At 40.6% G+C, this 121,896-nt stretch overlaps 1 protein-coding gene and 1 long non-coding RNA gene across 2 annotated transcripts; one reads left to right on the top strand and one right to left on the bottom strand.

Annotated features, from left to right (window-relative positions):
* The first annotated feature begins 1,383 nt into the window (after window positions 1-1,383).
* Window positions 1,384-102,164, top strand: PXDN (peroxidasin). Its single transcript, XM_073000947.2, has 23 exons — window positions 1,384-2,365; window positions 34,681-34,752; window positions 35,337-35,408; window positions 44,231-44,302; window positions 53,759-53,830; window positions 55,804-55,875; window positions 61,165-61,334; window positions 65,955-66,072; window positions 66,292-66,461; window positions 67,113-67,385; window positions 68,740-68,856; window positions 70,057-70,215; window positions 73,099-73,211; window positions 74,136-74,292; window positions 76,456-76,564; window positions 76,998-77,155; window positions 82,605-84,108; window positions 85,335-85,469; window positions 86,870-87,078; window positions 90,267-90,384; window positions 98,539-98,671; window positions 99,513-99,626; window positions 100,918-102,164. The coding sequence occupies exons 1-23, from the start codon at window positions 2,082-2,084 to the stop codon at window positions 101,041-101,043; spliced, it is 4,527 nt and encodes a 1,508-aa protein (XP_072857048.2). The 5' UTR covers window positions 1,384-2,081; the 3' UTR covers window positions 101,044-102,164.
* LOC144587796 (uncharacterized) lies at window positions 79,870-108,333 on the bottom strand. Its single transcript, XR_013542945.1, has 2 exons — window positions 108,182-108,333; window positions 79,870-80,136 (listed from the first exon to the last, which is right to left on the bottom strand). It is a non-coding gene; the product is annotated as an uncharacterized LOC144587796 (long non-coding RNA).
* Between the last annotated feature and the right edge of the window lie 13,563 nt (window positions 108,334-121,896).

Here is a 121,896-nt window from a genome sequence, read left to right as displayed (position 1 = left end):
AGTGGACACAGAGAGACACAATACTAGGTGTTCTGCCTGTGTGCTCATGTTGACTCAGATGCTATGTTTTATATAATGAATCATAAACAAAGCCTGCCACTACCTTGTGGCAGCTTTTGTTATTGAAAAAAAGCAAATTTGGGTGACACCTGTAATAATTTCTTGTGGCCATTAATTTCCCTGATGATGACTGCTCGACACTTCCCCCTCTCTTTTATGCATTTCCACTACACCCCATTTTCTATTCACTCTCCCTGCCCCACACTGCAAAAATGTTTGCCTACTGTACACTGCATGCATCTGAAAAAGTGGGTTCCAATCCTCTAAATTACAGTCATTCTCGGTCTCTTTTTCCCCCAACGACCATAAACATAGTATGAAAGAAATATAGGCTCAACCAGGAGTGTATAAGTCACACAACGAACCTTGTAAGATGGTGCGTGCCTCCCCCTCAAATGTGCCAGGTCTCTCAGGGGGCCCTATGGCCATCACTCAGAATGTGTGTTCTAAAACATATGCCAGATAAAACATGTTAACCTGAAAGATGCCACAAGACTCTTTCTTATTTTTGCAGTGATGGGCTAAAATGGCTGCTTTCTTTTTTTAAAAAGCCCACTTGTTTTTGTATAGTAATAAGAAATATTGTTAGAACTAGAAGCAGAGCCACAGAGAAATAAGCAAACGTTGCTATTAGGACTGCAGCCAAAAATATTGAGAAAGCGACCTGCTGAGGCAGATATTTGCCTTGTAGATTTCCTTTCACAAAACTGCTCCTAAGAATGCCCGCTGGTAAGCCTATGGCAGTTTGCAGATTCAGACTGGGGTGCCTCACCCCAAACTTTTGTGGCGACACCCCATGTTCGTCACATGCTGCTGCTGTCTAAGGGCAACTCCATAGGGCAGACCAAGATCCACTTTGCGATCAGTAAGCTGGGTGAAAAGGAGAGGCCTGCTAATTAATTAATAATTAAGGTTATGTGCCGGAGCCTTTGGCCACTTTTCTGTGTGTCACCCCTTATCCCACCAAGAAGTGTAACTAGAATTCATCTTGAATCAGAAACGTTTCAGTTCAGGGAGGGACTGTGCTCATGAAGTCTGTGGTTTCTGAGAGGCAAAAGAACCTCTGAGCATGTTTTTGGTACTACAGGCACGTAAATTATTCCTCATAAATGAAAAGTTCATCAATAGTGAACGATGAGCCCAATGCAATTTTTTTTAAAAAACCCACAACAATGTATTTCTTTGTTTTTGAAGGCCTAAGAGTCAATAAAGAGAGTGTGGTGCATGTGTAGGGGATAGAATAGCAGACGAAGATTGAGCAGCCCTGGGTTCGAATCCCCAGCTCAGCCACTGAAACTCCCGGGGGGGGGGGGGGTAGTGGAACTGGTAAAGCTGTTTCTGAAGTCAGAGACGACTCCAGGGCGCCAAACGATGGGTTCCCCTCAACCTCCCGTTTCTCCCTCGACCTGCAATTCGGAAAATGGGAGGCAGGGAAGGCTGGAACGGGGAGGGAAGGAGGAAGAAGCGACGCCTTCACGTCCCCGACAGTGCCTGGAGCCCCTCGGGGGGGGGGTGTCTTCGGGGGCCCCTGGGTTTTCCCTCAGGTAGACGAGACAACGCAGAGCGGCGGAGACCGTTCCTTCAGGCAGCCCTTCAGCCCCCTCACAGCTGGCGGCGGGAAAAGCGCGCCCGCCATTTCCCCCGCTGGGTCTCCCCCGGGTTGGGGGCACGGACGGCGAAGGCGAAAGCGGAGCCAGACCGGCAGCGACGCCAACGAAAGCTCCGGGCTGAGGGGGCTGGCCGGCTGCCTGGCCGGGCGGGGCGGTCCCTTCGGCCGCCGGCCCCTCTTTTTCTCCTCCCCCTTCGGGCTGTGCGCTGAGGACGGGCTCGCCTCGGCAGCCCCCATCCGTCCCTCCTCGCCGCTGCCGGTTCGAGCCCCCCGAAGCAAACGCCGCCGAGGAGGAGCCGAGAGTCGGGGCCGCTGCGACGGCCAGTCCTCCTCCTCCTCCCCGGTGCCTCGGGCGACCCTGTTCTTGCCCCTTCGCCGCCTTTCCTCCTCCTGTTCGGGGCGCCTGGCGGGCATGGCCGGGCGCAGGGCGAGCACTGCCTTCGGCGGGCTCTTCTGCGGAGCCCCGCTCTGCTGGGGCGACCGCCGCCTCACCTTCTTCCTCCCTCTCCTCCTCCTCCTCCTCCCTCTGCCTCGCGTCTCCCCTCAGCCTCAGCCGCCGCCGCCGCCGCCGCCGTCCTCCCCGCAGCGGGGCAGCGTGTGGTGCCCCAGCCGCTGCCTCTGCTTCCGCACCACCGTGCGCTGCATGCACCTCATGCTGGAGAGCGTCCCCGCCGTGGCCCCGCAGACCACCATCCTGTAAGTGGGGGGCGGCGGCGGGGGTTATGGGTCGGGAGGGGGTTGGCTGGGGGGGGGTGGCGGCGGAAATACCTGGCCATGGGCGGGGAGGGGGCGCTCTTAGCAGGGCGCCGCTATAAGGGCTGCCCCCCCACCAGTCCTTTGTTTGCAGCCTACAGAGGGGGGTGGGGGGTGATGGCTGCGGCTGTGCAGGGCTGGGGGGGGGGGGAGGATGGAGAAGCGGACGCCCTTTTCGCCCCCGCGGTCTGTCTGCCCCGCTGGCTGCCTTTCTTTTGTTCGCTCCCCTACCCCGGCACCTCAGCCCCACCACCACCACTCCCTCGTTGCCTGCCGTGTTCCTTCACGCCAGGGAGGCTCCTTGGTTCTCGCCCTGGGACAGCCAGCCAGAGGGAGGCAGGAGGTGGGGGAGATTAGGGGAGGGTAGATCGCCCTGTGCCCCCTAAAGCCATAGGAGCCCCCTCCTGGCCTTGCCCAAAAAGGTTGCAGTGAGGCACCCTTCCAGCTCCACCTTGCCACCCTTAGGTGCAGTGGGAAGCATCCTGGCAGCAGGACAGATCGAACCAGCAGTCCGGCATCTGTGCTACGAATGAGAGGGAGACCCAGCTTGTCCTTTGCCTCAGGCAGCAGAATGTCTTGGGCCTCAATGGCACTGTCGCCTGGCCTCCTTCAAAAGCAACCACATCAGACAGTAGTTTTGTTTCCCTTATGTTCTCCCATTCCTCCCCCACCCCCTCTTATTCTTCTTGTTCTGGAGAGTTTGATTTTACAGCTTCAGGAACTTTGTGTGGCTTTGTGCGCTTTAGGAATGTAACCACTAACATAAGTTGTGGGGCTTTTCCAAGTCTCTTTGTTGTGGTGGCTTCTTCATTCATCCTGCAGTTGCATTCAGTTGAGAATGGTTGCTCAAAGGTTTTCTGGTATATGCTGAAAATGTATTAATTGGGAACCTTTATCATCTGCATTTTATTCTGAAACTTCTTACAATGAGATTTGTTGACGTTAACGTAGTTGTGGTTTGTATTTTGTATAGGGTGGTTGGGCTTTGTTAACAAAGAGCTTGAATAGGAGTTTATTCATGATTTCTGTAGAACTTTATTCTCACTTTCCCCACTGCAGCTACTAGTGACAGGTTTAAAAACTATTCTTATTAGTGACATCAGCTGTATATCAGTGAAGGAGACCTAGTGATATTTCCTCTTTGTTTTAGCTTGTATAGCCATAAAAATCTACAGGGAGAAACCTGTACCGAATTATACTAGATGAATACAGCCCTCTTGATCTGGCAAAGATTTATGGACATGCTCAGTGTTACCGCATGAGCCACAGTGACATCACTGCAAGTATTTTGTATGAATCGAGGTCTTCCAGCCCACAGAGTGAAGGATGTACAAGTGCCAGACCCAGTGGTAGCCACTCAAAGGGGGAGTGGAAAGTTCTGCTGTTACCATGAATGCTTGATTTTATTGTTCTCAGCTATTACTGTACATCCAATTGTCTGGGATTACTTTATTTTGTTATCTGAAGTTTTACATTAGTGCAAAGGTCCACTCAATAAAAGTAAAGCAAAGATAGAAATCAGGTGTGGTTTTCACCTTAAGTAAAAGGTTCATAAAAACCCAATTGTCTGCTTGTCTCTATGTGATTATGTACTTTTCATGCATGTGAACATATAGCAGATTTCCCCTATGAAATTAAAACCCTGGAAATTCGTATTTGCTTTCTCGAAACACATACCACCTCATTGTAGAAATAAGACTTGAACAATTTGTCTAGAAAATTATTTCAGGTGGCTAGAGTAGACTAGTCTTGCATTGAATTTGTAGCAGACAGTCCAGCATAAACATTTTAAATTTCCAGGCAGCCAGGTGCCTGAGATTTACCAGGGCCTGCGTTTTGGCACTGATATTGTGTATGTGTGATATTGTACGTGTGTGTGGCATGTCTTTCAGAAGTGGTGTTCATCTCTTGTCCATTAAATAACATAAATAACATCAGCTGTACAAACCTTACATACTTTTTAGATTTGTGGTACTGTATTAATGTTCTTTTAAGTGAGTGTTCCAGCAGTTCAGCTAACTTTTTGTTTACTTATAATAGTATTTATATGAGGAAAGAATAACTAGCACCCTAATCAATATAGTAAATCTGGGTTTCTTCAGACTGATTTCTAGGTAACTTCATGTAGGATCACAGTTTATAAAAGCAGTTTTTAGCTGGAAAAAAGGCAGCTATAAAAATTAAACTTTTAAAGTCTTAAAAGAATGTTTTGCTTTAAAGCAGACTCTTTAACTCTACTAAAAATGAAAACTGCATTGCAATTGATAGAAGTGTGTTTACACAGCACTTTTTCTACTGATTAGGGTTCTTGTAATCTGCTGCATGAATGATCTTGAGTGATGTTTCCTGTAGCTAAAAATTATCATTCATGACAATACATGTTTGAGGCTTTAAATACAGATATCAAATGCAAAAGGGAAGTGTTTGCTTTAAAATACTGCAGCTCATGGGCTTCATAGCATACTGTTATCCATGGCACTTAAGTTTTAACATGTCTGTTTGAATCAAGGTTAGGGAGGAATTCTCTTCATACTGGCTGTTAAGCCTGATGTGAACAATGACTTTCCATTTCCCTAGAGTCTGACTGATTTGTTTAAGTCAGTAAGAGCTATCGTAACTTTTGTTATGTATTCTGGACTGTATAGTTCATTGTATAGAACACTCATAGCTGGCTTAGGAGCATACACTTACAATCTCATTCATTTGCCTTATAGTCTGAAACAAGAGTCAGCTTATCTTTCAGATAAGGTCATCTGATAGTCCAAATTTAATTGCCAGTAGTACAAAATAGGTGAATATGACATTATTATTTCTAGTATTATATTCTCTTGGCTGAGTTGTTGTTTTCAAAGGTTGTGCCACACTTGGGCCACAGGCCACATTTTTTCTTTCTGTCTCCTTGTTGTTTCTTTTCTGTGTAGAGACATTTTTTGGTCCGTGTGTTGTGAAGAATGGCATGTACTGGGCTGAGAAGAGATGACGATGTTTACATAAAGTAGAAATGGTGGATGACTCAAGGACTGTGGCATTCAACTGCCTGTACAGAGAAAGGAAATCCATTCCTTCAGGAAGATTCATATACTCTGTACAATATTACACAACATAATACATGCTCCACTACGATATGCCATAAGAACAGGAAGACAATGGGTACAATTGTGTCCATCATCTGATAGAATGGTACCTATCACTAGAGAAAATTCTCCTTTCTCATGCTCACCCTCATCAGTCTGCTTTGGCACAGATTTGGGGTATATGGTAGACTGGATAGGAGATGGGAAGGAGATACAGTGGGGTCTTGACTTAAGAACGGCTCGAGTTAAGAACATTTTGACTTAAGAACCACTCTCATAGGAAAATATTGACTTGACTTACATACTTAGATTTGAGTTAAGAACTGAAAAAAAACCACGTGGGAGGCAGGGAAAGTGCAAAATTTGAACTTTCAGTTAACTGTTGGCCAGTGAAAAGGGTGCCTGTGTGCTTCCTCACTCCTCTCAGCGTTTAGAGAGTGGATTGGGAGACAGTCTTCAGACTGCCTGGTACTGTACTGCCCGGACTGTATTTTCCCTGCCTTCCCTGAACCTTTCTTGACCTAAGAAAAAAAGAAACAAAATATCCCCCTCTAGTGGTCGAAGGCAGAATAGCAGCTTCCCATTAGTTTCTATGGACGGAAGAGAGCAGATATGGATCAAATGGTTTTCAATGCATTCCTATGGGAAATGCAGATTTGACCTGAGAACTTTTTGACTTGAGAACCGCCTTCCAATACGGATTAAGTTCTCAAGTCAAGACCCCACTGTAGGAAATGCCTGTTATACAGAGAGACATGGTCATGTAAGGTAACCCATTCTAGGCACCTGCACATGGGTTTGAGGGGACGTATGATTTTTCTTAATTTTGTGTATCTAGAGTGAGCAACTATGACCCTCCAGGTGTTCTTGGTCTTTAACCTCCATCGACCACTGGCCGCATAGGCAGTGGTGAGGGATCATGGGGGTTACAGTCCAAAAACTTCTGGAGGATCACCATTTCCCACTCTGGTGTAGATGTTTGACAGATTAACATGAGCAAACCTCAAGAGAAAGCCTGTGTGGAGGAATGTGCAATCTAACATTAGTTAAAATGAAGAATAAGCAGGATCATTAAGTAAGAGCAACAGCCAAAAACTAAACTAACCTAAAACTTACCTAAAATCCTTGGCCTGCTATTGCTTCTTGGGATATGATGTCACATAGTTATAAAACTCTGCTTGGTATAATCAGTTGACTGGAGGTAGAAGGGAACATAAGTCTGTGGAGATTAAGAAAATCCATTGTTTTCCTGAAGCCAGTACTCATCTGCAGTAGGCAATTTTTGCTGTGTGGGGCAGTAAAATGAAGTATCATGTGAAACCAGTATTTACTGCTCTTCCAATCTCATTTCAAACTCCCATTGAAAGCACACTCCTACCAATAAGCCTTTAGCAAAAAGGTGAAAGCAAGGATTAGACTGAGGAAGGAAAGATAGCAGCATTACCTAAAGCTTAAAAGGTTGCTGCCTTCCTGCTGCAGCCTTTATTGGTCTGCTTGGAAGAATGAATCTGCATGTCTGGGAGTTTTAGTCCAAGAACATCTGGGAATCCAGAGCTGGAAACCACAGTCTAAAATGTTGCCAGATTTAAAATAGCTCACGTAAATTGAAAAGCCTGATCTTGCTTACCTTGAAAGAGAATGGTTGGTCCACCCACTTAAAAAAAATATTTTTGGAAAGAATCCAGGCTGAAGGTTCTGAAACGTTGATCCTTAAAAATGCCTTTCAAAAGGATAAAATAATGACTTTCTTATAAACTGAACATGTATAGTACAGGCTTACCAGCATTGTTGCAGCTTTCAGCCTGAGAAAGGAGATGTTTCAAGGGCAATGAAAGGTCACAGAGTGAAAGGACAAGTTTTTTTGAAGAGTTTTTTTTTTAAAAAAACACCTTGCTTTAAAGAAAGTGACACAGTGACAGTCCTCCAAAAAGGACATTTTGCCATTACAAAAGCACAGAGCAGTTTTGTTTCTTCAGTCCAATCCTCAGAAAACATTTCTGAGACCAGATTCCTGACACAAATCTTTAAAGGGAAACTCAGCTCCAGGTGTGGGGCAGTCTGAACTTTGACTTTGTCAGTCAGGGCCAAATTAGCTGACTCTCCAGAAGATAAAGTTTTAACTCCTTCCTAGCCAAACTGGCATTGGTGCTGGGTGAGGGATTTCAAGATATTTTAAAAAATAATGGAGAACCAATATTCAGAAGCTCACTCATTTAAGTTGTGAACTTGCTTTTTTTTTTTTTTTTTTTTTTTTGCTTTGTGGTTGGGGATGGTCTTGCTCAATGTAAGCAGAGCGTTGGTGTCTGTATCCTGTCATATTTCAACCACTCCACTCATCTTGTCACTATTCAATTGTCTGATAAGAAAAAGACTCCAGAGATGTTGTGCCATCAAGTCACTTCTGATTTGTGGTGACTATATGAGTTGTGTGTTGTGTTTAGTCGTTTAGTCGTGTCCGACTCCTCGTGACCCCATGGACCAGAGCACGCCAGGCCCTCCTGTCTTCTACTGCCTCCCGGAGTTGTGTCAGGTTCATGTTGGTTGCTTCGCAGACACTGTCCAGCCATCTCATCCTCGGTCGTCCCCTTCTCCTCTTGCCATCACACTTTCCCAACATCAGGGTCTTTTCCAGGGAGTCTTTTCTTCTCATGAGATGGCCAAAGTACTGGAGCCTCAGCTTCAGGATCTGTCCTTCCAGTGAGCACTCAGGGTTGATTTCCTTTAGAACTGATAGGTTTGTTCTCCTTGCAGTCCAGGGGATTCTCAAGAGCCTCCTCCAGCACCACAATTCAAAGGCATCAATTCTTCGGCGGTCTGCTTTCTTTATGGTCCAGCTCTCACTTCCATACATCACGACAGGAAAAACCATAGCTTTGACTATTCGGACTTTTGTTGGCAAGGTGATGTCTCTGCTTTTCAAGATGCTGTCCAGATTTGTCATCGCTTTCCTCCCAAGAAGAAGGCGCCTTTTAATTTCAGGGCTGCTGTCTCCATCTGCAGTGATCATGGAGCCCAGGAAGATAAAATTTGACACTGCCTCCATATCTTCCCCTTCTATTTCCCAGGAGGTGATGGGACCAGTGGCCATGATCTTAGTTTTTTTGATGTTGAGTTTCAGACCGTTTTTTGCACTCTCCTCTTTCACTCTCATTACAAGGTTCTTTAATTCCTCCTCACTTTCTGCCATCAGAGTGGTATCATCTGCATATCGGAGGTTGTTGATATTTCTTCCGGCAATCTTAATTCCGGCTTGGGTTTCTTCCAGTCCAGCCTTCCGCATGATGTATTCTGCATATAAGTTAAATAAGCTGGGGGACAATATACAGCCTTGCCGTACTCCTTTCCCAATTTTGAACCACTCAGTTGTTCCATGACCAGTTCTAACTGTTGCTTCCTGTCCTACATATAGGTTTCTCAGGAGACAGATAAAGTGGTCAGGCACTCCCATTTCTTTAAGAACTTGCCATAGTTTGCTGTGGTCCACACAGTCAAAGGCTTTCGCATAGTCAATGAAGCAGAAGTAGATATTTTTCTGGAACTCTCTGGCTTTCTCCATAATCCAGCGCAAGTTAGCAATTTGGTCTCGAGTTCCTCTGCCTCTTCGGAATCCAGCTTGTACTTCTGGGAGTTCTCGGTCCACATACTGCTGAAGCCTACCTTGTAGGATTTTGAGCATAACCTTGCTAGCGTGCGAAATGAGTGCAATTGTACGGTAGTTGGAGCATTCTTTGGCACTGCCTTTCTTTGGGATTGGGATGTAGACTGATCTTTTCCAATCCTCTGGCCACTGTTGAGTTTTCCAAACTTGCTGGCATATTGAATGTAGCACCTTAACAGCATCATCTTTCAAGATTTTAAATAGTTCAACTGGAATGCCATCACCTCCACTGGCCTTGTTGTTAGCCAGGCTTTCTAAGGCCCACTTGACTTCGCTCTCCAGGATGTCTGGCTCAAGGTCAGCAACTACATTGTCTGGGTTGTCCGGGATATCCACATCTTTCTGATATAATTCCTCTGTGTATTCTTGCCACCTCTTCTTGACGTCTTCTGCTTCTGTTAGGTCCCTCCCATTTTTGTCTTTTATCATGTTCATCTTTGCGCAAAATGTTCCTCTAATATGTCCAATTTTCCTGAACAGATCTCTGGTCTTTCCTTTTCTGTTATCTTCCTCTATTTCTTTGCATTGTTCATTTAAGAAGGCCCTCTTGTCTCTCCTTGCTATTCTTTGGAAGTCTGAATTCAAGTTTCTGTAACTATATGAGTTAACAACATCCAAAATGTCTTATCATTAACAGCTCTGCTCAGATCTTGCAAACCAACAGCATCTCACATTAGGTATTTTTCTCTTCCCACTGCCCTCCTCCCTTTCCCCAGCAATATTGTCTTTTCTGGTCAGTTCTGTATTCTTGTTACAGGATATCATCAGTTCACTCATTTTTGGTATGGTGAGAGTTTGGGCTTGACTTGATTGAGCAGTCACTTTTCTGTCTTTCTTTCTGTCTGTGGTATCAGTAAGGCTCTCCTCCAACACCACATCTTAAATTAGTTGATTTTTGTCCCTGTTTTTCTTCATTGTCTTTCTTTCACATGGTATGGATTATTTTGACCTTTGTTACCAGTGACAATTTGTGCTAACTCCAGCCTCTCTATTTATTTCAAAAGGTGAGAGGATATATTTTGGAAAACGTGTACCTGTATGTAACATGTATGTAGACCTTTACGTCCTATATAGCTTTTCTTCCTGAGGTTATCTGTGTCAGGAACAGTTTAGAAATTGGAACATCGCTTTCAGGTCTGTATTCTGTGGAGCAGGCATGGCAATATTAGTTTACCTGAGAGGTTAAAGGGTATATACAGTGGTGCCTCACTTAACGAGCGCACCGTAGAACGACGAATCCGCATAGCGAGGAGGTTTCAGCGATCGCAAATGCGATCGCATACCGATGGCCCCTATGGCCAAAAATCGCTTTGCGATGATCGGTAAGCGTTTTGCTTATCGATCTTCGCAAAGCGATGCCGTGGATCAGCTGTTCGACGGCTCCAAAATGGCCGCTGGAAGCCCCGAAATGGCCACACGCAGCGTTTTCACGCCCTCCCCTCGCTTACCGAGGGTGCGAAAATGGCTGCCGGCTATGGACAAACTTCGCTGAACGGTGGGTTTTGGAGCCACTAAGTTTAATGCATTCCACTGGCTTTCCCCGTTCTGTACAGCGATGTTTTCACATAGCGAGGGTTAATCCGGAACAGATTAACCTCGCTATGCGAGGCACCACTGTATATTTCTTCACTGTATGTGTTGCACTTACTTTGCTTCACCATTTCATTCCAAAGCAGTCCTTCACAATATTTTGGCACAGAGGGACTACAGCCACATCCCAGCTGTTCTTGTTTCTGTCCTCTCCCAGCAACCCTGCTACAGATCATGTGCTCATCTTCTGGGATGCTTTAGCACTAGATAATTCTCTGTGAGGGAAGCTTCTGTTGGGATGTGTGTATAGTGCATGTACATGTAAACTTCTGTTTTAAAAAGCCAAGAAATACAGTTGCCCCCAAAACTTCCAGTTTATGAATGTGTCATACAGTGGTGCCTCGCTTAGCGATCGCTCCGTTTAGAAATCGCTTAGCGATGCTGTTTTTGTGATCGCTGTGGGGTATTTTCGCTTTGCGATGATCGCAGGGAAGTAATCATCTCAAAGCCCTCATTTTTGGCCAGCTGGTTGGCGGTTTCAAAATGGCTGCTGGGAAAAAACATGGCTGCCCGCTGTGTTTAGGGATGGATTCCTCGCTTTAGAGGCACCGAAATTGGCGGCGCTATTGAGGATCTTCACTCAACAGTGAGTTTTAAGCCCATAGGAACGCATTGAAGGGGTTTCAATGTGTTTCTATGGGCTTTTTAATATCGTATAGCGACATTTTCGTTCTGCAGCGATTTTTGCGGAACGAATTAACATCGCTAAGCGAGGCACCACTGTATTGTGCTTCTGCACCCACAAATCAAAAAGTTAAGGAAATGGTCCAATATTGCTGCACGATATTGTGCCAACATTTCCATCAGGAAGAAGGATGCCAAGCAAAAGGCATTGCGAAGGGCATCCTGAATGTTGGCAGCGTCAGTGTCAGCAGCCAAAATGGTGTACAGCAGTGGTCCCCAATCTCTTCTGAACTGCAGACCAGTTGGGGGGCAGGGTCTGTGCGCAGGGGGCAGGCAACCCCTGCGCTCGCGGGCAGGCGGGACGCGTGCTCACGCATGCACGGATGAATGTGGTGCGTGTGGGCAGATGGGTGTGGTGCGCTCGCAGGTGGGCATGGCGCTGGCTCGCAGATAGGCATGGAGCTCACTCACGGATGGGCGTGGCACTCCCGCGCGTGGGGGTGGGTGGGCGGGCAGGAGGGCCGTGAGTTCGGGTGGGTGTGCATAGAGTGTATGCAGGAGGGCGGTAGATCTGCATCTGCGGCCTGGTCCTGCCCAGGCCACAGACTAGCACCAGGCTGCGAACTCGGGGTTGGGGACCCCTGGTCTACAGGATACCCTCTTCTGTTCACTACCATTCACTCTTGTCAAAAAACAGGCCCTGACAATTGCTTTCTGTTTGGGTGAGAAATGTTTAACTGATGGAAAAAGAGCTTCTGGGATTTCCTTTACGTAGTGTCACTAAGTGAATGATAGTTTCCGAGGTTGTTGTTGTTGTTGTTGTTGTTTTGTGTTTTTGAAGAATTTAATCTTTCTTTGTGTAGACTTGGCTGTGCATTTAAATAAAAATCCAGTGATTATATGCATGTAATGTTATATCTAGATACAGCTGTAATTCACTAGATATACAGATTCAAATTAATCTGTGCTGGCTGGATAGTCTGTAGTGCAGGGGTTCCCAGCCTTGAATCCCCAGATGTTCTTGGACTACAACTCCCAGAAATCCTGGCCAGCACAGCTAGCAGTGAAGGCCTCTGGGAGTTTTAGTCTAAGTACATCTGGGGATCCAAGGCTGGGAACCACTGCTGCAGTGTGTCCTTTTTTGTTCTACTTTTTCACCCCTTTGTTTTAAGACGCTGCTGCTTCTTTTTTTTAGACACTGATTCAATTTGCTTTTTATTTTTCTGGAGCAGTTGGGTCCATATTTTGTCTTGTTGATAGTGAGTGTATCATATCTTTCTTCTTTAGTTGGACTTATTTTATCTGTAAGACTTAGTTTTATTTCATATGCCATGCTGTTCTGTTCATGTACACTTACCTTTATTGCTATTTGTTGCAATCTTCCTTTCCAGCTGCAATGTAACTGCAGAATCTCTTGCATATCTGCTCACTTTTGCTGTTCACAGTAGTCTTTTGCAGCACTTTTCAAACTTCCACACTTTCACTGTAACATTCTTTTCAGAATTGGCGTATATGAGGGTTGCTTATATATGTTTAGGCCCTAGTCTAGTGCATGTTACGATCAGTGTTTGAAAACTGATAGTAGGAGTTGGAGTTAGGGCATAGCCCTTTTTTGTGCACTTTCATTTATATACAATATGACTTCCTTTACAGGTCTTATGAACATTTTTGTCTTCTCTTTGTGTAGAAAATAATTTGCTTTTTACATCTACAGTGTTGTCTCTGTGTGTTCTTTGTCAGGATTAGGCCAGATCAGACAAGCCCACACTAACCACTTAGCCACACATCTGAGACATTTCTGGTGTGGGTCAGTTCCAGGAAGACCAGATGTGCTGATGGCTGGGGAAAATTTTCTTGCCTTGTACCCTCCCCAACATTTCCAATCATTCTGACTGTTCTAAAATCCAAGGCTAACTGTTTTTGGGTCTCACGCCAACTCTGCAACACAGGTATCCAGTAGGTGATCAAGGCAAAACTTGTCCTCAGTACCAATAATTCTCTTATTTCCAAATTAACAAAATAGCTGTCAAATTGTATATTCTGTTAAAGATGGGGGGGGGAGGAGTCAAAAAGAACAAAAGTTTCCAAATATTTTCAAATGTTGCAGAAACATTTAAAAAGCTATAGAGCAAATAAGCATTCAAAAAATGTTTGAGACAAGAACACTTCCAGAGCAGTTCCCACAAAAGACACACACACACACACACACACACACACACACACACACACACACACACACACACACAAGAAAGCTAGCTATCCTAAGCTAATACATTGTGACAGAACTTCAGCATGATTCCAGAGCATACACAGAGTCCAAGTCATGCAGCAGATAAGCATAGCAGTCTCTAGAGATACTAGGATAAAACTAAATAACTTCCTTCTCATTTCTATACATGCCATTCCACTTTCTATACACTTCAAGAGGATGCATCAGTCAGGTATAAAATTGCTGTTAACCTTCTTAAAGAACAAGAGTACAGTAACTTCTCTCCCCTTCCTTCTCTTCAGTTTAAAATATAATTTGCTAATTATCTCAGTACCAAGGAGTGAGCTCTGGCCTTGGAGATTCCTTTCTCACAGAGATAAGGCACAAATGGTATGGCCTACCAATTAATAGGCATTTTCTCTCCCCTCTCCTGGCCTGCTTATCCCAGGCACAGACTATCAGGCTTGTGTTTCAAAAGAGCAAACAAAACTGTCGTCTCCTGTTTTCCTGTTTTGACACTTCTGCTTAATTCTTTTGATAATGGATGCTTATTCTCCAACTTTTTATCACAATACTATTTATTTATTTACTTATTTACTGAATTTTTACCTCCTTTTTCTCCCAGTAGAGGGACTCAGAGCTGTTTACAAATTGTTTGAAAATATAATACAGTTATTAAACAATTATAAATATTACATTATTAATAAACATACGTAATTAAAAAGCACAAAATAAAACCCTCTTTTACATAAGTTGAAAACAGATTTTAAAAAGTTAAAATAACAATTCTTCCCTAAAAATCCCTTTTTCAGTAGCAGTTTACATAATAAAATTGCCTGAAAAGGAAGGACTTTGCCTGCTGGCTGAAAGACAAAGGGAGGGCACTAGCCTGGTTTCTTGTGGAAGGGAGTTCCATAGCTTAGTAGCAACTACTAAAACGACCTCCCATATGTCTGCACCAAACATGCCTGTGAGGATGGCAGGACTAAGAGTAAAACTTTACCTAAAGATCTTAAAGCATGGGGAACAAGGTTCTCCGTAAGGTGCACACCCGCATGCGTGGCTCTGCCCCCCTCTGCGCAGGCCTCCCCCTCCTCCATACACCACCTGCCATCGTTTTCAGCACCTTTGGTTTTAGTCACGATAGAAACCTGCGGGTGATTGGAGTTGTGCGCGAGAGGGGCAAAGGCCCGCCCAGCAGGGCTGAACATTAGAGGAAATGTTGATGAGGAGGCTGTTATGGAGAGATAACAGTTTCTCAAATAGCCTGGACCCCATTCATTTAGGGCAGGGGTCAGGGAACTTTTTTACCTTTTACCCCCCCAAAAAAATTTATATATGTTGACATTAACCCCCCCCCTTGGCTCTTGCTGTCCGCGGCTAACCCCCACCGCACCTCTGCGCTCACCTGGGACCTGTGGCCACTGCCTGGGCAGGCAGTCTGGAGCTGTAAAACCGCTGGGAAAGCGCGTCCTTGGCGAGGGGAGGCGGGTGCTTCAGGGCCGCCAGGTCCACTGGCCATGAGCTCAGGTGAGGCAGGGCAGGAAGGAGGCCTCCTCACCAGTGCACCGGGCGGGTGGGCGCGGGCAGGAAGGAGAGCCCCGGCCAGGGATCTGCCAGGCAAAGTATCCAGCTGGCCTGGTATGCCGCCCTCCCCCCACTTTGGAGGCGAGGAGGGCAGGCGGGTGCCCTGTGCAATACCTTGCCGGGGCTTGCTCCCCCTGCAATGGAACGCCTGCCTACACACAGCATGGTCAGAAATGATATGCCTAGGGGTGAAATGCCTGCTGCGACCGTCCTCATTACCCCCAGAATTTTCATTTTTACCTCATTTGGGGTAATTTACCCCTGTTCCCTGACCACTGATTTAGGGCTTTATAGGTTAAGACCAGTGCTTTGAATTGTGTCTGTCAAGGAACCAGTAGACAGCAAAGATGTTGAAACAGAGATTTTTGATTCTTCCTGCAGTCAGTTCCTATCAAAAATCTAATCAATGCATCCTGGACCTCCTGAATTTTCTGAACACCTTCTAAAGGCAGCCCCATGGAGAGCACATTATAGTATTCCATACAGGATGCAGACGAGGTGTGTGTTGTTATGGCCAGATACTCTGTTTGAAAAGGGTTGGTTTCACATGCATCCTGCATTTGGGACTGGGGTTGAAAGAGATTGAGTTTGTTCCTCTCAAGATAATTTCTAGAAAATGCATTTTCTTCTATCATAAACAGAAAATACGTTCTTTCTGTAGAAAACAGATACTCGTGTTGAGATTCTTCATTACGGGTTGCCACAGATCTAGAGATACACACGATTCATACAGTGTACTTATTTGCACTGGTTTATTATATATGCTGAAGCAGTACATGAATGGGGCAGTTCCCTGCCCCCACTCAAATTTTAGAGATAGGTGCCTATCCTCACCAAGTTCACAAACCAGCCCTAAAGCCTTGCTTTTGTAGAGTTCACTTTGCAAGATATAAAGTTTACAACAGTTCTTTTTAATGATAGTGTGTGCACAAGTACTCAAAATTATTGTGTATCTTTAGGCTAGCAATCTTGATGTTGATATATAAATATTGCTTATTATCTTATTTTGCTGTATATTTGTATGGTATTTTTTATGATGGGTAGACTTTCCTGTGAGCACTTTTGGAAATAAGTGTGATGTGAGTTTTAAGAATAAATCACAAACTAATTGATACGAAGACTATATCAGTTTCCCACCCTGCTTGCCAATTGTATCCCAGCATAATTCTGGGGGATCGAACCCCAAAACTGAGGTTGACAGAGGAAATTTTCCATTAGTCTTATTTATGTGCTTTTCCTTTGAAAAATAAAGGTTACCCAGTGCTCCCTGGGAGGGCAAGGCTGGAGAGTTGCAAGGTTACATGAGTATGGTAGTCCCAGTGCTCATTAGGCTCTGTACCTCCCATTGAACTACCTCACCCATGAATTCTTTTAAATTCCAAGTAGCCTTCAGACTATTATGGAGCACCAGGCCATTTCCCTTGTTTTTCAAAGGAGAAGCATATGGACCAGGGCAATGGAGGAATGGAACTTTCCTGTGTCACCTTCTGCTTTCGGACTCCATCTCCTAGAATTCTGCTTGGGGGTTAGATTGTGGGTGAATTCTTGGAATGAGAGTCCAAAAAATCTGAAAGCCCTATCTCTAGTAGTTACTCCTAGAAGAGATTTGATTGAGGACATTTGAACACAGTACTCACATTGGCCCTTCCATAAATGGCAAGACTCTTTTCAGTAGCAGAAGGAAGCCAGCACCTATATGAGGCTTCTTGCTAGAGGAGAAAGGGATATGGACAGTGGTGATCTCTGGTTCTCTCTTCCCCTTGCAGTCCTTATCACCAGAGGTTTTGCTATTCTGGAAGATTGGTAGACCCTCTGGAACAGAGTGGGAGGTAGTGCTCACCATTCCTGGGCAAGGGAGAAATTGGGGGGTGGGACAGGAATCACCATTCTAATGCCAGTGGAACTGCATACAGTGTAAGTCTAGATTCAATCCAGTATGTTTGGTAAACCTGTTTTATATATATACCAAACATACAGAATGTATTTTATTACTCTACTTATGGCTGAATTGTGAGTCAGTATTTAAAGCTGGCGTTGTGGCATTCCTCAGTCCCACTTCATAAACGTAATTCTGGCGCTCCAGTTTTCATTCTCAGTCAATTCTGTATCAGAAGTAAGCAGAAAAAGTGTGCGAGCTTCTCCAGGCAAGTTTGAAGCCGTCCCTCCCTCCTCCATATACACAAAAAGAGATGTATGGTTGCGTTTGCAAAGCCTTGGCTAAAATGTGGTACCTCATGACCCTTTCTCCCTCTTCAAACAAGCCAACCAGCTACAGCACAACATTTCGCCAAATAAAAAGGCCTCTTCGCCATTGTTTCAATTAGAACTTCAGAGAAGGTGGGGATAAGCGGACCGTTTTACTGCATTTAATTAGGAGCATACATTTCAAAGCAGCCCAGCAAACGCTGGCTCAGCTGAAATGGAATGTCTCAAATGTTTTTTTGGGGGGGAGGGGAATTGCTCGTTCTCATTGGTTGCCAGGTTTGGATTCTTGTTGCTCTGGGGCGACTACTGTTGCTAAGAGCCAGCTGGTTCCTTTTGAAAAGCAAATCGAATGGACATTTAAGACCCAAGGGTGTAATGGTTTGGAAACTGGAGAAACCTGAGGGTCTGCAGGTTCCCTTTCATCGGTCCTTGACAGCTGCAAGGATACAGTTGTTCCCACCACATGCTTTCCCTTTCTCTTCCGTGCCTTATGTAATCTCTAAACACAGTTGTAACACATAACACTGAGAAATTTCATTATTCCTTAGTGGGGGCTGGGATGGGGGTAGGGTGCGGTGGAGAGGATGTGTTTACTCGAAACCTTCAGAAAAGCTTTCAGACATGCAAGATGTCTTGTTACTGGAGTAGTGAAAATGGTGGGATTTTAGCGTTATGGGCACAGGAAGAAAAAGAATATTTCTGGTTTTTTTGGCTGTCTGGAGAGTACTTCAAAATGAATCTTGTGTTCTGGTTTTTGTTACATGACAGGTTGTGGAAGGGCAGGTTTATAAGAACTGAGGTATTCATGGGGTTTGTTCTTGTTTGCTTGAAAAACAACACTAGTTAAAGCAACCTTGATTTTTTAAAAAAAATGTGCAACAGGTAAACCCAAAAGCTATGACTTCTGTGATTGAGTGCCTACCCCACAACTATTGAAAATCCTAGAGTTCTTTCAGTCTTAGCTAAACCTTTCGTTTATTATCTTTTGTGAAAGCTAAATTGGAACGTATATAACCACAACTTGCTTCACATCCAGTTTTCCTCCCATGAGTGGGACCAGACCATCAGAACGACATCATTCCTCATCGTGTGCCTCAGAGGTAGACTTGGTAGCTGGTTGCTTTGCTATGTCTGCATCTCTGTGTTTCAACAATCAAACAATCAAGGCTGTGAAGGAATCATTTTGGTGGAAATTTGAGTTATCCATATAAATGACTCACATTCTCTCTCTCTCACACACACACACACAAACATATATGCACATATATTTGCAGAAGTGTCTCCTTTCAAGTGTGCAGTAGTTCTTCTTTTTGGAAAAGGAAGGTGTTGCTCTCTCTCTGCTTCATCATCACATGTTGCTCTGATGATTCTGTTTGAATTTGTTGTCTACAGAGCATACTATAACCACCATTGAATCAGAGGAGAAACAAAATGACATTTGTCATTCTGTGAGCTTAGTTATTATTAACAGTGTTTTAATTTGACAGAGGTGTTAGCTCTCATCACTTAGTATGTGTTGTGTTCATCTGTTTTCATAATGCCTAGAATGTGTAGGGCCTGCACTGTGAGGAACAAAATGCACTGTTCGTTCTCAAGTGTAAAAGGACCATCTTGAATTGGTCTTAAATTTAAGAATTCCTTGGAAGCTTCAGGGCATTGAGAACCATAGGTAGAACCCTGATTAGGCATATGTCAGTCACTTATACTCACCAGGGAAAAGTATGATGCAAGCCACCTATTGAGTTGAATAAGTTTACCACTTAAGTTGTTAGATGAGAGAAAGTCTTGCAGAAAACTTGCGGAATAATAGAGCTAGGGCTTTGACTATCCTGTAGTCTGTGGAGAGGCTAGAAATGTGGAATCACTGCAGGAAATAAGTCACTGCATTTCTGGCACAAACCATAAGGAGTCTTGTGACATCTCAAACAACTAACATTTGTCTTATTGGTTAGGCTTTTGTGGATTGCAGTCGACTTCAAGAAATGTATTAAATATTTGTTATACCTGTAACTGTAGACCTGTATGTACATATGGGAGCCTTCCTGGGAGGCTTCCAAACTGTGAAGTCAGAGGGAAACAAAATGCAGGGAGCACAAAGAGATATTCCTACATGTGCCTCTTCACAGTAGGCATTCACAAATGCAGTGATTGGTAATAACTCAGACATCCTGTTATTGGTGAGCTAATCAGCACACGGCAGTGAGGAACAAAAGGAACTTTCACATCCAGTGAATATGATTCTGAAGGAAAAATGACAGTGTCAGGATGAAAATATATATGTATCTCCCTTTATTTCAATTTAAAATGCCCAATGTATTTTGGCCTGAATTATATATAAAATTCAGGCCAAAATACGTTGGGCATTTTAAATTGAAATAAAGGGAGATACATATGTATTTGTATCCTGAAACTGTGTGTGTGTTTATATATATACCAGAGTTTCAGGATGTAAAATGTATATATATATATTTCAGAAATATATACATTTTACATCCCGAAACTCTGGTTTCTTCTTCAGAAACAGTGTAGTAATGAGGCAAGTCTGAGGAAATGCAGTTTTTTCACAGGGCTTGCTGTAGACAGTGAATGTGGAAGAATGTTCTGGGTTAAAATTAGAAGGATGTGTGTGTATATATATGCAGTAATCAGAAGTTTTCCAGTATTAAGGTGGTCCTTACTACTATGTCCATTGTATAGCTACACATTAATGTCCAGAAATGGAATCTCCTGAGTGGCCTCATCTAAGATTAGGCTGATGGTGGGATTAAAGTGAATGGTGTTGTGATGAAACTGAACAAATGCCTTCTCTCCATAAAACCATATGATAAATTTGTGACCATTGACACTCACAGGTAGGAGGCACTTGGCATTTGTGTAGACAAGAGGTGGGGAACCTTTGACTCTTTAGATATCTAATTTGGTAATCAGCTGCTGCAAGTCACAGCTTGGGTGGGATGGTTGGTGAACAAAAGAATCTTTACCCGGTTGTAAACTCATCACTGTTTTTGCTCCAGCAGGCTGGACATTTCTGACACATAGTGATTTATGTTATTGTTGCACAGTTTCTGTGTTGCTTTTGTGTCCAGAGCATGAACTTTGTTATGTGGATTCATCAGTGCTTAGGGTGACACAGAAGGTCCATTGATACTCATGTAGGAGTTCTTCTCTTTGTGTCCAAATTGTGAATACTGTACTCCAGTGGTGTATTTCAGTCATAAAAGTGAAATCTGTTGCAGATTGTCAGAAAAACACTTCTGCTCCCCTGCTGATATAGACATGATTGCTACAAATAGCCCTAGTTACATGGGCTCCAGGATTTTATTGCATGAAATATTCTAAGGCGAGGGGAGTAGCAGATAAATCTTTAAAACATTTGCAGCATGGTGTTTGGATGCCCTGTTAAAATTTCTGCCCCTTCCCATTATATAGTTGAAAGGATAAAAGCGTTGGAGCAGGGCAGGCAGTGAAAAGAAAGGGATGGATTTATGATTTCTGGAAAACTGATTTTCTTTCCTGTCTTTTCTATCTGCCAGTCCCAGAGCTTCCTCGGAAACAGTTCCCCTAGCAGGATAGGGAGAGAACCTACTGAGTGGATTCCCAATTTTCTGTGATCTCCCTCCTCCTCCTGTTCACCTCTCTAAGCAGATTCCTCTGCCCCTTGAGGAATCATTTTTTGGACGTTGTGTGACTGGGTGACAAAAGGAGGGGTGGGGAATCAGGCTTCCCTCAACCTCCTTTTGCAGCAGGTTTCTGGATCATAGTCTACATTTGGTTACTAATTGTTTAAAAAACCAAAATCTTTTATGGCCTAAATATTGTCTTGTCATAATAAACTAGCCCTTGCAGATGATAGCCTCTGAACAGATTTCTGTTGCACTAACCAAAATAACAAAAACAAAAGCTTGGTGCTTTAAACAAAATATAAAGACCTCATGTATTTTAGAATGCAAATACTTGGCTCACAGAAGAATTAGCTCTTATGTGTGCCAATATATCAGTTAGGAGGGTTGAAAATGTTGTTTCTTAATGTCAGGTCAATGAATAACAAAACAACTGATTTGATCCTGGATGAGTAGGCTGACCTGGCCTGCACCACAGACATCTGGGTTGGGATGAAGTGGGGGAGTATAATCTCTCTCAACTCTTTCTGCCTGGGTTTTCTGTGAAGTAGAACAGCTAGGCAAGGGTGGTGCAGGCAGAGTTGTCTTAGTCTCCGGTGACTGCTCACAGAGAGAGACCAGGTGTCAGTTTGCTGGTTAGAGTGTATGTATCTAAAGGTGGGTTTCCAGGACAAAATGAAAGATTCTGTTGGTATAGTACCATCCACCCCCACTGTGAGGCCATCTTCCTCCTGAGTTTGTCTCAGATATAACACTGGAATCTCCTTGAGTTGTCATGCTGGGAAATTTCAGTGTCCATACTGAACAGGAGTAGCTTAGGATGCAGTGTCCTCCATGACAACCAGGGGTTTGGCCCAAGTGCAGGACAGACTGTGTACCTTGTTTTTTCTTACTGTTTTCTGCTGTTGGTGATTTAAATATCAAGAGATTCCCTATGTTCCACTGAAAGGGGTAGATTATTATTTGATTGAGTTTAGACTTACTAAAACTCAGAGCCTCTGCAGAGGTAGGCAGAGATAATCCACCCCAGAAGTATAAGTCCAAATAGTTTCCTGGTGGCTCTTTGGAAATTTCCTCTTACCTCAGCAGCCAATCCTGGTAGAAGTCTTGGTTGACTTCTGAAATGATGAGATGGCCAGGACTCTGAAGCCTTCTCTTCCATGGAATAGAGAGCCACATTTGCTCTCTAGTTTACTAGGGAACTGACAGTAATGAAATGCATGAGGTGGAGTTTAGAGTGATGATGGAAGAAGATTCATACCAGGTTTGACAGACTATAGGCCAGAGCCTGTTGGAAGATCTGCTCCATGGTTGTAATGGCAGCAAAGAAGTCCCCCTTTTTTGTCACAGTTAAATCTGAATAGAATCATTCAGTAGAGCTGTTCTGAATGGTTAAAATCTCTCAAGAAAAGAATGTGGATCACTAATTAGCCCACTATGAAGAATTTGCACAACACTTTGCAGATAAAAATTGCTGGAATCCACTCTGACTTGGATAATGTAATAGAGACAGGCTCTCCTTGTCCTGTACTCAGGCATATAAGTTCCAGTTTGTGCAGACTGAGAATGTGGACAGAATTCTTGGAAAGGGGAACTACCACTTTTCTGCTGATTCTTTGCTCTTCCTGCTCATAAAAGCAGCCAAAGGGACAGGCAGAATGGGTAAGAGGAATGGTGAATACTTCTCCAGTACAAGATAGAGCTTCAGCCTGCCTGAAAGAACAAGTACTGTAGTAAGAATTTGTTGGGAAAAAATATCTCTGATGCCACTGTAATGGATTATTACAATCTCGAATGTATTAGTCTGCTAAAATCCCACACAAAGAAACTAGCTTTTGACTCTGCCTGAGTTATCATGCTGGGAGTGGTACAGAAAAAAAAAAAGAACCTTCCAAAATCTATGGCCAAATGTGGACGCCAGTTTCTTTGTTTAAAGCAAGCTCCTAAACCAGGACTGCAAAATCTGTTCCGAGATGGCTGGTTTCCAGTTTCACCTCTGGCACTGTGGACTAGAAAGCCCCAAAGAGGGGGAGAGAGGGGGAAAGAGAACGCAAAGACAAGGGTTGAGTGCTAATTATTCAGTGACTGGCAGGTTTGGGGCTTGTGTGTGTGTGTGTGTGTGTGTACACTGGAGTAGTGCTGTGTCACTAACGGGAGTGGGATAAAAATTGAATTAAAAAATAAGATATATTGCTGGATGAGATAGATGTCTAGATCCATTTCAGTCTGGCTTCACATCTGGCTATGGGATGGAGGCAGTTTTGATCACCATGATGAGGGAATGTCTGTTGGTTCTATGGCACATTTCATAATGTTTGGTGCTATCAACTGTTATATTGTTCTGGGTTGCCTTTTTGGGATGGAAGCACTGTTTTATAATAGCTCTGGTCCTTTCTGTCAGTGTGAGCTCAGAAGGTGGTGCTGAGGAATTCCTGTTTGGTGTTCTGACCATCGCTCTGTGTAGTCTCTCAGCATCCCCCCCCCCCAATGCTGTTTACCATACATGTGAAACCACTGCGAGAAGTTGTCTAGAGTTTGGGGCTTTGGTGCCACCCAGTATGGAAATGCCTCTCAACTCTACTTCTGATTTCTGTCCAGTTTTGGGTAAACCATTTTAGCATTCCATTTGGCTTCTGTTCTTTGTGTAGCCACATTCCAGACACCTATCTTAGTGGTGAGGGAAACAGTTCTGTGAATCCTCAGACTTTTCTAGAGAAAGTGGATAAATATTAAAACACTGCCCTGAGAGCTTGTTCTGAATTTCAAGGTTCTGATTCACATTTAGAGACAGACTTTTGCGCCATTTTAAATGCAGTTCCTTTCCCCTTTGGAGTAGACTATGTCATCATGTCTAATGCATCTTGTTCAGGCAGCATTATTTTCCACATTTGTCAAAATCACACCAGCACTAACTGAGGCAGCTTCTATTCTGCTGCTACACTTCACCCCTTGGGCCTCACTCCAGAAGTTTTTGCAAACTCTATTCTCTTTGATACTCAGCTGTGATAGTTTATTTTTTCACCTTCTTTAAAGAAGAAACAATACAAAAGATAGCGTCTAGTCCATCAGATGTTCTTTCTTTCTAGAAAAGTGGCAAATTTCATTGTTTGTTTTTTAAAACAAACAATTCATTTGTTTTCCTTAAATTCAGAAGATGGAATGATTGTGTGTGGGTGTGTTGTCATTGTATTTGGAAATCCTTAATTGTCTCCAGGATGCTAGTGATATTATCTGAGACCCAACTGGTAATCATAAGAATGCACTGAGGGCTGATGAATTTAATAGCCTTAGGCTGTTAACAAACATATATGAGACTAACAAAACAGTCCTGGAAATGACAGGCACAGCTGTGGAATTTACAGCAGTCAGATTTTCCATCTGGCTCTCTTTCTGGGACTAAACACACTGGATGGATTGGGAAAATAATGATCCTCGTGAGTTGTACTCATTTTGTGTACGCTTGAACTATTCGCTACTCAAAATCGCATCCAATATGTTTATAGTCATTGAAGTTTAGATTTTTTTGATGCTAGTACTGGAGTTCAAGGATCATAATCATAAATAAACCTTCATATTTGCGATTGTACAGAGTCTGATTTGAAAGAAAAACACTGTGAAAATGCATTGTCCAAATTTTAAATCCCAACTGCAGGCCATTTTGTAATCATATTAGTGTCAAAACTATTTGACGCTATTATGTAGTAGACAGATGAGGAAGAGCCTTGGTTTTTGAATATGTATCATTCCAATGTGGCCATACATGTGTGCTCGAACAGAGCACAGAGCTGTGAATGAAATCAGACAGGACAGGATCTGAGTTAATAAAAGGGCATAGAATAGGATAGTGTAAGAGGCTGAAGGGCATTGATAGATACTGATTATTGTTGGGTTTTATTTTGGGGGGAATGTGTTCTGGAATTGTTTACCTTAAAAAACCTTCTAGTAATTTTCATTTCAGTAGGAAACATAAAATAAACACATTCTCTGGTTTTATTCACCATCCTCCACTTATTTTAGTATACCTCTGGACTTAAAGCTAGTCAAGAAGAATAGCTGTTCAGATGGGAAATTAGTAAGTGAGCATTGTTACATTAATTCAATAATTTCGAAACATTTTATCATTTGAAGGCTGCCTTTCTCCTGTGGAGGAAACTCTAGGTGGCTCACAATGTTAAAAAAAAAAATTACACTAAAAGCACAATAAATTACAGTTTTAAAATAATAGCACTTTTAAAAATCCATAAATTAATGTATAAGCATTTAAAACTTTAAAAACACATGGGGGGGGCAGGTGAAACCAGCATAGTTATTAAAAGCCTGCCTGGAAAGGTGGGTGTTCAGCTGTAGGCAGAAGGATAAAAAGGAGGGGGGCCGACCTAACCTCCCAAAAGAGAGCATTTCACAACCTGCGAGCAGCCACAGAGAGCGGCCTCTGTTACATCCTCATCAAAGGTGTCTGTGATGGCAATAGAACAAAGATAAGATCTTAAAGGCTGGAAAGGCCTCATCTCATTTGAGTCATGCATAGTGGAATAAAAAAAACTTTACATGAGGGGATACATGTACTGGTGCTGACTAATAACTCTTGAAGAGTTGCTTGAACATTTCATCTCATTTGCAGAAGCAATCCAGAACTCCATCCTGAAGATTAATGGTTAACCTTATGTACAGCTAGCTGTGTAATGGAACCTCTGTGGATTGATGGTTCCAAGACTGCGAATCTACCTGCATTAGATGGGGCCATATTTTTGCTGAAGGAGGAGATGAATAACTTAGGAGTTGCAGTCTTGGAGTAAAAACTGGATTGTCTTTGTCACTGTATGCTTAAATGACCTTGGCAGTTTGCAGTGATTTTGATGAACTTCATTCACCAAGACCACTGCAGTGTGGCCTAGTTAGGGCTGCTCTTAAGGATCACATGAAATCTGCAGCTACTGGAAAATGTGACATCCAGAAAGTTGTTCATGACATCATAGAAAAGCTGTGGTATACTGGTTTTGAGGGAACTGCACTGGTTGGTGATCCATTTGGTCTCAGTTCAAGGTGTTAGTGATGACTGGGAAAGTTCTATACAGCTTGAGATCTCAGTACTTGTGGCTCTTCTTTTAGATACCTGCCTGATCACCACAATTTGTTGAGTCATCCTTGTTACACAGTTGGGAGCATCTGTGGAAAAACACCTTCTCAGATGCAGCACTCTGGCCATGGCGTCCCTTCACTTTGGAGGCCTGAGTGGTGCCAATGTAGGGCTAATTAAAACTTGCCTGTTCACCTGGAATTTGAGACTGATTGTGGCTTTGTGTTGTTCTACTGTATTACAGGTTTTAGTTTGGTTTTCCTGAATTACTTTTTGTTGTTCAGATAGTCTAAAATTGTTTTGAAGTTATCCAGGTAGAGGGTGGGATGAAAATAATTAGGTAAAAAAATACATAATTATAACCCCTACAGCCTCCCTGTAAGATAAGTTAGTTTTATTCTACAAATTGCAGATGGGGAGATAGTGGTTGAAAGACAGTGGCTTGCCTGAGGCCATTTATTGATTTCACAGCAGACATAAAATTCAAAAGATGGACTGGACTCCCTCATTTGTAGTTCAGGCTCCTTCTCCCACTGTTCTGGAGGGCTCCCAAGAATGTTTTGTTGCAAGTAGCTGTAGCAGAGGCCTTAAAAATACCTTGAGGCAGTATATGTTTAAAGGTAGTGCTTAACCTTGACAGCAGACCTAGCTGCCCCATTGGTCCTATAGGACAGTGGTCCCCAACCTTGGGCCTCCAGATGTTCTTGGACTTCAACTCCCAGAAATCCTGGTCAGCAGAGATGGTGGTGAGGACTTCTGGGAGTTGTAGTCTAAGAACATCTGGAGGCCCAAGGTTGGGGACCAATGCTATAGGAGATCCTCCTTTGTTGTTGATTGGAGCTTTGTGTTTGTGGCAATGCTTCGGTGTCTGTTGAGATTTCTGCCAAAAATGCAAAGAGCAAAACCTCCCAGTGTGAGTTTTAAGAACTGGAGAAGGGGCCAATGATGCATAGTTGTAGGCAGAGGAGGTTCTCAATTGGGTCCAATATCCATTCTCTTGACACATGGACACATAGTTCTAAGATTATTATTGTTGCTACTATATCTGTTGTACGGGTGTTTGGGATATTGGCAGGAGGTGTTCTCCTATACAGCAAATCCATGTTCCAGTTTTTAAAAGCTCGTATTTATTTGTTTGCACCTGTGTCCTGTTTTCATAACAAGAGGAAAATCCATGAAGAATGGATTACAGATTCTTCATTTCCCCTTGGATGTATTACGTACTGTTGCCCAGAATTGTCTTGAAAAGGAAAAAAAAGGCTTCTCTTTCTCCTTTTGTTGGTGGTTGTGTCTGAGCAAGGCAAAAATATCTTATCTCTCATTTTTTGACCAGAGAAAAATCATAAAGCAAAATTATATTCTAAAATAAAATCCAGCAGGATTAACCAGAACAAATTAGTGTGTGGTGAAACTTTATTCTGTTGTTTATATTTGCTATTATTTATATTACAGTCGTATGATTATGTTGCTTTTATGCTGTATATACAGGGCTTTCTTAGTGGCTGCTCCAGGCGTTAGAAAGCATTGCCTTGAGAAGCCAGGTGCGTCTCCTCCCTGTTGTCTTTCTGTCAGGCAATGACTTTCCTTCTCAGGCAAGCTTTGAAGCAATATGTAGGGGTATAGAGAATGCTGAAATTTAGATGTTTAAAATGTTTTCAAAATGTTTTTAAGTAATTTTTAAATCTTGATTAATGTTTTACATACATACATACATACATACATACATACATACATACATACATACATACATACATACATACATACATACATACATACATACATACATACATACATACATACATACATACATGTGTGTGTTTGTGTGTGTGTGTGTGTGTGTGTGTGTGTGTATTTTACAAATGTGTGTGTGTGTGTGAGAGAGATAATGGCCCTTAAATGGCCCCTAGAATTGAATTAAGTAAATAAGTACAAACGGATCCCCCTCATCCAGAATTGTGACGACAGCAAAGTATTTTGCAGTACTGCAAGGATGAAGAATGTGTGCCTCTCCCTGGATGTTTGACATCCTGTCCCACCATCAGCCCTAGAAAGGTGTGACAGAAGTTAGTACAGTATTTCAGGGTCATCTAAGAGCCAGAGGTTCCTCATCCCTGCTGGCCTAAAATTTATAAAATTTAGGCAGTCTTGCAGAACCTGGACCTATGTAGAAAATGTGGATACAATTTATTGTAATGAAGGAAATATCCTTTTTAGCCAGTGAAAACAGTGAAATGAGATGGAGAGAAAAGAAGCTTCTTTGGCGTCCCAGATATAAAGAAGTGCAAGGAGACTAGGAATGCTGGCGGCTCTCCTGTGCCAGCCTCAGAAATGAACTTCAGGGACTCATAAAAGAGATGAGCTTTCCAAGCCCTGAAGCCCTTCTGCTACAGATAAAGGCCATACCTGTGAAGAAGCTTCAGCTTCCTTCCCCTATCTTCTTTCCCTTCCTTCATTGCAACACAACCTTGAACGTCACTGGAACCTCCTTTGTGTCATAAAGAACCTTCACAAGGCTCATTTAAAGAAAATTATCAAAATTCTTAGTACATGGGATCATAAGAAGTACCTTACACAAATATATAACATGGCTACTGGAAGTAGCCTGGAGCAGTGGGCAGGGTAAACATTTAAGTGTATATGGAATAGCGGAATGGAGCAAGGTTCCCGCTAAGCTGGGTGTACATACAAACATCTCTGCCTCCCAGCATGCAGCTGTCTTCCTCCTCCATGCAGTGATCGCGTCAGGTTCTGGTTGCAACAGAACCTAGTGTGTGGGGTGGGGGGCGGAGTCACACATACATGCAGGGGTGGAGTCATGCGCGAGAGAGGCAGCACTCCGCCCACCAGGGCTGAAAATTAGAGCGTATGTTGGAATGGAGCATGATATATCTAACCAGGAATAAAATCTAATATCACAAACAGGAGATATCTTTTTCAGTGTGTTCAAGTTTAAAATAGCTTCAGCATTACATTCTTTATAAAACCACTGAAATTAAACAAAATCCATAAAGTGAATTGATTGCATGGAAATGTGCCATGCAAATAGTCCGTAGTGATGGAACGGACTGAAGATCCTAGATTAGTGGGATATACTCATAGAATAAATATATATAGGTGGTTTAGAAAAGAAGGGGAAATAGTCTTGGTTGGTGTTAGGTAAGAGGCGGATGTAAGAGAGGGTATGTTTTTGATGAACTTGCTGGTTGCAGCCAAAATGGTCTGTGCCAGACGTAGGAAACTGAATGCTGTTCCAGAACTGGTGGAGCAGTTGAGTAGAGCTTGGCAGGTTTCCAAAATGGAAACATTATTGAGCATCCTGTGAACATGGGAAAGAGGTAGTGAAGATGCCTTGGCCGGAGTTGCAGAAAACTGGGTTTTTAAAACAAAACCCTAATAGGTTAAAATAAATGAAATGTTCATTGTTTCTGCAGTGCCAAATAATTTCTGACAGTTATATAAAGTTGTAGCTATTTTATATCCCAGAGCAGTAAAGCTATCAGAATGCCTATAAGACAGCCTCTTTTCCCCCCAACATGTTACCAGATCCATGCTTTTGGTATTCAAAATGTTTATATTGCACAACCACAGGTGTTGTGAATATTGTTTATAACTTTCAGTTTAGTAAGTAGCCCTGCAGTGAAACCACTGTTAAAGTGCTACTTAAATTAGACAATCACGGTGCTGGGTTGGTTATGTAATGTCTTCTATGCAATTTCTCGTGCTCTGTTCTCTTTGATTGTTTCTCCTGCACCATGATCTGTTTTTCATTTCCTGCTGCACTGACCTTGAGCAATAATAATAATAATAATAGAATAAGAATAAACTATATATACAAGCGGTGCAGTCTTCCTGGCAGTTACAGATCTTTTGTTATGTGTAGGGAAACAGTGTTTACCATCAGCTGCTGGTAAGTAAACTGGGGGCGAAAGATACAACAGCTGCATCTCATATCCACTTTATTTTTAAGTTGTCCTCCCTGCCATATGCTTTCACAGCACTCTTTCAAATGGCAGAAAATCAATTTAGGAAATACTCATTTACACAAGAAAAAGGATAATTTTTTTAAAGTTAGTAGGCTTTTCAATCTAACAAGAGAAAAACAGTATGAATCTGTGACATATTTGGATTTGAATTCCCGAATTAAGTAGGGAGTTGGACTCAATGGCCCTATAGGCCCTTTCCAACCCCATTATTCTGTGATTCTATGAGATGTTTGTATCTAAATTATTTTTTCCAGGTAGAATATGTGTAATTTTCCTGCTTAAAACCCTTGATGTGTGGCACAGGGAATTAATTGTACAGAAGTTTATTTGTGATGAATTAAATAGAGAATCTGGAGTAAATAAATATTTAAGAAGAAGAACATGAGAGCTTGAGATTGAATTGATCAGCGCGTGATCTGGGATGGACTTTATCTTTGAGAGGAAAATTAAATGTCTCAAAGTAAGATAGAATAGTCAGCCACAGTTCATCTGTGAGATAAGAAATGGCTCAAATCCTGTTGGCATAGCTACACCTATGGAAGGCTAATGACCTCCTCAGCAGTAAGGGATTTTTGGAAATTAAACACTTCCTACTTCTGATGTGATACTCTTTCATCGTGTGGAGCTGTGGGGTGTGAGCAGAAAATCTAATTATGAGAAGTTGCTGCTGGGGATTATGTTATCATCAACCTCTTTTGATGATGCCATCAGCCTTCTACAGGCATAGATACACCAAGAGGATTTCAGTATATTCTGTGTGGTACAGTTCCAACCATCTGCTAAGGATGTTACTGTGGGAGAGCTAACAACCTCATTATGAAAAGCAAATAACTTTTGTTTGCTTCCAAGGGAGCAAAAACACTCTTCTTTCTTTATCCATATTGGTAGCATCATAAATAAAAATATTATCTTGGGTAGCATCTTCATTTGCATGCTGCTAAACCATGATCATTCAATTTTCCTTAAATCATCAAGCTTATTTCTTATTAATTACTGTACTTCAGTATTTTAAAATTCTCCTCTTTCAGTCTACCAAACTAGGTGGAATGTTAACACCTAAATACTTAAGTCCTTCAAATATTAACATTATTTTCTATGTTTTTCTTTTTCCTCTTTGTTAAGCATAATCATTTCTGATGCATGCCAATTTATCAGTAACCCGGTTATCTCTCCAATTCTGTTAGATGTAGTTTTACCCTCTCCACAATCTTAAAGGAGTTTCTGTTGTTAATAAGATATAAGCAAATGAACTAATTTTAACTCTGTGTTTAATACTAATATGTAGGATCTCTTTATCTTTTCTAATAATATGCACAAATAGTTATTTAACTAAAGTGAACAACACCATGAAACTGTGAAACAATGAATTTTTTATATAGGTTGCTCTGTCCATGAGTGAAGAATTTGCAACAGATCACTTTTGTTTTGTGACACCCATTTCCAAATCTAGACAAAAGCAAAAACAAAGGAGAAGGGATTATACATATATCATGTCTGAAACTTGGCATATGTATAAAGATAAGTGTGCCCTCTAGGCATTTTTAATGGAAGAACAAAGAGTATTTAAAAAACCCACAAGCTTCCTGATTTACTCTGTTCTAAGATTTTGAAGATATCAGTATATGGAAGGTATGCTGGTGTGTTCCAGCTGTCGTTGCCGAAAGCTATGTATACATATTTCCCCATATTTTGTGTTATTATTGATCATAGTTGCATTTAAAGATTGACTCATTTGAAATAGTAAGGTAAAGGTTCCCCTTGACATTTAGTTCAGTTGTGTCTGACTCTAGGGCATGGTGCTCATCCCTGTTTCCAAGCCATAGAGCCAGTGTTTGTCCAAAGACAGTTTCCGTGGTCACGTGGCCAGCGCGACTAGACACGGAACGCCATTACCTTCCTACCATGGTGGTACCTATTTATCTACTCGCATTTTTACATGCTTTCAAACTGCTAGGTTGGCAGGAACTGGGACAAGCAACGGGAGCTCATTCCGTCACATGGATTCGCTCTTACGACTGCAGGTCTTCTGACCTTGCAGCACAGAGGCTTCTGCGGCTTAACCCACAGCGCCACCACGTCCCCTACATTTGAAATACTCATTATAATTTTGTTTCTGTTTTGTTTTTGATCCCCCATCTGTTTTGGTTATTTGGAGATCATTTTTGTATGACTGTTTCTCCCCAGTTAATCCACAATTGCTTCCAGTCAGTCATAAGTGTAATCCTATTTGTAAAGCATTGAAAGTCTTATCTGTTCCATGCACATTTTAGATCCCTGACCAACATACATTTAGCAAGCTTCCACATTCAGGTTTCAGAAATGATGGTTGGTGGGGAAACACAATGTCTGTTAAACTCTTTGCAGAACCGATTTCCATGAGGAAATGTATTTTTAAATTAAACTTATACACCATCTTTCTAATATAGAGTACTGTTGAAGGTAATTAGCAACAATGAAACAGAACATTTTGATCAAAACATAAAAATGTATACCTAAAAAACACATCTTAAAAAACCGCACCCACTACTTGAAGGATATTTCAACAGTCAGATCATCTGAAAAGCAAATAGCTGTTTAAATAAAAGCATTCTTGCATGTTGGCAGAAAAACCAAAAAAGGATGGAGGCAACCTGGCTTTCTTTTGGCAAGGAATTCAGAGCCTGGGGGGCAACCACTAAGCAAGGCAGCCACCTCAGGTGTTCCAATGATATGTGCTTCTAAGTGCAGGGGGTTCAAAATAAGGAGCTTAAAACTTGGGTAGTTTCATAAATGAAAAAAAAATTATTTCAAATAAATGGGCTGAGCTATCATGCAACCAGCACCTTGAACTGAGCCTGGGGACATAGTGGCAACTAATGAATATACAGTATTCTCCCAAGGAAGGTACATGACCCTTGTAAAATGGTGGCTTGGGCATCTGCTTGTGGAGCCAGAGATTCGGAGTTTAATCCCCACTGTGTCTCTTTGACAAGGGCTGGACTCAGTGATCAGTAGGGTCCCTTCTAGCTCTGTAGTTCAGAGATTTGGAGATTAGTTTGGCTACAGCAAAAATCTGGCTGCAGTATTCTGGAATGATTGAAATGTTCAAAAGTTTTTCAAGGGCAGCCCCTTGGAGATATACTGTATTTTGTTGTTTAGTCGTTGTGTCCAACTCTTTGCGACCCCATGGACCAGAGCATGCCAGGCCGTCCTGTCTTCCACTGCCTCCCAGAGTTTGATCAAATTCACGTTGGTTGCTTTGATGACACTGCCCAACCATCTCGTCCTCTGTTGTCCCCTTCTCCTCTTGCCTTCACACTTTCCCAACATCAGGGTCTTTTCCAGGGAGTCTTCTCTTCTCATGAGATGGCCAAAGTACTGGAGCCTCAGTTTCAGGATTTGTCCTTCCAGTGAGCACTCAGGGTTGATTTCCTTCAAAATGGATAGGTTTGTTCTCCTTGCAGTCCAGGGGACTCTCAAGAGTCTCCTCCAACACCTCTGGTGCTCTATTACATTAGTTCAAATGGGGTCTCTTTGCAGCAGGAATAGGCTCAGTTCGTAGTGCACTGGGCTTAGCTATGAAAGCTTCTAACTATCATGCAGACTGCAAACCAGAATCCTCAAGGGGCATTCAACAATATGCAATACAGTCCATTTTTAATTTCAGACACTGATTTAAACCACAGACTTGCTCAGATTTAAATGGAAAGGAGGTGTAGAATCGGATGTTAGCAGTGTAGTGGTGGCAATGACACCAAACTCCCAAACTTCAAATGAGCTCTCTTAGTATATATGTTAAAGCTGGAACCCTGCAGTACATGAGAGACCACTGACCACAGTATCAAACAGGAGTCCTCCAGCATCACATTCTTAAAGTGGCTCTCTAGGAAGGCCTGGAACCATTGGAAAGTGGTGTCCCCAAGTCTTGTCCCAGGCATACTGGAAAGATGCCATGGCCGACTGCCAAAAGCTACAGAGAGGTCAAGTAGAATCAATATGTGTACACTCCTCCTCCTCCTCACTTCCTCATTTAGTTAGTCAATTAAGATAACTAAAGTTGGCTGTGTCCCATAACAAGGCATAAAGCCACACTGATTTATTTTCCAGTTTATCCATATAATTCAGAAAGATCTTCAGCTGAGATGCTGTTACATACTTCAGCTTGACAATCTATATGTGAAAAACTACAGTTCTTAAATGTGTATTTTTCAAGTTTTGGAGTAAAGATTAATACTGTTTCCCTTGCACTTAATTTTATCATGCAGAACTGTTTTTCTTATGTGAAATAGAAGTGGAAGTATAACTATTTTATTAAATAATATTTCTCTGACTTGCCACAACAGCATTGATAGTTTTAGACCTCCCTAAGCAGAGTAACAGTTATCAGAGTGTGTGCATCACTGACTGCAACTGACTTGCAATTTAATTCTGGGCTACATTTTAGAAACCTATTTCATATTACTTTTGAATATGTTCAGTTGTTTACAAAATAGGGATTTTTTAAATAGATTACTATTGTAATTCAAGTAGGATGGGTTTGAGAAGTATGAATATATTACATTTGATAGGAAGGATTTGTATTACATTTCTTGAACTATTGGCCTGAAGTGGTAATTTTTATACTCATGTACATTCTTTTCTCTTTTTTTCAGGGATCTACGCTTTAATAGGATCAAAGAAATCCAACCTGGTGCATTTAGACGGCTCAAAAATCTTAATACATTGTAAGTTTACAAGATGTACTTTCTCTTTGGTATATAGCTTAACCATTTTTCAACTTTCTCTATTATGTTTTTAACCTTATTAAAGCTTTGTGTCTTTGTTCAAATGATCTTTGCATCACATGGATTCTTAAGTGCTTTGTGTTTTTTATATTTAGTTGCTACAAGATAGAGCCTCTACAAAGTTCTTAATAGTCTAATGTTGGTGAAAGAGTTACACTATTAGTATGAAAGACAGGAGCATGTGGGATTACTATAATTCTACTGTATATCCGCAATTATTTTCTTTATCTTTGCCATTTTGGCCAGTCTGGTTGATTTAGTAGAATGTGTGTATCCATGTGTGCATGTCTCACTGTGTTCCATTTTATCCACTATTAGGCATCAAATATACAATGTCTGAGAGTACATAATATCATAAATCATTGTATCATGAATCAATTTTCTATATTGGGCCAAAGTTACTTAAATGGTTTCTTTTTTTCTTTTTGCAAACAATATGTTTAAGCATGTTTTAGCTTTGTATTTTTTGCATAACAATTCAATAACGCATAAGAAGCAAATAATTATTCTCATTTATTTTCTAGACTTCTAAACAACAATCATATTAAAAGAATACCAACTGGAGCATTTGAAGACCTTGAGAATCTAAAATATCTGTAAGTTGAAATATTTTTGCAACAGGAATAGACATGATGTATGTGTTAAGCAGTATGGAAGAAAAAAACCCTAATCTTTTATTACCAAAATGCATCTTAGTGGAGGAGAAGTGACTACAATTATGGCAGTGTTTTATTTATTTTGTGATGGTTTCTTCAGTTCATTGAAAGTACCTCAGTTTATTAGTATTCAGAGAGAATTGCTAGGGACATCAGAAACACAGGGTTCTCAAAGCATAGGCCAGTATCTTGGTCAGTATTTATGTTCATGGAGCTCCAACTGCAGATGTTTCCATGGTAATCTTGACAGTATGCCAATCATGTGCCTGGTTGCATACAGCCAACACCTCAGCAGATCACCATGCCAGCTTCCACATCTGGAGCTCCATGTTTTCATAAATATTGAACAGGAAAATGGCACCATAACAGTCCAAGACCAATGACACCAACCACTTGCTGCTTATAACAGAGTGGCCAAAATCCTGTTGCTTAACTAGTGAATTGCACTAGAGTAGGCCCATTGAATCAATTAGGATTTGGTGAATCAACTTTTCTATAAGGCCCATCGATTCAAACAGGCCTACTCTAGTTGTGACTTGCTACACTAAAGTAAGTTGCAACTAGAGTAGGCCCATTTGAATCAGTGGAACTTACGGAGGAGTTGGCTGATTCAATGTGCCTACTGTACTATACTTTACTATGCTAAGCAACAGGATGTTGGCCCTGCATTTAGTTTTTATATTAGTGTGACTATTACAGGATCACAAATTCTATTGCTAATATTTGCATATGTATTTTAAAGTTTTGGTTACCCTATTTTAGTCAGCTTTGCTTTGAGACATTGAATTGTCATCATTTACATTATTGCAGATACAAGAACTAAACAATTATAGAGTGCTTTTCAGTTTCTAGAGAAGAATTAGATAACTTCCACATATTTAGTGGCTGTGTTAACATAAAATTTTGAGGATTCTGGCTTACTTGTTCTGAGCATGGTGTCAGTGCATATGCACAAAAGGTCTTCTTCCTGCAAACAGGAGTGTCTAAAATAACTAGAACTTCACCAGGGCAGAAAAGCTAAGTGGCTACATCTGGACATTTGGCTTGTTTTCTTCTAAAAAGCCACAGATTGATGTTGGCTTGTAGATTTTCCAGAATCACTAATAAGCCTGGCGCCCAGCTTAGACATAACACAATTCCACATGGGCATGTTTAGATTACTTTAACCACATCATTTTGAGGAGGATCCAAGTGAGTGTGCTACTATGTCTGTTAACAATCTGTTCATTGTGGATAAGCCAGAATTCACAACAATGTTGGCTTATTGTTTTGTGTTAATATAGTTAGCTGAAAGCAAAAAGGTTTTGTGTACTTCTAAGATATATTCTGCTGATAACTCTGCTGCTCTGTGTGCATATGCCATTAGGAAACACACACACCGTACCATACCTTTCTACTGGGAGCAGCTGCTCTTATTTTGTGTGGGGAACTAAGGCTATTCCGTTAGAAGCTTTCGCCCAGATTGTTTTATCATTGTGAAGGTGGAATTACATTCAGTTAAAGCATTAATGGATCTTTGTAGAGCCAATGTTGTCAGAATAACATGGCAGCTGAGATTTCCAGCCTCTTCTTGCAAATAGCTAAGTTGAAAGAGGCAGACATGATCCCTGTTTATAGATCCTAGTGGAAACACGGGAAACAAGGTTGCAGTCAGCTTTTGAAGGACTGTTGAGTAAACTGTCCAGGTGACAATGTAAAAAAGGCAGCATACATTACAGACCTTGCTGGTGCATTCTCCTGAACAATCACCAAATGCTGTGGTGAAAAGGAATGACTTTAATTGTAAAAACAAGCTAGTAGAGTAGGGGGCCTAGCAGTAACAGAGAGGGTCTGTTGACAGGCAGAGCACTGTACAGAGTAGGAAAGGAAGTATGGAGTTGGAAAAGAAAAGATGGTACCAGAAGCTGAGCCAACAAACATGGAACAAAGAGAGCAAAGAAAGCTTCATGTTTCTGGTAGCTGATCACTTGCAGATTGTCCCAAGCCGACAGTTGGCTAGTTGAAGAAAGAGTACATAGGGTTGCTAGAGAAGCAAATGCTGGGAATAGATACCAGTCAGAGTTTAAGAATTTCCAGAAAGAAAAAAAGGAGATAGCATTTTGTTACTGCTGGCAGAGCCCTTTGTGTTCAGACCCAAAGGATTCAGTATGTCACCTATCCCACAGAGGTTTGCAGCTGACATGCATTCTGGACTACAGTACTTTTAAACCAAAATCGTCAATCTGTACTCTTCTTTTTAATTGTGCATTTGATATCTCTGTTCTTGTATGCTTACCTGTTTTCTTTCCTTTTCCCGCTTGGATTAACAGAACAGTTTTACAGTCATGATGGTGGCAGAATTTATGGCAGTTGCTCTGCTATGTGCAAAGCTCTGTCAGCTTATAGCCAGGCTGAAAGTGTGATTATATTTGTTTCTCCACTTCACCGCCCAGAGCAGGTCCAACAGTCATAATATCTTCTGATCTTACATTAAGGTCTTCCACTCTTCACAGAATTTAACAAATATGTAGGTTTAACCAAACCTGTACAAAACTTACTAAATAAGCAGGAAGTACGAACACTCTTTCTACTGTGTTCAAAGTGTTCCCCGTGTTCGGTCTCAGGACTGGGAAAAGTGTAGCTCCTTGAGGGCCCCACATGTGTCGTCCAGCCCTTTGGATTCCTATCCCCTGAATTCTCCAATACCACGGGACAAAATAACTTGAAAACAGATAGTTGGTTTCCTAGACTCCTCGGTGGTACAACAGTAAATTTCACAAATTACAGCCCCCCAAACAGAACATCAGTAGCAGCTCCTTTTTTTTTCAAAATTAGTTGCAATTTACTTCAAAACCCCTTTTAAACCACTCTTACCTTATAAGTTGCAGTTACAACAGTCCTATAAGGAAAAGTAGCATAATACAGTGGTGCCTCGCTTAGCGACGTTAATCCGTGCAGGAAAAAAGGTCGCTAAGTGATTTCATCGCTAAGCGAGTTTTAAAAGCCCATAGAAACGCATTAAAACACGTTTAATGCATTCCTATGGGCTTAAAAACTCACCTTATGCGAAAATCCTCCATGGGGCGGCCATTTTCGGTGCCTCTAAAGTGAGGCAACACACCGGCGGCCATTTTGGAACGGCCGATCAGCTGTGTGAAAATGGGGCCTTTGGGAGGACCGTGGGGGGAGCCCTCCCCCGCAGTCCTCTCAAAGTCCCTGCTGATCAGCTGGGCGAAAATGCCGGCTTCGGGAGGATGGGGGGGAAGGGCTTCCCCCCCATCCTCCCAAAGCCAGCATTTTCGCCCAGCTGATTGGTGGGGCTTCAGGATGATGGGAGAAAGCGCTCCCCCCATCATCCCGAAATTCTGCAGATCAGCTGGGCGAAAATGCGGGCTTCGGGATGATGGGGGGAGCGCTTTCCCCCATCATCCCGAAGCCCGCATTTTCGCACAGCTGATCGGCGGGTCTTCGGAATGATGAGGGGGGAGAGCACTTCCCCGCAATCATCCCGAAGCCCCGCCGATCAGCTGCGCAAAAATGGGGCATATGGGGAAAAATCGCAAAGCGATTTTTTCCCATTGAAAACATTGTTATGCGTCGCTTTTGCGATCGCAAAATCTTCATCGGTATGCGGATTAGTTGTTAAACGGGGCACCTGTTAAGTGAGGCACCACTGTAACCATCTTTCATATTTGGAGTAGACAAAAAGAGTGATCTTGAAAGACAAAAAGATTTACCCAGAGCCACTGTACTGTTATGAATGAGCACATGGCAGAAGATGAAGACTTTGAATTAGAGTATGGTCTCTTAGCTGCTGTATGATATCAGTAGTATCTTACATAGCCCCAGAGAGCTGGCTTCTTTTTACACATTTTTATAAATGTGTACATTGCAGTGCAGCTTCTCTTAATCTAGGAGCCACAGAATATCTAATTTTACTAATAAAGATGGATTTCCCTTCTGTATGAGTCATTCTCCTCCAGTTAGTTTTCAAATTACTGTAATTTGAAGTCTTTTGAATTTCTTCTTTCATACCTGCTTCTTCCTATAACTAACATACAACTGTTTGAATAAGAGACCCTCAGGTAAGATTAAATTTGGCACATGATTTCTCAAAGACATCAATTCACTTCACGTTTGCTCTTTATTTGTGTGGAAAATAGCATATCTTAAAATAATAGCACATCAATGACATACAGACTTGCAGATTTCACCCGATTGAAGCATCTGTCTCTCTTAAATAATAGTGTTCAAGGGAGGAGTTGCCTTTATTAAAAATATAACTCAGAAATATAATGAACAATACTTTACCCTTTTACATTAATTATCAGTGATGGAAGTCACAGTAGCAACCTTCTGATTTTTTACAGAACATTTTATACGAAAATATAACTCACATAGGCTAAAAACCAACTGGATCAAAATCTTTCAGTCTCATTTTCCAACACGGGCATACTCATTGATTAATATTTCTTTGCTTTATTTCATAGCTCAACACTATGAACTACTATTCAAATTTCAGAACTTTAAAAACTTACCTTTTAAACTACATCACCACAGTCCTCAATGAGTGTTTGCTCTATTGGGCTGCTGATGCTTGTAACAGATAAGGCCCAATACCTTATACAGTGCAGACTTCAGGATGCCATCTTGGTTTCCATGCTGATGCCAGTTGTGCAGTTGTACCCCATCTAAAGGTTCAGATTATTTTCACTCTTAAAAGCAGAGCAGAGACTTACCTTTCTTTCTTGCCTGTGCTTAAATCATTAATATTTAAATCAACATCCATTATAAAATGTGAAGATTGTATTGATATGAAGATTGACCCCTACCAGCATTGAGACATTTCTGGGACAAGGGATATTACTAAAATGCAGTCTTTTACTGATGACGTGGAGTAGTGGGGGCAGGAGGTACAAAACTCACTATATTATCACCCATAGGCCTCCTCGCCTCCACTTCCATATAGTGGTAAAGGTAAAGGTTCCCCTTGACATTTAGTCCAGTTGTGTCTGACTCTAGGACACGGTGCTCATCCCCGTTTACAAGCCATAGAGCCAGCGTTTGTCTGTAGACAGTTTCCGTGGTCATGTGGCCAGCGCTACTAGACACAGAACACCGTTACCTTCCCACCATGGTGGTGCCTATTTATCTACTTGCATTTGCATGCTTTCGAACTGCTAGGTTGGCAGGAGCTGAGACAAGTGACAGGAGCTCACTCCATCACGTGGATTCGATCTTACGACTGCTGGTCTTCTGACCTTGCAGCATAGAGGCTTCTGCAGTTTAATTCATTTGCTCTTAATTTCTTCTCCCCTAAAGCTCTACCTAGAAAACCTGAGGTGTTGCCATAAGGCAGAGTTGACTTGATTGTACATTATTATATTAAAGCTCATGTGAAGTTTTGACGAAAGCTTTCCTACAGTTGACAGCATGGAAATATCCCTAGTTTGTGTTTTGACAAACTATGAAAACTGCTGTCCTTGTCTTTCTGATAAATCCAGCTGGCTTGTAGCTCCTCTTGTAAAAGGCCTTTTTAATTTCGTTCTTTGAGACCATATTTCAGAAAAGCAAGCTACAGAGAACATTGAGAGAAGGACATATTTCAGTAAAAGAAACTATAAAATTTCAAAGAGAAAGAATAACATTAGCAAAGGAATTAATCTGAAATGAAGTCGACACAAAAGGCAATAAAGCAGTACTGCAGTCGTAAATACCTAGGGGGTAGAAAGTTGGTCTTTGATGGTATGGCTGTTTCTTGTGGACGTTTTAAGAGGCTTGGGCTACTGGCTATAGTCACTTAATCTGTAAAACTGAACTGGGAATCACTATCATTTTGGGACTGTTAGGATACCAAGTAAGATAAAACACCTTGCTATTTCAGAGTGTTATATAAATAGTAATGTGTTGCTATCTAGGATGTGAGTGGTACCATGTTTCCCGGAAAATAAGACAGGGTCTTATATTAATTTTTGCTCCAAAAACACATTAGGGCTGATTTTCAGGGGATTTTTTATTTTACAGTCATGTCATCTTCTAGTTGCTGCACAATGCTGCATTATGGTAGAGGGTGGGGTGTCACTTAACTAGGGCTTATTTTGGGGGTAGGGTTTTATTATGATCATCCTGAAAAATCATACTAGGGCTTATTTTCAGGTTAGGGCTTATTTTCGGGGAAACAGGGTAGTTAATTCCAGATATTAATTCTTAGGATTCTATCCTGTGTTTATAAACATACTTATCTGAGACATTTGCTTTTTAAAAGTGTTTACTAACCTTGGCCTGCTTAAAAGAAAATTAATGAACTTCTTGTTGGATGAGCATTCCACCCACATAAATGTGTTTTGCTTCTTTCTCTTCCTTCCTCTTGAGCTCATCAAACTCCTTTAACATTTTTCTTCTCTCATGTGATCTTTGCTCCTGAGTATATAAGTAGTAGCGCAGGAAGCAATTTAAGGTTTCTAAGCAGATCTTTTCCAGCAGCTCAGATGAAAATCCCAATTTTCCAAAGAAAAACAACCTTTGGCTTAAAAGCAAAAGATAAGGTTTAAGCTATACTCTGTCAAAAGTGAGAATATTCAAACCATGGATCAGCCTCTTTTCCTTAATCAAAGTATGGGTACATTGAGATATTATTTTGCACTCTAACTTCTACCCTAAGTAAACAAAAAGGTGTATTTCAATCTTTGGTTTCCTAAAAGTGGAGGGGGAACCCTCCATTTGCCTAGACAAAGCCCATTAAATACAAAGATGTATTTATGGATCACTTAGATTGTGGATCACTTAGATTGAACAGCTAATTATGTAATGGTGTTTGTAAACATTAACATTAGGAAAACCCATGTTTCATTTTAGCTCTTCCACACCCTTAATATTCCACAAGGAAGTGAGATGACGACTGGGATTGTGTTCTGATGTCTTCTTGGGGTGGAAATTAAAAGGATATATGGAAACAAAAAAAGATACACAAAAAGGCATCGGTGTGACCATGTTTCAAAAAGCAAGGGGATTCCTTGGTATTGAAACACAGGAACACTCAGATACCAATGTAAAGAAAGTAAAAGTCTGACTTTATTAAATAACTAAGGTAAGGGGAGGGGGCAGGGAGTATATAAATGAATAAAGCATCAGTATACCTGATTTCAAAGAAGACCGTGGTTTCCTAATCAGTTCCTAGCAGTATGTCTAAGGAAGCCACATATATTTACACATAACAGGAAACTGCAATTTTAGACTGTCCCATAAAAAGAGGCATTACTCATAAGTCTGAATGTAAGTGTGCTGTTTAAAATCCTCCCTTTCCCAGGAAATGTGATCCAAGATCAAATATGTTCCACCAAAAACTAGTCTTGCCCAAAGTTGGAGGAGTTAGAAAATCACAATTTTCTCCTTATAATGGCCATGCTACGTCGTTTATTTGGATAAAAGTCACAGGTAAAGACCTCAAGCTTTCAGAAATTGGTAGGACTTCTTTTAAAAGCTCATGAAAACTGTCTTTTTTGCTATCTCTTTCTTTTGTGCTTTCTCTATTTTGTCTAATTTATTAAACAATAGATCAAGTTAACAACAAAGGAAAACCTATCTCATTGCTCGAGAGAAATATTTGCACCTTTCAGTTCCTAATGTTTGAAATTGTGTAACATAACATGGTGCCCATACAGAACTCATTTTGTTATAGGGTGCATGCTCAAGCAGTTGTTTTGTGGTGCTTGATGAAGGCCTGGTCTACCTAAAGGAGACAGACCAGGCCTTCACGTCTACCTGGTTCACATTGAAAATAGACTGGGCCTCCAGAACTGCCACAAGTCACAATGATAAACTGCCCTATTCAGCCCTGATTCAGTTAGTGCTCCAATCTATGGGAACCCATTCTGAGCGCTAAGCAGGGTGTTACTGTACTTCATTATTTAGCAAGAGAGTTGACCACAGCCCTGTGATGTAACCTATCAATATGTCAAGTTTCTGAACAACTTAGTTCGTTAGTGACTTTGTAAACTGTCCCCGGTAACCGTTACCTTATGTATTGAACCTTTAGTGATCAAATCCTATAAATCTGACTGGTTTGATAGAATAATATTTTATATATTTGGGCTGTGTAGATAGATAGATAGATAGATAGATAGATAGATAGATAGATAGATAGATAGATAGATAGATAGATAGATAGATAGATAGATAGATAGATAGATAGATAGATAGATAGATAGATAGATAGATAGATAGATAGATAGATAGATAGATAGATAGATAGATAGATAGATAGATAGATAGATAGATAGATAGATAGATAGATAGATAGATAGATAGAATTTTGTTGCATTTTGAAAAGAGCAACGATTGATTGGTTGAAATAAAAGGAGGCCGGATTAGAAACAATTTTGAAATTGATTGTTGGAATGTATTATTCCAGTCTTATTAGTAACTCTCACTGCCATGGTCCTCTAAGGAAAGAATTCCTTCTGTATTTCTGGCCAGGAAAAAGGACTGTAGCAAGTGGCTCACAAACGTATTGATGATTTTAAGGAGATAGCTTCCAAAAGAAGCAAATAGATCAAAATCCATGTTGTTGTTAAGGCCTGCATCATTTGTTTTTGGACTCTACTTAACTGAGAAATGGATTCTTGAATGAAAGAATCTTGTTATTGATGTGTATATATGTCTTGTTTTGTTTGCTTTCTAATGTGTATTTGGAAGACTGTCTTCATGTGTCACCTTAATTCCTTCCCACATTAATGTGGCTCTTGTTTATGTATACTAATATTACTGATTGTTTCTTGTTTCAGCTATTTGTACAAGAATGAAATCCAGTCAATTGACAGGCAAGCATTTAAAGGACTTGCCTCTCTAGAACAACTGTAAGTGCCTTTTCTCTTCTGTGCTGTCATCTGCCTGGTTGCCTCAGAGGAAAAGTGCACGTTTTTTCAACATTTCTTGCCTGCATGCCTTGCATGTCTGCACGGAATGGGTTTTGATCCAATGTGGTTGTAGCCCCTGGCACACAGAAAATAATGTCTGTCAAACTCTTTCTTTCTATGTTCATACTGTATTTGTGGTTTACATGTTAAGACTATTCAACATACTTTTAGGGGCAAGCACAATTGTAGTAAGGAACATTAAATATAAATTGTAGTAGGAATCAAGACTCCTGTTCTTAACAAAATTGCTTTTAGCTTTTTGACTTTAATGGAATTACTTTATAATCTCCAAAGTAACTAAAAAGGATCAAGGCTTTGATTTTTATACTGTTTCAATTAAAATACTTATACAGTGATATGTTTCTAACTCATTTCAGTTGAGGAAAATCTAAAACACCCCCCCCCCTCGCAGTAATTATAGAAAAATGGTTAATAATATTCAAATAGCTGAAATATTTCTGGATTTCAAGTTTAGAAGGACTGTCCTTTGGAAGGTGTAAGAGAATCAGTTGAAGAAAAGCAGCAGTCTACCAATATTCTTCTTTTAATTGCTCCTCAAGACCATCACAGGAAGCATAAACCATTTATGCATGCCATTTTTTGGAGTCTAAGAGAAAAAGCCAGTTAAAATGTCTTGTTGCTGTGGTTTAAATCAGAATGTCTGTTAAATAATGGAGAAATTGTCTTTGAGTGAGGCAGTACTTTCAAAAGACTGCCTCTGAAATATCCCTATCTGCTGAATTCTGTTGGTAATAGCATTTTCAAATGCGCAAATCCTCATGTTCAGATTGACTCCTAATGAAAAATAATGTCTTCAAAATCTGCAGTGAATTGTAGATAACAGTCTTCTGTTATGTTGAAAGAATCCTATCAAATGCAGCTGAGTTTGTGCACAAGAGTTAAAGAGGATTTTGATTTGCTGCAGTTAATATTTTGGCTTAAATCTGATATCATAGTGGTAGAGATACCTGCTCCCCTTCATGGATTACTGCCTTGTCATGGCGAAGGGGCCTGAGTAATTCAGAGAAGCTATGGGTTATGCCATGCAGGGACACCCAAGATGGACAGGTCATAGTGGAGAGTTCTGACTAAACGCTATCCACCTGGAGCAGGAACTGGCAAGCCACTCCAGTATCTTTGCCAAGAAAAGTCCATGGACAAAAACAAAAGGCTAAAAGATATGATGCTGGAAGATGAGCCCCACAGGTCAGAAGGCATCCAACATGCTACTGAGGAAGAGCGGAGGACAAGGACAAGTAGCACCAGAGCTAATGAAGTGGTTGGGCCAAAGCCAAAAGGATGCTCAGCTGCAGATATGCATGGAAGTGAAAGGAAAGTCCGATGCTCCAAAGAAAAATACTGCATAGGAACCTAGAATGTAAAATCTATGAACCTTGGTAAGCTGGATGTGGTCAAACAGGAGATGGCAAGAATCAACATTGACATCCTGTGCTTCAGTGAGCTAAAATGGACGGGAAAGAGTGAATTCAATTCAATTATCATATCTACTATTGTGGGCAAGAATCCTGTAGAGGGAATGGAGTAGCCCTCATAGTCAACAAAAGAATGGGAAAAGCTGTAATGGGATACAATCTCAAAAATGATAGAATGATTTCAATACGAATCCAAGGCAAACCTTTCAACATCACAGTAATCCAAGTTTATGCACCAACCACCGATGTTGAAGAGGTTGAAATTGACCAATTCTATGAAGACTTACAACACCTTCTAGAACTGACACCAAAGAAAGATGTTCTTCTCATGATAGGGGACTGGAATGCTAAAGTAGGGAGGAAGGAGATAAAAGGAACAGTGGGTAAGTTTGGCTTGGATTCAAAACGAAGCAAAGCAAAGGCTAAAAGAGTTTTGTCAAGAGAACAAGCTGGTCATCACAAACACTTTTTTCAACAGCCCAAGAGGTGACTCTACACATGGACATCACCAGATGGGCAATGCTGAAATCAGATTGATTATATTCTCCACAGCCAAAGATGGAGAAGCTCTATACAGTCAGCAAAAACAAGACCTGGAGCTGATTGTGGCTCTGACCATCAGCTTCTTCTAGCAAAATTCAATCTTAAACTGAAGAAAGTAGGAAAAACCACTGGACTAGTCAGGTATAATCTAAACCAAATCCCTTATGAATACACAGTGGAAGTGAACAACAGATTTAAGGAACTAGACTTAGTGGACAGAGTGCCTGAAGAACTATGGATGGAGGCTCGTAACATTGTACAGGAGGCAGCAATAAAAACCATGCCCAAAGAAAAGGAAATGCAAGAAAACAAAGTGGCTGTCCAACAAGGCCTTACAAATAGCAGAGAAGAGAAGGGAAACAAAATGCAAGGCAGCTAGGGAAAGTTACAGAAAATTGAATGCAGACTTCCAAAGAATAGCAAGGAGAGATTAGAGGGTCTTCTTAAATGAACACTCCAAAGAACTCTGGAAGGAGGCTTATAACATTGTACAGGAGGCAGCAACAAAAACCATCCCAAAGAAAAGGAAATGCAAGAAAGCAAAGGTGCTGCACTCAATTTGCCAGCAAGTTTGGAAAACTCAGCAGTGGCCAGAGGATTGGAAAAGATCAGTCTACATCCCAGTGTCTAAGAAGGGCAGTGCCAAAGATTGCTCCAACTACCGTACAATTGCACTCATTTCACATGCTAGCAAGGTTGTGCTCAAAATCCTACAAGGTAGGCTTCAGCATACGTGGACCAAGAACTCCCAGAAGTACAAGCTGGATTTCGAAGGGGCAGAGGAACTAGAGACCAAATTGCCAACATGTGCTGGATTATGGAGAAAGCCAGAGAGTTCCAGAAAAACATCTACTTCTGCTTCATTGACTACACAAAAGCCTTTAACTGTGTAGACCCCAACAAATTATGGCAAGTTTTTAAAGAAATAGGAGTGCCTGACCACCTTATTTATCTCCTGAGAAATCTATATGTGGGACAGGAAACAACAGTTAGAACTGGATATGGAACAACTGATTGGTTCAAAATTGGGAAAGGAGTATGAGAAGGCTGTATATTGTCTGGACTGGATGAATCCCAAGCCAGAATTATGATTGCTGGAAGAAATATCAACAACCCCAGATATGCAGATGATACCACTCTGATGGCAGAATGAGGTAAAATTAAAGAAACTTTTAATGAGAGTGAAAGAGTAGAGAGCAAAATATGGTCTGAAGTTCAACATCAAAAAAAATCTGATCATGGCCACTGGTCCAATCACCTCTTGGCAAATAGCAGGGAAAGATATGGAGGCAATGACAGACTTTACTTTCTTGGGCTCCATGATCACTGCAGATGGTGACAGCAGCCACGAAATTAAAAGACGTCTGCTTCTTGGGAGGAAAACGATGACAAACCTAGACAGCATCTTAAAAAGCAGAGATATCACCTTGCCAACAATGGTCCGCATAGTCGGAATTATGATTTTTCCAGTAACGATGTATGGAAGTGAGAGGTGGACCCTATTTCTATATGTCTCCATTTGCATTTTTGTCTCATTTAACCTCATTTAAAATAGCCTTCTTCATATTTGATCACTTTTTAGAGGATAAAAGTAATTGATGGGTTATATTTATACACCCTAAAAATGACTTCTGAATTGTTCAAATTTCCCAGAACCACTGGAAGTCCTGTAAGAATGACATGTTGGAGGTAATTTTAGAATCACAAAGCAGGATGGGATCTTATGAATCATCAAGTCCAGTCCCTGTCAAGGAGGCACAGTGAGGAATCAAACTCCCAACCATACCTAAATCACTGAGCTATCCAGTCTTGTTGGAGAAAGCTATCTTCTGTTTAATCATAATTAGAGTTTTACTGCTTCTTGAGTATGAAAGTTTCAGTTTAACTCTCATGACCAATCAAAATTTACACATGTGAATTTTACTCAAATACGGTATATGCCATTCCATTCTACATGATTTAATTTTTCTTCAGATACCCAACATAAAACCTGCTTTCATACCACACTGATGAATCATGTTTACTTTGAACTAAATTGTGCAGTAGACATGGTTTGTTTATGGTGTTGTCCAAACCTGGGATCCATTTTCTTTTTTGTTTTGTTTCTGCTATTTGCAAATTAGGACTGAAGACTAAAATTTATATTTAGATTACAAATCCTGTCTTGGGTTGGGAGTAACAATCCGGGATTCTGGATTTGGACAACATGCTAAACTACAATTCTTGTTTTAGTGAGTTTTTCATGTTAGCAGGAAGAGACAAGTGAAAGAGAATAAGGTACATGCACCAGCATCCAAATTACGCATAGTAAATGAGAATTTGCAAAAATGCTGATTTACTATACACTGCAATGGCTTTTCCGTATGCATATTTAACTGTGTTCCAGCAGTATTTAAATGTTGTTGTTCTGCACTGCTTACAAGAAGGTTTTGCTATAAATTAAAAAACCTCTGTACAGTATTGGCTGAAATATTTTTTGCCATAATGTATACCATGTAAAGCAAAAGTTTTTAAAGGAGATGTTGTATTTGTTTTTGGCCTCTTTGTTTGTTTTTGAAATTCAGTATTTCCAGCTTCTCTCCTGAAGATCCCAAGGCTCCTGTGTAGTTTTTTGGATCATCAGTAAGCTGTGGAGGCTTCAGGACAGGAGAGGGAAGTCTTTAATTAATGACAATCGCCACTGGCAGGATTACCTTTATGAACAAGCATGATCGAAGTTGCACCAGATGATATTCTCTTAGGAGGTGAATCTAAGCCAGTGATGGTGAACCTTTTTGAGCCCGAGTGCCCAAACTGCAACACAAAATCAACATATTTATTTCAAAGTGCCAATACGGCAACTAAAACCCGAATGCTGAGGTTTTAGTTTAGAAAAAACAACTGCTCCTGCACTGCCAGGGTTAAATGCTTAGTTGTTGTTGTTTTTCCTATGGGCGTTGTTAACAAATAAATACATACTGGTCCTCCAATCCCCCATTTGGGCTAGACCGGTAATGGTCGCCATTGCACCCCTACGCTGGACCACTGCACCAACAGAGGGTAGTGCTGAAATCCGGGATCGGAGGACAGGTAAAGTATTTCTCTATGGCAACTTATGACTCGTGTGCCCACAGAGAGGACTCTGTGTGCCAGCTGTGGCATGCATGCCATAGGTTCGCCATCACTGCTCTAAGCCATCAGGCTCTCTTTTTTTGCATACTTCTGTCTTCAATGGGTTCCTAGGTGTTTTAGACAGACATAACAATTTAACACCTAAGTTTGCAGTATGAAACAATGTAGGACTTTCTGCTACCCTTGAATAAATGTTTTCATTAGTCCCAGTAGAACTACTCACTTTTCCAGCTAATGCTTTTGGGGAAAATACTACACGTATTCAATGTGCATGATTATGCTTTTGAGTTTTGCATGTTAAAAGTTAAAATTAGCATCAGTGAAGATTTTGGCTCACACATTTCAGGTGGTGGCACATTTTAATTGGAGGTGGAAGGAATAATGCTCAACAGATTCTGATTTCATCTTGCAAAATGATTTTTCCCTATATAAAGAATCATGTAACTTTCATTGTTCTTGACTATTACAAAATTGCCTTGTTGACTTTACTCTTTGTGGAATATTAATAACAGAGTATAAAGGTAAAGGTAAAGGTTCCCCTTGACAATTTTTGTCCGGTCGTGTTCGACTCTAGGGGGCGGTGCTCATCCCCGTTTCCAAGCCATAGAGCCAGCATTTTGTCCAAAGACAGTCTTCCATGTTCACATGGCCAGTGCGACTTAGACACGGAACGCTGTTACCTTCCCACCGAGGTGGTCCCTATTTATCTACTTGCATTTTTACATGCTTTCGGACCGCTAGGTTGGCGGGAGCTGGGACAAGTGACGGGCGCTCACTCCATTGTGTGGATTCGATCTTACGACTGCTTGGTCTTCTGGCCCTGCAGCACAGGCTTCTGCGGTTTAGCCCGCAGCGCCACCACGTCCCTTAATAACAGAGTATCAGAGGTTAATTCACAATAGCTGTATTTGAGGGGTTAAATTACTGTACTTGTAGAATTGTAGCCCAATACAATGACTCTTACTAAAGCTGCCGCTCATTTTGATTACACTTTGCTATGGCTGGAAGGGAAGAAGGCACATTATTTAAACATGAAATTAATTTACCGTGCCACTGATTCTCCCGTCTGCCACAGCATCATATCATGTCATACAGTAACATAAATTGAATAAGATATTTGCAGGGGCTCTTTAAAAGGATATTGTTGGGGAATGAAGATGCACAAGTTTCATTATTCACTAGCCAAAATCCTGTTTCCTACTAACAGGGGCATAACTTTAACAGAGTAACTTTTAATTGCCTTAAGTTAAGAAATCACCGTGTTATCTGTTATGTACTGAGTTGTGTTACTCAGTGTTGAACTGATAATATCTGCAGTAATTTCTGACATGAAGCCATTTGTCCCCAAATGTTGCACAATTTGCATAGCTATAAAAGAGGATTTTGGCTGCTGTGTGTCACAGGTTATGGTTTCAGATATTTGGGCCCACTTGATTGTAAATTCTCAGCTTCCCTGTATGTAAGAGAAACTGTATCTAAGAAATTGATCTGGACAAAAACAGAGCATGAGCTGATAAACCTGTGTGTGGATTGATCCATTTCAGACTAAGTTCTCAGGATAGATTCTTCCCAACCCCCAGAGTCACTGTGCATTGAAAGCTAATGGCAAATAGAAGGATAAGCTTGAATTCTTCCCTGTTAATCTAGTTTTTGTTCAGCATGCATGGTTTTATGGAGCAGTCCGCTATCATGGAAGCTTTTGCCTGCGAAGGAAAATGTTGCCATCTCATCCATTAGCGAATACTGGGTCCACATGTATGTTCTCAACTGTCTCTGTCCCTACTATTGCTAAACTGGAGAGAGAGAAAGGCACATATGGGAAAATCACGAGACAGCATCCTCGCTGATAAGTATTCTCTCTTGTCTGTCCCCAAGAACACTGAAAGCAGTGGACCTTTAACAAAGTGAGGTTTGGCAGGCATATGACTGATAAGTAACTCTCCTTCTCTACTATAACTCCCACCAGCCCTGTATTCCTGAAATCTCAGCAAGCACACGTCTGGAGAATTTTTGCAGTGATAATGTTAAGTTACATACTGAGGCATACTTTGTCTTATGTGTTTACATAGCTATCATTATGTCAGATAAATATGTATGTACACACTTAATGTGGTTAGGTGGGTATAAAACATGAACAATTAGAATGTGGCTAGAATATCCTAGCTTTGCCACACTAAACAAAAATGGAATATCTGTCTCCATCATTAATATAAGCATAAAACCAGCCTTTACCCAAGATTTCTTACCATAAATCTTTTAAATGAAGTCCAGATCTTTTAATTTTTTTTATGATACTAATATAAGAACAATATAGGATGTGAACTGCATATCATAGTTCTTCTTGCACACAATTATTTCCTGCTTACTCTGCTTACTCTCCAGTGTTTCATAGAAAATTAAATGGATGTGCTATTGGGTGACATGAATGTGTCTATCAGACCTATTTAAAAGTTAAATTACTTCTGTTTATTTCAAGTGAAGTTTCCTAATTAGAGAAGAAATGTAAAATTGTAGTCAAAAGAGGCTCAGCTAAGTGTTGCTGTAGTATAGTTTTGCCAAGGCCTGTGATAAGTAGACGTGTGATGAAGATATTAACAACAAAACCGTAATCCTTTTTGCTTTGCAAAATTCCAGCTGGACAGCCACAGCATTCAACAAATGGTGGACCAAAAATGTAGTCGCACACAGTGGCCCCCCATATAATGTTTTATTAACTGGTTGTACACTTTTTAAATTGCATGTTGTATGTTTTAGCCATATAAAATGTTTTATGAACTGGTTCACCCGACCGTAATAAATTCACAATGACCCCCACCCCACCCCCTGGGCTATTATTCCATGCACAAAATAGGATGCTAGAGCCACCAAAATGTGAAAGCTTCCAGTGTATAAGCTTCCAGTTTTGGTAATGATAGTAACAGGCATTTTAATTTGGCTATCTTAATTCTTAAAGAAGATGGTGGCAAAACACACTGCTCAAAATGTTGTAGCTCTGGTGATAAGGTTCATTTAGTTCCTTATTGTACCAGATAATATAGAGAAGCTGGGAAGTCAGAACCACTGTAGAGCTTTTTGATGTTTACATTTTTCAAAAATATATACCAGTTTTTATTTAATTTATTTATTTAACAGAGCTATAGATTTCATTGATTCACAGTCTGATCTAATGTTTACTTGTGAGCAAATATCAGGAGTTAGACAACCTTGCTTACAGGCAGATACACACAAGATGACATCCTTCAAATGTGATCCTGTGTATATGTGTGTGTGTGTGTGTGTGTGTGTGTAAATTAGGAATATGCACTATGTTTGGTAGAATTTGCTTCCTAGTATATGTGCTTAAAATTGAAGCTTTAGGTTTGTAAAGCTGCTGTCATAAACACACAGGGTATTATTAATCAGTGATACTTGTGAGTGAATCATCTATAGCAGTATGTTATTAATTGGACAAGACTGGTTTCTTTTTACATTTTTTTAAACTACTGTTTAAAGTTTAATAGAGGAAACCCAGTGTCTGAACATTTTCTTGTACTACAATACTATAATATTCTTAGGCTTTCTAATTTTCTATTTTTTATACCGGGGATTTTTTTAATAACATGATATAAATCTGATCTAAAATAATTTCTGGTTGTGACTTTTATAACATAGTTATTTCTTTTCGTGTGAAGGCTGGAATTGCCCCCCCCCATAAATAAAGAGGTGAGACACAAGAGATGGGATTCACAAGGACCACAACTTTATTAATTGTTTGATTTCTCTAACCTGCAGTAGGGCCCAAGGTAGTGTGTAAACCTGGGGCCAGGAGCAGGTGGACCATCTAGCCCCTCTCCTTTCTGTACTGGGCAAGTCCCTGGCCCCAAGGCTCTGCTGTACACCACCAGCTTGGTCCTGGCTGGCTCTTTTGGGGAGATGCCCTCAGGTCCATTTCCAGCCCATGTCTCATGATTTAAAGCTGGTTGTAGCCCAAGGCTGCCTCAGAGGGCTATCCTTGTTAATGTTCCTGAATCCCACGATTCATGATACCAAAGGAGGGCAATGTTTCGGCAGAGCTAGCCTTTCAAGATTTGCTCCCTGCCCCCAGCGCTGCCCTCAACACTGTGACGGGCTTGTATCCCATGCGCAAGTCCCACCTCCAGGTTCCTGGAGCGAGGAAATGCTCCTCCCCTCCCAGCTGCATAGGAAGCACTCTGCGTTTCATACAAGAAGGCTGTGCAATCCATATTCTTCCTGCATTTTTTTCTAAAAAAAGATTTGAACTACTCTATTAAACACTCCTTTTCTTATTTTTCTCCTGATGTTTTAACAGGTATCTGCACTTTAACCAGATAGAAACATTAGAACCAGAATCATTTACCCACCTTCCAAAACTTGAAAGACTGTAAGTTTTTTTCTTTCTTTATCATTTTTAAACATTTTCTCCTGAAAGCAGGATTTCTTGCCAATCATGTATGGGGACTGGTTGCAAACGAAGGGATTTGTTTTGCCAATTTTTGAAACAGTGACTAAAATCTTGTTGCGTAAAAAAATCTGTAACATTCAGTCATTTCCTAATTGGCAAGTAAAAAGTCAATGCTGTGAGTCCCACACAGGGGCTGGGGGGGGGGGGGAAACGACTCTTTATTTTTGGGCTAGGAATGAATGGAAAGCTATAAGTCTTCTTATATTAACAAGAATATTTCAGATGTTGACTTTGTCCATAGAGCCTCCATGCTGCTTAGTACCTTTCTCATGATGCCATGTTTCTTATGCTGCATTAACCATCAAGGAAGTTGCCAACTAGACTGATACTTAGTGACCTCTTGCACAGACTATAGTAAGCATGGACAACAAGTGGGCTTTTTCAGTGTTGTGTTATTAGTGCACACAGACCTCATCATTTGTCTCCTTGCATCCAAGGGAGTGGTTAAACTAACCGGGAACTGAAAGCTTGGCCTCCAAACCAACCAACTTGAGTTTCTTCTTAGTTTACAATTCCTGGCTTGTTTGGATGTAACACTAAGCTTTCAGTTCCAGGTTAGTTTAGACCAATGGTCCACAGCCCTTGTGTGCTTGGAAGCAAATCTTGGCTTCCAAACCCTGTCTCAAGCCACACCAGGCCCAGAAATGGCCGTTTTAAACACTTTTGTTTTTGAAAAGTTGTAAACAGGAATTACCCAAATGAGCACTTCTGGTTTCATCTGGGGTGGGATGGAGTGGGGCTCATAGTGACAAAACCTCACTCCATCCCCCAAGTCCCCAGTGCCAAAACTGCAGCAACAACAAAACCCCCACACTACTCCTTAGAGGCCTTCTGGAGAGGAAATAAAGGGCATTTTTTAATTTTTTTATGGGGTTCATTCTGTGGTCTTGTGGAGGGTGGGAATCCTTAGATGTATCCCCCCCATGATCCCACTTTAAAAACCTCCTGCTCAAAACAGGGCCTGTTTTTTGATCCAAAACATTTAGTTTTTTAAAAATAGGGGGCTCCTCTGTGGCCTCAGGGGTTGTGGAAATTGCTCCTGACAGGCTGCGTGTGGCCATGGGCCACATGTTGTCCACCACTGCTCATAGGAGTAGCCACATCACAGTAATTGAGCTGTGTCAACTAGCTTGCAACTTACGTGTGATAATTCTTTGCAGTCCTGGCTTTCTGCTGCATTGAAACACTTCCAATAAGATGTTCAAAATTATTTTCTGTGACTAAAGTTGTTTGTGTGTTTACTTGGGGTTAAGTAAGCTGGCCCTAGTCAACATGTTTTCTTTTTCCATGCACTGCTAACTTGTCAGATTTGTAATGTATTGCTTACCTGTTAGTTGAAACACATTTAAGATAGTGGGCAAAACCCTGTTGCATAAAGGTACACCAGTGTAAACCTATTGGGTGCTAGATAGAATTAATTTAATCTTATTGAAAGATTCCTACCATCCTACCATCCCCTTTCAGGCTCTGAAGCTCCCTAAAGCAAGTTTCCCCTTTTGCCTTGGGGAAACCTTTAGGAGCCTCAGGATTGGGGTGGGGGGGTTAACAGTTAAACAATTGCCAATGGGTCAGCTATGGTAGCAATTTGGCAGCAGTTTTTGACTCTTAAAGGCTCCTCCACTTCCAAATGCTTCCCCAGGGCAAAAGACCTGAAAGAATTGAGGGGATACAAAACTTTCAGTTAGATTAAATTAAATATATCTGGCACCAGATCTGGTTTATGGCAGCATAACTTTACACAACAGTATTTTGCTTAGTAAATACACAGCAGTAACTTTAGTCTTTAGGGTTTAAAGAAGTAAGTAGAAAGTCTACTGCATATTACTGCATTTGGGGGGAAGGCTGGTGAAATGGATTCAGACTCCTAGTTAATAGATGTAATATTTCCACAGATTTTTACACAACAACAGAATATCTCATTTAGTTCCGGGGACCTTTAGTCATTTGCAGTCTATGAAACGACTGTAAGTAAGATTGTTTTCTTCTTTTTCCTTAAAAGAATTAATCAGTTTATTTTATAATGTATAACGTCTTGTATTATTTTTTAGTTACGATCTCTAATTAGCCAGATTATGATATTAATAATATTATTATTTGTTACTTCCATGACTTGTGTTTCCTAAAGTTACCTCAGGGCCGTGTCCAAGGGTCTCCTCCGCCCAACTTTATTTTCACAGCAACCTTGTGAGGTAGCTCACAATGAGAGAGCATGATGGACCCAAGATCATCCAATGAGTTTCATGGCTAAGGATTTGGACTCAGGTCTCAGAGTCCTAGTTCAGCATACTATCCAGAACATTACATTGGCTTATAGGACTATTAATACTATTAATATAAACAGGACTTATACTTAGTTTCGTAAATTTCAGTTCAGTAATGCAGAAAAATTGATACATATGCAGAGTGCAAGAGAGAGAGAGAAGCACCATCTGGAAAATAACATAATTTTACCCGAGCAACTGAACAAGGCATATGCCAAAGGGTTTTGCTTAAATATTATTATATGTTAGTTGCTCTTATAAGTGTCTGTCTGTCTGTCTGTCTGTGCGTATGTGCATGTTATAAGATGTGTTTATAGATGTAGATGTATACACAGACATGTACTGTATATGTGTTTGTGGGTGTGCATGTGTTATAAGCTGTTAGAATTCACGAGTGCTTTGTGACCACTCTGAGCGTAAAGAGTGCAACCTTTGTCACAATATGTGGCAATTCCACTATGTGGAGGTATTGTGTATATATAATATGTAATATTAGTGTACATATTGCCATTTATATGGTTGTATGCATGTTTGGATTATGTGGGAGGGAGTGGTGAGTATAGTGTGTTGCGCATGCATGTGTGCTGAAAAAAAATCAACATGAAGGTTATTTTTCTTCCTGTTTTTGTATCTGGAAGCTTAACGTTTTCCTTCTCTCTACCTACTTGTTGTTTCATAGTAAATCCCTTTTGTTTTATCTAACATAAACTCTGCTCATGCTGATTTTTTAAACTATGTTTTATTAATTTTTACCTAGCAGTCAAACAGTTTGTTACACCCATATGCCAGCAGGCTATGCTAGAGACCTGAGTGCTCGTTTCATCCAAGTGGTTCTTTTCATATAACATCTATGTATCAGATAAAATTATGGTCAGAGGTTTTATGTTATTTTGAATAGATCCGGCAGGGCTATCTATTCAAGGTGGCACTGTCCAGAATTCTCAATTCATAGGGTGAACTCCAAGCATTGGGAAAGGGTTGGGAGTAGTTGTCTGTGGGCAAACACTAGAACTCGCACAATAGGTATGTAGACGACTGGGTGGATGGTGGTTGCGTGGAGAGTGTGAATCTCCCGGACATGAGGTAGTGAATAGGGATGCCTCCCAGGGTTGTGTCACATTATGCTCTTGTTTTGGCCTAACCTCTGTTCATTTTCCAGTTCTGTCTTCCTGTATTCCAGTACAGTGAGTAACAGTATTACCACAATGGGTTGTATTAACTGTAAACTAAACAAATGAATTTTAAAAGTAATAGTCACTGCTAAACATAGCCTGAACTTCTTTCTCGGCTCTGGAACATTGATTAATCAGCAAGAGTCTGTAAATTAACCCTCAATTTTGGTGTTTTTTTTTTTTAAGTGACTATAGAATTATAATCTGTAGATTAAATAACAATACTTTTAAAAAAAATCTCATGTCTGATGTATTGCTTGCATACACTTCCGTGACTTCTGTCTCATTTTTTTCTGTTATACTTTTGAAGAACTAAACTGAACTTGGATACAGCCGTTATGTTTGGTCACTTTTTAAGAAAGCTGTATAACATTGATTCTGTTGTAGTAGAAAAATAATGAAGTAATTATTTTAATTACTCTCTCTGAATGATAAAAATTTATTTATTTTATTTATTTATTAAATTTATACCCCACCCCTCTAGACCATGTCTACTCGGGGTGGCTTACAACATAAAATATATCAATATAAAATATATATAATCATAAAAATACAATTACTATATTAGTTAAAACAATTAATTTAAGAAAGGATTACCAAGATGGGGTAGGATAAGGAAAGAAGAAATAAAAAAAAAGACTTAGCTGACTGGAGGGAAGGCCTGCCTAAATAGCCAAGTTTTAGCTGTCTTTTAAAAACACCCAGCGAGGGTGCCAGCCGAATTTCTGTTGGAAGTGTGTTCCACAGCCGAGGGGCCATCGCCGAGAAGGCCCGGTTTCTAGTTTTTTTCCTTCCGAGCCTCTCTCAGTGTCAGACCCCTCAGCTGTCCCTGCTGGCTATGACGGGTGATCCGGGTAGATCTGGGTGGGAGAAGACGATCTGCCAAATATTGAGGTCCCAAACCATTTAGGGCTTTATAAGTGATCATTAGCACTTTGAAGTTGATGTGGAAACGGATGGGCAACCAGTGCAAAGCAGCCAGAGTGGGGGAGATATGTTGGTGTTTTCCCACCCCACTAAGTAGCCTGGCTGCCGCATTCTGGACCATCTGAAATTTCCGCGTCAGCCTCAAAGGCAGCCCCACGTAGAGTGCGTTATAATGGTCTAATCTCGAGATTACGAGCACATGTACTAGAGTAGTGAGGGGCCCCCGATCAAGATATGGACGCAGCTGGGCAATCCGCCATAGATGAAAATAGGCGGAACGGACCATGGACGCCACCTGGGTTTCCATGGTAAGCGCTGGGTCCAGATGTACCCCCAAGCTGTGAAACTCATTCTTTGCGGCAAGGGTCGTCCCCCCGAAAGAAAGGGAGTTACCTATACCGCTGACGGAAGGACCACCCACCCTCAAGACTTCCGTCTTGCCCGGGTTCAGCCTCAACCCATTCGACTGCATTCATTCCAGTACAGTCTCCAGGCAGCGCTGGAGGGACAGAACGGCATCTACTGAGGCAGATGAAAAGGAGATGTAGAGCTGCGTGTCATCAGCATACTGGTGACATGAGGCTCCACACCCCCTGATGACCTCCCCAGCGGCCTCATGTAGATGTTAAACAGCATTGGAGAGATGATCGACCCCTGTGGAACCCCGCAATTGAGGCTCCACGGTGTCGAAACCCTCTCTCCAAGCTGTACTCTCTGGGGCCGGTCCTCCAAGAAGAGACGGAGCCAAGCAAGCGCTAGGCCACCTATTCCTAACTCAGAGAGCCTCCCCAGGAGGATACCGTGGTCAATGGTATCAAAGGCCGCTGAGATGTCAAGGAGGACCAACAAGGAGATATTGCCCCCATCGGCCTCCCTCAACAGGTCATCCATCAGTGTGACCAGTGCCGTTTCTGTACCATAGCGTGGCCTGAAGCCCGACTGGAATGGGTCTAGAGCATTGGTTTCGTCCAGAAGCGCCTGGAGCTGATCTGCCACCACCCTCTCAACCACCTTGCTAAGGAAAGAAACGTTGGCGACGGGCCTATAGTTTCCAATGTCGTCCGTTGCCAAGTTTGGTTTCTTCCTAATGGGCCTAATGAGTGTCTCCTTGAGGGTAAGGGGAATCTTGCCCTCCTGGAGAGACCCATTAATTATTGCAGTGGCCCATTCTGTTGTTACAGGCCTGGCTGCTTTGATTTGCCAGGCCGGGCAAGGGTTGAGAGAAGCGCCTTGTCCACCAAATCTGGCATCACAGGCTGAAAGGAATCGAGAATTACCGGGCAAGGCAGGGCGCTGGACATCTCAGCTCGATCCATTGTATTTAAAAAAGGAGAAAGATCACGGCGGATGGCCTCCACTTTAGATTTAAAAAACGCTGCAAATTGGTCAGGTGAGATGCTAGCAGGAGGCCCTTCACCCAGACCAATTCCAGATAGATCGCGAACTATACGGAAGAGTTCCGCCTGCTGATTAGAAGCATTGCTTATCCAGTCAGCGATGTAAGATCTTCTAGCAGCCTTTACCTTAGCCAGTTAACGGTTAGTTGCGATCCTGACAGCAATTTTGTTGTAATCCGTCGGTTTCCTTCTCCATACGCACTCTAGCTGTCTCCTTATTTGCTTCATTGCTCGTAGATCCTGGGTATACCAGGGTCCTGGCTGAGCTCTCCTCCTGAGAGGGCGTTTGGGTGCGATCGTGTCAACAGCCCTAGTAGCGGCGGAGAACCAGCCATCTACCAGAGCATCGACAGGAGCGCCAGACAGTGCCACTGGAATCCCTCTCATGGTATCCTGGAATCTCATAGGATCCAGTAACCTTTGAGGGCGGACCATTAAAATAGGTCCCTGCTCCCTGCAGGGGGGGAGCTCCATTGCGAGGTTACATTTTATCAGGTGATGGTCTGACCATGACAAGGGGACTGACACGAGGTCAGTCACCATCAGACCACGCTCACTACACTCAGTGGAGAATACCAGGTCAAGCATATGGCCGCCTATGCGTGTGGGGCCGTTAACATGTTGGGACAAGTTCAAGAAATGCACTGTTTGCTATTATCTGTAAATTGTGCACAATTCTGTATCATTCATAAGAAAACTAAGATGAGGGGGAGAAGTCTTACGAGACACTTACTTCTTAATAAGTGAATCAAATTTAGCAGAACCTTTGTTACAGATTTATTTATTTAATATATTTATACATCATCTTCCTTCCCTGCTGGATCTCAAACTTCTGTAAATGGATTCCCTAGTGTTCCCTGATCAGATTCAAACCTGCTTAGCAAAAGCAAAGTGGTTGCAAATGTGACCCCAGTCTGTCCTGTCCTTTAGTCTGCCATCTCTGCAGTTCTGGTTTTCTGTTGCATGTGATTGCTGGCTCCATCTTTGGCTAACCTGTCTTTTACTTAGGTGGTAGCAAGGAACTGAAATTGGATGTAGAGTAGCTTCTATATTCTATGGATCTCCATACTTTTAAAAATAATACGCTACTTGATTCATAATACTTGTTTTCTCCTTCCTGTGAACCTTAGTGTAGCCCAAGAACTAGTTCCAACTTGTTTCCTAGCAGCCAGAACATGTTATGGGGAGGACACGGAAGAAGGGGACCAGAGATTGGCCCTCTCTCAGCTCATCTGACGGCACTGCTTCTGGGTGTATATGTTGTGTGAAAGCCAAAGACTGCTTTACTGAGTGCAGAAGTCATGACAGAAGGATCCCAGTTCACTTTTGTCTAGCACTTATAAATTTAGTATTTCCTAACTTTCTTGTTTCCACATTTGCATTCTGAATAATTTTACGGTATCTCACGGAGAGCTGTAATTCTTTTTATTCACGGCAATCTCAGAAACTCTTTAGTCTCATTAATATATGCAACAATAGCATCTTCTTTTGTCCAGGCGTCTGGATTCAAATGCACTTCACTGTGACTGTGAAATATTGTGGCTGGCAGACTTATTGAAAACGTATGCGGAGTCTGGCAATGCACAAGCTGCGGCTACATGTGAATATCCAAGGAGGATCCAGGGGAGATCGGTGGCCACAATAACACCTGAAGAGCTCAACTGTGGTGAGATATTTTTATAGATGTAAACCTGCCTCCATCCATCTTTTCCTTCAGTGTTTCATGTATAGTTTCACGGGAAACACCCTGCTCGATTATCCTTAGTATTAATGATGAAGCATTTAACTAGTTTCTAGGAAGTATTTCCCCTCTTTTTCTTTTACTTTTGACTTCTGCTTCTGCATTTTTTCCTTCTGTTGCAACAATGTCTTTTAAAATGTTATTTTAGAATTATCTAATGTGACTTCAAATGTTTGAGAATTCCTTATTTAATTTGCAATAAAAAGATAATACAGACATTTTGTTAGACCTTTCCATACATTGCGAAATTAAGTCAAAATGAAATATTCTCTGAGCTTGACTTGCACAAATTGTGCTTCCCCAAAACAAAACCAGCGGCTGAATAAACTTTTTGCTTCCTGCTTTGAATTGCAGAACCTGGGCAGGTGGTGGGGATGGTTAAGCTTCTGGCACAACCAAAACATGGCTGCAATTTTGTTTTTAAAAAAATACGTTTTACGGAATGCTGGTATAATATTGACAATGGGGGCCTGGTGTGGACCAGTGTAACAACACTGTGGCACTCAAGATGTTTCTGGACTATGGCTTCTAGTCTCTTTTTTCCTGACAGGAGATTTTGGGAATTGGAATCCACCAATCACTGGAGGGCCAAAAGTTTCCCAAGTGCAGAAAGTTTTGATAGGAGACAATTTAAATATGTGATTCCCTGGTTGGAATCCAGATAGCCATCCATAGAGTACACATTGGCTGAAATCCAGTAGTAAGATGCAACCAGAGTAGACCCACTGAATCAGTGTGGATTTGGTGAGTCAATATCTGTATAAGTTCCATTGATTCAAGTGGGCCTACTGTAGTTGTGATTTGCTATGTTAAAGGCTCATTTGAATGAATGGAACTTAGGCAGGATGCACCAGATCCTCACTGATTCAGTGGGTCTACTCTAGTGTGACTTACTACACTAAGCAAGAGTTCAGCCATTGTTTATATTTTTAGCTGGTATAGTTGTATGGGAGAACTGTACTATGTTATACACTTATTTGCACTTTTGTTGTTTTTTAGTTGTTAAGTTATGTCTGACTCTTTGTGACCACATGGACCAGAGCATGCCAGGCCCTCCTGTCTTTCACTGGCTCCCAGAGTTTGGTCAGATTCATGTTAGTAGCTTTGGTGACACTGTCCAACCATCTCATCCTCTGTTGTCCCCTTCTCCTCTTGCCCTCACACTTTCCCAACATCAGGGTCTTTTCCACGGAGTCTTCTCTTCTCATGAGATGGCCAAACTATTGGAGCCTGAACTTCAGGATCTGTCCTTCCAGTGAGCACTCAGGGTTGATTTCCTTCAGAATGGATAGGTTTGTTCTCTTTGCAGTCCAGGGGACTCTCAAGAGTCTCCTCCAGCACCTCAATTCAAAAGCATCAATTCTTCGGCAGTCAGCCTTTTTAGGGTCCAGCTCTCACTTCCATACATTGCTACTGGAAAAACCATAGCTTTGATTATGTGGACTTTTGTCAGCAAGGTGATGTCTCTGCTTTTTAAGATGCTGTCTGGGTTTGTCAACCTTCGAAGAAGCAGGTGTCTTTTCATTTCGTGGCTGCTATCACCATCTGCAGTGATCATGGAGCCCAGGAAAGTAAAATCTGTTACTGCCTCCATATCTTCCCCATCCATTTGCTAGGACGTGATGGGACAAGTGGCCATGTTGTTAGTTTTTTTTTATATTGAACTTCAGAGCATATTTTGTGCTCTCCTCTTTCACCCTCATTACGAAGTTCTTTAATTCCTCCTCACATAGTGGTATCATCTGCATATCTCAGGTTGTTGATATTTATTCCGGCAATGTTAATTCCGGCTTGGGATTCATCCAGTTAAGCCTTTTGCATGATGTATTCTGCATATAAGTTAAATAAGCTGGGGGACAATATACAGCCTCGTTGTACTCCTTTCCCAATTTGGAACCAATCAGTTGTTCCATATCCAATTCTAACTGTTCCTTCCTGTCCCACATATAGATTTCTCAGGAGATAGATAAGGTGGTCAGGTACTCCCATTTCTTTAAGAACTTGCCATAGTTTGTTGTGATCCATGCAGTCAAAGGCGTCTGCATAGTCAATGAAGCAGAACTAGATGTTTTCCTAGAACTCTGTGGCTCTCTCCATAATCTAGCACACGTTAACAATTTGGTCTCTAGTTCCTCTGCCCCTTTGAAATCCAGCTGGTACTTCTGGGATTTCTCGGTCCACATACTGCTGAAGCCTACCTTGTAGGATTTTGAGCATAACCTTGCTAGCATGTGAAATGAGTGCAGTTGTATGGTAGGTGGAGCATTCTTTGCCACTGCCTGTAGTGAATAGCCCTGACCTCACCTGCCGTCACCTCAGATCATTGATGCAGGAGCCAATGAGTGAATGGAAGGTGGAGCCAGGGGGGAGAGAGCAGGATAAAAGACTGGTGGATGGAGTCTGAGAGCGAGAGGGATTGTGTGTGGCTTAAAAGTGATAGAAGAGTGAGTACTAGAACTGTAAGGGAGTAGATTGAAGCAGAGGGTTAAATGAGTTTTGAAGTAATATCCTAACTGATTCAAATATAAGTGATTTGCAATCTGTAATTTACCCCATGAGTACTAATTGATTATCAACTTCCCTGGTTAAATAAAGACTTATGTTTTGATAGCACACAAGTCTCAATACTGAATTGATATTAGAGCATTAGTATCTGGTGGCAGCGAAGAAGAAAGAATAGCGAGAACCTCGTGAACGCCTGGGGGGGGGATAGGGACTTCAGAGCGGATCGCGATACTGCTCTTCTTTGGGATTGGGATGTAGACTGATTTTTTCCAATCCTCTGTCCACTGCTGAGTTTTCCAAACTTGCTGGCATATTGAGTGTAGCACCTTAACAGCATCATCTTTTAAGATTTTAAATAGTTCCACTGCAATGCCATTATTTCCACTGGGCTTGTTGTTAGCCATGCTTTCTAAGGCCCACTTGTCTTCACTCTCCAGGATGGCTCAAGGTCGGAAACCACACTATCTGAGTTGTCTAGGACATCCAGAACTTTCTGATATAATTCCTCTGTGTATTCTTGCCACCTCTTCTTGATGTCTTCTGCTTCTGTTAGGTACCTACCATTTTTGTCCTTTATCATGTCCATCTTTGCACAAAATGTTCCTTTAATACAGTGGTGCCTCACTAGACGGTTACGCCGCTTGACGCCGAAATCATTTTACGATGGTTTTTTTTTGCAATCGCTTTTTCGCTGTACGACCACCCGCGCCCTGCTTTAGACCACTTTGAAGTGCTCTAAAGCGGGCGCGGGTGGTTTCGGGGCACCCCCGCCAGGGCTCTGATGGTGCAGGGGAAGCCATCAGAACCCTGGCAGGGGTGCCCCAAAACCACGCGCCCCAGCTTTGGGGGTCCTCCGGGGCTTACCTTGCACCATGGGAGGACTCTCGCGGGTCCCTCTGCACAGCAATCAGCATTTGCAGAGGTTTGTCCGAAACCATTTTTAAAGTTCCCGCCTCTTCCTCCAGCCTTCGGCAAGCCTCGGAAGGGAAAAATGCCTGGGAAGGCAAAAATTGCCCATAATAGTAGATATGATAATTGTCTGAATTGAATTTTCCCGTTCCCATCCGTTTTAGTTCATTGACACCCAGGATGTCAATGTTGATTCTTGCCATCTCCTGTTTGACCACATCCAACTTACCAAGGTTCATAGATCTTACATTCCAGGTTCCTATGCAGTATTTTTCTTTGCAGCATCGGACTTTCCTTTCACTTCCAGGCGCGTCCGCAGCTGAGCATCCTTTCGGCTTTGGCACAACCACTTCATTAGCTCCGGAGCTACTTGTACTTGTCCTCCGCTCTTCCTCAGTAGCATGTTGGACGCCTTCCAACTGAGGGGCTCATCTTCTAGCGTCATATCTTTTAGCCTTTTTTTTCCTGTCCATGGAGTTTTCCTGGCAAAGATCCTGGAGTGGCTTGCCAGTTCCTGTTCCAGGTGGATCGCGTTTAGTGAGAACTCTCCACTATGTCCTGTCCATCTTGGGTGTCCCTACACGGCATAACCCATAGCTTCTCTGAACTACTTAAGCCCCTTTGCCATGACAAGGCAGCAATCCTTGAATGGGTATTTGCAATATAATGGGTTTTTTTGTTTTAAGTTATTAAATTTCAGCATCAAATTGTCATTGGTCTCATGTATACTGCTATATAAGTGTGAATGGCCTATTTTTGCATTTTTTCAAATTACAACAGTGCGAAGTGATCTTTTGTAGTATGTTATTAAAGAGTCTTCATAGAATTGGTCAGTTTCAGCCTCTTCAACATCGGTGCTTGGTGCATAAACTTTACTGTGATGTTGAACCATCTGGATGAGATGGTTGGACAATGTCATCGAAGCTACCAACATGAATTTGACAAAACTCTGGGAGGCAGTGGAAGACAGGAAGGCCTGGAGTGCTCTGGTCCATGGGATCACAAAGAGTTGGACACGACTTAACAACTAAACAACAACATTAAAGAGCTGAACTATAAACATTTTACCTTTAAAATCACATATTTGTACAGAGATTTTTTTAATTTTAAAATGCTTTGTTGATGATACAGAACGGCCAAGAATTACATCAGAGCCTCAGGATGTAGACGTTACCTCAGGGAATACCGTATACTTCACTTGCAGAGCTGAAGGCAATCCCAAACCAGAAATTATTTGGCTTCGAAACAAGTAAGATGGCTTTAGAAAATTAGAAAATTATTTGTATTAAAAAGAAGAGTTCATATGAAGTGATTTTGGAGCAACAGCAGATTGCTTTGGATACCTGTAATTAAGTGCATGTACAAACACATATGGAACAAAACTATTGTTTTCCTGTTCATTGCTTTTGTATGCTTGCATGCATTTGTGATTTCAAAGTTATAATGCTACAGATTTCTTTTCCTGTAGTAATGAGCTCAGTATGAAGGCTGATTCTCGTCTGAATTTGCTTGATGATGGCACACTAATGATTGAGAATACTCAGGAGGCAGACCAAGGTATTTACCAGTGCATGGCAAAAAATGTAGCAGGAGAAGTGAAAACTCAAGAAGTTACTCTACGCTACTTTGGTTCACCAGGTGGGTGGATTTATTTGAATGCCAAAGGTTTGGAACATGCTCATTTTAATTCTGTGCTTCTTACTCAATTAAGAAAGTACTCAAGTAGTAATTACAATAGCATTTGCTTAATTTATTTTAACTATAGAGTGCCCAATATGGTTAGACTGTTGAAAATAGCCTGCTAAGTTTTGTTACTGTAAATATTCTCACAACTAACCTGGAAGTCCTTTTTACCATTGAGAGAATACTGGATGTTATCACTCTCTGTCAGAAAACTGAATTCAGTACAGTATGAGCTAGGACAGTGGTTCCCAACTGTGAGTCCCCAGATGTTCTTGGACGAAAACTCTCAGAAGCCTTTACCACTAGCTGTGCCGGCCAGGATTTCTGGGAGCTGTAGTCCAAGGACATCTGGAGGCCCAAGGCTGGGAACCACGGAGCTGAGACATTTTTTGTTTTGTTGCATTTTTGACACTGAGCACTGGTAAACAATATTGCTCATCAACACAGAAGTTTAGGACAAGCGACCTTTGGGTAGAGTGGGCGGCATATAAGTTTAATTAATTAATTAATTAATTAATTAATTAATTAATTAATTAATTATTGTTATTGTTCAAAACTCAGGTATATGTAGGGAATGCTAATTTAAATATTTTGCATCTTTAACAGCTAGGCCAAGTTTTGTGATTCACCCTCAAAATACAGAGGTACTAGTTGGAGAAAGTGTCACTCTGGAATGTAGTGCAACTGGTCATCCCCAGCCTCGTATCACCTGGACTAAAGGTGATAGAACTCCTCTGCCAAATGATCCTCGCATCACAATAACTCCATCAGGAGGGCTTTACATCCAAAATGTGGATCAGGAAGATGGTGGCGAGTATACATGTTTCGCAACCAACAGCATAGACAATATCCACGCCACTGCCTTCATCATAGTACAAGGTGCATATCATTTAACAAGGATATCTGTGTTTTCATAGGCTGAAAGTCCTATAATGGGTAGAATCTTGAATCTGCTTTTTGTGGGTGAAAGAGGTCTATCAGTGTGTCTTTATCAGAACCTTTAGGTTTCACCCTTTCCTCCTATCCAGCAAGCTTCACTGCCTCCTTAAGGCTACAGCAGGCTTCACTGAGTCTTGGGAGTGGGGAGGGCTGCTGGAAGGTTTAAGAGACTCTGCTTCTACCAAGCCAGATGTGTGTATCTGCATCTGGTCTATCCCAACATTTTAAAGCATTACAGTAGCATCTTGCTCCCAACAGAAGTGAAGATTCATTTCCAATAAGAGTAAAGCAAAAAATCAAATTTTGCTACTTATGTACCACCCCAAATTGCTTAAAGCTGTCTCTGGGTGATTTACAGTTAAATTATGTAGGCTGCACATTGCCCAGCCCTACGCCACCCAGCAGGTTGGGTACAGTTCTCAATTTACCAATCTTGGAAGGATGAAAGATTGAGTCAGCCTCGAGCCAGCTTGGGATCAAACTCAAGTTGTGAACAGAGTTCACAGTACTAAACAGTTTTAACCACTGTGCCATAAGAGTCCTTACAGAGCACTGCTATAACAACATGTAATTTTACTATAGACAATTTGCAAAATCCGGCATTAAATAAGGAACTAAAATATTATTACCAATTACTGTTGTTTACTGTACCACTGCTACACTATTTCATATTTATGCAGTTTCATAGACTCTTGGTACATGAATATTTTCCATATTAGCCATTTTTTCATATATGAAGACACAGCTCTTAATTAATCCTCCATGGTAGCCCAGACCATGGCAACCAACAGTTTGCTCACATGTTTAGTTATGTATTCATCAACCAGTGTTTAGAAAGCCAAATACCTTGTGCCAGCATTTATATCCTGTTGTCAACTTGGCAATTCACCCAAATGTCATTTATTTCTACTCCTCTCTAAATGTACCTTGTGTGTTATTAGCTACTTTCAAGCTAATGGTGATCACACTGTTTTTTAACGATACAACATACATCCTTTTTAAAACAAACAACAAGAAGATGTTTGGAATCTAGAGGACATGCTTTGTAATTGATCTATCTCTAAAGAACAACTTATTTTGGATATTGCTTTTATTTATTTGAAGCCCAGTAGTACTTAGAGGCCTTTATGAGCTATTGTTATGGTACTCCCTGCATGTGTACACCCCCACGTAAATAAAAGTTCTGTAATCTAAAGCACGATATTCCATTGTTCAGTGAGCTATGAAAGTAAGTCATTTTATGGCAAAGTATACACTTGACTTGTTTTGAACTATTTATTCCTCTTCTACATAGCTGTGCCTCAATTTATTGTGACTCCTCAAGACAGAAGTGTGATTGAAGGACAGACTGTAGATTTCCCTTGTGAAGCACGGGGATATCCACAACCAGTGATTGCCTGGACTAAAGGCGGTAAGAGTAGAGCAGAATGATCTGTATGCCTTCAGAATTGTATATCTTTGAAGTGATATGTTGAAATAGAAACTTTTGATTGATATATTGTGTGTAATCTCATAGAATTTAGAAGTATTTATTTTCTCTTGCATTACTTCATGTTAATGTCATTAACTTTTGTTGCTGCTGTCAGTAATTGACCTAGAACTGAAAGGAGAGGCTTTAAAAAGTCATCCTTCATTGGAGGTGGCCTTCAGACAACTCCTGAAGTTCATTTCTGAATCTGGCTTCGGAGAACTTTGTTGCATATGCAATTGCTATTAAGAAATACCTTATTCTCTCTATTCTATTACTGTTCCACAGATTCCCTATGCTCCTGAGTTGGAAAGGTTATTCTTTGATTGCAACATAAAAGGATTTTCAATGTTGTATTTGAAAAAATTACCATATTTTTCGCACCATAAGACGCACTTTTTCCCCACAAAGCAGGGGGGTGGAAAGTCTGTGCGTCTTATGGAGCGAAGAAAACAGATTATATTTTCCTGTTTTCTTCTCCTAAAAATTGGTGTGTCTTATGGAAAGGTGCGTCTTATGGAGCCAAAAATACAGGTAACTTCTCCAAGCTGTCCTTTTACTCCACACTTTGCTTCTGTCTTTAGCTTAACTTGGAGAGTTTCTGAACTAAATTTAAGAACCTCGGCATGAAAATGTTTAGTTTGTGTTGAGTTCTTTCTCATAGCTACTAACACTTAATGGTGTGCATTATCCTATGAGCTGTATTTTCAGTTGTAATTTAGACTGTGACACTAATTAAACATCATTTATAGAACAGAAATAATGACAACATGAGGAAAACATATATATTTTTAAAATAAATGATTTTATATATTCATAATGATTTGATGAAAACATTATTTGGGTGGTTCCAATTAGTGATTCTGACTCTCAAGTTATGATGTTAAGAATATTGTAAAGACAATTGCAGGCACACCAGTTCTAATAATTTGTAGATTTCTTCCAGTTGGTTTGTCCGCAGCAACTACAGAATAAACAATTGGAAGAACTTAAATATGCAAATGCTATTGTTTGCACTTGCATTCAGAAGCTCACTCCATTGCACTGATTACTTTGAAATAGTAGTGATTTCATTGGACTATTCTAATAAAGCTTTTGTCTATATGGTGCATTGTTTCATTGTTTGCATTTGGCACATTTCAGGAAGCCAGCTTTCTGTAGATAGAAGGCACTTAGTCTTGTCAACTGGGACTTTGAGGATTTCCAGAGTGGCTTTACATGATCAAGGCCAATATGAATGTCAAGCTGTCAACATTGTGGGATCTCAAAGGGTTGCTGTGCATCTGAGTGTTCAGCCTAGAGGTACGGCCACCAGAATCCATTTGTATTTGATTTTATTCATATTTGATTTTTAAAGCTCCCTTTTGGTTTAAACTTTTAAAACCAAGATAAATGTGTCCTGATCTCAAAGTTGGAATAATACATTAATTTTTATTTTGTTTTTGTTTCTCAGAATATATAATTTTGTTTCAGAAGGTACATTTGAACTAACATTATGCAGACCTTCCTTATTTATAGTGGGGTCACATCACTGTTTTAGATCATAACTGTACTGCTCGCTTGGTAATTTGATTTTATCAAAAATAGTTTTCTTATTCTGTAAATACAGCTGAAATCCACCAGTTCTGCTCCAAAAATAAAAGAAGTCCTTTCATTCACAGAAGAAAATTTATAGAAATGAATGGATCTCTTTTTTTGGCCATGTAGATTGCCTTAACAGTGTAACTTTGTGACCATGTCAGTTGCAGGTGTGGGAGTCCTGTAACAGACTTAAAAACTAAGATATGAAGGTTAACACACTGGTTAAAAAGCCAGCCTTCCAAAACATAACGCCCCTCACTTCATTTTTATCTTCCTTGTGTCTGGTAGGCAAGCAATACTTGCTCTAACCCTTTCTCTCAGTCCTGGTCATTCCATTTAAAATACAGTGGTGCCCCACAAGACGATGATAATGCATTCCATTGAAATCGCTGTTTAGCGAAATCATCATCTTGCAAAAAGAATTTCCCCATTGGAATGCATTGAAACCTGTTTAATGCGTTCCAATGGCGAAAATAGTCGGCGTTGTGTGAAGATCACCCATAGGGAAGCCATTTTAAATCGCTGTCTTCCGAAGCATCGGTGCTGAAAACACCCTAGGGAAGCCATTTTGCGGAGCTCCCAATCAGCTGTTGAATTAAACTGAACAATGGCTGGCTGCCGCCGCAAGCCCCATGTTGCTGATAGCCCCTGGTGGAAGGGAGCTCCTCCGTGCCCACCTGGCCCCAGTTAATGCCCAAGGGACCTCCCCTCTCAACTCTCAATGAAAGGGAGCCCCCTGAGTACCCAAATGGCTGGCAAAACAAAGGTGACCTCCCTCTCTCATCCCTTAGGCAGGGGAACCCTTGCTCAGCACTGGAAGGGAGCTCCTGGTTGCCCACATGGCTGGCAAAAACAAAGGGGACCTCTCCTTCCACATCCCAGCAGCCCCTGCCCTGACGGTGAAAGGAACATCCTTCTGTGCAGAGATGGGGAAATCCCCAGGGGCTTCCCCCGCCCCGCCGAAAGGGCAAAAACTAAGGCTAAAAGCACCCGGGGAGGGAATTCCTTCTGCTATCAGCCCGGGAAAAAACTCGCTGTCGCTAGCATCCCAAGTAGCCCAGGTCGTCCCTGAAGTCACTCGCGACCCGCTCCCCAGACGCACCTCCGGTAAGCGCCACTTGGTGTGGGAGGGGAGCGAAGCCAAGAGGAGGCGGGGAGCCAGCACGAGCTTCCTGCTCGGGTGACGAGAAGCAGCCAAGAAATCCTAGACCTGCTTGCTGTGGGCGGGTAGGGAAGCAAAAGGGGCAGAGGGGAACCAGTGCGCACTATCCTGCTCGTGTAAGGAGGCAAGGGGAAATTCTGGGCTTGCCTCACTGTGCCGGGAAACCCCGTTCATCCGCGAAGCCACTCGCGATGCCCCCCACTCCCTAGCCGCCCCCTCGCTGCCTCCCCTACGCCTCTGGTAAGCTTTGCTTGGTGTGGAAGGGGAGGGAAACCAAGAGGAGGAGGGGAACTGGGCGCGCTCTCCTACTCGTATAGTGAAATTCCCCCATAGGAAACACTGTTTTGCGAAGTGCAATGGCGGTCGCAAAACCTCGTCGTCATACGAATTCATCGTTTTGTGAGGCCATCGTCTTGTGATGTACCACTGTACAAGTTGCAATACCATTTTGTAACATTTACATTTTATGTTGTATAATAAATTGTAATCAGTTTATCAATAAAATAGTTGTATTTTATTATCAGGAGGTAATAAATATATCTAGATAGATAGATAATTATCTATCAATCTAGATCTAGATCTATATATCTATAGATATATATAGATATATGCATATATCTATACAGTACACATATAGATAGATAGATAGATAGATAGATAGATAGATAGATAGATAGATAGATAGATAGATAGATAGATAGATAGATAGATAGATAGATAGATAGATAGATATAGATATCGATATCGATATCGATATAGCTATAGATATAGATATAGATATAGATATAGATATAGATATAGATATAGAGAGGTTGAATATTTGAGGCATGTGTATGGTTCATGAAGAAAAAGTAATTAACAGTACCTCCTTATGCCTGTTTAAGTTGACCATTATATTTTTCAAACTTATGTGAAGAATTTAAAAGCTATATGGAGAAACACGTTGGCCAAAATTCTGTTGCTTAGCATAGTAAATTGCAGTGGACTAGAGTACACTCACTGAATCTTTGGGATTTGGTCAGTCACCTCCTCCATGAGTTCCGTTTGACTCACTAAATGCCCACTGATTCAATGGGCAGCCTCACATTTATAGAACTAATGAACAGGATTTTGGTCACTGTGTAAATTGATACTTCCAGAAGTAATTACGTACTGGTGATTATAGTACACCATAATTATTCAGTACAAAAAATGACACAAATTTATCAAAGTATTAACCTGAAATGATTTCCTACAAGAAGATTTTAGGGACACTAATTATAATAGGTGAAGAATATGTTGTTAGATTTATAGTGTCATCTTATATATGTCAATTGTGGCATTAAAGTGTCCTGAATATAAAGTCAGTTTTTCTAGGACAACATCATCAATTAATTTGGATGTTTCTATCTATTTAAAAGGTTTAACTCATTTGTCTTTTCTTCTGTATAACTTCCTTGTAGTAACTCCTGTGTTTGCTAATGTCCCAAGTGATATGACAGTAGAGGTTGGAACAAATGTGCAGATTCCATGTAGTTCCCAAGGAGAACCTGAGCCAGTAATAACATGGAATAAGGTAATGTGTTTGTGTTTAATTTATTTGTAATAATAATATGTTTCCAAGTTCCAGTATTGCTCACTTATTACAAAGAAATATTAGCAGGCCATTGACTCTCCTCTTTTTAAATGACTAGATTCATTCCGGTATGAAGCAGTGTATCGTAATGGCTATATTAAAAATTTAAATTCTAAATGAAGTTTGAATGGACCTTACCACCCTAACATCCCCTCTTTTTTTCAAGAAGGATTGGGCCTTGTTAGTACTACAGTGGGGTCTCGACTTACGAATGGCTCGACATACGAACGTTTCGACTTACAAACTGCTCTCGTAGGAATATATGGACTTGACTTACGAACTTAGATTCGAGTTACGAACTCTTTTTTTTTCTTTTTTTTAAAGCTAAGTCATCTTAGGTTAGAAGGAAAAAAGAAAAAAATATCCCCCTCTAGTGGCAGAAGGTGGAATAGCAGCTTCCCATTAGTTTCTATGGACGAAAAGAGCAGATACGGATTAAATGGTTTTCAATGCATTCCTATGGGAAATGCAGATTCGACTTAAGAACTTTTCGACCTGAGAACTGCCTTCCAATACGGATTAAGTTCGTAAGTCGAGACCCGACTGTATAATAGGAGGGCACTAGAGAAGACCTTGTATGCTACAATATATATGTATATTTTAATTTATTTATTTCAGTTTTATTCTGCTTTTCTCCCAGATACTGTACTGGGATCCTAGCCAGCCCATGAACAGTGTAATATTTAATCATTATATTTCAGATACAAATAATGGCGGAGTTGAATATACCTTCTTCAAAAGTACAACAATAAAATTCATGTTTCCTTCTCCCGATTTTTTAAAAATAAACATCTTAAAGGAACTTTATGAAATTTAAAGCATTACCAAATTTCTCAAATAGTTTGGTATTCTGATTTTCTGCAGGATGGTGTTCAGGTCACAGAGAGTGGGAAATTTCATGTAAGCCCTGAGGGATTTCTTACTATTCATGACGTTGGACCAGCAGATCAAGGTCGTTATGAATGTGTTGCCAGGAATACTATTGGATATTCTTCAGTTAGTATGGTCTTAAGTGTGAATGGTAAGATACATACATTAGAGTGGATAGGTAGAAATTCATTATTTTATAAAATGCCCCAGTTTCTTTAACATTTCCAACATTCTTCCTATGTATTTGAAGAGATGGGAGGTATATTGAACAGAATAATCACGTGCATAGCTCCATTCTTTTTAATTAGAGATCAGTTGGCCATGGGTGGGCAGCGTGCCTTTGTGGTCTTTAAATTGTGAAAAGTACTAAAAGCCTTCAGTCCTAAGGTCAGTTGTATGAGAGTGAGTCTTTTTAAGCTCTATGTGGTTTACGCTGCCCACCAGACTGTCCATCCCCTTCATAATGTATAAGGACAATTTTGTGACTTTATGCACATGAGTTGAACTGTTGGTTGCCAGATGTGATTATCAAAGTTGTCTTCAGCCTGCCTAGAAGGGCATCTTCCTTTACTTAATATTATCCGTGAACGCAACGTTGACATCCATTTGGTATGTTAAATTTACATCCAGTCTAGTAGGTTTCAAGAACTTTTAGGAGGAACAAACTGACAAGTGATTCACATAACTATAAATAGGAAGCTGAAAGAGAAAAGCCTTCTCCCTCCTTTCTAACACCTTCCTTTCTCTCAGTCACTTTTCTCATCCCCATAATCTGTGCACTCAGGTTGTACAATGGAAGAAGTGGAGTGGCGTGCTGTATTTGGGCCTTGAGTGCAGTGTGTGAGAGAATAGTGGTGCAGGAATTAGGATTCAGAAACTACCACTTATCTAGACATGGTCTGTTGGCCATGTAAACCTAGTAGAAACTCATAAAGCAAGCAAATAGTGGACAAGGAGGAAGAAGAGGCTATTATTACTAGTATTATCACAACCAAAACAAACCACAAAATGTTGTGCTGTATCTTTCTTCCTGAAAGGATCTCTTGTGTTCTGGTGTTTTCCCCAAGCGTACTGTTTTCCTCTGCCCTTACCGCCTTCCTATGTCCCAACTCACATTCTGGGTTCTGTGGCCACTCAATATGCTCTGCCATCTTTTTGATTCATTGAGAGCGAGGTTTCTTTGGGTTCATTTTGAGTACTCATGCTTCCGAAAACCCCAGTTTCCTTGCCTCTTGTTTCTCTGTGCCCTTGTTTCAGCTACAGTCTCACTGATATTCATCACATGAATCCATTGTTTTATGAAGAAAGTGGGTTTGGTCCAATTGTGTGCATGGCTTTCTGCTCATGCAACATAGCTTTCTTGCCCTTCCCCTCCTCCTCCTGCCTCACATCTGTGCCTAAGATCAACCTTCAGAAGTACAAGGGATGACACAGCAGGGGAGGGGAGTTTGCTTCACTGCTGAAATATCCACCATTGGCCGACTGGATGTAATGCAATGTTAGCTACTGCACCAGAATTGTAGCAGAATTTATACAGGCTGTGGATATAGTGACTCAAAAGATTACCAAAGGGCCCCAGGAGTATTCAGAGAGGAGTTGTTCTTGGTTTCTACAGAATGCCATGTCTTTTCCTCCTGTAAATGATAAGTGTTCATAATATGTTGATAATATGCCTCTACGGCTGGGAATTAAGGATATACTTCAGTTGTACTTAAAGTGCCAGAGGTTTGTTTGATATTTGCGTTTTTTTTAAAAAACAACAACAACACCAATTCCACAGCAGACTCTTATGTCATATATAGCTTTTGAAATTCCTTATATGTTTCTAAAGTGCTTAATCAAAAACAGAGTGGCAGGAGGAAAGGTGTTCAAGAAAACTAAGCTGGAAACCTTGGAAGGATGAATCTATTTACATGAGCCTAGATTTTGTCTTATGAGAATGTCATTTTTTAAAAAATGTATCTTGTCATATTGTGATCTCAATTGTTTTAAATTATCTCTCATTTGATTAATATCTAACCCATCTTATGGTGCTGGATTTTTTTTTTCTGTCAGTTTTGCATTGTTGACAAACCTATGTTAGTATATTTTAAATTTCAAGAGCAGAAGAATAACATTTTCTTCTAAGGTCATTTTAGTGCTTTTGTAATATTCCCAAGAGATCAGTACTTCTCTGCTGCAAGAGAAAAAAGTTCCAGAAAAACAGTGGGGTTTTTGGTAATACCCCAATGATGTCGTGTCTAGACTTTGCTTAAACTGAGTCTTTCTTTGTAGGGATAAGTTCTCAGTTTTTCTGGGTTTTTTTTCTGTGTAGTTCCCGATGTCAGTCGAAATGGAGATCCATTTGTAGCAAGCTCAATTGTTGAAGCGATCGCTACTGTTGACAGAGCCATTAACTCAACACGTACCCATTTGTTTGACAGGTATAGTAGTGTCTAAAGGGTTTGTTTTCATTGTGTTGATGTATTATTACTACTTCAGTTTGTAACTCTAGCTTGAGGTGACATGATATGATTGTGGGATGCAATACTTTTTGTTGATTGTTCATTTATAAGAAATCCTTCTGATTCACAAGTAGTCTAGCATTAGTGCATCTAATTGCTAATTCATTTATTTATCTACTTATTGCTTACAATTTGGGAAAAGTAACTGAGGTATGTATCTCTTGAATACTTCCAGATTATATCAAATAATATCTGGAGCATTTGTGGATAGCACTCTTAATATCTGTAAATTATACTCGTGACCTGTAATCTGTAACTGAATAGTGCTAGGATTAATATTGTAGATACTTTATTCTGTACATCTTCATGGTATGTTTATCCTTTTATTCTTTTTCCCTTTCTTCTCTATTAGTCGCCCTCGTTCTCCGAACGATTTGCTAGCCTTATTTCGATACCCAAGAGATCCTTACACTGTTGAGCAAGCAAGAGCTGGAGAAATATTTGAAAGGACTCTGCAGCTGATTCAGGAACATGTTCGAGATGGTTTAATGGTTGACCTAAATGGAACAAGTCAGTGCCTTTCCTGCTGTGTGTTCTAAGTGTGCATGACATGAAGCCAAAGCCATACAGCCATGTCATGCCATACAATCTGTCATCTAAGTTGTGCCGCTTACGTTCCAGGTTCATATATAGGTGCTGTTGTGCTATCTCAGTGGACAACTATACCACTTTATGTACTCCATCAAGATGATATGGTCAGGGCGAGCAGTGACAGGCAGTGATCGTTATCTTATTCTTCTCTAATACACTCAAAGGGAAGATTCTCGCCTCCATCACCTCTGTAGTTAGCATAAAGTTCTGCTGTTGTATATGTGATCAGAATTTGGGTTGGGGGTTAGGTAGTGGCCGCTTGTGTTGTAATTTGGGGGAAACCCTTGCATGGGTAGCTCTTACCTTTATTTGTCGCATCCATGTATGTATTCTGTTTTGGCCAACTTGGGTGGAACAGCACTGAAGTCATGGATATTCCAGTGTCAGTTTTGTGATGGCATATCAGGGTAATGCTGCCATTCTGTCCGATGAAATGGCAACACACGGCATGCTCTGCTTCTTTAGCAGGACTTCTATCCCATAACACCTCAGCCAGCATAGCCTGAGAATAGGATTGCACTGTATCTGTCAGAAAACTTACCGATTAGCTTTAATCACACCCCAGTTAAGATGAGGAGAGCTCCTGAATCTAAATTGCTTCTAGCAAATAGGAAAGAAATGGTAGGTTGGACAGTTTCATTTTTCTCTTTCTGAAAAAAAGTGATTTTGGAATTAAATGTACTACCATGAAAAAACAGATGTGGAAAGGGATGTTTTTCAAGAGCTGTAGCGGATGAGCTTGGAATTTGGGCTTGGAATGGAAGCTCATGTTCTTGGAACTACAGGAAAGGATTCATATATTTTGCATCCAGTGTTTGTGTGATGTTGAGGAATCTTCACATATTCAGCTTTTTGACACTAAGCAACTGGAAGGGAACATTTTGGTAGACTGTACCAGTTTGGGTCTTCATATTCTTTGACATTTCTAGTAACAAGGGCCAAAACATTGATAAATGTTCGAACAGCATCTACATGAAAGACTGAATTCCATAACAGTGGCTGAAATCCTGTTGTGCAGATCAGCATGTGCAGTGTGAATAATGTCATCAACAGTGGCAAATTACTACAGATTAAAGGCTTCCTTTTGTGATTCGGGGGTTCGCACAACTTTGTTGCATTGTTTATGAGTTGCATGCATTCCAGAATCATCAAAAGAAACTTTCAGTCAGTAGTTATTTCCTCCTGCTGCTAACATAATGCCCATTAATGCATAGCCAGAGCTGTGCAACAGAATTTCAATCAGTGCCTCTTTCTTTCTCTTCCTCCCTCCCTCCCTCCTTTCCTTTCTTCTTTTTTGAAATGAGTTCTCCTTTCTGATCTAATCCCCAATTCTCAAAGTGCTGTCTTTATTTCTGAAAACAAAATGCAGTATGTGTCTGTGGAGGCTGAAGCAAAATTTCATAGATAAAACAAACTATTTTTCACTTCTTTCCCTGTAATGTTGACAGCTTCTTCATGATGAGACTTAACTGTATCTCCACACTGCCTAAAAACTGTTCTAAAATGATCTCTTTTTGACAATAGCTAATAACTGCCCTGGTGGAATAACTATGCTCACAATCTAAATATATCAACACAAGTTAAAATTACAGTTATAAAGCAATTATTCAGTAATCCCTCCAAGGTCTTACTTTTGGCAGTTACCTATACTTGAAACATGTTGTAAAGTATTTGGAAGTTAAAGTTTTAGAAAGGCAGAACAGCTGGGACTTGGCAGCTATGCTAATGCTGCAGCCAGGTTGATCATGTGAAAGGAAATACTTTTGCTAAGGATAGTTCTTTTGTTTCAAGCATTTGTGAATTTTATAAAAGCATGCTAAAAACCGAACTTCTAGTCCTGAACGATGCTAAATAGACTGTATTTTAAAATATCTGCTTCATGGAAGTGGAATGTTGCAAGATTAATTGTGTAACACAAATTTCTCCAGATGGCTACAGCTTAATTTATACTGAATCATTTATCACATGGTTGCATATAGAAAATCTACACCCAGATCATTACTGTTTAAAATGTTATGTGTGATGGCTGTAATATATTTTATTTTGATCTTGTAGAAACAAAGTAAACTTGCATATAACATTTTAAAGGGCCCATGCAAAATATTTCTATATGATGTTTCCTTATTAAATAATTAACAGACTTTGCCTAGGCTGGAAAACCCTGAGTCTTCACTCACACTCTAGTATTCCCTTCCCTCCACTTCTTTTCCTTTCATGTTAGTTTCCCTCTCTTTCCACCTCTTTCTTTCCCTTTTTCTCTCTGCTAACTTTCTTTCTTTCCCCTACACCGAGTACCAGGTATCGTTACACAGATGTAAGAGTGGGTGATAGGTTTTATGGAACCACTAAGAAAATCAAATAAAGCAAGCCTTTGTAGAGATAATTCAACATGTTTAGCACGACCTCTTCATGGATAGTGCAGAAGAAATTGTAGACAAGAGTCCAAAACCTGGTGGTCCATGCCTGTGAGAGTTGATGTCAGTCCTCTTGAGGTGGTGGTTTCAAGCATCCTTGCACCATGGTTGGGATTTTTTTTCACCCCTCTTTTAGGACCAAATGGTTGCCATCAGTCTGTGCTCGTAGCCCCCCCCATCCCACACACACACTCACATTGCCTGCTTTAAAACACAAAGTTTCTTTTTGGCCATAGGAGTGTGGGGGAAACCAACACAAAGACATAGCTGCCTCTAGCATAACTTAAGGCTTATAATTTAGTTTATTCACTGGGTAGAAATAGCCAGTTGTGCCAGATTAAAGTCAAAATAATATTTTTAGCTGATGAGCATAAGGAGATGTTTCTTCAGTTTTCTGGTCACCTCTGGTTGATGTGAAGAACCCATGTGACTGGTGTTGAGAGTCCACATTATCTTGTAGGTGGTGCTGTGGTATTTTAATGGTACCTTGCGTAGTCCAGAAAGAACAAGGAAAACAAATGTAAGAGTAGGTGATACCTTTTATTGTACTACAGTGGTGCCTCGCTTAACGAGCGCACCATATAACGATGAATTTGCATAGTGCATCCCAACCACCGCAATGGGCAAAACTCGCATTGCAACACCCGCGGATCAGCTGTTCGGCGGTTTCAAAATGTGTTTTCGCGCCCTGCCCTTGCTTACCGAGGGCGCAAAAATGGCTGCGGATGGGGAAAACTTCGCTTAACGGTGAGTACAGAAGCCATTGGAACGCATTAAAATAAGTTTAATGCGTTCCTATGGCATTTTCCATCCCGTTTAGCGATGTTTTCTTATAGCGATGGTTAATCCGGAACGGATTAACCTCGCTATGCGGGGCACCACTGTATTAATTTGTCTGTCCCCTTCCCCCATCTTTTGACTGTTTGCTGCATTCAAGGTCATGTAGAGAGAGGCACCAAGTGGAACTGGCAGGAGGACCTATTTAGAAATGAATATCCTGGGCCTCCTACCAGGATATTCTACTATTCAAGATATTATGCCAGACTGTGACAAACTTTACATAACTAGAAGTAATTAATGCATTTTAACATAAAAACTGAAATGCATGCCTCTAAGGTCCCCAGCATAGTATCAGTGTCATTTCTCATGTCCCGAAGTTTTATAGGGTTGGACCTGTGGTGGAGACACAGGTGCATATTGACCTTTATCATTACAGATAGCATGAGTAAAGGTAATTTTTTAATGCTGAAATCCTATTGAGTAGGTATATGGGCATAACTTGTGGGAACTGCAGTCCCTATGCACAAATCACTTCTGCCAACATGTTGTTTGAAACAGGAACTGTGCAACCAAGTGTATGATTTGTGTAGCCCTTGTTGCTATGGCGGAATGCCTGGAATATTTACAATGATTTAACATTATGTTATGCCTTGACAAATGGGTTTCCGATTAATGGTTGTTTTAAAAATTAATTCCCAAGTGATTTTAGTAAGATTTGTATTGTTTGCAATATTTGGGGTGTGCTGATTTGCATTTTTGGGTTTCAATTCCCAAAATTCTCCAAGAATTCTGAGAATTGCAGTCCAAAGCCCCAAACAGCACCCCTGTAAGTTGTGCCTCACCCCACCCCGAGAACGGCTTTTGAGTGATCTGCCTTCACCGTGGGCACCACTGTTCCATAAATTATTGTTCTGATAAGAACAAAATCTTCAATTCCAGGTCTTTGTAATGTGCACATTACCTTATTCATCTGTATCCACTATGCCTACCCATGTATTAGAGAATTTAAGATGTGCTTTTGTTTGGATCATAACATCCTGCATGTGGAGTTCTCTAACTGTGAGTGATGGGAGAACAGAGTTTTGCCAAACCTGAGTGGCCTCCTATTCTTAGCTTGCTGCTTGTGCCCTCACAATTGTAAGCATTTCAGGAATGCTAAGCTATCCTACAACATGGCAGTGATTAAATGGCCAGTGTCTTGTTGAGTTACATAATCACAGTAGGGTTATTGCGCAAACAGTCTCCTCACTTTGGCAGGCCTCTCTTTGTGTGTCTGGTCTTGCAGCACTTGAGTGATCGTTTGCATGATTAGTCACACAGTGGGGGCTTACACATGGGGGGGGACACTTGTGCAATTACCCTTCCACTCTGGATAAGATAATGGCCAATACAACAACTACTTGATACTTATGAGGTGGCAATAACAACCGTAATTGTGGTGATAATGAATTTTGCAGGATACAAAATTCAGTGTCTAGCTGTTGACATTCTTGAAAAAAGCTGTTATATTAAAAACTAATATATATTTTAAAGATAAAGAAATTGGATTTCTAAATAGCTATGTGGGATTTCAAGACATCCTTTTATCAGTTTAACACAGTGTGGTTAAGGTTCTTAAACTGTTTAATACTGTTATTAATTTTCGATGCTTCATGTACAGTAGGCTGCAATCCCATATCCACCTACCCTGAGGCATAAAATCTATTTTATTTAATGAGACCTCTGGGTAGATGTGTATAGAATCATATAGTTAATTAATTCGTCATCAAAAAAATAATATTTCATTGATTAGTCATAATCTGTGAACCAATGTGAATTAAATACTATAATGAACATGCATTTGAGGTATCAAAGGAAGCTCACAATTTACAGTTGAAGAAACAGAGACTACCATTGATAATAGCTGCCTTGCCTCAGTTTTAGAAGTAAAAGTGCCTACATTTTTTTCATTGCCCTTCACTGTTACAGTAACACATCAGAATTAAAGAGCCTCAGAAGTTTTGAAACACTTTGTCATTAAGTCTAGCTACTCCCATTTAAAAACGTCTCTGAATTGACTGGTTGAACTACATGATTAAACTGATTGAAATGTTTATTCTTAGAATTTGAGATTTGTTTTCTGGTACTTGAAAAAGTATTTAACTCATTATCTCTCCCTCTCTGATCTATTTCAGGCTATCACTATAATGATCTTGTATCTCCACAGTACTTGAACCTGATAGCTAACCTCTCAGGCTGCACTGCCCACAGGCGTGTGAATAACTGTTCAGATATGTGCTATCACCAGAAATACAGAACCCACGATGGCACCTGCAATAATCTGCAGCATCCGATGTGGGGAGCTTCTCTCACAGCCTTTGAACGTCTGCTGAAGTCCGTCTATGAAAATGGATTTAATCTGCCGAGGGGCATTGGAGTTAACCGGCGTTACAATGGATATACACTCCCAATGCCACGCTTGGTTTCAACAACTCTAATTGGAACTGAAACGATAACCCCCGATGACCAGTTTAGTCATATGCTTATGCAGTGGGGCCAGTTTCTGGATCATGATCTGGACTCCACAGTTGCGGCCCTAAGTGAGGCCAGGTTTTCTGATGGTCAACACTGTAGTTCAGTTTGCACAAATGACCCTCCGTGTTTCTCCATTATGATCCCACCCAATGATCCCCGAGTCAGAAATGGAGCACGATGTATGTTTTTTGTGCGTTCAAGTCCAGTCTGTGGAAGCGGCATGACTTCCCTTCTCATGAACTCTGTGTACCCACGGGAACAGATCAACCAGCTGACTTCCTACATCGATGCATCCAACGTCTATGGCAGCTCAGAACACGAGGCCCAGGAAATCAGAGACGTAGCAAGTCACAGGGGTCTTCTGAGACAGGGCATTGTGCAGAGATCTGGAAAGCCTCTCCTCCCATTTGCTACAGGCCCTCCAACAGAATGCATGCGGGATGAAAACGAGAGCCCAATTCCTTGCTTTCTCGCTGGGGATCATCGTGCCAATGAGCAGCTGGGGCTCACCAGCATGCATACATTATGGTTTAGAGAGCACAACAGAATTGCCACAGAATTACTGAAACTCAATCCACACTGGGATGGTGATACTATCTATCACGAAACGCGCAAAATTGTTGGTGCAGAAATGCAGCATATAACCTATAGTCACTGGCTGCCTAAAATCTTAGGAGAGGTAGGCTTGAAGATGCTTGGCGAATATAAAGGTTATGATCCCAATATTAATGCTGGTATAACTAATGAGTTTGCAACTGCCGCTTTTAGGTTTGGTCACACATTAATCAATCCCATACTGTATCGTCTGGACGAAAACTTTCAACCTATTCCTCAAGGCCATATACCTCTTCATAAAGCATTCTTCTCTCCATTTCGGATTGTAAATGAAGGAGGTATTGATCCACTTCTAAGAGGGTTATTTGGTGTTGCTGGTAAGATGCGTGTGACATCACAGTTGCTGAATACGGAGTTGACAGAGAGGCTGTTCTCAATGGCACGTGCGGTAGCTTTAGATCTTGCTGCGATGAATATTCAAAGAGGCAGAGATCATGGGATCCCACCTTACCATGATTTTAGAGTGTATTGTAACCTTTCTTCAGCACACACGTTTGAAGATTTGAAAAATGAAATTAAGAATCCTGACATTAGAGAGAAACTCAGGAGGTGAGCTCCAGATAAAGGTGATGTTTCCTTTTAAAATGTTCCTGAGATGTGTTGAAAAGAGAAATGAGCATCCTATTACAGAGTACCATGTCCCTGTTTCATGGAGCTCTTTGGTGGTCTGACTCCCTCTGTTTAGCATGCAAGAGAGGCCAAATCCATTTAAAAAAATTCACTGTGTGCAGATTTTAAGCCCCTAGAGACATTATATATGTGAAGAGGTCATGATGTGATTACCAGGAAGTGAAGCTGTCCCCCCCCTCCACAATCGTGCAGCTTCACATAGACCTTATTTGTAAGGATGTCTGCAGCAGTAAAGGCTGTGCATATAGAAATTAAGGTGACTAAACCTTTCTGGAGGCAATATCCTGGAGGTGGAAAGTAGTATAACAAATAATGATTAGCTCTAACTCATTACCTTCTGCAATTAAGAGGGGCAAAGTGAGAGAATATGAAGCAACCTTTAAACTCTAGACATTACTTTCAAAACACTGTTTTTGACACATCATTTTCAGGGATTTTTTAATAATTGGATTTTGGTAGATTTTTAAAAATTAGTTTAAAAGCTACTTGTAACAACCTGTAAAATGCTACATGTAGTAAGATGAGCATGTTACTTTAACTAAGTACTGCTAATGCTTTAACTTTTAAGTATAGAATTCCAAGATCTAAAACTTTAACACCTAGTGCATGGACAGCAACCTGGGGAGATGCATGGCCATGAAGTTATGTGGACGTTTTCTAATAACTGCATTGAACCAATTAATGTTTTAAAAATATCAGAATGGATTTGTGCTTCAAACCAAAGAGTACAGAATATTGCTATAGAAATCACTTTGCCCAGGTGCTTCATTGGGCTAGGGCTGAAATCCAGCTGAAAACGGAGAGATGACTGTTAGTGTTTGAAGGAAGAAATGGCTCTCAGAACTTGCACTGACATTGTTCACTCAAGTCATCAGAAGAAGGAACTGGGTGGTCTGTTACTCAACATAAATGACAGACCTGAACCTAGGGAGTGATACAGTTCAAACAAATGGCCTAAGTAACTACACTTAGAGGGGAGGTGACAAAAATGGAACTACAAATTAAGGAAGAACATGTGGTGTAACAAGAATAACATGTCTGTTCACTTCCAGTGATGTGACCTTTCAGTTATAGCTCTTAAATGCCATATGATGCTGATTAATTTATTTTTGGTTACCCACCGTTGTTTCTTTTCCTTCTAATAGATTATATGGGTCACCAGTAAACATTGATTTGTTCCCTGCTCTCATGGTAGAAGATTTAGTTCCTGGTAGCAGATTGGGACCAACACTCATGTGCCTCTTGAGCACACAATTCAAACGCCTCCGAGATGGAGACAGGTAAGTTGTATCTATGACCCATAATTTTACTATTTCTAAGGTCAGTTCTTCTCTGTCACCCTTCATTGGACTGGTATTGGCCATGGTGGGCTAGAGAGTATGCTAGCTGAAGGGAAAGATATGAAATGTGGCCACAAGATGGGGGGGGTAGCAGGCCTTACCTGTGAAGGGCAGGTGGGAGGTGTATTGAAGGTATATCATGATCTGTTATATCATTGAATGATTCACACTGGATCACTAAGGGTTTCTGATTACTACTTGCTAGTAACAGTAGCAAAAAGGGAGTGAAAAAGGACTCTCTGTCCCATAGAAGAAAGGAAGCTGATGAAGTAGAGAAGGATTAGGAGGAAACCCAAAGTAGATCTTTGTACAAAAGACTCGAGCTCAGCTATCCCATGTGCCCTCTCATGCAGTAGATTATTTGCACCATCCCCTGAACCACTATTTTGTACTCTCACTACTTGACTGCGGTTGCTCAGTATTGGAGGGGAAAAAATGAAACCAACAGACGAAAGGCGATCTCACAAACCTTCACTCTGTGTTACTGTGATATTTCTTCTCCTCTGAGTTACATTGTTTGCCTTTCCAGTTTTTCTTTTCCACAATGATTTCTGCTCTATTTGTGTACACTTATAAATATAACATCAGTTAGTTTGGCACTCTGATGTCTAGGGCAAATGGCCTCTCCTCCCGCAAGATTGAACACCCCTGCTCGGCTAGCATATTTGAACATTCACATTAAGTTCTCATTCCAGAGTTCAGTAGCTCTTAAATGACAGGGCAGCTAAGTAATACGTACCATTAGACAGTTTTTGTATCACTCCAAGTACAACACAATTGATGGAATTAATTCTCATTCATGTGTGATCCATCGGGTGCCAAGTATCAGGAGTCAGTATTAAGACTGGATGTATGAACTGTTAAGTACATTAAGTACATTAACAGTAGGAGTTTGCAAGTAGGGCAATTTTTGAATGTAAAAGATGAACTTTTCTAGTAAGATTTTGGAATTACTGTTATTGTGCATGACAGTAGTGAGGTCTTGGTATTCATTCTGAGTGTCTATGTTGGGTTAGGATTTATTGAAACAGCATCAAAGGGATAATATATCAGCTGGAGTGGTGATCTGTGATTATAAGTGTTTGTTTAGTAGGCTGAGAGAATAGGTTTGCTTCTCCAAATATGTCAGGAGAAGTAACCTAGCAAAGAGGAGATAATAGTCTCTATCAGAGTCAGTTAGGCCATCAAATACACCAGTACTTTCTTGATTCTAATATGAACATACATAAAATCCATATGTTGCACAGCATTGCATCCTCTCTTCTGCTATTAGAACTGTTTATCTGTGGTTTTTCAGTTGATAATTGTCTTAAGAATTTATTCTGTATGTGAGACTACAGGTTATGGCATGAGAACCCTGGCGTTTTTACTCCATCTCAATTGACTCAGATCAAGCAGTCATCCCTGGCCAGAATTCTGTGTGACAACGGGGACAACATAACCAGAGTGCAGCATGATGTTTTTAGAGTGGCTGAGTTCCCACATGGATACGTAAGCTGTGACGAAATTCCTAAAGTGGATCTCAGGATGTGGCAAGATTGCTGTGAAGGTAAATCTACAAGTGAATATTTGAAAATATTCTGAAAAACCAAAGTGCATATTTTTAAAATAATATTTTATTACTAAGCAAAAAGGAATGAATTAATATCTGTACCACATTGCCCTTTAAAATTAAGATTTTTAATGCTTTTGTTCTTTTTGCATAAATCCTACTGAATATTGTGTTGTGACTTGCAACAAAAGTGACCTTGGTTCAAATTTCTGTTTTAGTCTGATGCTTCTTGGGCAACCTTGGACAAAGAAGCTATCTCAGAAGGCTGGTGTTACGGGGAAAAGATATAATCCCTGTGTAAACCATCCTATGGTCCTTTGCTAAGTAATGGTATGTCCATATGGTAGATAGTACTCCTGTGCATAGCACTGCTCCCTTAAGTGGCAATTTGCTACAGCACACATGCTCAGGTGGCCATTTTCGATGAGGGCCTAGTCTACCTGTTCTGCGCTGGCACTTCCATGAAGCACGATTTTAAAATGACCCCATTTGGAGCTGGATTAAGTTGGAGCTCCATTTTTTTGGAACATACAATGGTGCCTTGCAAGACGATACTAATTCGTTCCGTGAAAAACGCTGTCTTGCTAAAACATTGTCTTGCGAAACACGGTTCCCCATTGGAATGCATTGAAATCCATTTAATGCGTTCCAATGGAAAAATCGTCGTCTTGCGAAAATTGTCCATAGGAAACATTGTCTTGTGAAACGTGGTTCCCCATTGGAATGCACCAAAATCTACTTAATGTGTTCCAGTGGGGAAAAATCGTTGTCTTGCGGAAATCGTCCATAGGAAACCATCGTCTTGCGAAGTGCAACAGCGATCGCAAAAACTAATCATTTTGTGGATTAATCGTTCTGTGAGGTAATCGTCTTGCGAGGCACCACTGTATTCTGAATTCATTCCAAGCAGGGTATTACTGTACTAATGTTCCTTAGGCATTGTACATATGTGAAAATCTTTGAAATGATGTTTGTACTGTTAATTTGAGATTGAAGTGTTCTAGCAGTTGTTGCGTGGCTTCCTCTGAGACCCTTCCTAAGGTAGTAAAGGGCTTGTGTTTGAGAATGAGGAAGAAATCAATAGTGAGGACATCTTGCTGGACACAGGAGAGGACTTTCCGGTTTATTCTCACCTGGAAATGATGCTCCTGAGCTCAGCATGAAGGTTGGCACATGTTGTTTTCTCTGCCTTCTCAATACCATTTTAGAGACAGAAGGAACTACAAAGTGCATGTGGCACAATGAGAACACATTATGGAGGGGCCACCATTGCACCTTGTGTTTCTAATCAACCTTCCTGAACACAGGTGACCCTCTTCCACTTTTGAAAGCTATGTTCTTTTGTTATTATTTGGGAAGCAGTTAGAAGCTAGCAGAGATGTCTGACCATTGGCCATGGTAAAGATGAACCCAGTTTTCAAGCCGGACCATATTTGAGGTCACATGATCTCTATTTCAAAGGGTTCTTGTTGAAGTGCAGGGCTTTACATTTTAAGTCCTTCCAGTTCCATAATTGTCCCCATCGGTACTCTGCTGTCCTTAGGATAGTTGTGACTGCTTTTTTCCAGAGCGGCCACTCTTGTCTACCTCCAGTCACTGTCACAAGAGAAAACAGAGGCCATTAACCTACTTGTTTACATATCAGTTTGCTTCCCATATTAGAACTGGAGTTCTTTGGTGAAAATAGTTAACCAATCTTGTACTTGGATGCACATATGTGACTAGTTTATATATTGAGAAGACAAGCATTGTCTCTGTGAATAAACATTTTTTCATTATGGTAAAATTAAATTCTGTAATTCAGTCAATGTTTATACTGTGAAAACTTGTTTATTTCTGCAACGTTGTATAGTAGAGCAGTAATTCTGTGGTGAAAATAGTTGACTAGTATTCTGGTTTTGTTATTAGGCAGAAAGAGAGCTGTTTTGTAGTCTTATTCTTATTCTTGATATTGGAACTTGGTTAAATGTTCCAAAAGAGGATAAATTTCAATAACAGGCAAAATGTAATAGATGTCCTGGAAAAACATTTATGTCGAGGAAAACAGTAAAGATAATAAAAACAGATACATTCTAATAGAGTAAGCAAATTACCTTCTCCATTTGAAACATGCTTACTGTTCCAGCTTCTTTTTGCTGTTGTTCCTTTGTTTTTCATGATTTATTTCTCTAAATGTCCTCTTACTGCATCTGTGTTCTCAAGCCAAAGATACGGCTAGTGATGCCTGCCTGAAAGATTATGTGCTCACAACACTGTTTTTGTCCTTGATTAACAAACACCTCGACAGTGTACCTCTGCGCAAACCCTAGTCTGCCTTTATGGGCTTCTTTGTAATTTAACTTCATGATACTTTCTGTTCATTTTAGTTCTTTGTGATCTGTTTACAGTTGTGATGTTACATGTAACATATTCAAAGGGCAATAGTGATTTTAGAAAGAAGGGGAATCAGTCCCTAGATTTTACTCCTTAATGTCTGCAAGCAAGAACACTCCTTCCTTAGAGTTTTGCTCCCAGTAATTTAGGATAGTAATATTTACTTGACCCAACTATATCATCATCTCTGCCATTTCTGTCCCTCCATGAGTAAAAACACAGTACCTGCAACCAGAACAATACACTTACACTCTCCCTACACTTATACATATAAAAAGCTTAATTGTCTGGTGTATGTGCCATCTACCTATTATGGATTATTATTTTTTTAAAAAAACTTATTTATTAAAATATTTATCTCTCACTCCATCCAAATATATCAGAGCAGCATTTTATGCATTGCAATTTGTTAATTCTGCTATCAGTGAAGTATCTACTGTCAATTTAATTCTTTTAAAATATTTGTATACCTATTGTTTTTAGCTTTTAAATATTGTATTTTTAATTATGTAAGCCGCCTTGGGTTCTTTTTTAAGGAGAAAGGTGGGATAAAAATATTTTAAATAAATAAAATAATCAGTCTGTTTCTGGTCTTTCTCTCTCTCACTTTCTTTATAGTGTGCAGGAAATTTCACTGGAAGATTTTGTCAGAGGGGATTTGTTGTTATTGTTTTCCACATACAATAATTTTTCATGCCAAGATTAAAAACAACTTGGGCTATTTTTATGCTTTTCCAAGAGTGGGAAATGGTCAAAGTTTTAAAAATCTGAGGTCTTACTTATATAACATGTAACCTCCTGTTGAATTTCAGATTGCAGAACTAGAGGACAGTTCAATGCTTTCTCTTACCACTTCCGAGGAAGACGTTCTCTTGATTACAGTTTTCGTGAAGACAAGCCTTCAAAGCACATGAAAATGTCATGGACAAGGTAAATAATTTTATTTGTAGTAGGAAACTACGTATGTGATGTTATCAGTGCAATTTGTGTAACACCTTAAAAGCATTCAGGTGAAAAGAGCACATCCAAATCCAAGTTGTTATTCTTATGTGATATCAAGTTGCATCCGATGGATAACGACCCTAGCAAGGTTTTTAAGATATGTGAGATCTTTAAGGGTTGGTTTTACCATTGCCACCCTGCAGCGAGTGTCCATGGCCAAGCAGGGATGTGTACTCAGGACTCCTTAAGTCCTAGTCTGTCACTCTGTCCACTGCACCACGTTGAGCATCAAATCCAAGTACCGATTTAAATAGCCCCTGATTCATGTTTTGTTTTTCAGAATATGAATTTTAGAAATGTGTCCATGTGTCGGCAAATAGGATATCATCTTTTCTTATTAAATGCTTCTTAATTCAGGAGATAAGTAAATCAAGGCTCCTCTTTGGTTCCTGTCAGAGAATGTGGGTTTTCCTTTTGGGGTTGGGACCTAATGTGAGCTATGGTACAAGTAGGATTGAACCCCAGGCTCCTCCAGTTGTGAGCTTGTCACCTCTGAGTTAGGAAACAGAGGCAGAGGTAACTCTACAAGGCAAGATATAAGTAATCTCTTCTGATTCCAATGAAGATAAACCGCAAGAGGAAGAGAGGAAACGAGGCAAGATGCCTGGAATTTGCTACTATTTCACAGTTAACGGTATCAGGACTGATTTGTGTGGCTTTACCCTCACACAGTGCTGTTGCTGACCCATTTTGTCAGCTGTTTCTAATACCTCTGCAACCTCACTTGTAGTCTCTTGTTCTACTTAGAAAATGTGGAAGGTGCTTGAGCATCAATCCTCAGATGAAATGCTGGACGTCATGTCCCTTTCAGAGGGTGAGAGACAAGAGAAGTGTCCCATCTCAAGAATGGCTCGCCAGCCATATGGTTTTCTATACCCAAAGGTCACCATTCCATGGAGCATGCTGTCGGAGGATGGAGCTGCCCACACCAGATTCTTAATTTTCCAAAGATTCTGACGGTTATTCAGTGTACATAACTCTGCTGGGAATCAACCTGGAGAAGAAAGCACTGGAGTTGTTGCTTTCTTTTGAGGACAGCTCTTGGCCTGGGACAGGAGGGTGGCTTCCCTCAGAATCTTAGGATGAGGAGCTCCCTTCCCATTAGCTACTCCTCCTTTCTGTATGTGGGAGTAGAAACGTGGCATTGTTGTGCCAGATTGCATGGACCTTGGTACTCAGACTGGATGGGTTAAATTGCTGCTGTAATCATCAGCTTAACTCATTGCTCTTGTCACCACAATTATCATTAAAGACTTGTTTTGCCAGTCTCTCCTCACTTGAGCTACAGGAATTTTCTGCAAAGCCCTCTTTCACCTAAGATGGCACTGACACATACTTTTGACAGCACCTACTGCCTGTTCTACAGTATCTTACAATTTAGCCTTGGCTCCATCAGTGGTGGGCTTGATTGTACCTTTACTGTTGGTATGGTACTTATGGGTCACAGACTACTGTATGTCTCACAAGCAAAGCAGCAGTTGACTTTAACACTCCAACACTGTTGAGATTCCTGAATTTTTGGGGAAAGAGACAGCGCGTGTGCAATGGAAACTGCTGTTTATCAGTATTCAGGTTCTAGCCGCCTAGAGTGGTCTTTTAGACCAGATGGGTGGGGTATAAATCAAATAAATAAATTTGTCAACATTAATAGCCTTCTTGCTACCTATATGAAAGGGTTGAAATCTGCTGTTTTTGGAAGATACTGAGTTATGAAAACAAATGCATTTAAAGGCTATCTACTTATTGGTGCTGGTTTTAATTGTGGATGATGACCTTCCTTTGAGCTTTTCAGCGGGAAGTAACTCTTCAGTATTCCAGGGTTTGGTGCCAAAACTTTGTTTCTAACATTCAGGGCTGCTATTTAAGGAGCCTTGGGCCTGGAAATGTGAACTAGCAGTGGATTAATAAAGCAGCTGGGGAACATGGAGTGCTTTTCCCCTCCTTAGGGAAAAAACTAGCGAATTTTCTGGCCTCTGATAATAATGATGGTGTTGATAGTTATTTTCCGGTAAGGCCTTGGCCATTGGTGATTTGTGGGATGAAGATGAGCAAACTAGCTTTGTGAAGGTTGTCAGTAATGAAACACAACTAATAAATAATAAAGTGTCTGTTATGTCTACTGTAGATGAGCTGCTGAAGAATGTGTTTACATTATTTATTAGAGAGCTGTGCAAAAAAGAGAGAGAGAGAGAAGAAAAATAGCAGGAAATAACTTTATGGAGGAATAAAGTGTATAAGAAGACTTAAAAAGGGAATGTTTCAGAAAATGCAGCCAGTTGAAAATTTTGGATTGGTCTTAATTTGTTATTGGATCATTGTTCCAATCCTTTGGTGAAGGAAATGGTTCTTACTAGAGAAGACTGTTTTATTCTGTGGTCTCCTTAGAGATAAAAATAAATACAAAAATAGAAATAACCAAAAACAAAAGAGCACATCACCCCAAACCTCACTTCCCCCCCTCCCAAAAAAAGAGGAGTGTGGTGAATGAGACTCTGACAAACTCAGTTAAGTTGCATTTAGGACCATATTATATATGGTAAAGCACTGTAGTGAGTGGAGCAGTGAATTTGGCATAAGAGTTTACTTTTGCAAAGAATGTGAGCTGGCTAGCTGCAAGTGGGAGACTTAAGTTCTTTGAAAAAATAATCTCCCCCTTTGTAGTAGAAAGAAATTGAAGGCTATTATGGTAATTTAGGTCCTGGTAATGAAGAGAGCAGGTCTTGACTGGAAAGATTAGGAACCAATTTATACATCTCATAATTATTGAGATAAAGGCAAATTTATAGAGGAAAATAAGTATAAAGTGTTCAAGAGGTTCTGCTGAGATTATGGGTACAAATAATGTTCTTACCCCTGAGAAGTAGACTTTTGAATATACTTTCTATCAGGGTGAAATAACAGATTTAAGAATTTGGTAGAAGTTTTATATTCTCAGGAAGAAAGTAATCTAAGGTCCAAATAATATCAGAATTTGATCACAAAATAAAAGGTGTGAAATTGCACTAAAGGAATAATGACCCAGTAAGGTAATCTGATTTTCCTAGGATTCTTTTGTCAGCTTTTTACTCTATAAATAATAAATAATCAGAGTGATTTCTGAATTATATATGTACACTGTATCCCTAGGTTTTGTTTTATTCTTTCTAATCTTCCCTATGTTTTTGTTTCTTGAGCAAGATAATGATAGTATGATATAAATATGTTAGGAAGTTGAAACCAGTAGTTTCTGTTGATCAGTAGCTGTATCTTGTCTATGGTGATGGGAGAGATGCTTGAAAATTGTGTAGTTCACTAAGTAACAGTTTCAGATTTGCAAAATAGCCTGCAGCTTGCAAAATCCACAGCATAATACAGTTATATGATATCATGTTTGGAAAGTAGCCAGTAAAGTATTTGTCAGTGTGTCATATGTTAAAGTTATTTTTTTTAAAGCCATTTAAGACATTTAATGTTAGAGTTTTAATATATATTTGGCTCCAGAGAAGAGGACAAGTAAAAAAATCAAAAGAAAATGAAAACAGATTTCTGCGTATTGCCCGGCACCATATGACAACCATAAACTAGTTCTGTCTCCACTGTTAGGTTTTACTTCATTAAGCTACAGAGAGATCTAAACTCAGATCCTTAGTTGTATACTGATAAATTATTTTCAGTAGCTTCTGTACATCTGTGCAGTACAGATTCTTGGTCAGTTGTTTCTCAGATGTGAAGAATCCAATCAGATGTTCTTTGTTTGAATGGACTTTGGCTCGTGCAGCATTCCTTTCCTTTCCTCTACCCTGCAGCTTTCCAAATCCTTCCAAAGTCTGCTCCAGAAGATCCTACGGGACTCATTTTTAGGGTGTTTAGAAGACTGTAGGGAGCAGGAGGAATCGCCTGCTTTCCATTGTATTGACGGAAGTCATTCCATTAGTGGAAGGACCTATTTGGATTAAACCCATTGCTTGGCAAACTTTCCATCATAGAAATAAAAAGGCCATTCCACATCCTGATAGCATGACCTCTTTTATGGAATTATGAAGAAATAAAGCAAGCTGTACTACATTAAAATGGTGCTAAATAACATTTGATTACAAACTAACAGTGTTCAGAGTTTAGGTTCATTTTCATGACCTACAGAATGGTCAACTGTCTATGCTGCTGTTTTCCTGGTATCATTCTGGGATTTTGGAATTGAATGCTATATTTTGTTGTCTTGTATTTGCCTAAATATAATAATACAGTAGACAAATATGCTAGTAAAATTCTGCTATGCAAATAATACATTCTCTTTTAGGGAGTAATAATGCATGTATTCTCTTAGTATCAGAATCTTAAACTCTGCTTTTTCCCCCCTTGATCTTAGTTTGCTTTTTAATACTTTTTTATGTCCAGTAATGTGGCAGGAGGAAAAGATTAAACCACTTATTAGAAAAAGCAGCAACTAGTCTCCTGAAATCAGAGACTGACTTTTACTTTACATCAACAGAATGTAAACCCTAATAAAGGAAATATCCATGAGTCAATACTATTTTTCTGCATACGATTACATTTAGGTCAAACCTTTGCAAAAGAATTCTGTATCACCAGCATCTCCTTAAAAATATCTAACTACTGTACAGGGGAAATTCATTATCCTCTAATGATTCTTTCTTGTATGGATTCTTGAAATTTGTACTGATGTTACCAAGTCATTATCTTAATCAGAAGTAAAGATTTCCTGTCAATTGTAACTTTTTCCCATGGGGGATGGGAGGGCCCTGCCATTTTTCTACGCTTTTTAGATCCTGCATTGTGTTCTGCTTAAGATGAAAATGCCCAAACCAAGCCAAGTCCTTCAGCGGCACCCTTTTCAGGGCATCTGGATTGGCTAAAACAAATATGCTAGTGACCATTTAGAAATATTAGTCCTTGCCAGAAGAGCTGTCGTGGGGTATGAGAGTATCCCTTTTAGCCTGGCTAAGGTTGTAAATTCCACTGACTAATCTGGGCATGAACTCCTTGTGTAACGAAACAAATAAACCAAGCTGCTTAACATGGCAATGGACAGAGACTGCAAAAATATTTCTGAAGTACAGAATTACTTAAACGTTTGGGGGGGGGGCAGGGTTGTCCTTACTATCAGGATAAAATGGGAATAATGTTAAGCAGAGCCCAAGGTTTACATGCTGTGAAAGGTCTTTTGTTCCATGTGTTTTCAAAATGGGATTAGGAGCGTGTTCCCCTGAACTCTGGAGCAGCTCCAGCCCAATCATATCTCATGTAGGCACCAGGAAACAAAGAATAAGAAAGAAGAAAGAAGTGAAAGGAAATGGGAGTAGATGCCTTATTCTGCCTCTGTTTAAATCCCAAATGTTCAGCATCGGAAACTTCCAATCTTGTTTCTTAAGGGAAGGGAACAATTAATACCTCAGAGACTTATGCTAATAGGATTTTCCACTTCCCCTGCTAATGATCATAAGAGGAGACAGCCTGGCCAGAAACTGAGGTCTTACTTTGAAGCAGGGATGAGAAACTTTCAGAGCTCAAGTAGCTGTACTTACCCACTTCTGAGCTATGGAGGGCTGCACTGTTGCTGTTCCCTTGCCCCAAAATAGATTTTTCATTATTTCTTTACTGGACAAGATCTCTTGTAATCTCTACTGCCCCAAAACCATAATAATTTATTTTAAACCAAAATATTTTTTAAAAATTATTTGTTTTTAATGGGACAGATTTTGGAGGATTTAAAAATGGCAGCCTTTTGGGGGGTTGCCTCCCTCCCAGATGTGTCACAGTTTTACCCCATGCTCCTTAGAATGCATAAGGGTACTTTTCTCGTGCTAAGAAAAGGTAAAAGGCGGTGAGGCTGCATTTCAGCCTCTAGACCGAGGACCAGTTATTTTAGGAACTGATCACTCACAAATGAGAACAGTGTCGCCACAAGAGGATTTAGGCCATACATAAAAAGTGGCGTAAATCCTCTTGTGCAACTTTACAATGCACAAGTAGGATGGATTCATTATCAGGCAAAGAGAATACAGTGGTGCCTCGCAAGACTATTGCCTCACGGGATGAAAAACCCGCAGGACAATTGGTTTTTGCGATCGCTATGGTGCCTCACAAGATGGTTTCTTCTATGACAATGCTTCGCAAGATGGATTTTTTCCCCCCTGAGACCGGTGCCTCGCAAGACAAATAAATTTTATTTACCTTGCGAGGTTCCCATAGGGAACTTCACAAGATGATTTTTTCAAAAGATAGCGATTCTCGCGGAACGAATTACATTCGTCTTGCGGGGCACCACTTTATATACGTTAAATTATCTGAACAATTTATATCCATGCCCCATTTAAGGTTCTGAGGCTCTTTTTTTGCCCCAGCAAAACCTTTGGGTGCCTACAGCTCAAGGGGGATAGAGTCTTTAATACAGGGGTCCCCAACCCCCGATCCATGGCCCGGTGCCAGGCCTTGGCAGGACCAGGCTGCAGAGACAAATCTCCCACACCCGCAGCATACACGGCCTGCCCACCTGCCGCCCCCTCAAGTGCAAGGGCTTCCCCCTATGCATGGACCCTGCCCCCAACTGCTCCATGGGTCAGAGAAGGTTGGGGACCATTGCTTTAATAGACAAAAATCACCACCAGATTCTGTCGCTGGGGCCGCTAGCAGTGATTGCCACTCCTCCCCTGTCTCGAGGCTCCCAAAAGCTTCCCCAGAACAAAAGGAAACCCTAGGGAGCCTCAGAAACTGAAAGGGAGGAGAACATGAAGCTTTCAATTAATTTAAATTAAATATTCCTTTTGTCAAATGACTTAGGAGCCTTTTAGCACAGTGGTTAAACTGCATTACTTCAGCCAAGACTCTGTTCACAATCTGAATTTGATTCTGATGGGCTCAGATAGCCAGATCAAGGTTGACTCAGCCTTCCATCCTTCTGAGGTTAGTAAATTGAATGCCCAACATGTGGGGTGGTAGTGGTAAATGTGTAGCCTGCATAATAAAATTGTTAACTGCCCAGAGAGTGCACACTTCGCTACATCATCTGGGTTACACATGTAAGTTACACCAAGAGGATTCAACCAATGCATCTTTAGTTAATGAGGTGTGGGGATTTTATACTGTAAATATATTTTGTGCATACTGTAGTGTGAATCTGCATACATGATAAGTGACTGAGGTTTGATTGACAGTTATCAGTTGATTGTGTGCAAGGACTGCCAGTTAAAACAGTTGAGAGGTATATAATGAATGAAACTATGAACTGATTTATTGGTATGATTATTGGCTGGAGAGATATTGTTTTATATATAAAGGTTAGGAGTGTATAAGAGAAAGAGGCAGTAAGAGCTTTGTGTGAATTATGAGTTAAATACTTAAATCCATCTAAGTCAGAGCTGTGTGTTAGTTAGAGTTGATGCTGATCATTAGAGAGGTCAGTTTTGTGAAGAAGCCTTAAATAATACTATGGTCTTCTTCGAACCTGTGTCGAGACAAGTATCCATATTGTATATATAAAAGAATGAATACATTTAAATTATAAAGAAGTGGAACCTATATGATAAAGAATCTGACAGACTGAACATCATTCTGAGTTTTTTATTTATTTCTTGGATTTCTATACCCAATAAATAAATAATTTAACCTATTAACTGAACCTTTTCATTTCTTTCTGTTTTCTTAACTAATTTTTGTTTAAATATTATTTATTGTTTTCTGAAGATAGCAGTCAGAACACATTGTGCCCACACATAGCTTATGTAGTGCTGGGGTACATACTTTATGTAGTTTTCCTCACAAGGGCAGAGGAGAGCAGGATCTGCCAGCAGCCCTATGAGGCAGGCTTGGCTTGAGTAATAACTAGTGAAAGGACAATTACATGGTAGAGTAATCCAGCAGTCTGCCAATTAAATCCCACTAGCTCTCAGTTGTATATGGCCACTTTGTTAAGGCTGAACTACTTTATGTTTCTAACTCTGAGCAAGTTAGGTTATGAAGTCCATTCAGTACACTGGCCATGTTCATTAGGCATAGTGAACAATGCTTATTTAAATATACACATTTTAAAAACAATTGACGGCCTTGCTTCCTCCACAGACTGATTACTTTCATTTGTTCTTACAGTTTTGCAAGGGAAAATGCACTTTTTAATAGCACCATTTCATCTCTTGATGAGCGCAAGAAAGCTCCCATAATGAATGACTTCAAAGAATTTGTTGGAGACATGCAGAAAACCATTACAGACCTCAGAAAACAGGTGAATATAAAAGGTTCATAATAGACTGTATGGCATAGAATATGTTTTTACTTCACTAATGGAAGGTTGTTGTAATTGTTATCAATTACCCTTCTTTCTTTTGCCTCCGAAAATCTGCTCTAGACAATAGGTTGACCTCCCAGATCAGTGTAGAACATGGCACTAAGATTGCAGAAAAGAGAAGAGGTGAAAATTGTTCCATTGGTAAAAATACCTGCTACATCGTATGCCACTCTGTTCATGGAAATGATCTGTTGAAATCAGACTTTTACTGATTATTTCAGATACCAGCTTCTATATAACACAAAAATACCTGCCAGTGCTCTGAACATATTGCCAGTCACTTGGTGCTGCATTTCAGTAGAACAAATGCATGCAAAAATACTAAGAACCTCTCACAAAAACATGATGGAGATTTCAAATGTGGCTGATGGAAGTAGAAATTGAGAGCAGCCCATAAACCTGACAGGAACTAAGCTAGTAACCAGTACCAAATTTCTTGGGGCCCAGTACATAGATTTTAGAAAGCCAGTAGATATTGTAGTGCTGGATAACTGTGGGTAACAATCTTGATGTAAATCACTTGGACCAAGCAACAGATTGCTGTATGCAGTGTTTCCCCTCTACTAGAGGCAAGGTTTAAATATTTACAGTGCTGTCCTATTATTTTAGCAGTGCAACATTTGAATATGCAGATATATAATTGCTCAGTAGCTTGATATAATCTGAGTCCTTAAAGGAATATATTTCTCTCATACTGCTGGGTCCTATGCAAAAAAAAAAAAAAAAGAATAGAATCCTTTTGGCACAGAAAGATAAAAAAGTTTTTTTATATCTTCAGATAAAGAAACTTGAATCACGGCTCAGTAGAACTGAGTGCACTGACGAAACTGGTAAATCTTATTCCAGTAATGAAACTTGGAAAAAAGATCCATGCACCGTATGTGAATGCAAGGTGAGGGGCCAGAACATTCATTTTCAAAGTTTAACAAACTATGTATTTAGAATATGTATCCCATTCTGTACAGTACTGTGCACATTTTAATATATATATTCCATTCTGTTCAGTGGAGTCTTATCTGCAGGTAAAATGTGCATAGAATTGCATCCTTGTTCTGATCTTGCAGTGTATGGTTTGAATACATCTTTCTATTTGCAGTTTATGCCACTAGTATCCTAGTTTTTGTACTTAGTCTTGGACACAAACGTAGGAATTAAGGATACTAACAAGCAGAGCTTTGTTTTGCTTGCTGTTTTGGCCTCAGCTATTTTTACTGTCAAAAAGGCTAACTTCTGCTCATCTTACTGTCTTGCTTCTTCATTAGAGGCTTCTTGAGAATCTTAACTTTTTCTTCTTCGTTTTAAAAAAGAGAGTACTTCTTTTAGCCCTGATGACTCTGATGATAAGCTTGAAAGTGTTTCAGCAGTGCTTGCTAATGTGTTGTATCATTTTTGTCAATGGTGTAATTCCACAAGCAGTGTTTCTGCTGATTACAGAATTTTCATTGTCTTCTTTATACAGGTGTCATATCTAGCACCTAAATCTAGGTCACACAAAATATTGCATAATTCATGTAGCTTGATTTGAATAGGTATTGAAAATGTAGAAGAAAGCCAGTAATGTTTCTGCTAGCCTAAAATTGATTGGCACGTATTATGAAAGCCCCAGGTTTGGTTGAATTTATGGCAGTTCAGGGGACACGGTTTCAGTGCCCAGTATGTCTTTTGGCCCTTCCTGTGACCGTAAGAGCAAAATAAATTAGGCAAATTACAGAATAAAACTCTGTAATCCACATCTCATTCAGGTGGCAGACTGTGTCCTTTCAGAAATGTGTTTTAATGAGTCTTGAGGCTAAAGTAGTTGTTAATTGTGATCTCTAGAATTTTGTACATACGGAGAATTTCGGTGACCATGGTAGCTTCCTGTCTGCTGTGTCCATTGAGCTAAAGGAGGTGTCTCCTAATCTGTGATTATATGGACACATCTGTGAGTTACAGAGAAATTCCTCCCTATAGGTCTGAAGCAAAAAAAACCCACACCCCTTTGATTTTGTTGCAGTAGGTAACTGATCATGTTAATATATGTGGGTTCAGAATTGTAGTATACAGTAGTCAGTGAGTACTGTCTGTGAGTAAGGTCAGTAATATTGGTTATATGGGCAAGTTGCTAAATAATGCAAATCTTAAATCTCTTTGTTGAGCAAGTACCTACATGCTAAAATTGTGCTATAATTTTTCAAATGCAGGTTGGTCAGATAACATGTTATGTGGAGTCATGTCCACCAAATGATTGTGCTACGCCTGTGAAGCTCCAAGGAGTTTGCTGTCCTGTCTGCTTAAAACAAACTATTAGCAAGCAAAATAAACCCTAAAATCTGCTTTGCAATGGTCACATATCAAGTTGTACGGATATCAGCTGATGGCAAATCCAGGTAATAGTAGGCTTAAAACCACAACAGAGAAGGAAGACATTACAGGACAGCATTCAAGTGATGGTGTTACAGAGTAAGAAAATATGTAATTTTACTTCTTGCCCACTTTTTTTTTAAGTCCACAGTATAAAAATATTGAAAGGGAATACGCAATACAGGTCATGACAATTTTGTGTTACATTTTCTCAGGTCAAATAAACTGAAAACTGGTGCTACTTTTTTTGGAAAAAAAAAAACCTCTATCAAGTGGTTTTATAGTCCCAGTCTTGGGTGTTTGCTTTTTGTCTTTTCATACACTGGTGGAAGGAAATGAGGTGCCACTGAATTGGATAAAAAGAGGCCGGCAGCTTGCCTTTTTTGCAGTGTAAAACGTATTGTCTTACCCTTGGATGTATAGCTTGGCATTCCATCATACCTTGATGGAGCTGGTTGGTGTAAGACATTCCTGAGACTAGTATTCAACTAAGGCAGCTACAGTAGTTGTGGTGTGATGCCATTCTGAGATTATGACATTCACATAATACTTCCTATGCGCAGTGACCATTTTGAGAGGATGTTGAGACTTGAGAAGCTTTGTTTTGGTATAGGTTCCTTCCACCCTTCTGCCAGTATTGGATGTCTTTATGCTTCCCCCAATTGCCCTGTGTTATTGCATAATATTATCTTATTAGGTGGGGAAAAGTCATATGTCTAAATTTAATACCCCTCCGACTCTTGTTACATAAATAGATTGTAATAGTAAAAGACAATAAAGTATCTAATGCACAAGCCTACATACTTATGAAAAAGGACATTTGAAAAACATACACACATGCCTATTGTCCGCCACGTGCATATAAAGGGGCAGAAATAGTTCTTATCCCATTAAACAACTGCCTTGATAGTTGTAAAGTTTTTGCCCAACCCATAAACAGCTATGATTTTTCTGGACCTTTCCTGTCGCATTTGATCCATTTCCCCTTTAGTAGAGAAAATCTTGTTTGTATTAATCCTTACAGAAAATCTCCCCATCTCCTTTGTAAGCAGATGGAAGTAATGTTCCCTGTTTCCGCCACAGCAAACCAGAGGACCCTCTGAAGTGGGACCAGTGAGCTATTCCTCATGTGAGCTTAACATAAAGAGTATCAGATGCTAATAGCTGAGACTGTCAGGAAATTCAGCCATCTCCTCCAAATTCTCAATGCATGAGGAGTCTTAGCAAAATCAGTGGTGAGCAGCTTGTGGTCCCTTCCAGATGTTTTTCCCCCATGTAGTTCCTGTCATGTCAACCCAAGACATCCAGTAGTGAGATTTGATGGAAGTTGCAGTCCAGCAACATACACTATCCACCCTGCTGCAATTATTCTCACCTACTCAGCGGTACTTTCATCCTCTTCACTGTGTGTAGTCAACAAGGCTGAACCTGCAGTTGCAAATGGATGTGAGAACTAAACAGTAGTGGATGATTCCTGGCACAAATCAAGTCTGCTTCTCATAATTATAATCACTGCCTTTATTTCACCATTGTTTACACTTGCCATCTATTTTTCTGCAGTCACTGAATGAGCAAGAGAAAATGTAGGCTCCCAGCTTTGCTACTACTTGGCTTTCCCTGCAAGATAACGAACAATCTAGTAGTTTCAGTGGGCACATAGGTATTATTGTAAGTGCATAGCCACCCATGCCCAGATTTAAGTGCATTGCTACTGCGTCTGGATGTTTATACACGATAAAGATTGTGTATACATCATAGAAGATATCATTTGCTTCTTACACAATTTTTGACCTTGTATGCACACACAAGCCTCATGTATGGATGGGAAAAGCAGGTTTTCTTTACACTTTCTGCAATTAGAGGGAAGGTAAAGGTTCCCCTTGACATTTAGTCCAGTCGTGTCTGACTCTAGGGTGCGGTGCTCATCCCTGTCTCCAAGTTGCAGAGCCAGCCTTTGTCCATAGACAGTTTCCATGGTCACGTGGCCAGCGCAACCAGACACGAAATGCCGTTACCTTCCCACTGTGGTGGTACCTATTTATCTACTCACATTTACATGCTTTCGAACTGCTAGGTTGGCAGGAGTTGGGACAAGCGATGGGAGCTCACTCTGTCATGTGGATTCAATCTTACGACTGCTTGGTCTTCTGACCATGCAGCACAGAGGCTTCTGCGGTTTAACCTGCAGTGCCACCATGTCCCCAATATGAGGGAACACAAGATTAAATCAAATTGTTATTAAAATAGATTATGGAAAGATGTCTCACTTCCTTTAGAAACAAATGCAGTCTTTATGTTGGTTTCGAAATCAGTATTACTACTCCAGGCACCTTTTTTGGCAGAATGTACGTGCAAAAGCTTAAGTGCATATTCATTTTCAGTATGCGCCTGATAACCTCTCAGAGCCTAGTTTAGCAAACATCTTGGTCGTAGATTATGTCTCAATGGCCCATGTTTCGAGAACAAGATCTAAGTCTGTTTCAGGTCACACCTCTGTTTTTAACAGCAGGGATCCTTTGCCTTTAACAGCCGCTTGTCTAAGGGTAGAGCTTTTCTTGACAAAAGGAAAAGGGTGGTGGCGGAATTATTTAGTTAAATTTGTATCGTTAAAAGAGTTGTTAAAGGAATATTATTTCTGCACCTCTTGGTGGCACAATGGCAACTTATTTCTCCTGGTACAGTGTGTGTGTATATCTCTTGCTGGGCTGGTGCATAAGGTACTGTGTATGTTGTCTTGCACCCATGAAAATGAGAACCATTGCCATATGCTAATGGTGGGTGTAAAAGGAATTGCTCCTTAAGTTCTGCTAAGGCCCCTTAGCCATCTTAAAAATAAATGGGCAGTTGGGGGGTAGATGAACACAGAATTATGTCTGCTGATTTATAAGTTGTTGCTGTAGAAACATTCCTAGCTGTACTGTGGCATGATTTGTAATGAATCCATCAGATAGAAATAAGCTACCAAACAGGGAGTAGCTATTCTGTTGAAAACAAACACATTACTAGTTTCATTTTTCAGGGTTTTTGTCTTGTTTTGTTTTTGAAGTAGTATCAGCCTCCCATCCTTATTCCAACATCATGTTAAAATTACTATTTGTGAATCTGTATGCCCAGTTAAGATTTTTTTTTGAATGCACTGTCGAATATGTCTACATTTATTTGCCATTGTTTTCTTTTGTACCTCCAATATTGTCTCTTATAACCAGCATGTATTATTACAATCAGTGAAGGAAAACACGCTTACCTCATTTCACCGACATCTTTTGTTTTGTTGATGGTGCATATCTCATAAAGCAAGTCTTAAATTTATGAATTATGGGGTGTTCCTTAAAGCCCAGTCTCAACTCAATTTCAATTTTTGCAGAATTACAGCTGAAGTCACTGGGTTTGATCATTAAGATTTGTAAAGCAGATTTTTTTTTAAAAAAAATCACATTATATTCAAACAGCCAATACATTTTTAAATTATGTACTTAATTTGTATGCTAACCCAGGTGAGCATTTAATCATTTTTCATGTGATAAATGTCATACAGTATACCTTTCAAACTGATAAATTAACCAAGGAACTTGTTAGGTGGAGATAGCATCAGTTACTTGTAAGTGGTAGCATTATGCAAAATTTGATAAGATGATATAGAAGATATGATATTTCTTATTTTAAGGAACACTCAGAGGTACAATTCTAAATGCATTTACTTGGAAGGGATTGAACACAGAAGGATTTGCATCCAAGTATACATGTGCAGAGAATTATATATATATAAAGCTTTGTTCCTTTGCAGAAAAGTGCATATTTTCAGTATCATAAATGAGATCAGGGTCAACCTTTTTATGTTTGTTTTACTGAAAATGCAGATCTCAGATTTGTTTTCAGACAGATTGTGAAATGAGGGTAGATATTATGATTATGGCATATTGCTGGCTTTATGAAACCAGCTGACGTTTTTTAAAAGCATGTAATCACCTTTTACTTCCAATGCTGTATTGTTGCAAAGTAATTTGCTCAGGTATTTTGCAGCACAGTCTTATTCACATCTACTCAGAAGTAAGTCCCACAGAGTTCAGTGGTCTTTACTGCCAAATAAGTGGATATGGGATTGCAATCTCATCTTTTAAGAATATAATTTCCATTTATGCATTAACCAAATATACCTCTGGTTTCCCTTGTTGAAGTAAAGCAGATATCTGATCAGTACAGTATTTGTTAAATACATAAAAGATATGTAAAATGAAATAAATTTCAGCATTTATTGCTATTAAACACCTGGATTAGGAAATAGGTCTTATTTTAAAGTTTTCAAAGAAATCAAACATTGTACAATTCTTTTTTTACCTTTCCTGATGATTAAAAGTTTGTGTAACATTTTGAGACAGTGGCCCATGGCTGAATGATAATTTTCTCAGTATTTCTTCAGTTGAGATTGTTCCATATTTATTTACTTTAAAAAAAACCTTCTACCAGAAGTGAAATCTTAGTTATTTTTTATTGTACTAAATAAATCTACCAAAGAATTGTTTGCACTGTTATGAATGCTTCTCATTTACAATAAACAGGTCACATTTTTATGTAGTCATGTTCACTTATTTAAACAGTAATATCAGGCTCAGCATTATGGTTTGGCACTGCTATACAATTTCTAAGAGAACCTGATCCTCTGCCATTAAAATAAAATCTATAACTCCTCTGGTACATGGAAGCCTGTGGTTGACCACCATGGCAACCTCAACAGCTGTGTCGGTTACATGCCCTATTAATGATTCCACAGCAGCTACAGAATGGTGCTGCATCAAGACCCCAGAGGCTGTAGGGGAACCGGAATAGTGGACATCATCATCAGAACACACTGTCTAGAATCGCCTAGTGGAGTGCTCATCTGCCACTCTTAGAATTAGGAAAGTGGAAGGGAGACCACCACACCAATGAAAGGGGGGCACAAGGGTCTTGTCAAACATGACATAGGACCAGTATGACAAAGGGTGTGAGTCACATATTCACGAACGGGTCATCTCTAAAGCTAGCTGCATGACTGTTACTTGTCATGCTGGCTAGGGAATTCTTTATAATTATAGCTGAAAAAGTAAAATTTCCAAGCTGTGATAATCTGCATTTTGGTATTACTGTGCATATAAAAATATATCTTTGTGCACTTTTCTGAGAGACTTCTTGGCCATGTGGAAATGGAACTGTACTGTATGTTTTCTAAATGTCTTCACCAGGTCTTTTCTTGTAGGTACTGTTAGGACTAATCATATTGAACTAGGAAGATCTGGTGGGCCATTGAGTCTACCTTTATCCAAAGGATTAAGTTGAATATTCCTTGGGCTCCACTCAAACTTTGTGTGCTTCACATTATTAATAGAGGTCATTACAGATAAAATGTGTTCTTTGTGATTTCGTGTGCTACATGTCATCTTCCTCAGACGACAGATGGAAAGAGTTTTGTTACAGTAATAGGCTGGAACCCTCCACTCACACATTCTCCTCATTTTCACCTGTGTGACATCACTTGTTTCCCTGACTTGGTTTCCCCTACAGATAGCTCAGATGATGATGTGTACATACGTATGTATTTAAAAAGAATAATTGAAACAGAGAAAACAGATGAAGCTTATTAGGGGTTGGAGAGAGGAGAAAGAATAGAAAATGGGATAGCTTAAAGCCTTCATCAGAAGGGGGCAGAATAGTAGAAGGGGCAGACTGGAAATGCAGAAGAAAAGAGGAAAATCCAAGTTAGAAAAGGAAACTTGTCACCTTTTGGAGCTTCCTGCTGTTGTTTGAACCTTGTTATTTTGTAACAGAACATTGTCACTAACCATGCTAATTAATTAAAGGACCATTTCCTGAAAACCAGCTCCAGCTCACAAGGTGAGCTGATGTACCTAAAATGTACATCAGTCAAAATACATGCCCCTGCTTCTTAGTGTTGCGCTAAAACCTACTGAGGCTTTGGAAGAGAAAACATCCAGGAAAGTTTAAAAATGTGCTCAGTCAGGTAATGCCTACAAAACATTCATTCCAGAATGGCTGAGTTTGTTTAAGGAACAAAGCTTTACAAAAGGTTTTAAATGGAAAATTAGGAGGCAGGCATTATAAATATACTATGTTAAGGGAAGACTCTGAAGCTTATCATGCAAGTGTAGTATGTCAGACAACCTCGGATCATTTCATATGTCACACTTGCATAACATATAGATTTGGAAGAGTCTTTGTAGTCCCGCTTAAGCTTTGTTCAGGCCTGGTCTGGAAGCATTGTGTGGCTAGCCCAGACAAAACACTAATTTCCAAAGAGAAACTGATCATGCCAGGCAGACCGCTTTATGCAGTAGCAGAACCTTGTGCAAATGTCAAGGGCTAAGCATGATCTCAGGAAAAAGGCAAAGGTGGTACTTTGGAGATTGGAGAAACATGGGAGATTTACCAGACACAGAGTTTAGGCCCTACCACTTGTTCCATCAGTAGTTTAGACCATAACAAATGGGTTATATAGCCTTGTTATCAAGATCTCTGTCCAGACTCATATACAAACCAGTCAGATTTCAAAACTTCCTGTTCCTGGGAAGCATGGTTTCTTTGGGTTTTAAGACATCATTGGCATAAATATTATTGAGGCATTTGGAGAGGGAGGGAGGGTCCCAGGAGAACCTGGAAAAGACTCCCCAAAGAGTGTGAGGAATGTGAACACATTCAGGCATCCCCTGGGTGAGAACTGTTGGCTGATCCTTCCGCTCTGGGGAAGGATCCTCTTATTCAAAGTCCCCTTGTCAAGTCAGAAAGCCTGGTCCTTGAACATCTCCCTAAGAGCCCTATAGAACCGCGGGGGGGGGGGGGGGGAATATTAGGAAGAATTAGGAACCTTTGTTTGTCACAGCTGGCACTTACTCTGGGAAGAGTTAAATTCAGTATGAGCCAGATAAAAATTAACACTTGGAACAATTTACTCTCTTCTTTTGAATATCCTTTAAGTTTTTTGCCCCGTGCAAAACATAAACTGAATGTCCAGAAAATTCTTTTTATAGAACAAGCATATGCAAGCACATATATGTGTGTAATATTGTTCTCTAGCTATTGAGTATCCAAAAGAGGTTAACTGCAGGAGCTTACCAAAAGGCCTGGTCTTCAGGAATGTGAGAGGCCTTGTGTGGAACAGCTGGCATGAGAATAGTTCTGAGGCCTTTGACCCTTGAATTTTCATCAGAAGAGATTTCCAATCCTAGGCAATGTTGAGCATGACAGCCATTTTATCCAAGCATCTGCTGAGTGAAAAGAACCCGGAGCTGAAACAGGCCCAACAAAAGGCTGCCCATTCTCTTCTTGATGACTTCTAGCAGAGTCCTTCCCTAGTTAATTGGCTTCCAATATTGAGCTCTTCTAGACAATTAAAAACTTGCTTGCAGACCTAAATAAAAGTATGACTGTTTGGAACGGCACATTCACACAATATAGCACACAATCTCCTTTTAATCTTGAATGTCTGGATACCTTGGGAGGAAGCCTGTCAGGGCTGATCTAGGTATTTGCTTGTTATGCAGCTACGTATGTATCTTGTTTCTCTCTAATTACAAGTGTGGGGGACATACAAGTATTCTGGCTATGTAGTAGGATGGAGTTCACTCTGATCATGCTGAGGAGGAAAGAGATAAGCTTTCCGTGCCTGCTCACTGCATTCCAAGAAAAACTCCCTTTCAGCATTGCACTTAATTAAAGAAGAAACACAATATGTACTTGCCTGCTACTTATCGAACCAGCCTCTAGTTTGGCCTTGAGATATGGCTCACTTAATTTCCCATCTCTTCTTTTTGCCACAGAGTTAAGGGTTGAAGCCAAATAGTATAAATCCCCCCTTCCTTCCTTATCATTGCCTTTGTGCTACTTGGCTCTCTTTCTGCATGTTTTCAACGATAACTCCAGCGTCCTTTGCTGCTGGTAAATTGTTGAGCTCTTTTTCCTTTGCCTTCCTGTGGAATGTCTGGTTTTCTCCTAACGTATTTTCCATTTGTCCTTAGAACCGTTTTTGCTTTAGCTGTTGCCATAGGGACAAGAAAGACATTCAACAAAGCAGTGCAGCACAGAGCAATACGATGTCTGTACAACCATGGGCAAAAGAGATCGAGAGCTATCTATCTGATCAAAGATGTCTCTGTGAATATTTGGATTCTTTGCCAAATCTGATGAGTGATGGACATAATCTTCTAGCTTGTTCTTCCTAGCCTCCATCCAGCCACTTTGAAAGAAGCACAGCTTTGGCACTATTCTTTCTTACGCAGATTTGAAAACTGAGACTCCCCTTAGGACAGTTACTCTTGTCAGCTTTATTGTCTCACGCTGTGCCTCCTAAGATCTACCAGATGTTTGTTCACCAGGCTTATTCAAGTGTAATACAAGTCCACACTAAAAGTTCTTCATCTGTTTGCCAGGATCCCTGCTCCAGGAAGAGCCCTCCCTGCAAGTAAGCCATTTGATCCAAATTGCACACAGAGAGAATGCACAGTGCCCACACTTCAGATTTGGATTTCTGATTTAAGCAGAACACCACAAGGGCCACACTGCAAAGAGAAGCAGGCTAGTGGTGCAGTAGCCAGGTTTATGAATTCACATACTATGTATTTGTTTTAGCAATAAGCTCATTGGCAAGGAACACACATAGTTCACATCTTTTGCAATTTTTAGAGAGGTTAGTTTGAAAACAATCTGCCAATTCCTACAATAGAAGCTTTTTGCTTCAAGGACTTATAGTTGGATTTGTAAGCTTGAGTTTATAAACTAGTCCCCTGCATCCATTTTAAGTAGATGGAGTCTACAGTGTAAGTCAACAACATTGATTGTTGTCCTCTGCAGTAGTGAAGCATATCATAGAATTACGGAATTACAGAAAAGTGAAGTTGGAAGGGGCCTACAAGGCCATCAAGACCAACCCCTAGCTCAATGCAGGAATACAATCAGAGCATACCTGCCAGGTGATTATCCAAGTTTTTTTTTAATGCCTCCAGTGTTGGAGCACTCACTAGCTCCCAAGGTAACTGGTTCCATTCTCATACTGCTCTAACAGGAAGCTTTTACTGATGTTCAACCGAAATCTGGCTTCCTTTAACTTGAGCCCATTGTTGCGTGTCCTGAACTCTGGGATGATCGAGAACAGATCTTGCCCCTCCGCTGTATGACAGCCTTTCAAATATTTGAAAAGTGCTATTATATCACCCCTCAGCCTTCTTTTCTCAAGGCTCAACATGCCCAATTCTTTCAGCCTTTCCTCATAAGGCTTGGTTTCCAGCCGCCTGATCATCCTTGTCGCCCTCCTCTGAACTTCTTCCAATTTCTTAGCATCCTTCTTGAAGTGTGGTGTCCAGAATTGGAAACAATACTCAAGGTGAGGCCTAACCTGTGATAAATAGAGGGGGACCAGCACCTCATGGGATTTGGAAACTATACTTCTATTAATGCAGCCTAAAAAAGCATTTGCCTTTTTTGTAGCCACATCGCACTGTTGACTCATATTTAGCTGGTGATCTACGACAATTCCAAGATGCTTCTCGCTCGTGGTTTTGCTGAGCCAGGTATCCGCCATTTTGTAACTGTGCAATTGGTTTCTTTTTCTGAGGTGCAGGACTTTGCATTTATCCCTGTTGAATTTCATTCTTTTGTTTTCGTCCCAGTGCTCCATCCTATCAAGATCATTTTGAATTTTATTTCAGTCTTCTAGGGCAGGGGTCCCCAACCTTTTTAACCCTGCGGACCAACTGGGAAAGGCGAGGCACCCCCTCGTGCGCATGTGCAAAGGAGCACACTTGCATGGGCGCACATGCTTGTGTGCATGAGCAAAGGATTGGGAGGGTGCTTATGCAGGCGCTCTGGCAAATGGCAGTGTGGCGCTCAGGCGGGTGCTTGGGCGCTCATGCACTTGCGCAAAAGGGTGGGGGAGTGGTTGTGTGGGCACTGGTGTGTGCGCATGTGCAAAGGGGCTTGCAGGGGGGACTACGTGCGGGGTGGAGGGAGGTTTTCTCTGTGGCCCAGTTCAGCTCAGGCCACAGACTGGGGGTTTGGACATCTGTTCTAGGCTGTTAGCTATTCTGCACAATTTGGTATCATCTGCAAATTTGACAAGCATTCCCTGCACTTCCTCATCCAAGTCATTAATAAAAATATAGAAGAGCACCGGGCCCAGGACTGAGTCTTGGGGTACCCTACTAGTTATCTCCCAGTTAGAGAAAGACCCATTAATCATCACCCTCTGAGTTTGATTCTGTAGCCAATCGTGTATCCACATTACACTTGGATCTGTCCTTCTAAAAATTCAGGTGTGCAGCTTCGGGGTGCTCTTGGATTTGTCTCTGAGCCTGGATGCCCAGGTTTTTGCTGTTGCCAGGAGTATATTTCCACAATTAATACTAGTGCCGCAAGCGCTACTGCTTCCACGCAAGAGTAGGCAGGAACTCCCGCGGAGACACATTCATCGGCCATTGGCCCAAGTCACTGTTTCACTTTTCCCGCTCCTCCACAAAACTGTAGTCCAGTTTCAGCAGGACAGGCCCAATACTATCCATGGTGGCTGCAACAGCCATGGTTCCCAATTCTCCACCAGCTGTCATCCGACATTTATCGCCTGCCCCGTCTACCTCACCTGCTCATACAGAACAAAAATCAATTTTTTCACCCAGATCTCCCCGCTCTTCATCTTGCAGCGTGGAGGATTCGGCCTCACTGATGAATGTCATTAATCATACAAAGAAACCTTCAACCAGGAAAGCCTATACATATAAATGTAAAAAAAAAATGCAAGCTTCTACTGCAGCGTCATCTTTTTCCTCAACCAATTCCTCTTTTACCACTGTCTTATGTTTTTTTTTGTATGTGTGTATTTTTTTTAATTGCAGTTAAAAACTAAGGGTCTTTCTCATCCCTCAAGGGCTATCTTTCTGCAATTGTAGCTTATCAACGATCAACCTCTCAGGCAACTAAGTTTTTCAGACACCCAACTCTGAAATATTTCCTCAAGGGGCTATCACACCTCTACCATAGATGTCCACCTTCCACCACCTCAGTGGTCACTGACATTGGTCCTTTGACAACTTACAAGGGCCGTTTGATCCCCTGGTGTCAACTGACCTTAGGTTACCTTCAAAACGATGTTTCTTGTGGCCATCATGTCAGCTCGACGTCCCAGTGAACTTGCGGCCTGAAGGTCTGACTACCCTTATCTCCAGTTTTACCCAGATAAGGTTAAACTTTTTGTTGATATTTCTTTTCTACCCAAGGTTGTCTCCCAGTTCCACCTATTCCAACCTTTAGTTCTTCCTTCTTTTTTTCCGTCTCCTTCTACTCATCAAAAAAGGATCCTCCGTACTCTGGATGTAAGACAGGATCTGGCTTTTTACATAGCCCACACTCAATCCTTCAGACGCTCAGCTAGACTTTTTGTCAGCTGCCAACTTCCTGCCAAGGGTCTTCAAGTTACCTCACAGAGAATATCTAACTGGGTTGCATCTACCATCCAGCTTGCTTTTCAGCTTGCTCAGGTTCCAGCGCCACAGAGTATCCGCCCTCATTCTAGGGCATTGGCGACACCTACGGCATTTCTTTGGGGCATCCCCGTACCAGACATCTGCGCCTCTGCTGCATGGTCACAGCTGTCCACGTTTAGCAATCACTACAGATTGGACGTTCAGCAGTAATCTGATGCTGCTTTTGGGTGTGCTGTGTTATCATCTACCTTGGCGTGACACCCTCCTCTGGTTACAGTAGCTTTTTAGTCACCCAGAGTGTAATTCACAGAGGCCACGAAGAAGAACGACAGGTTACCTACCTGTAATTGTAGTTTTTCGAGTGGACCTCTGTGATTCACACATCCTGACCTGGCCTCCCACTGTCACACCCTTTTCTTTATGTGGCAGTTGACCTAACTGAAGGGAGAGCCTTGGAGCCAAGGTACATATACCAGGGGGGAGAGGTCCATGCAAATGTATTTTCCTTTGCTACCGCAGAAGCTCTAGAATATTCCGATGAGGCTCCGCACATGTGTGGATTACCCATGGGGTGAATCACAGAGGTCCACTTGAAGAACTACAATTACAGGTAGGTAACCTGTTGGTTCCTTCTCACTTTTCTATGATTCAATATTTGAATCTTCTCTCTATTTTTCACCTTTCACATCTTTTCAATTAGCTGCAAGATTTTTTTCTGTCATTCACTTCTTTTTTAATTTAAAGTGCTAATTTTGTGCCTTATTTCATTCATTCATTCATTCATTCATTCATTCATTCAGCTTTTATCCTGCCCATGTGGATTCTAAATGAATATACTCTTAGTGGCTTACAGTCCGAGCAATATAATTGCTCATAATATACCAATATAATTGCTCATAATATTCCTTACATATATCTAAATGTTTGCTTAAGAGTGGATTTCTGTGAAAAAAAATTTCCCTCTGGAACATGTAAAGGCCATAGAAAGAGTGTGTCTGAAATAAGAGTCTAACCTTCATTGTTACAAATAAAAGATTTGCAGATCATAGCAGGAAGAGGAAAATAAAATAGCCATGTAAATCTGTAACATGTTTCTTATAATCAGTAATATTTTATATCTTACCTCAGTGGAATCAAGAAAAGAAGACCAAAGGGATTTCTTGAGAGGGAGGGATGTAAAAGCCATTGCTGTTGGACAAACTATTGAATAGACTTCCCTGCCATCCATATGGAGAAAGGGGTATTTGTTTTCCTTTTGGTGGCACAGTTGAATGACTGTTACAAGCCAAGGATACAGCTGTATGGGATTGGCAGCCAACAGCATTAGCTGCCAAATGGCCTGAAGAGTTCCATGAGACCACAGCTGTCATCCTATAGAATGAAGTGAGGATTACGTGTGATGAATAGCTTTGTGGGAGGTTGGGGGGAGGGGAGGTAATCTAGGGTAGCATGGAATTCCGTACAGAGGAAATGGGCTCACTTGAATTACGCTGCCATTTAAAGTGGACTTCCCTGACTTAAAAGACCACAGACTGTCACCTTTGGTGTGTGATCCTTTTCCACCCTTGGCCAGAGGGAAGAAAGTGTCTCGAGTCCAGTCCTGTTCCCATGACCTGGGGAATTCCTGGATTCCAGGGAAATGTCACTGCGTCTCTTGATAACCAGCACAGAACTGCCTATTCTCTGAGCTTTAAAATATGCCCCTCTGGATATTCACCCCATGCTGTCCAATTCCTTGACGTGGGAGCATTACAAGAAAAATTTGTAAAGCACGGAAAGTGGCTTTTCTTTTTTTTCCTCCTTCCAGAGAAATTTTCAGACAAGGCTTAGACAGAAACAATTCTCAGTATGCCAATCTCTAGAAACCCATCTGTAACCTCAGAGAACCTCCTGGTTCTTAGAGGATGTCATAATATCTTTAATTTGCCAAGTATTTTCTGTAAGAATAGCAAACATTTTGGTTACATTTTAATCAGAATGTCTATCCTGCAACCTTTCCATTCTTCCTCCAGCTGGTGACATCCAGGTGCCTTTGACTACAACATTTATTATCCCCCATCTTCCCAGAGAGAAACAAGGACAGTCTTGCCGTCTCAGAATGCGCTAAACAACAATAAAGACTTCGTGTTTCTTTTGTAATTCTCTACAGCTCCCTCTCTTTGACACTTGTTACAGGGGAAAAAAAGACCAATTGAGATATTGAAAACATGTGCAAAAGACTCTTTCCTGGATGAATGGATAATTTGCAGGCACAATTTGTGTAATACAGACTTATGATGTGTAAGCACTGCTTAGTGGAACCGGACTCAATTTCACATATTCTTCAGTGTCCTAAATTTAGCGAGCTCCATCAATTACTACCCTGTTATTTCAAATTTCTCTGGCTCCCCTGAGAGCTTAATCCGAATCATGTTAGCTGATAGACAACCTGATTTGACTGAGTGTGTAGCTGGATATCTTGCTATTGCAATAAACTAGGCTGACTACTTCAAGGAGCCTTGACGTAACTTGACCATACTGGAAAGTATAATCTTGATTGTACTGTTACTGGTTTTAATGCCAATGAAGGTTTTCATTGATTGATTGATACAGATTTGCAATCTTAGTTCTGAATATAACTGTAATCCTAGCATTCATTTCTTAACCAATAATGAACAAAATGAATGGGGCCCCACCTATCTAGATCTTTTACTTTATTACAAAGTGAACTTCTAATCGAAAATAATCAAAATAATTTTTTCCTCTTTTTTTAAGCCTAGTGTGGTGTAGTGGATAGAAAGATGGACTAGGAATCTGGAGAACAAGGTTCCAATCCCCACTTGGCCATGGGAACGCTCTGGGGAACTGGTAAAACCACTCCTTAACTATCCTACTTACCTTGAACACCCTATTAGGGTTGCTATAAGTCAATTCTGACCTGACAGCACAGAACACACACATATAACAGGTAGGTAGTTGCTAAGACACCTCTAAAAATAAAGCAGTCTCTGTTTCTTGTCTCAAGATGTGTGTTTCCTATCTTCTCTAGACTGAAGTTCTGCAAAAAGCTAAGATGGTAGGAACAGAAGAGAAAGTGAATTGCACAGCTGTGCCTAGAACTAGTTAGCTTCCTGTGGTAACAAGCTGGTGTTGCTGTTACGTCCTCTTCTTATGGCAGTACATGACACATACTTACATGGTAGATGGATGCCCATTGTGTTTGTTGGTGGCTGTGACTGAGGGAATGGGGATGCAACACACACAGCATTTCCAAAGAAATTTTAGCTGAAAAAAAGTAACAGCATGAGGTTAACAATTGCAGCGGGCTTTACTTGTGGAAGAGTCAGCTGGAAAGCACAGTGGTTTAGATAGCTGGCTACTGAGCCAGACATTGGACATTTGATTCGTCTCTGTCCTTCCTGGCTAAAGAGCCAGCCCGTGGAGCCTTGGGTGAGCTACACAGTCCCAGGGCACCCCCCAGAAGAAGGGAAGGGTAAACGTCTTCTGAGTACTTCCAATCTCAAAAACCCTGGGAAGGTTTGCCATAAGTCGAAAACAGTTTGACAGCACATGATTACTATTATCGCTATACAGTGCTGCCTTGACTTAAGAACTTAATCTGTATTGGAATGGTGGCTGTAAGTCAAAACGTTCTTAAATCAAAGCAGCATTTCCCATAGGAATGCATTGAAAACCGATTAATCTGTTCCGACTGTTTTTTGTCCTTCTCTCAAGGCACGGTTCATAAGTCAAAGCATTAGTTCCCATAGGAACTAATGCAAAGCCGGTTAATCTGTCCTCAGCTACTAGGGGGAGAATTTTTTTCTTCTTTTGACCTAAGATGAACGTAGGTCAAAAAAAGGGCAGGAAAGGGTTTTTTTCCATTCGTAAGTCAAAGCATGGTTTGTAACTAAAAGCAATATTCTGCATCCGGAGCAGTTTGTAGCTCAAAATGTTCATAGGTCAGGGCGTTCATAAGTCAAGGCACCACTGTACTTGTGGGGAAAAGCTTGCATTATTTTTATCCACGTAAATAAGAACTACCATCAAGACACTGTCACATTTTTTTCTAAAAGGCCTCAATAAGAAGACAGATCAAGAAGTCCCACATGACCTACACACAGATATTAAAATATTCAGAAGAAGCCCTTCTTTCTCTCCCACCCTCATCACAGGTATGTTTTGTGAAGACATGAGAGAAGACCTTCTTGATGGATTTTCTCAGGAAAAAGCACTGTCATTTTCACAGACCTTTAGCCACTGATTGACTGATGAAGAAATGCCAATTGGGTGTTATTTTTGCCATGGCCATCTCATAAATGTTTTTAATCAGTTAAAGTGTTAACATAGTATTTGTTTTATGTGACCATCTATTTCCTAGTATCTTAATGCTATAATTAGCCACAACTATCATGCCCAATGATCAGAGGTGATCGGAAATGTACTGGAATTCTGAATCCAAAATAGCAGTAGACATTTCCTGACTGAGAGAAACCCATACTACATCATGGGAGAAGTACATAGATCTTGTGACTGGCTTTTCCTTTAAAAAGATGCAAACTGTACAGTATTTATTTATTATGGCCAAGCTTTGGTATCATTTTTTAAAAATTAATCTCCAGTCAACTTCAGGGATATTTCTTTTCTTGCATCATTCTATGAAATGGAACCATAAGGTTCAGGGTTTGGCACCACATAAGACAACATTTGAATGATTCAGCAGAAATGCACTTAACTGCTCTTCAGTCATTGGTAAGATGAAATGTAAAACTCTGTTATTTAATTGATTCATTTATTCTTCAACCTTTATGGACTGGTTTCTGAAGCACAGCTGAACAGAGGTAACATTAGCTATCAGGTTTCCTGCTGACGGTTTATGGACGTGAATTCCAGTCTTGTTTCCCCTTGAGTATTTTCCATAACCATCAAGGAGAGATCACAACTGCATTAAATGTTTATGGAAACCCAACTCAGCCAAGACAAATATATTTGAAGATATTAAAATGATGGTGAGAGAAATATTTTCTGCTGCATGTGTTCAATATTCTGGCAGTATAGTACTTTTGCAGGATTCTTTACTTCTTTCATTCACTCCACTTTAATCATCAGAGTTATAATTAAAAACAGGACCACACTATGTGGATTAATTAATTTTTCATAACCTTCAGGTAAGCTATGGTAATTATAATGAAGGAGACTAAGCAGAGACAAGAGGATGTAGTCCTCTTTTTTTAGTACATTTTTACAACTGAGTGAAAATACTTAACCTCATGCCCAACAAGGGTTAAAAAAAACCCCAACTCTTGCATTGAGTGAGCTGTCAGATGCATATGTATTGAAGACTAGCTGTAGATGAGTAGTATGAGTGAGGATTAGGTTAAGGAATGGGACTGTCTTATCTGGAAATGAGAACTCATGGAAATAAGAATTCCTATATCTCTCCACCGTTCAGTCTGTATGTAGAACAGATACAAAAAGTTGGACTAGATTCAGGTGAAGGAGGGGTGAAAATTGTTTGGAGAAACATCAATAATTTAAGATATGCAGATGACATCATATGCCATCAAGTCAATTGACTTGTGGTAACCCTTGTCAGGGTTTTCTAGATAGAAGGTACTCAGAAGTCATTGACTGTTTCCTTTCCCTGGTGGCATCTTGGGACTACGCAGCTTGCCCAAGGCCACACAAGCTGGCTCTTCTCCACAGAGGCACAGCATAGAGGGGAATCGAACTCCTAACCTGTGGCTGCACAGCCAGATACCTAGCTCACTAAGCTATCCAGTCAAGTAGAAACAATGATTCCAGATAGTAAAAGTGAAGTAAAAGGAAAACATTACGTTCGTTGTTTTGAGAAATCCATTCAGGGTGAATTGGGATAAAAGCCTAGACTTGACTGCCGAAGACTGCTGGGTCCCCTCATAGTTCACCCCGAAGAAGAATGAGAACAAAGAAACAAACTATTTCTTTAAGGAAGGCTAAGGAGGAAGGGACCTAAAAAAGACCAGTCTATAAAGGATTGTGTAAGAGAGGCCAAAATTCCTAATACCACTTGGCTTTCTCTTTACTGCCACCCATTGGGTACCATAAATACAACATGGGTGCACTTCTGATGCAAACAAGTGTTGGACTTTGGTCTGGTAGGACCATGAGAATGGCAATCTTAGGAAAAACAGGAAGATCAACCTAAGGGTGGTGTAAGTGGTTGGAGCCGAGGCATTCTGTGTTGCACAAAAAATGGGTGTTCAAATTATGTCCATCACCCTTCATGTATATGACTATCATCCCTTCCATCTTGTTCACTTCTGTAGCTCACAGGAACAGGTTGTTAGCAAGTTCCGGTAACACAGGAGTCTCTTCTGATCTTATGCGGTGTCTTAGTGTTTAAAAAACGGAAACTCATGGGGTCGTGCTTTGGACTGCATCGTATTAAGCACAGTCCCCCTGCAGATTTAAAAGGCCCTGGCTGCAACGTTTAAGCTATTTGGGGGGGGGGTGGAGTAGGGAGAAGGGGAGTGAAATGCACAAATTAAATCCAGCTTAGTAAAACCCCAAGTTCTGGCAGAGGCACAATTCATGCATCTGCAGAGTGGGGGAAGGACTCCAGATTTACATTATAGGTTACAAAGAAAGCATTGAGAAGGCTTATTGTGTTTAGACGGAAAGGACTAAGGAGGATTTGAAGGAATGGTATGACTCAGTGCCACTGTTAAACAAATGTATCCCACAGGAAATGCATTGTTTCTCACACACATAAAGACTTGCACAGATAGTAGCTTTGCTTACACATGTGAGTTCAGAATAAGACTTAACACACCGAGTTCACATGATGTGAAACAGTCTCTGACTGCCCCAGTAATAATATTTGCAACAGAATCTGCAATTTTACAGCACCTCTTCTGGGAAGTCTAGTTTGCAATTCTTTTCCTTACCTTTGTTTGAGTTTATCATACTTGGAAATGTAAATTAAAAAAAAAAGGTTTTCCACAGAGGAACTTCGTATAAGGTGAAATCTTGCTGCTTAGCACAGTAAATTACAGTAGATTAGGCCCAATGAATCAGTGGGGATTTGTAGAGTCAACACCTCCCTAAGCTGTGTTGATGGAAAGGGACCTACAATAGTTGTGACTTACTTTAGCACAGTAAGTTGCAACTAGAGTAGGACCATTTGAGTCAATGGAATTTACAGAGGACTCACCAAATCCACACAGATGCAATGGGCCTACTCTGATGTGACTTTCGGCCAGTTTCTTCCTGTTTCACAATACACACTTTTTCACTGTCAGAAAAAGAGATGCAGAAAAATCTAAAGCTAACATTTGGGGAATTTGTATATGCTCTGTATAAAAGACTGGCTGATATCACATCTGTTCGTAACAAAAATATGTCAGCCCTAGTCAGCCGTTACCTCACGGATTGTAATCAACATGCTTAGAGAGGAGTGACTAGTTCCGTTCCTCTGTCCTCATTTTCTACACTTGGTGTAGAAATGATACACATGGACACCATTCTTTTAAAAAAATACAGTTGGTCTATAACTGATTCAGAGTTATTCCTATGCCAGTTTTTTTAACATTGTAAGAGTAATTACTGTATTTATTTTGTGAGTCTGTTTTCTACACAGATCTGTTTTCTACACTTGGTGGAGCACAGTTTGTCATTTTCGGGCATGTCCCTCAGCACATGGGTAAAATGACATGTGAAGAAGGATGGAGTTAGTCCTTTAAGCGTATTGATTATCTTAGAACTGCACAGCTGGAAGGGACCCTATAGGATAGATCATGGAGTCCAGCCCACTGAGAAGGCCCGGTGGAGAATCAAACTCCCAACCTCTGGCTCTGCAACCAGAGACCTAAACCACTGAGCTACCCAAAAGTTTTACAAGCATGTTGATTACAAGTGACTGAATAGGAAGATATGTAATAAAACACTGCCTGAAATCCTTTTGCTAAATTGCAAATGTTAAAGGCAAATAGGATAAAATTCTTTTAATTCTGGCTAGGCCCCCATCTGGCTTGGCCCATGCTTGAGAATCCCAACGGGGACATTGATTGCCAGCTGGAAGTGACTGAATGTTTCACTGTTTATCTTCTACATGCATAATTAAGCAACAGGATCTCACCCACTGTGTAATGTTGACATATTTAAAAGTGCTCAAAACATGCCTCATCACTCCCTCAATCCAACCCAGTTTTCCATAATATCTGAAATTCAATAAATCTAAGAGAAAATTGTATTCACATTTGATATAGTACAAAGAAATGGTTTTAAGCAAACGCAAAATGATATACATGGACACCATTCTTTTAAAAAAAAATACAGTTGATCTATAACTGATTCAGAATTATTCCTATGCCAGTTTTTTTAACATTGTAAGAGTAATTACTGTATTTATTTTGTGAGTCTGTTTTCTATACAGATCTGTTTTATTTATTCAAAAATCTTTAAACTCTGTACCTCCAAAGCATGAGGTTAAAAGAAGATCCAAATTATGAAATCTCAAAACAATGTAACTCCCAATAAAATACTGATGGAGGGGGGGGGGTATAAATTTCCTAAGAGTAGATGAAAGGTCTTGCTCCGATTCAGGAGCCTAATAGGATCTGGAACTGAGAATTACCTATGAGGCAAATGATACATAGATAAACCATCACTTGAGCTGAAATCATGTCAGTTTTCAAGAGATGCGATTCAGCTAGTCTGTGATCTCTAAGAGACAGGCTTACTTATATCCATAAGATCAATCATAAAACAGCATCAAACCAATTACAAGCAAATTACAGCAGGGAAGGAAATTTCCTGCTGTGTTAATTGTACACAATTGGTACTTTAAAAATACACTGGCAAATTATCTGTACTGGTTTGGTTTGGTTCTGCAACTGGTATCCTTCACTGTCTTGATGCTTCCCAGTCCCCATCAAAGACAGCTCCATGTAAAGCACAACAAACGACAAGACTTGTTCCTCAGTTATACATACAGAGCCTGTATCTAAAGTATTAAATAAAATTCGCTACCTCATGCAGAAGTACATAGAACCACTGCAGTGGGCATTCCACAGCTTCAACACACAGCACCCATTTAGGGCTAAAATTGGGTGTATTTTGCTTTGTTGCTAAAGATTCATTTAAATCCCACAAAAGGGAGGTTATAAAAAAATTATTTTGTTATACAAAAGCCAGTAAGTTGCAATTATCGTTAATCATGCCTACAGTTGACTTACTGGATTTAAAATGGCAGCTTATTATGTTAAGTCCCATCTGTTTCAGTAGGTCTCCTCTAAAGTATGACTAAGTCTGAATCCGACCCAGTGACTTCAAAGCTGTACAAGCTTCACCTTGTAACGTACACTATACATATTTTGAAATCAGTTCCTCAGGACGTCT

Source organism: Pogona vitticeps, chromosome 1 (genome assembly GCF_051106095.1).
Source record: "Pogona vitticeps strain Pit_001003342236 chromosome 1, PviZW2.1, whole genome shotgun sequence".
NCBI classification, from domain to species: domain Eukaryota; kingdom Metazoa; phylum Chordata; class Lepidosauria; order Squamata; family Agamidae; genus Pogona; species Pogona vitticeps.
The sequence above is the reverse complement of the archived record's forward strand: the minus strand, read 5'-3'. Positions and strand labels throughout refer to the sequence as shown.

Coding starts and splice junctions, on each gene's coding strand:
- PXDN (XM_073000947.2), top strand. CDS start 2,082: ATGGCCGGGCGCAGGGCGAGCACTGCCTTCGGCGGGCTCTTCTGCGGA. Junction 85,470..86,869: donor CGCCTCCGAGATGGAGACAG/GTAAGTTGTATC, acceptor GTGAGACTACAG/GTTATGGCATGAGAACCCTG. Junction 98,672..99,512: donor TTACAGACCTCAGAAAACAG/GTGAATATAAAA, acceptor TTATATCTTCAG/ATAAAGAAACTTGAATCACG.